This window comes from Amblyomma mixtum, chromosome 6 (genome assembly GCF_055824585.1).
Source record: "Amblyomma mixtum isolate Tamu chromosome 6, ASM5582458v1, whole genome shotgun sequence".
Lineage (NCBI taxonomy): Eukaryota > Metazoa > Arthropoda > Arachnida > Ixodida > Ixodidae > Amblyomma > Amblyomma mixtum.
The window spans coordinates 106,395,385-106,513,089 of NC_143017.1; the positions used below are offsets into that span (position 1 = coordinate 106,395,385).

At 46.5% G+C, this 117,705-nt stretch overlaps 4 protein-coding genes across 9 annotated transcripts; all 4 read right to left on the reverse strand.

The window, feature by feature from the left end:
• Positions 1 to 2,040: 2,040 nt before the first annotated feature.
• Positions 2,041 to 6,501, reverse strand: LOC149339932 (neprilysin-1-like). The gene is made up of 2 exons (XM_089551021.1): positions 6,493 to 6,501; positions 2,041 to 4,056 (listed from the first exon to the last, which is right to left on the reverse strand). Exons 1-2 carry the CDS (start codon positions 6,499 to 6,501, stop codon positions 2,041 to 2,043), a joined length of 2,025 nt encoding a protein of 674 aa, XP_089407147.1.
• Positions 6,502 to 15,278: 8,777 nt separating this feature from the next.
• On the reverse strand, positions 15,279 to 17,180 carry LOC149339933 (uncharacterized). Its single transcript, XM_089551022.1, has one exon. The coding sequence runs from the start codon at positions 17,178 to 17,180 to the stop codon at positions 15,279 to 15,281; it is 1,902 nt and encodes a 633-aa protein (XP_089407148.1).
• Positions 17,181 to 28,898: 11,718 nt separating this feature from the next.
• LOC149339934 (neprilysin-1-like) lies at positions 28,899 to 31,004 on the reverse strand. The gene has a single exon (XM_089551023.1). It carries the CDS (start codon positions 31,002 to 31,004, stop codon positions 28,899 to 28,901), a length of 2,106 nt encoding a protein of 701 aa, XP_089407149.1.
• A 9,417-nt stretch (positions 31,005 to 40,421) lies between these two features.
• Positions 40,422 to 106,566, reverse strand: LOC149339935 (glycoprotein antigen BM86-like). Of its 6 annotated transcripts, XM_089548644.1 has the most exons (19): positions 106,320 to 106,566; positions 96,012 to 96,221; positions 91,178 to 91,294; positions 90,514 to 90,633; positions 71,191 to 71,331; positions 70,117 to 70,233; positions 69,052 to 69,183; positions 65,054 to 65,161; positions 64,129 to 64,197; positions 61,386 to 61,517; positions 60,523 to 60,651; positions 58,049 to 58,180; positions 57,445 to 57,557; positions 53,788 to 53,840; positions 47,584 to 47,720; positions 46,736 to 46,906; positions 45,572 to 45,719; positions 42,967 to 43,010; positions 40,422 to 42,233 (listed from the first exon to the last, which is right to left on the reverse strand). In XM_089548644.1, the coding sequence occupies exons 4-19, from the start codon at positions 90,593 to 90,595 to the stop codon at positions 42,103 to 42,105; spliced, it is 1,839 nt and encodes a 612-aa protein (XP_089404770.1). In that variant the 5' UTR covers positions 90,596 to 90,633; positions 91,178 to 91,294; positions 96,012 to 96,221; positions 106,320 to 106,566; the 3' UTR covers positions 40,422 to 42,102. The 6 variants fall into 6 exon arrangements, with proteins under 6 accessions (XP_089404770.1, XP_089404769.1, XP_089404767.1 ...); XM_089548643.1 differs by lacking the exon at positions 91,178 to 91,294; XM_089548641.1 differs by lacking the exons at positions 91,178 to 91,294; positions 96,012 to 96,221; positions 106,320 to 106,566 and adding an exon at positions 90,696 to 90,874.
• Between the last annotated feature and the right edge of the window lie 11,139 nt (positions 106,567 to 117,705).

Below are 117,705 nucleotides of genomic sequence, written 5' to 3' on the forward strand. Positions count from 1 at the left end.
TAAACCAAAGAGCTAACACTCAGAAAATCAAACGTTTCGTCCAAAATTGCGAATTTAGTACATTCGACTTTCAGCTAGGCTACTGAAGATGGAAATGGCTTATCACAGGGACCTTGGAGAGTACAGTACCATAACATATCGGTTAAATGAACGTAACTGTGCTCCTGGTTCACTAACTTCTCTTAAGCTGTGTTGTTTCTGTCGATCGTGAGAGATTCCAGGGCGCCAACACCTACCGTCAAAAACTTGTCGTCATACGGTTAAGGTACTGTGCATTTTTGTGAATGACCTTTTTCTCTTAGTCACGAAATCTTACCTTGGCTTTCAAAGGAATGCCTGCGTCCAGCGATGCATTAAGTGCGAACTTATGAGCCGTAACAAGCGTGGGAAAGAAATAGCAGCACAACTAATGTGGAGCCTTCATTGGAGAGCTGAAGCTTAGGTGACAACGTAGTAGGAGGGGCACGACGCCCTCCCGGATTCTAAAATGAGAGGTTTTTAAAATTAATACTTTTTGCAGCAAATCTGTTAGTACGAAACTTTTTCTGCCCCCAGTGATCTACTGAGGTGCCCAACTTTTCCTTCCGGTGTCTCTTTAGCGTTACTTTGAAGTGAAATTTCGTCAGCACAAATGTGTATCCTACTTGCCGTACTGGCCATATTATTGCATCAATGACACTCTACATCATGATAATAATTACGTTTAAACCTCTCAAAGCTTTCGAATGCGCCTTTATCTAGCCTATAAATACCCTTTTGTTTTGTCCAATTCTGGCTGGTGAACTCTACAGAGCGGTGATACTTAAATGGGCATTTTTCAATAGCGCAGTCTCAATAATTCCGACTCCTTGCGTTAAAATAGCCAAATATTTGAATTTCACGCTCATTTTTATATGAGTCGGTAAGAACTGAAATTGTTCAAACACTTCCAGGTAACGATGAAGAAATGAGATGACAAAACAGGCTGTCGAATCCATGAACGTGGTTTAAAAGCGTAAAAAATGCTGTTTAAAAATGCTGTAATTGATTTTACATTGTAGTGCTGCGTTACCTGTTCTGTTTCCGTTTTTGTTGTGTATCGCCCACTCCTCTCTGTAAAGCTTCGGCCCTGAGAGTAAATAAATAAATAAATAAATAAATCACGTAAGAAAGCAATGATGAAGGTGAAGATGGTGAATTTTAATGGCTCAAAGTCAACTTTGGCCAAAGAGCACCAGGACTCAGGGTGTTTGCGTTACTGAAGGCGGCTTCAAGGAGGGCTCATTTCTAAGCAGTTTCCACCCAGAGAAGCCGAACACCAGGGTGAGCGTGCTTGGAGGTTCTACGGATCGAACCCTCCCCCCTCCGCGTGCGAGGCGAATGTACAAACCACAAGGCCACCGCTGCGGCGGCCTAAAAAAATGCGAATAACACAATTATGTAACTAATCTACGATTTTTTCATTTTTCTTTTTCAGAGTAAAAAGGTAGTTTGACGTTGGGAGTGTCTTATGCAGCAGTGTGACACAAAGCGGAAAGGAAAGTATTGTTCGAGAAAAGTTAGACTAGGTGAATTCCAAAGAAGTTATAACATACGGTACTTCGCGCATACGAAGCGGCCGAGTAAGCAGATGCCGCATGAATTCACTTCACAGTTGCCAACAATGCTGCAGCTGTCGGCGTGGTAAAGTCAGTAGCAGACCAATGTATTACACATTCCCCCAAAAAACTAGTTGGACGGCGCCTACGTCAACGTGTCCCGAGCGTAAAAAAGAAAAATGAGCATGTTCACCGGGATACAGCTGCAGGAGAAATGAATCTTCTTCGTTGGCAAATGTCCCCAAGGTATGAAAACAGTACCATCAAGGCAACAAAAAAATCAAAAGAATAATAATCAATTAAACCGTAGAAGCGTTAAGAGAAAGCGCAGCGCCAAGCAGTTGAAGTGGCATTGCGACAAGAAAACGTGTGCGAAAGTAAAATGTAAACGAGCGTTGCTCAAAATTAAATAGAATAAAAAAAACATATCTACGCTGTAGCGTATCTGAGGCGGTGTCCATGGCTAACCTGTCGGTGCAGGCAGATGTGGGACGAGCTCGCATCGGCGCGCCGGGTTGAGGCGCGTGCCCTGCGCACACTCGAAGGCCTCCGAGAATGCCTTCACGTGACGCAGCACTGGCGAGCACGGGTCCTCATCGTCCCGCGTCGACTGAGTGCCAGCGCAGCGCATGAAGCACCAGGTAAGGAAGAATAACTGCGTCGACGAAAAGCCCGGCAACGCCTCCAGCCTTCGCTTCTCTCTGTCGTCAGATCGGGAGTAGGCGTCGAGGAGAAAAAATAGAGCCAAAAGCTCCTCGACCAAATCATTGCCAGCGTGCGAACGCTTGTGCGTGATGTCGCCCTCCAGGCACTGGCTGAAGGCAGTGAGAGCGTGGCGGCAGTCCGCTGTCCCCTCTTCATCCGCGCGTCCACACAAGCCGAAAACGATGCGCGCCGAGGCCAGCGCCACGTGGCTACCCAGGCCCCCGTACTTGACGGCGCCTGTGGCTTGCATGTCGTACATCGGGTAGGTGAGCGCGACAGGAACGAGTACAAAGTCGTCGACCTCGGGGCTGACCTCAAAGAGACGTGTGTGGAAAAGTGTGCCGGATAAGAGCATACGCTTTGGAGGCTGCTCAGAGTGCCGTGACGCGTGTAGAGCCCTGCGCCAATTGAGCGCGAACACGTCGCTAAAGTCTGGCAAGCCTGGGATGGGGCGGTGTAACATATCGCTCGCCTCTTGCGCGTAATCCAGCAGCGAGAAGACGTGCTTGACGGAGCTCCAGCCGGCCAGCGCGTTCACTACGGCAGCAAATACTGCGTGTTCGTTCAAGGAACGGGCGAATGCTTCGCGTACTGAGAGCACCAAGGCCTTCACGTCACGCCGTACTCTAGGCGGGAACATGAGGGTGCTGTACGAGGCGAACAGCACATCGCCCAGGGCGAGGTACAGAGGCACCAGACACAACGAGGCGTGGTACTGTTGTTTATGGCTCTGGTCTGTGCCAACGAGAGCCAGAAAGCGGCCACGGGCAAAATGGGCCGCGAACCACACGGCGTGCCACGAAAGAAGCAGGTGCATCTCGTCCTCGCCGTTGTCTTTCCACAGGCCGGCAAAGGTTTCCACGAACTCAGGGTACCAACTTCGAAATGAGACATCGTTGACAGTTTGCTGGTGGCGGTTGATTGCTGAGTGCCATTCTCGAGCACTCCGAAACAATACATTATCTCCCAAAACCACCTGCTGGTGGGAACGAGTGAACGACCTGGTTAGGTTCTCGATCATGACCTCGACACGCAGCACGTCCTCAAAAGTTACGAATGCATGGCTGATTGAAGACTCCTTGGGTGAGAAGGTGTCCCATAGGACGCGGAACAACCTGTTCTGCTCCAGTCTGGAAATGTGTGCGCTAGTTATATAAAAGAAACTTAGTGCGGGCTTAAGCGAGGCGACGGCACGTCCATTGCTCGTTCTAGTAACTTCGATGTCGATGATGCTAGAGAAGCTGAGATTGAGGGCAAGGTATACGAGTGTGCTGAGGACGTTGGGATTGGCGGGACGCGCAGGCCACACGACGCCAGCCTCGGCGAGCCATGCTGCCACCAGTGACGCGTCGCTGCGGTCGGTCGTGTATAGCTGGTGGCAGCTGCGGTAGAATGCGGCCACTTGCTGCAGCGCGTTTTGGCCCACCGGCGGAACCTCGACTGACTCGGTGAGGTGAGACATGGCGGCCAGCGCTGAGTGGTAGTGTTCTTGCCGAACCGAGTAGAGGCGCTTGCGGTGCCAGCCGTGGCAGACGAACGAACCGAAGTTGCCGCAAGGGGCAATTGAGTCATTTATGGAGGACTTCAGAAGCTGCGCGAAGGCTGTGCAGGCGACTGTGGTGCAGGTATCATTGTCTTCGCCCCTCAGGTAATTCAAGAACAGGGCAGCTAGCGCCACGCTCGCCACGAACGTCAGCAGGAAGAGTCCGGGTACGAGAGATGCGCTGCCTGCTTGCGGGCCTTTCCTCGGTGGACTCGGTAGCAACCTTCCAATCTGCGCAAGTAAGATGTGCGTGCCGTTTCAGTGCATATCAGCGTGAGAGAAGTTAATGATCAACCGAATTGAAGTGCAATATTTCTATACATTCCAGTTCTTTGCTTGTGTTGCTAACTGATCATGGAAAATTCACTGTTTAGATCCGGCCTGCTCTGCAGTCGCTTTGAAAGCAGATTTGGCGCATATAGACTTGTAGCTACGCTTTTCTGTGGCACATATGAGATTTGTTGCTCATTTATTGCTTTGCGCTTAGCTCAGGGGTCTTTATGCCACGAAATGCAAAGTAGTATCATTAGACGCATTTCTAAAGCGGATGCACGCTTCCCTTTCCGATTTGTTATAATGCGACGAAAGCAACAAGGGTATGTCAGTTGGCTTGGAATAATCTTGCTTCAATCTCCTGTTCCGGTGCTTTTTCGCGAAGAACCTACTTACGCATTAACTTTTGTAGACATCTGTGTGACCGCTGTCGATGCCTCGTACCAAATTTTCTTTCACGAAGCCTACGCTTTTCAAGCCGCAGATTCGATAGGCACCTCGCAGACATGGCCGATTTGTTGGGAGAAATAGTTACTGACGCTTACAAATTTTTTCTTATCAGTTATGTTCGATAGTTTCGGTGCTGTTCGTTTCCATAAATTAGTTAACCTTTCAGTGCGCTAAGGCCAGTTTCGTTTCAATTTATTCGACTTGGTTGGTTTCGATTAGGTGCCGAGGAAATAAGAGGATCCAGTCATACGAGAACATTGCACGTTATCCTAGCTCCGTCGACGTCTAACCAGCAAAGGACAGGACAGCGACTCGCATTTGTTTTGGTTACAAAGTTTACAGCCACGCAGCCCTGCGTACGCTTGGTTCTATTGTCATTTGAATACGTTCTGAGAGGGGTGGTAAAATTTGGGAATGAGATTTAGGTAGAAGAAGCAAGGGGTGCAGATATTTTTTGTAGCCTTGCTGTGTGTGTATATGTTTGATTGGGGGGGGGGGGGGGGGGGGGGAATGGAGGCGTCTGCGTGTGCGCGGACGCTTGCGCACGGCTGAAGAAGATATCTTGAAAGAATGTTATGGAGCATACAATAGTTCTACACATGGTCAATGTCTGCACGGAGATCGAAAGTCCCTCGCAAATGCCCCGTTTCAAGACGACAGTGAAAGCGGTGGGTTATGAGTATTTTTATAACGGAAGCGCGTCGACGTATAAACGGGCGATTGCCGTGTTCGTTGTTCTGTTCGTAGTCTCTCGCTGTTCCAGTTTGTTTTGTCAAAGTTGCACTTCCATTGCAAAAATGCTATACCAACTGGCCCTGCAGTCGTAGATAATGAATGCCCAAACTAGAATCGCTGCCACCCGCAAAGCGCGAACAACCAATAACAGTATTCAGCAGGCACCAGTTAAGCTGCTCTTTATCGCGGATGTAACTATCTATGCCTGTCCATGAGCGTGTTGGAAAGCAGAATTTCAGCTTCATGCCGAAGTTGTCGACGTGAATGCAGTGGCTGTATTTTTTTACACTTCTGAGCGACTGCTGTCGATGCCTCGTACCACATTTTCTTTTACGAAGCCTACGCTTTTCACTACACTTTTGCTTATAAATCTACAAATTTCATTGAATACAATGAAAGTAGTAAGAAGCGGGATATCTTGAAGGCGCGGTGGCGCCGACATGGTTCTGTAATATCGACTGTTAAGGTAACCACTGTTGTACAGCTATTTAAACCTTTTGCCGCTGCCGGCTTTTGTCGTTTCAGGTGGACTACAACATTTCAATAAAAAGAAATCTATTATGTTGGAGCCGTTGCGAGCCGTGACGGTCGCGCCTGATGTTGCCCTGGCCAATGGCGATAAAATCAACGAAGCGTGACCGAGCTGCGCGATGTTGCTGCCATGGTTGTACTGGCTGCCTTTTGTGTTGCCCGCCGTTTAGACTTGTGTGGCTTACTTCCCCGGTTTGACTTGCGTACCCTTCACCTTTCAACTAGTGGAGGTGCGTCCCTGTTAAAGCTTTACCTGTCCCAATACTTTTTCTCCTGTAGCAGTGGTTAAGAGGAAAGACAGTGCATCAAATTTGCGTCGCTTACCGCCGCCTCAACGAAATTGCTCACCAAGACAATTATCTTCTTCCCCGCATCGACGATGGTCTTGACTGCCTCCAAGGCGCAAAGCACTTTTCATCCTTTGGCTTGAGCACTAGCTACTGGCAGGTGCCTGTGGCCGCCTCTAACCACGAAAAGACCGCATTCGTTACAACCGACGGCCTTTACGAATTGAATGTTTTGCCATTCGGCCTGTGCAACGCGCCAGACACATTCGAAAGAATGAAAGGTACCATGTTACGTAATTTGACGTCTATCATTGCACCCCTGACGGAGCCGCTGGGGAGCAGCACCCACTCGTCTCCTTCGTCGGCTGAGTGCGACGCAGAGTTCACTAACCTGCGCCATCTTCCGAGTTCGCCGCCAGAACTCCGACACTACGACTAAACAGCGCCCACCGAGGTTCATAGGGATGCGAGTGGAGTTGTTGCCTTGACGCTATCTTGGCCCAGCGGAAAGATTGTTTGAAAGAATACTTCGTTGCGTAATTGGGTCGCGTGCTCAGCAAAGCTGAACGTCACTACTCTCTTACACAGGAGTGTTTAGCTATCGTGTGGCGCTTAGAAAGTTGTGACCCTACGTGTACGGCCGCTATTTTGGTGTAACGGATCATCACGCGCTCTGCTGGCTGTCATCTCTTGCAGACCCGTCTTGGCGCCTCGTCAGATGTGCTCTCCGCCTTTAGGATTTCGACAGCCGCGTCATCTACGGATCTGGTCGCAAACACATGGACGCCGATGCTCTGTCTCGCTCTCCGTTTCTCAGCACCGCTGCGTGCTCCTCGGTGGCATATCCCGTTCTCTCGCCTTTTACTGCCACTGATATGCCTGCGGAGCAGTGGAAAGACCAGCGGCTTTCGTACATCACTGACGTCTTGTCCTTCTTACCAACCGTTGTGCATTCGCGCACCCTACGCCGTCAAGCACCCATTTTTGTCCTCCGGGACTGCCTCCTCTACCGCCGTAACTATATGCCTGATGGCAAGCGGTGGATCCTCACGAACAATGTCAGAAATTTGTGCCTATTTCCTCGCTGACACTCACTGCGCACACGTCGTTGTGTTGAAGACGTTAAGCAGAATTTGTCAGCGTTACTATTTGCGCGGAATGCATGGTTTTATATTCGCAAATACATTAAACTCTGCATCGCCTATTACAAGCGCAAGTCTTCTTCACAGCATTTAACTGGCCCTCTCCCACGCACATAGGTAATTGGCCCACTATTGAAAATGTATTGGCAAATGACGGTACTACGAAGGACTAGAGTAAGACCACCCATTGAAAATGGTGGGTCTTACTCCGTGCCCGGGTCTTCCGTGCCCGGCCTGTCCTTTCGATCGTGTTGGCATCGACCTCTACGAGTCGCTCCCCTGTACGGTCTCTGGGAACCACTGGATTATCATCGACGTCGACCATCTTACACGGAATGCTGACACGGCTACCCTTCCCGCTTCTACCACCCGAGAAGTTGATTTCTTCCTCAATAATTTTGTCCGTCACCACAGCGCACCATGTGAGCTGCTCAGTGACAGAGGTAGAGTATTGTTTCCCACGTCGATAAAGTGCTACTTGTCGAATGTCGCATCGTTCATCGCACCGCCACTGCCTGCCACCCTCATACTAACGGGCTGACCTAGCGCCTTAATCGCACTCCCAGAGACATGTTCACCATTTACTTCGCATCACATCAGACGAACTGGGACGTACTCCTTCCTTTTTGTGGCTTACGCATGCAACACCGCCACAAAGTCAACCAGCGGATTTTCCGCTTTCATCCTGCCGTCTGGGCGTGAGCCGTCTTCCACAATGGACAAGATCTTACCTTACACTCCCCGACACTTTCGAGTGCACGCATCCCTCGAATGTCGCCAGCTGGCCTATTCCTCACTTCAGAACCCCAAGACCGCCAGAAAACCAGATGATGCCCGTCTCCTGTACTACTTCCCTAGTTTGGCTCTGGGTCCCATCTACTACAACAGAATTGTCAGCGAAATTTCGCGCCGGGTATCACATCCCTTATCCCATAATCGAGCAAACGTCTGTAAATTATATCGTGGAAGCACTGAGGTCCTCTTCGGATCTATGTCGCCGCGGCCGTGAAACTGTGTACATCAGCCGTCTCAAGAGCTTCTACGATTCCCTCCTCTTGACCTCGCCTTAAGTCGCCAGGGTGGCTTCTCGCCATTCACGAGGAAGTCGTAGCGATCCATGACGAACCATGACGGACGTGCCTGGTGTTATTCTGGCAGATAAAAATGAAAAAGGACGAAGCGCGGAGGAGCTGCGCGAGATCGCTGCCTGTTTGTACGGGCTGTCTTTTGTATTGCCCGCCAATTAGGTTTGTGTGACTTACACCCGCAGTTTGAGACTTGTGTACATTTCGCCTTTCAATTACTCATCAGCATTCAGCCAAGCGCAGCCGTACGGCTATAAAAGACAGTTTTACGCTTTTCAGAGTAAGTTCATAGTTGAAAAAACATTGGCCGTGGTCCGGGGATGGAATCCTGGACCGTCGCTAACCAGGAAGGCTAGCCGATGGAAGGGTGAGACCTATACTTCATCTCACAAGTTGTTAGCGGGATTGGGATAGTCGGAGCTCTTTCTGCAATCAGGGCAAACGAAGACAGCAAACAGTCCCTCAAATAATTGAGCAGGAGAGAAATTCAGCAGTTTTGTGACTATTTTTAAAATAGTTATTGGAACAATTGAAAAGGTAGTTCAGAGTGATGTTTCTAAAGTACAGCGAAAAATCACTTCGCGTAAATTAGCGGACAAAGTCCGCGGGAACACAGCACTGAGGAGGTCTGCTGCAAAGTGGTGCCCTACCATCCGTAAATATGGCGTCCGCCGAGTCGGCCGAGTCTCCTGCACGCAGCAGCTGAACACTGGTGCTCGTTTTTACCAGCAATGGAGCCACCATTCACGGGGTGAGGGACACGGAGGAATAAGTTTTGCAACGCACGCCGTTCTGGTTGCTTCCGTTCGCCGCAGCATTCACAGCGCTGAAAACAACTTGCGAGATGGGGTATAATTGATTAAAAGCTCTAATTATGAGCGCTGTTAATCCATTATTTAGAGTATCGCCTAAATATTAGACTAAAATTATGGATACCCACGAGTAACTTGGCAAGGATTACTTTGATTTTTTGAGAAGGTTTATGGAGAGAACACCAGATTTCTCAGTTGCAAGAAATCGAGGCAAGCACTGATAATGCTGCATGCAGGCATAGCCATATATAGGGGTTTGGCGGCAGAGCAACACATCCAAACGCCATGTTTAAGCACGTTTTCAAAACAGAGAAAATAATGGCTGAATCGTGTGAGCATCGTAGCGAGAATCTTAAGCACCGCAAGGCTGACATGTCGAATCGCCATCTTGCACGGTGCGCCTCTCGAATGTAGCCGCTGCGCAGAGCATCGTAATGACTTACCGCGGAGAAGGAACCGAGAACAGAGCGGCGTTGTCCCATGGAACGTGGTACTGGTCTTCTGTGAGGCCAGGACGTGAAGTACAAAACCAGGGCAACAGTGGATGCAGTTGCTGTTGTCGTGCCCTTGGTAAATGTGTAGACGCAGTGCCCTAAGCCACGCCTTCTTCTTGGTTGGTTGGTTGACCTCTTCTTCTCCTTCTCGACCTCGCTATTACCGCTTCCTCTTTCTTTCATTCGAGAGCGAGGTTGAGTTTTACGCTGGGATAAACGGTACAAGAAAAAATTACCGACGATTACGTTACTTCCTAATGCGAAATTTGAGCGCAGCAAATAAGCTGTTTCACCTTTTCGATAGATTGAGGCAAAGAAATCGAGCAACACATGTATGCGCTATCACAGAATTTTTTTTTTATTTTTCACACGTATTCCTTTAACAAAGACTCCACTAACAGTTCTTCACAGTCATGAAGGAAGCTTTGTGGTCGGAGAAATAGACTGATATATGTTCGACTTGGTACACCAATGCTTGATTCTCAAAGATGAGATCTATACAAGTGCCTCGCGAGGTTGTCACAGCCGTGGGACGCGTTACGAGCGAGAGGAACGGGATGTTCTCCCGCATAAGTGTTAGGAAATTGCTGTTTGTCTTTATGTCAACATTAAAGTCCCCCACTACTAACATCGGTGTGGATCGATGGGCGGTTAATGCGAGTTGCAGGAAGTGCACGACGTCTTTCGTGAGTGCGGTAGGGGCGAAGTAGGCAGCTACTACCAGCAAGCCGTTGGGCAACTTTGCGGCGCACAGTTCGCCAACTTCATGTGACGTGCCAAACATTTCGACTGGTATTGCAGAGAGACCTGTGAGCAAGTAGATAGCGACTCCCGCCGCTCTGTTGTGGTCTCTGCGAGCACCACAGCAGTATAGGAAATGTATGATTTCGAGAGGCTCTTCGGGATCCATCCAGGTTTCAGCAAAGCAAAGTACAGAGGAATGGCGCAGAATGTGATCGTGGTGTACGTCCTTGGCATGTGCGGCAAGGGAGCGTACGTTAAGAATGTGGTTGTGAATGATGAATCAAGTGCTGCCAGCGAATGACGCGTCCATTGGCTGTCTTCGTGTGTTACTGATGTGTGGTTAACATGTTAAGCTTCGCCTGTAAGAGTGGAACGCGACAGCGTCTTGCAACGCTGCCAGGGAGTCCACAGAACGCCATCGCCAATTCGGCTGTACGCCTTGCTGGACGGTAAATTTATTTTTTGAGGAAAGGAAATGTATCTCTCTCTCTCTCGCATATCTGGGTGGACACCTGCACCTCGCCGTAAGGGAAAGGGGGAAGATGGGAGTGAACGAAGACGCCGTATTAGCTAGACGCGCCTTTGTTCATTCCAAACCATTCAGCTGGCATTACGGAGTGGCTAGCGTGCTCGTATCGCACTCCGGAGACCCTGGTTCGATTCCCCAACTCGACCAATTTCGTTCTCGGTTTTATTGATTTATGCGGTCTAACTAGAAAGGTTAATTAGGCTATTTCATATTTATATTATTGCATTTCTATCCATCGTGTTCTGTCATTAACCTGTCAATTGTTGGAACTGTCTAGGATGTTCGACACAACGTATATGAAACGAGCAACGTCTTACTGAGTGGGGAAGTGCGTGGTGGTGGAGGGAACGCGGCTTCGTACTTATCTGTTTTTTTCAGCAGCGTCTCCTTCCGCGGACGCTGTTGTCGTTGCGGCGCGTCTTTCTTTTCTTTTCTTCTGACCTCTTCATTCTCCTCTATATTAATTAGGCTAATTGATTAATTAAGCAATTAACTAAACTCAGTCCAACTTAGTTGCAGCATCACTATACGATCCCTTTGATTGGTTGCATGGTTACTAGCCAAAGTACAATTGGCCCCATTTGAAATTCGCGCACTGTGACGTCACGAGCATTTCGACCAATTGAAAAGCGTGACATTGGGGGCGGAGCTGGTTACGAGGCCGACGCCGACGACGACGCAAAACCCAGGAACGGACGCCAAAGAGCTGCGCTCTAAAAAAATCAGGCAGTGCTGAGCTTCTTTGCTTAGAGCATAAATTTCTGGCAGGAGCTGTTTTGGTACGCGCTGTGCTGCATTGGTTTTTAGCTTATAGAGCGCAGAGGAGCTAGACTAAATACAAGTGTTCTATGCTGTGCTAAGTACTACGCACAGTTTATGCAGGTGGTATTTGGCAACTTTTTCTTTTCTTTATTACTTTCGCGCATGGCAGGGGCTTTTCTGAGGCGAGACGACTTTCACGCTGTTGAGCGCAGCGAGAGCTTCTTCGTGGGCGATAGCTCTAGCAGAACTGCAACTGGCGGGAGCGCGCGGTCCAAGCACCTCCCCCTCTTCAGTCTGACTTAAGCCGTACGAATATTGTCGCGCCGCTTGAGCTCTGCCTCCCACCATCTACATTACGCGAAAGTGTAAGGGCACCATTCTGCCCAAAATTCGGCGTCGGCGTTGCCGTCGTTGCGGTCGTTGTTTCGGAAAAATCCGCATTGGTCGAAACGGTGGCTGTTGCAGAAAGCTCCCATATATGGCGCAAGTCACACCAGTGACGCATCGGATCTTAAGCGATCGGAGCAATCGCGAGCAACGCGCCCAGTGCACGGGCCGTCGGCCGCCGTCTTTCTCCTCACCCTCATATAAACAATCAGGAGACGACGACTCACTGTACTAGCATCACCTCTCACACTGCTATGCAGCAGACCCAATGCTGTATCCCCTAATACTCCATAGTACTTATATTCCCCGTAGTAATTTCTGCAATATAATCTTTCCAAACTAGATATCTGGATTGATCTTTCCTTCTCACCAAATGTCAGTAAGTCCTCCATTCTTGTTTTTACTTTTCACTCATCGTGCGTTAGTCTCCATACCGCATGGTTAGGAGCCGATCGCCTTTGTTGATTTGTTAAAGGATCCTTAATAGATATTGGAACTGGCGATTTCAAACTATGCCCATCTTGCTATGCCTACCTTGCCGCAGAAGGTCTAGGATGCGTCTTGTTGTTGTTGTGGTTGTTGTACCCATAGAGTTTCTTACTATTACCTAGAGGGAAAGCTGGCAGCCCGTCTATGGGAGTTTGCATGGCGACCCCTCGAGACCACTTCAGCCACCATGGGCGCTCAAAGCATCATGGGGCGGTGAGCTACTTGTTGCGGAACTGCAACTTTTGGCCAAAAATTCATAGAAAAATAAAGCTGTTTGATAACTACAAACGTCCTAACATTCAATATCTTGTCTAATGATTGCAACAAACGAGCAGAAAAGCATTTAAGTGCAAAGTTTGCCCAAAATAAGAGACGACTCGCTCTCCTATTGGCCAAGCATTGAACACTATAAAAGCTAATATTTTGTAATTAACAGGCACATTTTTAAAAGTAAATATGTTTTAGAAAAAAATGTTGTTGCTTAGATACTTCAAGAAGTTTTTTAATGGCATTTTGGAAAAGTGAAACCTTTTATTGGCGTCGTGTGTCTATGCGTTTTTACTACTATGGTTTTTGCACACTGCGTTCGCGTGAAAGTCGTCTGCGCACACACGAACAGCGTTTTCGGACTGAAACATCTCAGTAGTGCCACTCCGTGTTCCCGATAAACTATGACTGTCTCGCAACAAGTAGCTCACCGCCCCATGATGCTTTGGGCGTCCATGGTGGCTGAAGTGCAGCGCCGCCAGCTTTCCCTCTAGGTAATAGTAAGAAACTCTATGGTTGTACCCGTACAATAGCACATGCCCACACGAGGGGATCGGCCAAGTTTTGTTTTTCTTCTTTTTCTTCTTCAATTCAGTGAACATGCTTACACGCTTCGTCCTCGTCTACTTTTACAGAGGCATGCCTCGCGAGTATGACTTGGATTGTTCATTTTGGTGGAAAATAATCTTCACTGTAAGCCCCATGTTTTTTCGTTCGATATCCAGCTTCAGCAACTTACGGTTCAGGCCTTCCAAAAATGATCTTTATTCTTGGTTTCCTTCAGAAAGTCTGTATATTTTGTGCATTTTTTCTTGTTACATTGGACTCGTTTCGGGATGCGGCCGGTGATCTTCGTTCAGAAGGTCCTCTCTCATTTGGTTGTTGACATAAGTTGTTTTGCCTTAAACAGTGTTCCCTCAACTACACTTACTTCGAATTTTGGCAACATATACCACAACTGCGAAAATTCACTTCATCTGCCTACCTTGGCTCGAATCTTACAGGACCACTTTTATCAATACCTACTGCACAGTATTATTCCTACTGAGCTGCACGCACAGTGAGAAAAACACCGACATATGCATTTATTCTTCACATCTATACTGAGAATTCTGACTTCGATATGCTGATTCGCATATTTGCATCGCGAAGTTTCTGGCCCTCGTTCGGGCCATTGTCACTGTTGGGACAGATACCTTTTCAGTGTACACAGCTGTGATATCTACCCGATGTGATCGGCACCTTCTGTTTTTTTAGTTTATGTTTGGCCAAATTGGCCAAGTCAGGCTTGTGTGGGTTTCTTGCTACGGCGGAATTCCAGTGAATGAGATGGCGGACATTCTCGCACCCTTTTCCTCAAGTTAGCCTGTTCGACAATTACTTTCTTCCTTTCCTTTTGACCGGGTGCCCACTTCAGGCACTTTCCACTGCTGAAGCACACAAAGTCACCATTTATAAACTCTTGTCGGATGATTCAGGCGTACCTTTGGCTCAAGGTGCGCGCCGTGCCAATGTATATGATCCTTTTCTTTTTTCTATAAGCCTGCTTTGTATAATACGTATATTGTGACGGCGCGTGCTCTGACTTGATGGCTTTGAGAGATCATTGAGAGCCCCACTATAAACCTACAAGCACGTCACCGTCCGAAGTTAGCAGGAAGTGAGACAGCCAAGCGGTGCGAGCTATGTATGTGCGGCAGTTGTAGAACACACTGCTAAAGCGAATAAAGCTTAATGAACTGTGTGGGACCTACATGTATACGATCGTCGCCAAGCGTTCTGTCTCCTTTGGAACCGGGTTGCGACACCTGGACGTATGATAGATGATTCATTAACTAAACCAATGTCCGGCTTTTTCGCATGCACCATGGAGACAGGATCCTTGCGGTTCGTAGGCACCGGCAATATCGCATCCTACAGCACACGTTTTCGAAACTAAATTTAGTGCTGGATCAGGCAAAAATTTGGCGGGAAACGTCTGCGATACGGCGCTCTCGGTTGGACTGCTGCATAAAACGTGCACTCAGCTACGCTTGCTCCCCTTTACTTACACATTTTTGGGCGTGTTCCTTCCTGCTAATATTTTTTTTTCAGATTACTGCATTGTCAGTGACTTTCGTACCGAGTTTCTGGTCCTAGCGAAAATGCTTGCTTACGAAAGAACTAAAATAAGCAGCCAGTTGCGCTGTTATGAAACAAATGCTTACATTTTAATCTTAACGTACCGACTGAAAATATATATAGAAAAAACAAACAAGTCATAGTCCCTAACAAAAGATGAAACCGTGAACGTCGCATCACAAGTCATTGTCGATAACCGTATTAAGTAGAACTATTTCAGAAAGCTATTTCCAGAAACACAAAGAAAAACTGCCCCGATGGTAAACGGGACAGGTTCGCCGGGTATACGTGTCCCCATGCAGAGCCCCGGTGTCTCCAGTAAGCGCCGCAGCAAAGCACCTGCGTTCATAACAGCCGGCACCTGATCTCAGGGTTGAGGCGTGTGTTCTGGCCACACTGGAAAGCTTGCGCGAACAACTTCACGTGCCGCAGTGCGGGCGAGCAAGGGTCCGCTTTGTCCTCCGCCGACTGTGTCGATGCCGCGCAACGCATGAAACACCAGGCGATAAAGAACACTTGTGTAGCAGTGAAATTGGGCAGCTCTGCAAGTCGACGCCTGTCGGTCTCTTCGGCGTGACTGAAAGCGTCCAGCAGCGCGCCCAGCGCGAAGAGTTCCTCGGCGAAGTTGCGGTCCGAAGTGGCAAAAGTCGCTGCGATATCGGCCTCCAGGCACTTGCGGAAGACCCGCAGGTGGCGTCTGGCCGTCGTGTTCACCTCGCCGCGGTCTCCTTCGTACAGGTCTAGAACTATACGGGAGGAAGCCAGAGCGACGTGGCTTCCCAGTCCGCCATACTTCACCGCAGCTGTGGCGCTTGCGTCGTACATAGGGTGCGCGAGAGCAAAAGGCACCAGCACGAAGTCACGATGCTCTAAATTCGTTTCGACGAGGTGCGTGTAGACGAGCGTGTGCGGAAGCAGGTGTCTCCTCGGAGGCTGCTCGGCCTGCTTGAATGCATGCATCGCCGCCACCCAGTTGCGCGAAAATACGTCGCCGAAATCGGGCCACCCTGGAATCGGAGCGTCCGAGACACCGTTGGCCTCGGTGGTGTAGTCCAACACGGAGAAGACAGAGCCTACTGAGCTCCACGTACTCAGAGCTCGCACATCTGGTGCGAAACTCGCGTTAGCGTTGAGTAGACGGGTGAAAGCCTCACGCACCGACAGCACGAGAGCCTTCACGTCAAGGCGTGCCTCGGTGGACCATATCAACGCGTTGTAGAGAGCGAACGCCAGGTCTCCCATGGCTAAATAAAGTGGCACCAAGCAGAACATACCGCGATAGAATGCTCTCCCGCTCCTTCCCTCGGCCGCTTCAGGGCTGACGAGGCTCTCGTGAGCGAAGTGACCTGCAAACCTGACAGCGTACCATGACACGAAGAGGTGCATCTTTTCCTCCCCATGTGTCCGCCAAAGGCGAGCGAATGTCTCCACGAAACGCGGGTGGATGGTTTGGAAGGTGACCACACTGCCAGTGCTCTGAAACTTAGATATAGTCCTGTTCCAATCTTCCGCGCTCTTGTACAGTGCGGCCTCCACGAGGCGAGTGGGTTGCTTGTCGGACGTCGCGTTGGCGAGGTCACCGAGCATGACGTCTTCGACTCGCTCAACCTCTTCGAAGGTGACGGTGCCCCCGACCTTAGCCGCGTCGCTGGGTCCGAAGGCATTCCTCAACAAACCGAAGTACTCCAGGCGTTGCGGTCTGGACAGGCGCGCAGTGCGGATGATGTGAGCGGAAAGCGCAGGGTTCAAAATAACAATGGCACGATCGCCTCCCCCTACCATGATCTTAATGTTCAATACGCTGGGCCAGCTCAGCTTTAGTGCCAGGTAGGCAAGCGTGTCGAGGACGCTGGGGTTGGCAGAGCGAGCGGGCCACAGGACGCCAGCCTCCAGTAGCCAGGCCTTCACGAGTGCTCTGTCGTCCACTCGAGACGCGTAGAGGTCGTAGCAGCTGCGGTAGTAGGCGGTCATCTGTTGTACGGCGTTCTGTCCTGTGGGGGGCACTCTGACGTCCTCGATGAGCCGCGACATGAGTGCCAGCGAAGCTCGGTAGTGCTCCTCGTTGACAGAGTGACGGTGGTGCTGGCGCCAACCGTAGCAGACGAAGCGAGCGAAATTGTCGCAAGGGGAAAAAGATTCATTGATGGAGGCGCGCAGGTGGGACGCGAAAGCGTTGCAGCCGGGTGTGGTGCAGTAGGCGGGGCCCTCGCCCGTCATGTACACCACGAAGGCAGTCAGCCCCACCATGGTTGCTACAGCGGTCAGCAGAAACCAGCCTGGAATGCAGGACAGTTTTTTCTGGCCTCCAGAGCTGCCTCTCGTACTCAGGAAAAGGTTCCCGAACTGCGCGTGAATGTAGAGAGAATAGTCGGAACTTATCAGGAGTTGTGGAAATTTGCTGGACATTCATTCATTCATTCATTCATTCATTCATTCATTCATTCATTCATTCATTCATTCATTCATTCATTCATTCATTCATTCATTCATTCATTCATTCATTTTATTTGTTTTTCACAACATGACGTACACATTGTGAAAGGGGCCAAGAAGAAAAGCCGTTCCTTTACGGCTTGAAAAAAAATCTTGGTCCCTCCTGGCATTGACAGCAACGAAGCAACACAATCCAGAAACAAATGTACAGAACAAAATGTACAGATATATACAGAAACAAACAAAATTATAACTTGGCATTTTTATGAAAGATATGGCGACAAGCTCATGGAACGGTCGGGAAATAAAGACATGCAGTTATAATGAAACAGTGGCTAAATATCTGTACAAGGTGTTTTGTTTATGAAATGTGTGGTGTGTATTAGGGACATGCAAATTAATAAAACAACGCCTTCAGGTTCCGGAAATTTAGTCCTAAAATATCTGTTTCCGCTTTAATATGTTCATTTAGTAATCGAGGCAGGTTATTCCTAAGACTCTGAAACCCATAGTTCGTACATCAATAAAGGATTCAGTTAACAACCCCTGCCTCGCCCACTTACCCTACTTACTGTACTAGTTGAAAACGAGTACGTATTTCAATTGAAGCTAGCTTCTTTGCGCTACACATGAAATAAGAAAAATACCCAACCATTTCAGTAGCTAAAATTCTTTATTTTCAGTTCAGAGTATTTTGCGTGTTTCCAGCAGCGAATCTGCAGCAGTAGGTGATCAATAATAATAACAGGAGCGCGTAAATGACCATGAAGGACACATCACGAGCTAGTTGGTTTGCCATCACAACGAAAGCAGCGCAAACTTCACGAAGGACGCAGAAAGGGGAGACGCCTGTGTCTCGTCTCCCCTTTCTGCGTCCTTGGCGAAATTTGCGCTGTTTTCGTTGTGGCGTAAATTATCACTAATCAGCATAATTTATTTGAAACAAATACGCTGCGTTCTCAACTTCAAGGCAATGCGAGATACCTGTAGGCAAATTTAAGGGCCCCCTAAATTAAGAGTGGTTGAAAGCCTGCCATGAAACCTTTCTCATTATTTGCGACCTCACACATATCAAGTCCACTTCATAGGCGGATGAAGAATATTACCACTCATATAAGCTTCAACAATTGCCAATGGTCTCAAATATGACGTGCCAGGGTATGAGCACTGTCCACTTATGCCAGCCGATAACCTGCGTCAGACAGCGGGTAAGGAGACTTCATATGAAAGTCACCTAAAAGAAAGGAGACGAAAAATTCGCCAAGTCTTCCGACGGAATAATAAGTTTGCATTAATGCCACAGTATCGTGATCCACTAAGCTACGCGTATTTGCAAAAGCTACCATCTTAGCTACTCAGGTGGCATCGTAAACGAGCGTTGTTAACTCCTTACCGATATCCTGCTAGAGCCAGACGGATGGATAGGCTTCATGACGCGTTCCGTCCCAATCTTCCTGCAGCGATATGTTCGAACCACCCAAATCGAGTTGGTTGGTTGGCCTCAAATAAAGGTGGCACATACCCACTACGGGACACTGGCCAAGACACAGACGGCACTCTTCTTCTGCCTTCTTCTCCTTGTGTATGCGCAACACTGTTTTCTTCAGTTCGATTGGGTCGACTCTCGTGCAAGTACACTGTAAGTGTACGTGCACGTGTTAATGGTCCCAGTTAATGGTCCCAGTGTTAATGGTCGCCTTTTAAGCGCTGAGTGCGATTACACCTGCCAGGTATTTAAAATGCGCTGTTTTTACGCGATAGTGTAAAGGTCCCGTGTCGCAAAAAACCCGGCATCGTCGGCGTCAGCAAGAGCCCATAGATAGATAGATAGATGATAGATACTTGAGGCCATACCCTTTGTAACGGGCGGGCACCACTAAAGTGAGCACCCAGACAAAAAAAAACAAGAAAAAAAAACAGAAAAAAACGAGATGAAAGCGCACAAGAAAGTAGAGGAAAAAAAAAACGCAAAGTTCAAACCAAGGAGTTCGCTCATCGACCGCGTTCACATCCGACTCTGCGGTTTCGCGCGGTTAGACGCAGTGCGCCACCAAAGAGTCAGTCGACGCTTGGTTCGCAGCACACCCTCGCTCTTGTGCTTGGAGTTGTCTCCCTCGTCGTCCACCGCAGGATCGTGAAAGCCGAGCGCCTGAGGGAATGTGGTGCCCTCTGTCGGCATCGGATGGAGTCTCTGGCACGACATCACCAGGTGTTCGATGGTCTCCTCCGCATCGCCACACGCTCGGCATAGTGCTGCCTGTGCTTCTGATGTTGCATCGAAGCGACGGCGGTACACCAGTGTCCGCAGCGCTCCGGCCCGGGCCTCAAACAGCAGTGTGCTACCCAGGCCGTTGTCAAAGATCTTTTCGGGTCCGATGCTGTTCTTGCACTCGCGGTACACAGCCAGTGTCGGTTTTTCCGCGAGCGCCTGCAGCCACTGCTTATTCTCCAGTTCTTGGACCCGTCTCCTTGCCTCCTGTTTCCACGCCGTTGCTGATTTGGCATTTATGGGTGTCTGGAAAAGGCCATACTTGCCTTCTATCCAGTGGAGGCGCTTCACCCATGTAGTGCGTAGGCATGTCGAAACGAGGTATTCAAAGACCCGCCTAGCCCATCGGTCGCAGCTCATGAACTGGAGTCGACCGCGGTACTCTAGCTTGCTGCATGCCTCCCTTGCCTCAAAACTAGACCATCCAAGGTCACCTTTGATGGCTGCATTGGCCACCCGTCCATGACAACCGACTGCAGTGCGGCCGACCTCTGTCTGTCTGCGCTCTAGCCAATTCCTGGTGGCTGATGGGAGGCAGACCACCGCGTTGGCGAACGTGAGTCCTGGTACGTGGGCGAGCTTCCAGAGGTCGCGGACCATAGTGTACTGATGGCACCCCCACAGGCACCGACGTCTGAGGATGCATTGCGCTCGGAGTGCAGACTGACGGACCTTGGCCTCGTGCAGCCTGAACATGTCAGTCTCAGCGCACAAATTTATGCCCAGGTATTTGTACGATGTGTCGACTGTCAGGGGCTCTTCGTTCAACGTCAGCAACAGCTGATCAGTCGCCTCGCCCGCCAGCTGAACAACCATGCATTTTCGTTGGTTGAACTTGAGTCCAAGGCTTCGCAGCTCCACGGCACAAACGTCTAGCATTTTCTGTACATCCTGTGGTGTTTCTCCCATAATTACTATGTCATCAGCAAAGGCAAGACCCGGCAGTCGGCTGGAGTTGTCAATTCCTCTGGTGCTCTACTTAAGGCCGAATCCCAGGTTTGCCTGCAAAAGTGCCTTTTCCAGTCCGCACACATACAACAGGTAGAGGAGGGGAGACAATGGGCATCCCTGCCGAAGCCCTTTGCGCACGCAGACCCGCTCCGATTGCACATTGCCAAATAAGGCTGTGACTGCATTTTCCCGGTACAACCTCTTTATCGTATCGAGGAGTGGAGGTGCCACCCCCAGAGTGCCAAGGCGGTGGAAGAGAGCTTCGTGCGGAACGTTGTCATATGCCTTTTCCACATCCAGAAAGCAGCAGATGAGACTCCTGCCCTCCTTACTGGCGATGTCTATACAGCTGGTGAGTACGAAGAGGTTGTCTTCTAGCCCCCTACCCGGACGAAACCCATTCTGCAGCTCCGTTAAGACGTGCGCTGATTCAGCCCATCCGCTGATCCAGGCTTTCAACACTTGCATGAAAATTCGGTACACCACGCTGGTGACCGTGAGTGCCCGGTAGTCGCCGATATGGGCAGCATTGCCGCCGTGCTTCAGCAGGAGCACCACCCTGCCATTGTGCCAGTCCTCGGTTATGTCTCCGCCGTTGATAATGGTGGTAAACAAATCGGCAAGCTGTTCCCTCGAGTTTGTACCGAGTAGTTTTAGTAGGCGAGCTGGTATTCCATCGGGTCCCGTGGCTGTGCAAGCGCTGATGCGGCCCAGTGCCCGATTCATGCCTGGCAGTGCGACCTCCCATGTGATGTCTGGTTGGTCCTGGGGTGGAGCTGAGGACGATGTCTTCTCAAGCTTGTGCTCACGCGTGTGGGCTGGTGGCCCATACAGGGCTGACAAGTAGTCAGTGACGTGCTGTTGCAGGTCGGTGATGGGCAGTCCTGTAGCACTATCCACCATTTCTATTGGCCCCTCCCTTTTCCTGTCCAGTGAGTTGACATACCGCCAGAATCTCTGAGCTGCCATGGTGGTGCCCCCATGTGGTGAGTTAATATACTAACTCTAGAAGGAATACTGCGCATTAAGCCCATGATCCAACGGTGTGTGTGTTGCCAGCTGTTTAGACGCTCGCTAGATCTAGGCAAAGAATGAGAAAGAGAGAGACAAAAAGCTTTTGCTCATAGCAATTCATAAACTTTTTGTAATGCATAAACGAACGAAGTTTAACATGGCAACGTATTTCGTCGTAACATGGCGGCATGCCGTGTAGCTGTCGACTTCTGTAAGCATGCTGTAAAAAACGGGAAAATTGTCACCTTTGGAGCATTTCTGAAGTGTTGCTTCTAAATTGTTATTTGAAGGCAAGTACCGGTACTATTACTCCCTTGGAGTGCTTTTTTTTATTTTCGTAGAGCACACGGAATTATGCAGGTCCGCTGTTGCCGATTGCCATGATACACGTCGGAAACTCGCTTGGTGCAGACGGTCGAATGTAATATCCAAAGGATCGCCGATGCCCCCAGCAACGGCGCTTCCTTGTTTATTTTGAATGGTCAGCATTCTGTTATAATAAATGGCGATGGGTTCTTGAACTGCCTCGGGCCTCATGCCTCTTTTTATTTCTCTTTCGCCGAGGACGAGAGTGCCATGCCTTTCCTGGCGCGGGACTAGCTCATAATGGGATTAATCGTCCACAGCAACGGCCAAAACATCATCACAAACGATTGTAACAGAAGTTTGCCGGTATACATAGTAGAAGCTATGTGGAAGCAAAAATGCACGAAACAGTGTCACCTTTACAGTGCCGTGAGATGTGCAATGTATCATTTGACACGTTTATTCTCAGGTGATGCGCGGCCGCCGCGGTGGCTCAGTGGTTATGGTGCTCGGCTGCTGACCCGATGGACGCGGGTTCGATCCCGACCGCGGCGGTTGAATTTAGATAGAGGCGAAATTCTAGAGTCCCGTGTACTGTGCGATGTCAGTGCACGTTAAAGAACCCAGAGGGTCGAAATTTCCGGGGCCCTTAACTACGGCGACTCTCACAGCCTGAGTCGCTTTGGGACGTTAAACCCCATACACCAAACCAAACCATTCTCAGGTGATGCGAGACGTCCGACACTTTGGAGCTTTTTCCTTGCATACAACGCACGAAGGTGGATTCGGGGTGTCGCATTTTTCGTAGTGCATGTGATGCGCGTTTTGAAATTACAAGGGTGTTAGGATTAGAGAGAAGGTCGCAAGAAAAATCTCCGAGCAACTGAAATAAAAAAAATTTTGTGTGATTTTTGTTACCACTTTTTCCGTGACTAATAGTGCCGTGATGTATCAGTGGTTACGGGGCTGGACTTCTGACCCGAAAGACGTGGGTTCGATCCTGGTTGCGGCGGTCGCATCTCAATTGAGGTCAAATGCTAGAGGCCCGTGTGCTGTGCGATGTCAACGCACGTTAAAAGAACCCCGGGTGGTCGAAATCATCCGAAGCCCTCCGCTACAGCTTCCCTCATAGCCTGAGTCGCTTTGGGACGTTAAACCCCATCAAGCCAAAGCCAGTCTGTCTGTGAATATCTGGGATTAAGAATATCTTTTTCTTTTCACTTCCGCTTATGTTTGTCTTGTTGGTGACGCTGCGCGGTTGTAAATGCGTATGCGTACTTCGTGTCCGTTCTTCCGTTGTTTGTGTTTCCTGTATTTTCCTCTCCTTCTATAGAAGACGATTGCGAGTGGTGATAAGAAATAGTCATTTGTAAGTCAGCGCTGTGCTGCGTCGTTTGTTTGTTTTTTGAATGGTGTCGCTGTAGGAGTGTCAGGGTAAGGTAATTCGTTTAATAGAAAGGAACACAGCAATGGTTTATCATTCGTCTAGCAGCTCAGCCACTCCGTTTCGGTCAGCGTGCCGGGAAGAATTGTGCCTCAGCGAACATTTTTAACCGTCTACAAGAGTCGCACATTGAGAGGCCCAGCAACTGCGTTCTTAAGTCGCACCTTGTGGGAAGACAAGCATGGCTGCATTTTTTTTTTATTATTCGCCACTAGACATGCCCGTGAGTGCAAAGACCTGCTTTCTTTCGCATGCTAAGTTGAAACAAGCGGCTGACGTTAATTTTACCTTCCTAGAAGCGATATCCTTCGCGGAAGTAGTCGTTTGCAAGTTCGCGCTTGAGCCACAACGAAGAAACTGACCACCGTTGTGACGTCAGTAGTGTGGAAAGGAGGAAACACTCAGATCTTGTTGATATAGGTGGCACTGAATAAGGGCGTGCCCTGCCACGCTTCGCACGCCCCCTCTCGCCTAAAAACCGGAGTTGCTGATCCGAGCGCACTTGTCTGCACTTTAGTGCTGCTGTCTGCTTCGTGGTTGGTTTCCCTTCTCGTGACTTCACAGCGCAAGCGGCAATTCTCGGTCGCCGCTTCGTCACTTGAGTTGAGCTCCTCCACGACTGTACAAGAGTTTCAGAGCCACCCAGCTAAGATCCCGACATGGGTCGTTACTTTGCGATGTCAGTGGGAACCAGTTGGCTGTGCTTAGTTAATGTGGTAATCTAAGCGCAGTGACCGCCGACAGCGTGCACCTTCGCTTTAGCACGGCTCTGACGAAGCTGAATTCCTTACAAAAACGCCGCGAAGTTCTTCGTCGTTCCCAGCGAGCAGCGGTTGGCTCTTGCCGTCGCGGGCCTCGCGGCGCACTTTGTGGCGCCATCAAATCCTTTGCTGCGACGGATAGCTGCAAAGTCAAGGTTGTGTGTGGTTGCTAGCGCAAGATAACGCGGCGATCTCCGCCGTCCGCCGCTCGCTAGTACTAACGGAACACCTGGCGCTGTTTACCGAAGTATAACGAGGCGCCATTCCGACAGTGATAAAGGGAGGACCCTGGACAGGCCAGCCAGCGCCCTTTAGAAAGAAAAGGCCTCTATGCTCCTCCTGTGACGTCACGCACCTTGCCCGGTTGACCGCATGCCGCGGCATGAATTTAGAACGAAAAGTTGAAGAAGTGCTCACCGCCAAAATGTTCGTGGCAGTAGCGTCTTATCTTATATCGGCCGTGGCTTCTCGAACCTTGTGTTCTAAATTCATGCCGTGATGTGGTCAGCGGGGCAATGTGCATGATGTCGCAGGAGGAGTGCGGAGGCCCGGCCAGCACCGGTCTTTTCGCGGCAGAGCTAATTACGGCGTCGTTACGGCGTCGTTGCATCCCAAAAATGAGCGCGCCCCCTTGGCACAACGTAGTGCGGTATGTGTCCCAGTGCTTTAGCTTTAACTGTTATAATATTATAAGAACTGTCTGAGAACTCCTTTAAAACTACTATTTACCTAAACAGATTGTCAAATGAAGAGAGCCTCGTGGCTTTAAACATACTTTCCAGACTTTGCTAATCGGGTTTGCAAACGACACTTTTCGCAATGTTTTCGAGAGTGCTATTAACTCTTTTTTTCCACCTGGCGAAAGAACTATGGAAATAGCAGACGCTGTATCTTAAAACACTATAACCTAGGGCGTGCGCTATTAGCCTTCTAATTGAGAAAGGCATGAACTATTTATATATAGAGGAGGCATGCGACGCTGCGATGTCTCTTACACACATACGCCATGTGTTTTTCCAAGACAGGTCACTCTAAAGGTACACTGAGGAGAAATTGAAATTGGCTTGTATCAGTAGAATACCAACTCCTAACCACAAAAACACACTTTTACTGAAAACAAAGCTCTTGTAAGGTAGAAAAGAACAAGAACACAAATACAGGTATTACCGCCACAGGCCAACGTCGCAAGGACAAGAGTGATGACGAAATACGAGGAAAGAAACCACAGATCTCTGAAGCTGACAAACGTGCATGAGAAGATTACGTGTTTGATCGAAATTGAAGTATGTAAGTTTGGTTTGGAAACCACTAGGGCACTTTTATTACACGCGGGAGACGGAGAAAAGACAATCTGAATGCTGGAAGTGAAAGAAAATCTGTAATAGCTGGCGCAACAGGCGGCTAGATCAGTTTCGGTATGTTTTGCGGTCGCTCGCGTCTATGCGCTTCGCGCGCCCACGTGGTTTCGTTTTTGACGCGCCTCGATTTACAAGGGCGGAGAAGCACAGAACCTCCAACCGCCTCTCTAAGTGCCCCTCGGAAGAAGTTCGTGCAACGGCACGCACCTGCGACGAAGAAAAAGAGTTGTGCATAGCTAATGTTCCACGTACAGTACATCCAGACCTGGATGCAGACCTGGACTACATCGAATCTTGGTGCAACAAATGGCTCATGTCTTTAAACACTAATAAAACATCGTTAATTACATTTCATCGCAGGCAGTCCTTTGTTTCACCAAATTACTATATCTCTGGCTCTGTAATTTCCGCTGTTGAATCTTATAAATACCTTGGTGTCACCATTTCTAATTCCCTGAACTGGGCTTCCCACATTTCTAACATTACTAAAGACGCCAACCGCGTGCTCGGTTTTCTACGTCGTAACCTGCGTCTAGCACCTCCTTCTATAAAACAGCTTACCTACATAACACTCGTCCGTCCCAAATTGGAGTACGCATGTGCAGTTTGGGACCCTCATCAGACAAATCTTTCTCTCGCCCTCGAATCCATTCAAAATCGTGCAGCAAGATTCATTCATTCGAACTACTACTATCATTAAAGTGTCACTAATATGAAGTTGCAATCTAATCTTCCATCCCTCGATTCGCGACGTAAAATAGCCAGACTATGCCTTTTTCACAAGTTTTACTACTCATCACTTGGAAGCTGTGTCATCGTCCCTGCACATCGAGCCTCTCACCGCCTTAACCACGGCAAAGCAGTCTACCCGCCATCAGCACATACCACTGCGCATCTGAACGCTTTTTTCGTTCAGACAGCAAAGGACTGGAATCACCTTCCTGCCGAAGCAGTTCGCCACATCCATCCAGACCGCTTCAAGTCATTCATCGAAAGAATAACATAACGCCTGTAATAAGCCCACCCCTCATGTAATACCCCAACTGGGGCATTTGAGGTATAATAAATAAATAAATAAATAAATAAATCCACGTTATCAAACGCACCGCTCGGCGCGTTCGCTTCGTCAACATACCCAGACGCTGGATTGTTATTACAGAATTTAAATATGCCCGCACATACCAATCTCTACACATCAGTCGTGGCAGTGGCTCGGCGGTGCCAGCGATGCTGCCGATTCCTCGGTGCTCGGAGTTAGTTGCCACACCCGTCGCCTCAGCCCTCAGATACATCGCGCGCTTTGTGGGGTTGAGGTCGCTGAAGTGCAGGTCGCAGTTATTTTCCAGAACTGCGTTCTCAGAATGGGGGACGGGAGCCATCATAACTTTGACGCGAACTTAAACGAAGCTTACGACTGTTGGTAGAGGCTTCAACGTCCGGCCGGCAGTAGTTTTCACTTCGGTTGATGCTAGGCGGCAGCGCAGCGCTCGGTAACCAGTAATCACGGAGTTCCCGCTTCCGGATTCCGCCACTTTACGTCATTTTACTCCTATTTTGTTATCAGGGAGTCCCGAGTTTGAATCGAAGTGGCAGGAAAAGTTTTTTTAAACTTCGAATGCAAATCTCTTATCAACAAATGTCCCTTTCGCCGCCGGCAAGTGGCAACGAAGCCGCGAAATGCCAAACTATCGAATTCGATAGCGTTGACCTCAGTGTCACTGGAACGCAACATAAGGAACGCAGGTAACAGGACAATAAGAACAATTTCAACAATTAGATGCATGAAGAAAAATTGAGCAATCCGACGGCACTATTCTGTGAGGGTTGTGGAAACAAATGAGCTGAGTTTTAGCTGGATTAATTTGTATTAAATTGGATTCACACATTCACACCAATCGGATAGATTAATATCATCATTTTGAAGCGACAGCCGCGGTGGCTCAGTGAATACGGCGCTCAACTGCTGGCCCGAAAGACGCGGGTTCGATCCCGCCGCGGCGGCCGAATTTCGATGAAGGCGAAATTATAGGGGCCCGTGTGCTGTGCGATGTCAGTGCACGTTAAAGAACCCCAAGTGGTCGAAATTTACGGAGCCCTTCACTACGGCGTCCCTCATAGCCTGAGTTGCTTCGAGACGTTAAACCTCAATAAACCAAACCAAACCATCTTGAAGCTTCGAAACTGCAGTAAAACAACCTACATCATTTGAAAGAAGTAACCTATCGTCTGCATGTTGATACAGTTGAGATGAGGAGATAACATCGCACACATCATTAATAAAAAGGTTGAAAAGAAGAGGAGCTAAAATTGAGCCTTGTGGGACTCTACATTCAAGGCTGATGGAATTGCTTTAACCACATCCCAATGAAACTATATGTGACTGGTCAGACACATAGTTTTGGATAAACGAAACAAAGGGACCTCTAAACTCGTAAGTATATAACTTACTGCTCACCGATCACTGTCGCTGCTATCTTTCTCAAGTGGTCGCCGAACTCCGCTCCTGCTCCGTTCGTCATCAATTCGCCGCGACGTATAACCCACAGATCAACGGCTTCACCCTAAGTCTGAACCGTACCCTCACAGACATGATTTCTATATATATTTTCACTGCGCAATAAGGCACACCATAGGAAAAGACAGAAAGAAATGGACAGAAAGAGCGCCAACGCCGTGAAAATATTTTGTCGCATCAACCAACAAGCCCTGCATGAAGTATGAACACATGTTTCTCTAACACTTGCGATATACTAGAAACGGTGGATATCGGGCCGTAGTTTGAAATTTGGTTTCTAGATCCCGCTTTATAAAAAGGAATGACGCGTGCTTCTTTCAGATAGCGTGACCATGTGCCGCTATCAATTATTCCTTTCAATGTATAGAGCATAACATGTTTCAATGGAAGGAAGTTTCTTTAAAGATCGTTTATGTACAGCCATTGATCTCTGCGCTTTTATTGTGCTTGCATGTCACAGCATTCTCATCTTAATACAACGAAGCACTGTGCTGGCTGCGATAGCAACGAACTAACGCTAGCAAGTAAAAAATCTCATCTGATTTTCAACAAAAGCGGGCTGCAGTAATCTTTCAGTACTGAAGGAATAACAGTAAACATAACCAGAAATTCGGGACCCTACTACACAAAACACTTTTTTTCGTACATAACTACTGGGGAGGAAAAAGAAAGGCCTGCGCGAGTCTCACTTCTGAACAGGTTGACTTACAGTATATTAACGAACCAAAGCTCACTAAGCATGGGGAGACACGATTACTGCATCACAAATTTGAGTCGAAGACATACAGGCCAGCAGTTATTGTTGTATAAACGCATTTCGTGCACTACGCGAGGCTATCACTTCACAAAATCCAGTAGAAGAAGCGTGGAGGTCACAACTGAAAGCAAGGTACTCAGTTCACTTCCCCCGGTGTTCAGAGCAGCCGACATCTGCGCTCCGGGTTCAGACGCGCGTTGGCGCCGCACCGAAAGGCTTCAGAGAACATGCTGACATGGCGAAGAGTGGGTGAGCAGGGGTCCATTTCGTCTCTCGAATACTGCTGCGAAGCTGTACAACGCATGAAACACCAAGCGACGAAGAATACCTGCGTCGAGGAGAAGTCGGGCAGCCCTTCCAACCGGCGCTTGTCGATCTTTTCGGCGTGACTAAATGCGTTCAGCAGAGCGTCAAGCGCGATGAGCTCCTCGATTACGCTGCGGTTCGGCATGGCAAAAGTTGCAGCCACGTCATCTTCTAGGCACTTGCGGAAGGCGCGCAGATGTTTCTTCGCTGTCGTGTTGTTCTCGGCGCGCTTTCCTTCGTACAGGTCCAGTAAGATGCGGGCCGAAGCCATAGCGACGTGGCTTCCCAGCCCGCCGTATTTCACCGCAGCTGTGGCACCCGCGTCGTACAACGGGTGCGTGAGAGCGAATGGCACCAGCACGAAGTCATGCGCCTCAGAATTTATTTCAAAGAGGCGTGCGCGGAGGAGCGTCAGAGGCCGCAAGTGACCCCTCGCTGTCTGCCCTGTCATGGCGAATGCGCGCTGCACCACAACATAGTTGCGCGCAAATACGTCACTCAAATCCGGTAAGCCTACGATCGGCGTTTCCGCGAGGCCTCTGTTATCGACACCGTAGTCAAGCACCGAGAAAACAAAGCCAACTGAGCTCCACGAACTCAAAGCGCGCAATCCCGGAGCGAAATTGGAGTTGCCACTCAGGAGACGCGCAAATGCATCGCGCACAGACATCACAAGCGACTTGACATCCAGCCGTACCTCGACCGGCCACACAAATGCGTTGTACAGGGCAAACGCAAGGTCTCCCATTGTTACGTACAGCGGCACCAAGCAGTAGATGCCATGGTAGAAGAAGCCCTTGGCGTTTCTTCTATCGACCGCTTCGGGGCTGACAAGGCTCTCATGGGCAAATTGACCCGCCGACCTGACAGCGTACCAGGACACAAACAGGTGCATCTTGTCTTCTCCATGAGTCCTCCAAAGACGAGTGAAGGTCTCCACGAAGCGCGGGTGCGTGGTTTGGAAGGTGACCTTACTGCCCGTATTCTGGAACTTGGAGATAGTCATAATCCACTCTGCGGCACTTCTGTGCAGTACACTCTCCGCCAGATGGGTTAGCTGTCGCTCAGAGCTCGCATCGATGAGGTCGCGGAGCATGGTCTCTTCGACGCGCTCAACCTCTTCGAAGGTAAAGAGCGCCTGGACCAAGGTGGTGGCATCAGGTGCGAAGGCGTTTCGCAAGAGGCCAAAGTACTTCAAGCGCTCCAGCCTCGACATGCGCCCCGTGTCTACGGTGTTGACTTGAATTGAAGGGGCCAGAAATATAATGACGCGATTGGAGCCAGCTGCCTTTACCGAGATTTGCAATACGCTGGGCCATCTCAGGATTAGCGACAGGTAGGCGATCGTGTGGAGAACGCTGGGGTTGGCAGAGCGAGCGGGCCACGTGACCCCGGCTTCCAGTAGCCACGCCTTCACGAGTGCCGTGTCGTCGCGTTCAGACGAGTGTAGGTCGTAGCAGCTTCGGTAGTAGGCGGCCATCTGCTGCAGAGCGGTCTGGCCCTTGGGAGGCACCTTCACCTCCTTGATGAGGCGCGACATGGTTTCCAGCGCTGCTCGGTAATACTCCTCGTTCACGGAGTAACGGTGGCTCTGGCGCCAGCGCTGGCAGACGAAGTGTCCGAAATCGTCGCAAGGCGAAAACGAGTCGTTGATGGAGCCACGCAGAAGCTGCGCGAAGGCGTCGCAGGCGGGCGAGGTGCAGTAGGCGCGGCTGTTGCCAGTCACGTACACAACGAGCGCCGTAAGCAGCACCGCGATCAGGATGAAGGTGAGCAGGGTTAACGCTGGAAGGACGGACAGGTGGACGTCCGTGGTGCTCGCTCTTGGCGTGAGGAATATGTTCGTCAGCTGCGCAAAGGCAGAGAAGCAATAGATGCATCGAGTCGGAAGCGCTCGCTTAACGCCACTGCATATTCCGCACACTAGTGAACATAGAAATAGTTCTTCGGTCGCCATGAGCGGGGGACGTAAAAGCGGTGCTGTCACAGTGGCACTGCTTAATGGTATTGCGGCTAGACTTAGCAGCTTGCTTAGAAAACTTGCCTATTTTGAAGTTGACACGCGCTTCCAACTGGTGATGTGTGTATTTGTGAATAATGCGCTTGACAGTCTCCTCTTCCCCTGTGGGCAAGCTACAATGGTCAGGCTGATGTAAAAAAATGCGAAGTTATTGCAGCGTTTAATGTGTTGGTGTGCAAGGAGTAAATATCACAGGCTTCATCCTCTGTCATGCTATACAGAATTTAATATGATGAGGCAGTTGTTCTTGAAAGGCGCGGTTGGCATCTGGAAAATCTAACCGGGCCAAGAATTAAGAAAGCTATTATCTTAAAGGTTGTGTGAAACCTCCCGTTAGGCATGTATTGATAATGTAAGAAATACTTTTTTGATATTCGAAGTCTGATCGACAAGCACAATAAGTGATGCTAGAGTAGCCATTCTAAGCCGACAGCTATGCGTGGTTTTTCTTGAACATGTTTCTGTTTGAAATTGCTGTGGCATTAACACAGCTTCCTTAACTCTCACTGGATACTCCTGAGCATTAACTGCGATCCAGGCCAAAGAAAATACGTCTACATAAGCCTTCGCCAACTTCTCACGTGTCAACCTGGTCATTAATTGTGAGCCAGGTCAATTAAGTCTAACCAAACTTCATGCTCGTTAGCTGAAAGAGGTTAATGACAGCAAAAAAATACGAGACCCACATAAAAGTAAAGCATGGAGATCTGCTCTCCCGTTTCCCTCGTCTTTGTGAGCGTGCTATAGTTCGCACTGACATGTTTCATAGAGTGGTAATGGGTAGCTGGTAACCATATCGAAATGCGTCGGGGGAGTGAGGGGAATCTCTTGTTTGAGTGGGCGTGTGGTAGGCGGGGAGGAGGAGTGGCTGTCGCAGCAAATCTACCGATGTCGTGTTTGAGCCGCTGGGGTGGGCGAAGGACTAGGAAGAGTTTCTTGTTCTCATTAAATTGAAGCAAAGCTCGGTAGCGATGCCCACTGATTGCGCTGTACGTAGCGCAGCCACCCGATAACTGCCGGCCACCTGTCTATTGACAAAGACACACGAGTACTGACAATTGCCCCAGAGTGGCGATAGCTGATGACACGTCAAACAATAATGCCAAAAAACGACAAATCCACCTCCCAATTACGACACTACCAAAAGTAAGAGCTCGACTTGCAAATGCGGCCCGAGTGCCGTGGTGCTGTATTTGAGATATACGTGTATTCTTAAGACTGGCTGCGTTATCAATGTGGTCAGATCACACCAGAGTACTGTAGTTGGTTCTCACCGATGGTCTAGCGAAGGTGAACCGCTGGCGAGTATTCATGAAGGTGCGCTGACGGAGTATTCCCAGACCGTTGTGGGCCCGAACCCCTGGACCTGGCGATAGTCTTCTTCTTCGTCTTCTGCCTCAGTAAAAATGGCACAGACCCACTCTGAAGGATTGGCCATTGAACGGTGGTGAATGCGAGTGAAGTATTTGTGCGGGAAAAAAGGCGTGAGACGGTGAAGTACAATAATGGAATAGTGGAACATTCGCACATAACAGATCAAAGACCAGTGGTTATTACTCATTATGATTTGGTCTCTCGTATAGCTTGAAACGAGGTGAAAGGTGCGAAAACATTAGTATTCGTACCAGGAAAGAGATTGTGGCTTTGGACAAGACCATGTCGAGGTTTGTTTACATCATTAGCAGCCTATTTGAAATCTGGTAATGCAAGGGCACCTCTCCATGACGTCTAATCAATAATATTCACTTGCGCTTACGAGAAATATCTAAAACTACTTTAGTGGAGAAGTTACGGTAATGCGGATAAATTCAAAGTGTGGTTTAGCGCCGGTGTTGCCTAAAAGCTTTCTCGTGAACGCGTTTCGTGGAAATGCACTTCTAGCCACACTCCCTGAGTTTTAGCGGTGTGTGTGTGTATATGTGAAGCGTTTGAGTAGCAAGTGTAACTATCTCGCTGGGTCAGTGGACACCTCAGTCGCGCTGTGAGCCGGCGGTGGCGTCCCGCTACAAATAGAGGCAGTTATATGCACTTTTACTTTTCTCAAAACCAGAGGAACTTAAGACTCCATTGATTTTGAGGAAAGTAAAGCACACAGCTGGCTCTCTGGGTGAGTGGACACCCCATTCACCCTTTCAAGTACGTTGTAGTGGTGTCCTGCTGCTGCTGCTGCTGCAAAAAAAAAAACGTGATTTCACATTAAGTCGTGCTTATCAATGCTGTTGTTGTTGTTGTTGTGACTGAGAGAAGGATGAAAGGAAATTGCACGGGCCTGCTACAATGCTAAACCGACAGCCTTTCTTTTTATAGAGTAATAAAATTCTTTATTTACTCGAACTAGCATGTTCTTTCTTTTCTCCGTCAAGTTTGAAGGTGCATACTGTCACATTAATGCTAACAGCTAGCAAGCGATATCAGTCGTTAGTACTAATGTACAGCAAGGAATGTCAACGCATGTTCTTTCTTTTCTCCGTCAAGTTTGAAGGTGCATACTGTCACATTAATGCTAACAGCTAGCAAGCGATATCAGTCGTTAGTACTAATGTACAGCAAGGAATGTCAACTGCGTACTGCGGCATCAAAAACGCGGCAGACGAACCACAACGATGGAAAAAATAAACCCGGAAAGTAATTGGAGCACCTGGGCACTCGCGCGCGAGCGGCGCAAACTTGTTCACCTGTTTTTTTATATATCTGCACATATTGTAACCCGCAGCGGTGGCTGAGTAGTTAAGGCGCTCGTCTACTGAGCCGGAGTACCCGGGTTCTAACCCGACTGCGGCGGCCGCGTTTCGCTGGAGGTGAAACTCAAAAAGCGTCTGTGTGCTGCGCGATGTCAGTGCATGTTAAAGATCCTCAGATAGTCGAAATTATTCCGGAGACCTCCACTACGGCACCTCTTTCCAGCTTTCTTCTTTCCCTCCCTCCTTTATCCCTTCCCTCACGGCGCAGTTCGGTTGTCCACTGACATATATGAGACTTTATTTCCACTTACGGCAGGTTGTGTGCATATTAGATACCGATTACCACAGCTGGCAACATCTTTTCTTTCCTTTTTGCATTTCTTACGATAATAAAACGACTACTGCTACTACTGCCAATTACAAAACGCGATCTATAGATTCAACATCCCATTCGAGCATTCTCCTTAAAAGTGCCATTTTCGCTGGTCGGTGCTTTAGAGGTCGTCGTGGCGGTTATTATGACTGGCCTGAACACGGAGGTAAGTCTCCTGATGTAGGATTGTAGAGAGGCTTTATAAATATGTTCAGCTGAGATCATATATTGCCACGTTACTTTGCCAGGTATATTGGTTGGTTGGTTGCGACCGTCTGCGTCGTCAGCTATAGAACAGTGCACATAGCCGGTTCCGGAATTCAAAGCGGGGCTGGGCCAGCGCTTACACACAGCAGAAAAGAAGCGGTTCCAAAATTAATCCTTCGGCATGAGGTCAGACGGTAGAGATGCGACGCAAAGGATTGAACAAATTTGAAATTCATTCCTAGCAGAAACATAGGCTTTGACCGTGAGTGGCACGAAAATGAATGTATATGCATCGCCTAGCAGAGGCTGAATATTTCCTACTGCTCGTAGTTTAGCCCTACCCTTAGTTCCTGCCCTTCGACTTGTCGCATTGGCAAGTGCGCATACTTCAACGGCCAAGTCGAGAGCCTTTGCATCGTAGCTCGATGAATCATGCTGCCGCTGCGCAGTAGCGACGTGCATTCTTTTACGGAGGCGCTTAACAAAGGCATGCATGGCGTCGCCTGTCATCGTAAATCCGCCTGTTTCTTGTGTGGCTCGCCTTACAGGCGGCAAGAACGCGTCGTCGAAGCCAGGAAGTTGCATTGTTGGACGCAGTGTCATACAAGCGCTTTTGTGTTTGAGTAACCCACAAGGTATGTACGTGAATACTCGGCTGGCAAAGCCACTTGGGCTCACAGTCACTCATATTAAAATGTCGCATAGGATAATTGCATTGTTTTAGGTGACGAATGATAATATTAGTTTTTTAGAGGATGATGTGGAATAAATAAAACGCGCTTCTGGATGAGAATAGATCAATCATTTGTGCCTGCCAGAAAGGGGCGGGGGTGCTTTGCGTACCGGTATTGATAATGGGTATTTTGGTGTTCGCATGTGTAGCCTATTGTCACTTGAGACCAGCGCATACTTCGAAACTTTGAGTTAATTTTCTCCGTGCTTCGTTCTTTAATTTCCATTGCCCATTCTGAAAAACGTGCAATACTCAGTTCGTGGAGACTTTTAATCTATCGGTATATCACAGAAACGTTTCAAGACGGCAGGAAAGTTTAATATCTCGTACTGCCAATTCGGAGAGGCAGTTGTTGGCGTAATCTACGACGCCTTATACCAGCGATCGCTTCATCGGACGTGATGAGCGCTCACTTCCAATCTTGTTGTACTTTATTAATGCGAAAGCATTATATGGCTCTGTCACGCCAACAAAAAGTTAGTTATCTAGTTATCTAGTTAGTTATTTATATTGGGTTTTATGGCGCAAAAACAACTAAGGCTATGATGCGTCAAATACAAGGTTAGAGTCCCCGCAAATCTGTCCGCATAATTACTCGTTCTCTGAAAATAAATGTATGAAAGTGTGATTGCGACAGATAGTGTGAGATAAAATGTTGTCTTAGCAAAAATTTAGTTGTTGAAGTTTTATAGTTCATTAACTAAACGCGAAAAAACGCGAAAAAAATACACTTAGACGTCAAAATAGCCACGGACATCGATATACTACATGGACGTTAGAACAGCCACCGACGTCGATATAGTATGTGGACGTTTTGCTTTCGCATTGCTCCAATGCGGGTCACAGCAGTGATATCGAAGTTTTTAAACAGCCAGGAGTCGGACGGCGCGGATTCGGGGCGGGAAACTGGGTCAGTCAGCACAGCTTCGCTTTGTTTTTCTGCAACAGAATGCAGAGAGAAGTACACCGGCGTAGGTCAACTCTGCTCAAGCAGGGATGACGAGAAGAGCGATGGTTCTTAACGTACTGTAAACACCAGCGAAATCGCACCATCTCTGCGGACAGACACAGCTTTGCTGCTCTAACCAAACTTACCCTTGATATGTATAAATCCACAGCACACATGAGTGTCGATCGCGATGCATAAAGGATGGTGGTGGTGGTGGTGAAAACATTTATTTAGAACGGACAGGAGGTGTTTGGATCAGCCCTTAAGGGACCGATCCTTACAAACACTAGGTGGAGGTCCCTAGTTTGGGACCCCAGTGGCGGTAGCCGCCCGGGCGCGCCCGTATCCCGTAAGCAATTTTGGTATATTCCATAGCCTAGGAAGGGAGTGCAGCCTTGTTCGACGTTCCGACAGGCCCCTCGCGAATTGGTGATTATGTATTTTGAATTCGAATGTGAGGTCGCGAGAGCAGTCGCGACCTCTTCTGCGTGTGTTGCACTGCGGGCTCTGAAAGTGAGGCCGTTGACTGTGTTGCTGTTGTAAACTACCGCGGCCGTGTACCATCCCCCGTGGTCAGGGCCGGAGGCGTCCACGTAGTATACACCTGTTTTGTTGCCATAATATCGGGCTAGCGCTTCCGCTCGTGCCAGGCGCCGACCATTATGGTCTTCATGTGACATGTTTGCTCGAAGAGGCCGCACGTGGAGGGCACGTCTCCACAGTTCCGGGATGTGAAACCTGTCTTCCATTGGAGGGGTGTGTTGGATATGGAGTCGAGCAAGAAGGCGGCGACCCGACTCCGTTAGCGACAAGCGCGTGTACTGGTTTGTAAGGTGCGCCTCCCGGAGCTCCCGGAAAGTATTCACCACCCCAAGAGCCATAAGCCGGCTGTTTGAAGTAGTGATGGGGAGGTCAAGGGCACGTTTAACAATTTTGCGAAGGATGACCTCAAGGGCGTCCTCCTCTTGTTTCCGTAGGTAGAGATAAGGAGTCGAATAGAGAATTCGACTAGTTACGAAGGCGTTTACCAGCCGCAAGGCATCCTTACTTCGTAACCCTCCGAGTTTGTTGGAAACCCGGCGGACCATGCGGCCCACCTGGTCCCCCACCTTACGAAGTTTGGCCAATGTAGTGTCTAAAGGATGGTGCAGCAGCATACAATAACGCTGGTGCGCTTCTTTTAAGGCGAAAGCCTTTAATGGCTCATTCTCCCGTCCGTCCGCCGGCGTTACATCGAACGCATGGGGCGACTCATCGACGAGCGCAGCTGACGTCATCAAACGGATGACGGGTGTCCACCGAGATATGTGAGACACTTACTGCGTATTTTCCTTTCTTCAAATACAATTTTCATTTCCTTCTTTAAGGCCCCTCTTTCTTCTTTCACTCCCACTTCCTCCCTTCCTCTACAAACGGATGACAGGTTAAAAAAAATTGAAACATAGTGTCCTCGTTTTTAGAACGCCCACAGACTGCACAAAGTAGCCGACTCCATGGCACGAATAAAAATGAAACCGCTTCAGCTGCCGCGTAGTGAGCACACGCAGCGTGAATGGCGTTGCGAGCTTGCGTTTCTGAACTTTGTACATACAATGGCTAGACGCAGCCTGCGTGCACGAAATGCTAGGCGAGATTCAGCACTCGTGTTTGCGCCCAACTGTTTTCTCCGTAGTATGTTTCGCGCTCTTTTTATTGCAAGGCTCTCTGCATTGTCGACTATGCGCGCCACCCTGCTTCTCTTATATTTCAACGGTAATTGTCGATCGAGTCGGCGGTATAACGTTCCAGAAAGCTCATGAAATGTCACCTGTAGCCGCTTCTTGAAACTTTAAGGACGGTGCCACGTATACATCCCTTTCTTCTAAATTTCCAGCTAATAAAGCGTTTCTTTCGTTAAAAATGACGTCTACTATCAGGTGAGGCTAACCTACCAGCTAACCTGGCTTACTATCTCCCTTTAGCGCCCCTTTAAACCTTGAAACAACCGCTGAAGTGTTGTGTATTCACGACATAATATTTGATAGACTAGTGACGGTTTCTGCTTTACATACTGCGCCGGATGAGCAATTCAACGTATCAGAATTCGAAGGATCAGTAGATAAGGCTGCAAAGCGTTCATGATACTGCAAGAATTTAGCGCCCGCAGTAGACTCTCATAGTCATGTTGTGGCGCGCGAGGAACTCTTCTATTGTTATTTGTTTATCTGGTGCATATTTCCGTAACGTGAAGCTAGATATTATAGTTCACAACACGTTTTCCGGACAGTTTTAGCAATAGTCTCCCATATCAATATGTCATGCCTTATTTGGGATGTCCTTAAAAATGCACATGGTAATGTTCGGTTTCCAATAATACTTAATGCGGAAAAGAATTTTTCATAGGCCGCCATGTTACAAAAACATGGAAGAAATTTAAGGAACCTTCATTTTGTTATACAAGACTGTTAGTCATCTTAAAGTAGAACTGCGCGCATATTCTGCACGATGGAGTCCATACTGCAGACTACAGCTTTTGCTGTTTTCTCGAAACCATGGTGGAAGGAAAATGCGAACAAACTAAGAAAAAAACTAAATTAGTCTTGGAGGAAATCCTCTCGCAAGGCGACGGCTGAAACTATATCGAATTCAAGGGCTAGAATGCAGATGACTGACGCCTACAGTGACTAGCTAACTTTTACACGGATACAAAGAAGGTGTACGGTAGAGTACGAAAGCTTAAAGCGCAAAACATAAACCCTTTGACACCAGAGAATTTTGGTGATACATTAGAAGAACAAGCTGACTCACTTGGAGAGCATTTTGGGTTCATATCCAGCTCGGAAAATTAATCCAGGAAGATCTTAGCTCACAACGTGCAGTGAAAGTGACGTAACTAAGCAGCCTGAAATGCTGTACAGAGGAGTACAATTAAACTCCTTAAAGCAGCTTTATGCTGCCGCTAGAATTCAACAGCAGAGGCAGACGAAATCACCAAATTTTCCCCGAGAAAGAACAATGCCCAGTAGTGCTCCTTTCGAACAGTCTTATCAACCGAAAGGCTGACTTCAACTTGGGATCATGTTGTAGTTATTCCCATGCTAAAACAAGGGAAACATCTCTCTGGTGTAGTAAATTACAGACCTTCACTAATTAGTTTTGAAAGTTGTTCTTTTCGCTGCGGTTCCTCATTGGTTATGGTGCTCGGCTTGGATTCGATCCCGGCCGCGGTGGTCGCATTTCGATGGGCACGAAATGCTAAAGGCCCGTGTACTGCGCGTTGTCAGTGGACGTTAAAGAACCCTGCGTGGTGGAAATTATCCGGTGCCCTCCACTGCGGCGTCCCTCATAATATGAGCCGCTTTTGGACATTAAACTTTATAAACAAAGCCATATTTGTTCGGAAAATGTTAAACAGACATCCTGGATGTTTTATATAACATAATGTCATCTTAGATCCCTCTTAGCCTGGATTTCGAGCTCAGTAGTCTCCAGGAGATAACTTGGTGCACATGACAGCGTATATTGGAAACGGGTGTATACAAAAATTCTGCCTTTGTATATTTCGTTCGCAAAAAAGCATGTTATACAACTTGGCGCTACCGAACCCTGAGATATCTGCCAACTGATCTAACAAGAACCGTACACACACAGCGCTGTCAGCTCATGAGTCATTCAAGAGGTGGTCAAATTATAAACAATCATTGGAATGCAAAACGAAATCTTGATGTGGATAACATATAAGAACGTCACCGAGTGACATGAATGCGTGAGATTTACGATCTATTTTGATAGGCATTCAATTTGAATAAACTCATGGGTTGAAAATCAGCGCTATGTGTGTCCGGTTCTTGTGTTCGTGCTGTCCTTTTTGCGCTGTGGCGGTGAAGAACACACTCACCGGAACTTCTACCCTTGTTATGGAACAGGTGGGAATATGCATCACATCTTGCAGAGCTACCTCTCTCACCGGACTTTCAGGCCCAGGGTGGGAAACGCCCTATCAAGGATTTTTATGCAGGAAAACGGTTTCCCCCTGGGCATCGCATTGAGCTGTACATCCTTTATCTTGAAGACGAAATGATTGCGGGACGTCATTCTAGCCTCGTTTTTCTGCAAGGTTTGTGTCGATGACCTTCATAGCAGCTTTCGGTGCCTGACAATGATGTTAAGTCAGAAGGCTAAAAGACTGAGGGATCACCTATGTCACCATTCACTACTACCGAAGTCAGAATCTAGGTTGTATGCGGGCAGACCATCTTACATCCTTTGTTCTGGCAAACTGCCAGAACAACCCAAGAAGTAGGATTTCTGAGCACGTTAAAGAACCGCGATAGTGCAGATTCATCGCGATCTGTCTTCTATAGCGTGCCTCGGGACACGTTAGTCCAGGTTTGGCTGATCAAGATAACTCAATAAATTGTCAGTCAATGCAAACAATGCAAACAATAATTTATTTGTGCGCTTCGCTGCATCAGCATGCAAACAACGCTATGAGCTGTTGACGCTGAGGATTGTATAAAAAGAAATACGCGTCACACAGGCGGAGTAAATAGGAAATTGGACGAGGAACTTATGTTCAAAACGGCATCGAACTGAACCCGGGCGGCATACATCGAAAACACAATGTCCCAAGAACATTCTGGTTACCAAGTTGAATGTCCTCGCTCCACAATCTTGTCAGGCGAGTTAATTTACCAATAAAGGCGTTTGGCATGAGCACAAATTGACTAGTTTTTACATTCTGCTAACGTTCTCGTTTTAAATCAAGCATTTTCCCGGTCAGCACTCGTTACTTCATAGCACATTTGATAAGTGATTTCATAGTGATTTCATAAGACTCGTATGGCAAAGCAAATTCTGAGCAGAAATCTAGCTTCGCTATCCGTTCAGTGGAATGTTACCTTTCTTGAAAGAAACACTTTGTGATGAGGCTCAAAGTGACAAATATTCTTTTTGATTCAAATTCCGGCATAGAGGAACACCCTAAATACCATATATGGCACTTTAAATCTATTGCTAATGTAGCTGCACAGCTTGTTACTAGACAAACATAACAATTTTCAGTGTTAGCTTGCCGAGAAATGTGTTTAAGGCAACAAACAATTCAATGTTCACTAATGAGAGTTCTCCGGCAAAGAAGACGAAGCATAGCAAGAACATCAGTGAGAACAATGACGCACAGACGAAATGTACGAGAACGTATAGTACGTATAATTTGTTTATATAATAAAGATTAAAAAAATAAATACCGTGTGTACCTTAGTAGATAATCTTTTAGTAGTGCAGGTCTTCGAAGTAGTTCTCACAGGTACTAAGTAACATTTGCCAAAGTAAAATATTGGGAACGCCACACTTTCATGCCTCCATCATGTAGTTGTTCTCACACGTTCGTTACAAAAGTGACTAGAGATGGCAATATGCCCCAACGTACCCTATGGCAAATATCAGTTCTTTTTTTCTCTCACTGACAAAGTTACACGAAATGGACCAAACGCCAAGGAAACAAAGAAAACCGCAAGAAATTGTCTTTTCATTTCTTGTGGCAATGTTTTGATTACAGGAAGACCTCAGTTGTTTTAGATCGAAGATAATTTTTTAAAGAGTAAAATAGCAGAAAGGTATGCATGCTAGTATTGGTCCTCTTACTTCATATTTCTTCCTCTAGTGAACGCTACAACAATACAAAAGCACCCTATGGTTTCTTTAGCGCAAATGACTTTTGGCGTCTTTCGTGCACGGAACCTTACGAGTCACTCATTTCATGGTCACCGTCTCCTGAATCACTTTTATAGCCGGTAGAAAAAAAAAAAAAAGGAATATACACAACCACCTCTTCTCCAGTTCCATCAAAGAGGCTACTTGCTCTCTTGCTACAAAGTTTTTGACCTAGCTGCACTCTATAAGTAACACAGTCGGCTCACTCAAAAGTGAAAAACTTGTATGAAGACTCTAGGCCACAAGAATGTTTCTCGGCGATAGGTTTCCACATAGAAGTGATCCGTCAGGACATCCACATTTCCGTGATCACTGATGGCTGCCTAGGATGATTCAGTCTTTGTGGAATCCATGCACACTCATCCCTGGACCATAGTTGTTTCGAAGCTGCACCTGCATCAAGCTCTCGCTGCCGCTGCTTCGTTTTCGGTGCCACGCACCGTTTGCGTCCTTCCGTTTGAAGCCGGTGCCACAAGGTTCGCAGCTGCCTCTTGTTCGTGTGAAGAGTGTCGTTGTGATGCTGGTCGCGCTATTGTGAAGACAAAGCGCAGGTGCACACAAAGCTACGTTACATTAGTGAATTTTTGGTTCTTCATATTCTGAGCATCATAGCCTCATACAAAGTCACTCAGTTTTGGCTGTCCATATATGATACCAAACTGCAGACATTATTTCGACGCTGATCTGGCATAACTCTCCTCATTTTTGTAGTCAAGAGGCTATATATCAGGAACATCAAGAGGAATTCTTACGTACGCTTTAATACGTAAGTTTCATTTGTGGCTCTAGCCAAGACCTTTTTGGTTATTCCTTCAGCTTGTACTTGTAGGTGCGTACGAATACAGTGTTCTCCTCAGCTGAATAACTTGGAGCTTCTAAAAGAGTTTCTTAACGACCTTCATCAACAAACGCACCAGTAAGTTTTGTCGACAGAAATCGAGAGAAAAGGTGAAGATTTTTTTTTTATTTCGTTAGAACTTTAAAGAAAATCACGTACCTCGAATTCTGAGAACCAGCAGCATTTTATTCCCACGTGGAAGTTAATTTTAACAAATTTCTGCAATTGTTACTAATGTACCCAGTGGTGTCGACTGCTTCAAGTGAATTCATGCGTATTACCATTCCTCGTCTAACTTTAGATCTCATGGAGAAGTTTTTATAGTACCAAAAGATAGGTTTTTTCTGGAAGTCTGAGTTTTCAGACCTTTTTTGTCTTGCAGAAATACGTGTCAGAAAAACCTCGCGTACTTTCAGCTACTTACCTTTAAACCTTACCCCACCACACCTTGGATTTTCAGGAACAGCTCTGGAAACAAAGGATGAAATAACAGGTTTCAGTAGAGAAACGTAATTGAAAATTGGTTCTCGAAGAAAGGAAATTGCGCAATAATGGTCTCACTACTCGGTCGATATCTCAACCGCCCAGTTTGGGAAGGAAGGCAGGAAGACAGAAAGAAAGGAAGGAACGCAGGAAGGAAGGAAGAGGTGCCATAGTGAAAGGCTCCGGAATAATTTCGACCACCTAGGGATGCTTGAAGTGCACAAGCATCGCACCGCACCACACGCGCGCCTTTTTGAGTTTTGCCTCCATCGAAACACGTACCGCCGCGGCCGGGTACGGAAGAGTGACTGCAGTAGCACTAGGTGTGTATTGCTAACGTTGATAAGACTCGTAAGGGTGGATAAATGCTCTGCTGCCTTAAAGGCAGCAAAAGAAGGTTAAATTTGTTACAAGTTTTGCCAAGAGGGTGCCCAACTTCATAGAGAAGAAGTGTATGAATTTATTTCTTCCTAAATTCTTGGCTCTCGAGTGAATACAAATAATGTTGCGCAGTGGTCTTTCATCTAGTGAAGCCGACATGCTTACATTTAACGCGACAGCATTAGGGATCCGGCTCAGCGGGAACCCCGCATCGGCGGCGTGGGCTTGTCGAGAATAGCAGGTGGCTTACTAGCCACCTAAGTCACGTGACGTTGTGATGTGATCACAACCGGAACATTGTGCCAGGTGCGAACCCGGCCATCGTATTGCCACAAAACTGCCTACCGTGGCAGAACGCAGTTAAAAATTAATGATTGGTCGCGAGAGGTTGCTCGGGGAGAGCAACCAGGGGCTCACAAGCCCCTCCGGCGACTGTATCTAAAAGGTCACCTGCCGGGGCAGTGGCTTATCACTTACGCGCTGCACCACAGCGCCACTAGAGCATCAGGAGTCTCTGCGATTTATGAATGTAAAGTAGATAATATCAATACCGCATATATGCGCATATAGGAGAACCTAGGCGACAGGGATGCAGTACATGCGCGGAAGGGATGTGTAATGCGATCGCATAGTACTCTAAAGGGTAAGCGTCGTGTGATGGTGAAAGAAAGAACAGTGTCCGAGCCTGCGGAGTGATCCGCAAAGAAAGTTCCAGTCCGGTGAAGGGGCCCTTAAGCGCTGTAGTGTCATACCCTTAAGGCGGAACCTTAAGTGTCCCTTCGAGTTTTTCGTCCTCATGTTAAAAGTTTTAGGCCAGACTTGCAAAGTTCTGCATGAATGTTCACAAGTCGATTCGGGTTGCTGACGGTCGGAACTTGTCTGCTGTCCAGTCACAAATTAAGCTACCCAGACAGCAGACAAGGCGGGTATCGTAAATTGGCTTGAACATTTGCCAGAAGTAACCATGGGCGTAATTAAGGGTCGCCTGTCTCTCCCCTCATGCCAGAAAGTTTTTACTTTCGTTGAAAAATATTCCAGGGAGTCATTGTGGAAAAACAATACGTTAACACAACCACCCCACTGACAGTTGCCTTAAATACGCACCTACGTGTAGCAGTTAGCGAAACAGCAGCCGAAGCGACAAAACAGTCAGTTCCCGGTCTTACACATGGATGTATATGATCAACATTGTAAGTTTCAATTACGATATCATCACAGTTCAGTGCACCTATTCTCATCCTTCTCCTTCGTCATCTGGGCCGGTGTCCCCCTTTTTCGTGCATAACAGGTTGAGAGGGTAAAGGAGTGTCATTTTTAGCCATTTCTTATCGGTGCTCACACCTTGACATGTTTACTGATAGCAGTGAAGAGCGAAGAGCGATAAGACCTGGGCATTCGCTCCTTAGAGGTCGAGGGCCTTTCAAGGACAGGCCTAGAAAAGAAATTTAACGTGCGGTGCACAAGCCTGTGAACATGACTACGTGCTTTTCGGTCGGTGTAAGAGTTCAGTGTATTATGAAATCTCATACAGAGCTGTATTTTGTTTAGTAACACACACAGTTCTTCACATACAAACCACCAGTGCGAAATATTCGTCTCAATACGTGAGACGAATGTCAGTATGTACAGCTCAGAGTTGGGTGCTCTATGCGTTCATATAAGTTCTTTCATCAGACATAGCAAGTGTTCCTGACAGCTTTATATATATATATATATATATATATATATATATATATATATATATATATATATATATATATATATATATATATATATATATGCATTGAAGCGGTAAGGACAAGCGGTAAAATCTAGAGATTTAAAACGCTGACGATGAAAAACAAAGATCTGCGTGACCCAGATGAAAACCCTGTAGGTTATATACTTCTGGTAAAGGCTCGTAAATTATATTTGTCACACAGTTTGAGGTAAGAAACAGGCTGCGTCCGGTTTTTGTTAACTGATATTGTTAAAAAAACGGCCACGGTTACAGCATAACTTTGTGCGCTGGTGGTATGGAGCTTGCTTGCAGAACCGCAGCATTGCGTTTCTTGAGAAATGTTTCTGCTATTCAAAGAATGAAGCAGGGTACCGGTCAGCTAAAGCCAGTGCAGAAATTCACCTTCAAGTCTGGCTGTTTTTTTTTTCAGGCACATTTTACTCACCTGTAGTAGCGATTGTGCCTTCGAAAAAATAGTATCAGGCATACTATGATAAAAGCCACAAGAAAAAATGCAGCTGCGCCGATCCCAACAAAGGCTCCCAGTTTCCATATGGAAGTCTCTTGGGTACCTTCTTCACTGTGCTGTGCACCTGAAAGAAGTAAAAATAACATGCGCTCATATAAGTGCCTTCATCGGACATAGGTGTTCCTGGCATCTTGCATATATATGATGCAGGAGACGTATAAAAAAATCCCTTGAATTAATATTTAGGGGCAAAATATTACCACCGCTAACAAGGCAAGAGCGGGGGCTAGCTAGTGCTTCATAGTGAATATATTGAGCTTATACAGGTATCACATACACAGAACGAGAACACACGAATACACGCTTCGTCTGTTTTCGTCCTGTTTATGTAGTATCTGTATAAGTTAGCGATATACCTCCACTAATACTACCACAACCAAGGTAAAGTGATTACAATATTTGCTATGCTACCGACATAGCCGATCATGCCTCGTGTTAAAGTGTAACACACTCTCGCACTGCGCATTCCACATCGTCGTCTTCATTAACTAATACTAAATCGAACTTATACACACACTCTTGCGCTGTGCATCGCACTTCGCCGTCTTAATCGAACTACTATCGAACTAACATCGTCGCCAGACAATGTTAGTTCGATAGTAGTTCGAGAATAGTTCGATAGTTAGTTCGAGCAAAACCACGAGTCAAACAGGCTCAACACATGCTTCCGCACGCCTACTCGGTTTAGCTACGTTAAAAACCCCGCCACTTTCTTTTGTTTCGAAGGTAGTAGGGACACATCCGCCGCCGTCGCTCTATTGAGAGCACATGCTAACGGCGCGAAAAAGTTGTGACCTAAGCTTCCCACCCCACTACCTCCTCATGACAAGCCGCTCTGTTTTGCTCCAGCCTGAGAAATAAGCAACGGCTGAATACGCGGGTCCGCAGGAGAACAGAATCTATCGGAGTCCTGTACTGAGGACTCCGTCCACGAGGGCAGTCTCCCAGTCAACATTTCTGAAAAGAGCAGCTTTCCGCCAACGCCACCACCAGGTGCAGAAGGTTGCTTCATTGCTGTACTGACCTGATTGCTTCATTGGTACACTGTATGCAAAAGACAGTTACCATAAATGTGCTTACCACGACATATCTGAAGCTCTAGAAGACCCCGGTGAATGCTTTCGGTAACGTTACCGCTCGAGCAACGAAGCACAAATTGCCCGCCTGCCTCTTTAGTGCAGTAGTACATGCCGGTGGAAAACTGAGTGATGTTCTGGAAGTACTCCATGCACATGTCGACAGGAACTGGATCTGCGGCATTGAAATGTCGAGAATGCAGCAACACGCTGATCAATCTCAGCCTGTCAGACTAGAGCATTTGTAACCGCTTTGTTCTGAACGACAGCGCAGCTGTCTTTTTTTTTAGAACATTCATAAATTTTATTCGTTAAATTGGAAAATAATTATTCACATAATATCGTCATCTATTTGCAACGCACTCTGATCACAAAAAAAAGCTGATGACGTGTTGGCTTGTTTTAACATGCTGCTTATGAGCATTTGAAGGCAGTAACACTATTCCGCTTCACGGACGACGCTGAGCTGGAAGTGCTTAAGGACAACCGAGAGCATAAATTCGTCCTCGTAAGCGTTTACTGCAAACACGTTCACACCTTGTGTACTTCAGTACCCTAGAAGGCTTCAGTCAGTAATCATACCTAAATCACTGGGCAAAAAAGAAAAAAAAATTACAACACATGCGCACAACAGCACCTTTCTAAAGATGACGATGAAAACTATCACATTCACAGTCCGAAATGAGATGCGAGCCACTTTTTCCTAACGCATGTTTTCCTCAACAGAGTAGTTTGCACATTGGGCTTTGCTGATTATTCGCTGGAGTTGCGCCAGTAAGCAACGTTCGGTGGCATATGTCAGAGCGCGAAAGAAAACACGAAAAATGATCGGGCTTCCAACTTTCTCCATACCTGAAACGCTCCCGTTGACAATACGCAATGAAGGCGGGAAGAGGCATCCTCTCAAACGTACTTCGCAGAGGCGAACCATTCTCAGCACAGGGGACGGAGGCTCGCTGCTGAACATGACCTCTATGGTCACTGTCTCGCTTTGTAATAACCAAGAGGAAACAAAAACTATATGAATAACAGAAGACACGCCAGAGTTTTTTCTCTTATTAATAAACAAACATATCTTAGTGTCCGGCCGTATGCGTTTAATTTATTTGTCATAAATTTCTCTGCGTAACCCACAGGTCTACCTTCCTATTCGTTGGGACAGTATGAAACTTGAAAAGTACGGCTACTACTGACAAACGCTGCTCGCCTAGACTGAAGGTCTGGCTTATGCAGTCTTTAACTGGCTCTTGTAACGATCAAAACAACATTTTCTATGTACCACCAAGTTGCTGTTTTTGTGTTGTCTTCTGATATGTGACCATCAATTAGAGATACACGAAATGTATCGCAGCATTTTGATAGAGTCTGTAAATGCCTATTTCATAGATTGAGGAAGATTGCATTTTTCAAGCTGCAGGATTTCTTGCTATTGAAAGCTCTCGCTCTTCTGAGTAGCCGTGAAGCCTGGTAACATTCGCTATTTTTAGCAGAGATACGCTCGCACTATCAACGCGCTTGTTTTCACTGTCTAACCACTCCAGGCACCTGTCTAGAGCGAGGTGAAAAGAACGTCTTATGAGTCTAGACCGAGGAGTGCAGGCTATTCCTCATTACAGACGGCTGAACCAACGCCACTTTCTCGATTCCGTCAATACGGAAATGGTCGTCAGTTATTGACAACGACAACGAGAATGTCACTCTATTTTTTTGTGATTTCCGCGCGGCAAGGACATGTGGACTCACTTGAGACAAAAAATTTGTAGAGCCAAGCTTACCGGCTTAATGCATTACTCAGCTAAAGCAGCTTTACATTTGATTCTACAGCAAACATCGTCCGCCTTAAAGGGATACTGAGGCGGTTTTCGAATCAGCTAACCTTCTAGTGTTTTGAAGTAGTGTCATTGCTGATCACGTCTGTGAAATTAGTTTTTCGATTGTGGCTAAAACAGTGGCGCAATCACCAATTAAAAACGCGATGTTTAAATTTCCCGCTCCCCGCGCGAGCCCAGGAGAGGGGAACAGCGGAGAGGGAAACCTCGTCCATGTCGGCCAGCGTGACGTCATGTTGAGGAGCCGGGGATGCTTCGGCGCACCCGAGCGCGCTTTCAGCGCGCGTTGTTTCTCGTGCTGCATGCGTTGTTCCTCGCACTGCGTGCGTTGCGACGTACAAAGCGTGTCAGCCGACCTTGAGAATCAGATTCAACAGGTACTACTCTGCGTTCGTGTCCACGAACAACTACGGCCGCGACAGTGTCGTCTTCCACTGTTTTCCGCAAGACCACAAGCTCGCAGCGCAACCGCTCGCTGCTGTGACGAAGAATTCAAGCCGACTAACCTGTGCTACACGGGTACTTTCGAATGACATCTGAGTCGAATGGCAGTCGAGACTTGGAATAGCATTCGAACTCGACGGACTCCCGCGGTGCTACACGACACTTTCCAAACACATTCGAAATTCTCAGCTCGTTTTCAGTGTACAACGACGACGACGATCCACTAGTCCGACAACGGTAATAGCACGGTGAACAGCAGCATGTGATTATAGTGAACTATCTAGTTCACTGTAATATGATTGTAGCGGGACAAGTTTTTTGGCTACACGACACCGACGAATCCGATAGGCGGACGGTCAGCCTGCATGCCCTCGGTAGTTCGACGGCTGAGCGAAAACACGCTGATGTGGTGACGGTGCGAATACATGCGCGCTTATACATTATCCGTATTGGAAATAAGCGGAACGAACGGCTATATTTTACATGTGCACACTTGGACACTCGCTAGCGATAACCACTTGCCAAATTAATTTCGGTCGACGACGACTCCGTTTCCTTCCGCGACGACTAGGCCTAGCGAGTCCGCAGGGTTGGATCGGTGATTGCGGTGGTTGTGAAGAACAAATTCACAATTTTTAGCGAATGCAAATGGTCAACGAGTGTAGTTTTGACAACAGTGACATGAAATCAACTATTGCTTACATCGCAGGACGCGCATACGATGAACGGGAAGCGGCGGTGTGACTCAGGCTGCCGAGCTGTGCTTTACGGCCAGCAGCAGTCGTCGCCGTCGCTAGCTTGTGGGTAACAAGTTAGGCCGTTTCAGTTCAAGCGAACGATCACCAAATATACTTCTGGATAAAGTAGTTTAAAATAAAGTACTGGGCATGTCGCAGGAAGCCGGGAAAATTAGCGAGAAGCGCCGGTCCTACGCGATGTCAACAACCCGGCTGTCAAGTGTTTCTCAGGAGAGCGATCGCGTCGGCGCTTCTCACAGATTATCGCACTGCGTAAACAAGCACGGGTACAACCGGTACAGAAGAGAAGGGATTATTAAATAGAACTAAAACGCATATTTCGTTTTATGTCTTGCAAACGAGCACAAGCTGTTCATACGCAGCAATGTAAACAGCAGCATGTGAGTGCAGTCGTCCTCATCGGCGCACTCCTGGGGAAATTTCATGCACTCGCGGTAAATGTTCATTGGTGTACTATTATCTACAACCACTCACTAAGACAGAACACGAGCTATTTGCTAAACAAACAGCAGGAAAAAAGCGAGAAGCAGATATCGAAATGAACAGCCACGGACCCGAAAGCAGTCGCGCGGCTGTGGGCGGGGCGAAGCGACGGCGGCGGCGAGTGCTATTGGTCGGTTCAGGCTGTGTTCGCGTTTCGAAGGCATTCCAAAATCTGGAATGTCTTCGCCGAGCTCCGTCGACTCGAATGTCATCTGAACCGAATGCCATCGAAAAACTTCGTGTAGCAGCGTAAGTTCGGCAGTCGAGTCGAATGAAATTCGGTTGGAAGGCATTCGAAAGAGTCGTGTAGCAGGGGTACTCGAAACACTTTCGTAAAAGCGGCTACAGGCAGAGCTTGTCCTAGTGTGATCTCTGGAGATTTCTGTCGAAAAGGCGCGGCTGAACCATGACACAGTTCCATCGATTTCCTCGCGCATAACAAGCGTGTCACCATTCCGAAGAAGAGCCTCTTTTAAAAGTAGAAACATGCTCACTTAGCCCCTGAAGAAACCTTATAGAGGCTTAAGCATGTGTCGCTCTCCTCAGCTTAGGTGCGGCCAGACCACCTGAGACGTGCTCAGCAAGGCTCGGTCAGTGATTTTACACTCGTTTCGACGTGTCCAAGCAAGCAAGCAAGCAAGGAAGCAAGCAAGCAAGCAAGCAAGCAGAGCAAAGCACAATAAAGCAAAGCAAGCAAGCTTGTGCTAGGTATAGAATTTTTTGCTTGTGTCTTTTTTGATTTCAGGCGATACGTGGAATGAGCAAACTGTAGTATCCTTTGCCTCGGTGGTCAGTAAAAAAAAATAGTCGCCGTATTCGCTTTTACAACGACACGGAAAGCTGCGATCTGCCCTCAACGCAGCGCCGGATCCGCATCGGCAGCTTCTCCCGTCCTCAAAATGACGTCACGACCTCTCTTGACCAATCACGAGCGGCGGCGCGCCGTGCGGCGTGCCCCGCGGCACAGGCCGCATATTTCGGCTAAAAAAGGCAATTCGCGCTTGTTTTTGCCTTATTTGGATGCGATATTCCAGTATACAGCATGAAAAACTATAGGATGCCGCTGCCAGCCCGATTTTCAGAAAAAGTGCTTCAGTCTCCCTTTAAGAGGTTGGTTTTGGTTGGTTTTATGGGTTTAACGTCCCAAAGCGACTCAGGCTATGAGGGACGCCATAGTGAAGGTCTCCGGAAATTTCGACCACCTGGGGTTCTTTAACGTGCACTGACATCGCACAGTACACGGGCCTCTACAATTTCGCCTCCATAGAAATTCAACCGTCAGCCTTAACAGAAAATTTAGCTTGCTATTGCAAATCAGCGAAATCTAATCTGGCAACGTGTCGTCTTCCACCATCTCTCTCTCTTCCCTCCCCCTCCGCTCTCCCTTAAACGTGGTGAGGGTTTTCTTCTCTGCACTTTTCTGGCAACTCTGGCAGGTGGCCGCCACCTGTCACTTTTGGCACCCTTCGAGTATAATTACATTAGTTAAGTTATAAATAATTAATCCGATTTAGTAACCAAGGTCTTACCGCTGTAGCTTCCACGAGAGAAGGCAGGGCTATATTGCTATACCGAAACTGTAAGAGCTTTCGCCGTAAAAAATGCTTAAGAAGAAAATAGAACAGAACCATCTTGAGGCCGTTGGGCGCAGGAATCCACAACCTACATATTTCTCCTCCGGCGCTCTACTAACAGCGCCACGGCGGTGGCTGGGCCCCATCTACTATAGTACATCTTTATGTTTACAGTAGGCTAACCTTGAGAGTGTTCACGAGCGCCACACCCACCAGTGGCGGCGAACGTCGTACATCTGTTCGTACAGCATTTTCCACGTGAAAAATGGCTGAGAGTGGGAAGCAGCCGCTGTTGCAGAGCTCTCTTAAACTGGATAGGTTTTAGAAATCAACGAGCCTAAGAGGGTCGAATGTGTGAAACTTGCAGGTAAAGCCTTTTTGGGCTAGCACTTGAAATAGCGAAGTAATCGCCAATTAAAATCCGGACGCCCTTCAAGCTTCTCCGTAGCGCACAACGCCAAGTGGGGGGCGCATGATGACGCCATCGAAGGTATCGGTACATTTTCAACTCTCAAACGCCTGCTTTGAAGAAAAAAAAAAACCACCACCACCGAAGCCGAACCCTGCCGAGAGTTGTTTGCCAGCGTCTAACGAGTCAGGGCAGGGTGTGGCTGACGACAGCGGTAATTTGAAATCATACTTTCCGTGACGTCACGCTGAGTTTTCCTGCACTCCTTCGGTGCGTTAAGGAGAACCGAAAAAATCAATCGTCGATTAAGTCTATTTTAAATGCTAGTGCAAAAACACTTGCATGCTTTACCTGCAGCCTATATAGATTTCAATCCTTGAATACCGCGAAATTTTCAGAAAAGTGCTGCAGTTGCCCTTTAAGCTACCTACGACGTTAAGACTGTCAGAAACGAGAGCCTCGTTATACTGCGCGCTCACAATAGGGAAAGCGGGGGTGCTCGTTAAAATTAATACATAATAGGAGGCCAGTAGTCTCTGCAATCAATGAAGCCAAGAGGAATCCTTGTATTTTGTTGTGAAGGTGTTGATTATTGAAAGTAATTGAAAAGTAACTGCAGACATGAGACGAGCGTCCCTCATAGCCTGATCCGCTTTGGGACGTTAGACCCCAAAAAAGGTAAAACAAAATAAAATACGCATATAATTGACGGCTTTATGACTCACAGGAAGAAAAAAAGAATGGCTCATTGTGGTTATTGTATCCCTGTCACCATTCTTAGCCATATGCAGATGAATATTCACCAAAGCGATAAACGCACTGGTTAGTACTGATAAATTTTCTGGTTTCATTAAGAACTCCAGTAGCACATAGCGCTGTGTTCGTCTTCCTTCCTATCTTTGGCCTTGTGTCTTTGCGCTGTTTACTATTAGCATTAAGCAGGTTCCCGTTATCAAGAACATTCACGCCCGTGCCACCAGTACACAGGCACGTACGAATAAGCGCAAAATTTTCCAAGGTATTAATACCACCCTCGAGGCCCCTGCCTTACTAAAGTGGCTAACAGCAGTGTCTGCGATGTGTTGAGGTAGGATCGAGCAGTTTCTTTGGTTGTAACTTCGAAGGCTTGGAGGCGAGGAGGTACTATTTGAATTACCTGACGCTAATTGCACGTCAAACTTGTTATTGTTATTTTTTGTTATGCTTTTTTTATGTATACATGCCTTTGTATGACCGTTTCACACCACTGTCTCCCCCCCCCCCCTTATGTAATGTCCCAGACGGGATCTTTAAGGGTTCAATAAATGATGATGATGATGATGAGGACTGCGCCTATTATAGCATCGAACGAAATGCAAAGTTCCGAGTTCTCAGAGCCAACTCTGAAATTCTATTCAAGCGCAAAGGTCGACAAATGCAGTCGATTGCGTTCTGCGTGCGTGTTTTACCGGGAAACATCTTAAACCTCCCTTACCTAAAAGAACAGTAGACTGAAAGAGCTAAGATGGAAAAACTACGATATCCACTAAATCGTACTTGAAAAAAATAAGCACACTCACCCACACTTGATCACTCTGGTGCCTTTGAGATCAGTTCCGTACAAATTCTTCATCTGCAAGAAACAAAAGGTCGCTGTCACCTCCAGCTGCTGTTTATAAGGAGGAACAATTCTCAGTTTGCGGCTTCTGAGCGATACAAGTAGCTACAGCAGCACGTTGTGCGAGTGAAAGGGGCTAGATGTCTGAGGGCTCGATGTCTGCCGCAGCCAGTCTGGGACTTCTTTCCGATTGCGCTGCTTTAACCTTCCGCTGGTCGTTCGGCGAGCTTCCAAGCACACCATGTCGCCCGCTGGCTCCAATCGTACTCCCCTTTTCTCCCGTCGGCTTCTTCGTTCAAAACATCGGTTTCTTTGTTCCGCCTCCTCTCCTTCAGCGTCGCCGTTGTCTGCCTTCATCTCCACGGCTGCCGGCCTGTGCGCCTTCTTTCCATTCCTGATGAGGTCGTGATTACCGGGCCACATAAGCCGCGGAGTCGCCGGTGGTAACACGCGTGGTAACATGCGTCGCGCGCCTCTCTCTTGTTCCGTCTTTAAGGCTGTTTCACGCCATGTCATAATATGAGTATCTTTCTGCAGGGCCGCGACGCCAGGATGGCACAATGAGCGGCTTCTAGGGAAAGTGATCTGGTTTGGTTTGGTTTATGGGGTTTAACGTCCCATAGCAACTAAGGAAATCAGAGACGCCGTAGTGGAGGGCTCCGGGAATTTCGACCACCTGGGGTTCTTTAACGTGCACTGACATCGCACAGTACACGGGCCTCTGGAATTTCTCCTCCAAAGAAATTCAACCGCCGCGGCCGGGATCGAATCCGCGTCTTTCGGCTCAGCAGCAGAGCACCATAACCACTAAGCCACCGCGGCGGCGGAAAGTGATCTACCGGGGTCTTTCCGCGGTGCACGTGCAAAAACCGTCACAACAACGCAGCTAAACCTATAGTCCTGGCATAAGTTTTGATAATTCATCGGGCGTTCAGTGTGCCCTACTCGTGACATCTAAAGAGATATAGGCCCCAAATGGGCCTCCCGAAACTGCCCGCCTAAAGCAGAGCAAACGGGAAAACTCTTTTTTTTTTTATTTACAAATACTGATGTCTCTTCTGCTGAAGAGAGCAGTGGTGGGTTTCAAGGAGCTTGAATACAACAATGTCAAGTAAGGTTAATTCTATGACAGTCATATTTTCAACGTTATCTCTCCAGGTTACATGATCGATACATGCATATCAGCAACAGAATGAAGGCGGATAAAGCTTTTCGTGTACAGTGCTTCTCCTGGTAAAAATGGCCCCGAGAAATTGTTAGAAAGCGGAATTTTAAGGCGGAAGCCTTTAATGCCTCATCGTTGTAAGCAGGAGCTGTCGACAGAAATGTCACGCTTTTCAATTGGTCGAAACGTTCGTGACGTCACAGTGCGCGAATTTCAAACGGGGCTAATTGTACTTTGTCCCATTTAATGGCTCAAACAGCGCGATTAGCCAATTCCAGAACTGGCAGGAGTATTCTTACCAGGCTCGGAATTAACTTTCAACCTACGAATAACGATGCTAAAGTAGACTTACCCCGCGACTATAGGACGGCCCTACTAATCAAACCACTCCCCAAAAACATGCACCCCTTACACCATGAGGGTAGAAGACAAGCAAGAGCCAAAGCCTTACATAACAAATACAGACAGTGCGCTGGAACACTTTATGTAGATGCAGCAGAATACAAAAATACCAATGCCTTTGCAATTGTGGTTGTGAACGAGAATGGTGACCACATCGTCTCGGCGACAATCAAAACGAAATCCTCTGAAACGGCAGAAGAGGCGGCTATAGCCCTCGCCCTAGCGCATACCCAAGGAAGCATCATCTTCAGCGATTCCAAAATGGGTATCAATAATTTCGCTAAAGGGCGAATTACAAACACCTCCCTTAGAATCCTTAACGCAACCAAATTCTCACCAAATTATTCCGAATTGATATGGGTCCCAGCCCATTCGGGGAATCCGGGGAACGAGGCAGCCCACAATAAAGCCCGAGGTTTCGTCGACCGGGCAGTGGATGAGTCTGGCTCCCTGAATTTCACGAAGGACTCCATGATCACATATCATGATCTCACCAATCATTTTAAACTAGAGAGGAGAATTTTCCCCCCTCCAGACAAAAGACTTAGTAAAGAACAAGAGGTTACGTGGCGTCGTCTACAGACGAGATCGATACGCACCCCATCACTCCTCGCGCGCATTTATCCAGATCTTTACAACCCAAACTGCAAACACTGTGGCCAACGTGCTACCTACGATCACATCCTGTGGGACTGCAAAATAGAGCCACCTCCGGGTGATCTAGTTACAGCTCCTTCTCTCGAGCGGTGGGAGACCGTGCTGGCTAGCTCTGACCCCAGAACGCAAGTTTTGGCGGTGGAGTGGGCTGACAAAGTCGTCGAGGGCTATGTACTCTCGACCACTTAACGCGACCTCTTGCCAAGCTCTTCACGGCGAATAAAATGTTTTACAATCAATCACTAACAATGCAACCAATTAAAGGTTTGGTTTGGTTTATGGGGTTTATCGTCCCAAAGCGACTAAGGCTATGAGAGACGCCGTAGTGGAGGGCTCCGGAAATTTCGACCACCTGGGGTTCTCTAACGTGCACTGACATCGCACAGTACACGAGCCTCTACCAATTAAAGGGATCGTATAGTGATGCTCCAAGTAAGTTTGAGTTTAGTTAATTCCTTACGTAACCAATTAGTCTAATTAACCTTTCTAGTCAGACCAGATAAATAAATAAAACCGAGCAGGAAATTGGCCGAGCTTGGGAATCGAACCCCGGTCTCCGGAGTGCGAGTCGAGCACGCTACCACTCCGCCATGCGAGCTTTTTTTTCTTTATTGCCTGGCTTTGGCTCATGACATTGCACAACAAAAATACACATAACGCTATATACATACGACACTGTCGTGGTCAGCCAGCACGAGACTGGCTGATGACAAAGCGGTGTGCGAGGATGCAGTGAGAACTCCGCCATGCCAGCTCGATGGTTTCGAATGAACAAAAGTGCGTCTAGTGAATACGGTGTCTTCGTTCACTCCCATCTTCCTCCCTTTCCGTTACGGCGAGGTTTAGGTGTCCACCGAGATATGAGAGACATTTCCTTTCCTCAAAAACCAATTTACCGACGAGCAAGGCGTATTTGTCCGCGTTTCAGATTGGTCCAAATTGTGACGTCACCGCGCGCGAATTTTGACGGGTGTCCACCGAAATATATGAGGCAGTTACTGCGAAACTTCCTTTCCTCAAATACAATTTTCATGTCCTTCATGACGACCCCTCTTCTCTCACTCACACTTCCTCCCTTCCTGTACCGTGCGGCTCAGGTGTCCACCGAGATGACACAGAATTACAGCCCCAATTCCTTTCCTCAAAAAGCGTTGCGTTCAAAGGGCAACGCATCGCGCCGAACGAGTGGTGGCGTTCCTTGGACTCCGTGGCAGCGCTACAACACGCTGTCACGCTCCACTCCTAAAGGCGAAGCTTAAGCGTCATTAATTGGCAGTTAATTAATGCACCAACAAAATTTGCAGTGAACAATCGCGTAGCAGAATGCAGCACTCAGGCTTTCGCCTTTCACCACTTTAGCCGCTAAAGTTCCTCATAATTTTTAAAGGTACTCACTGCGTTGTGGACGTCTGTCGCCATTTTCGCTTCGCTACAACGATTTAATGCGGCATCTTTATCAGTTTCCTGATGTTGTTCCCGGAAATCAAAGACATATCTGTATTCACTGTCTGGAAACAATGAAAAATTGAGTTATTATTCAGGTTATAAAGAAAGTGGCGCACGCTCGCTTGCCTACGCATGATGTTGCTTCGTTTCAGAAAGAATGGAACGGTGTTGAAAATAATTTACATCTATATTTAAGAAATCTCAAAAGTTACAGAAATATCGTATATAAATTAACATCGAGGAGTAATTCACGTGACGCCTGCAGAACTGCAAGGCCCTTGCGACTGATACTTTTTTGTATGCCAAGTAAATATGCGTCTTGACTATTATTTTATCACATTTTTTGCAGCATCCGGAATCAAAGCCTACGGTTACAAGTGAGTTCGTGCAGCCCGTGCCAAGGCATAGATGAAAGCTCCAAGGAAACGAGGCTTTGATGGGCGCATCGGGTTGTTAAGACAAGAGTAGAGTTCTGCATCAACTGCAGTTTAAAGTGAGGCTGTAGAAGCCCTAAACGGCGGTTTCTAACTTGTTTTGTAATCAGCCCACTCACCTGGAACGCATTGCCGGGACGTATGGTTCCAGCGAAGAGGAGGATGACAAGAGCATTTTTCTGTGTAGTTCTTTATGAGGCACCAACTGAGCGGTGTGCTGCATTCTCGTGTTTTCGCTTCAGTGCACGTTTCTGAAATGAGAACCTGTTTTGAAAATGTGCGGACGTATACCAAAAGCGCGTGAGAGGCGGAGGTATTCAAAGATGTGGTCTTTCGACTGACCGCAGAGAAATATTACCTACTCCAATTTCTCACGGCAGAAAGCCGGTAGGGGATACGCCATTTTTCACATTTCACTTCTTTTCAACAATTTGTGTTAGCCCATGTGGTTGGTTTAGTTGGTTGGTTTATGGGGTTTAACGTCCCAAAGCGACTAAGGCTATGAGAGACGCCGTAGTGGAGGGCTCCGGAAATTTCGACCACCTGGGGTTCTTTAACGTGCACTGACATCGCACAGTACACGGGCCTCTAGAATTTCTCCTCCAAAGAAATTCCAGCCGCCGCGGCCGGGATCGAACCCGCGTCTTTCGGGTCAGCAGCCGAGCACCATAACCGCTGAGCCACCGCGGCGGCATTAGCCCATGTGGAGAGAGGGCTGTCAAAGGGGGTATCTTTAGATTTGACACTGAGGTAAATTCTTTGCGAGAAGTTGCAGATGCGAATCACTAGCGCAAAACTTCGACAACATGGATTTGATAATGATTCACGTAAAAGCGCTAGTCGCGAAAGTTAAAAGAACGAATACTATGAGAAAAAAAATAACCTGAGCTCTGCACTATGCTCTGAACTCATAGCTTTTTTTAGTGTGGACGAAGACACTCCTCTTCTTTTAGGAGAAAAAGAGAACGGAGGTGATTCCCAGGCCATTGTAAGGTTCGACAAAATATTATTGTGCTGCTAATTCTTCTGCAAATTTACCGGGAACAATGAACTCGTTCATGAGGCAATAGTTTTTCTGTGCGCCAGTAACACCGGCGCTGTATTTACCAAAAAGTCTACCTACGATTAAAGGTAGAGATAAATCCAGTGCATGAAATGTAAGAAAAGAAAACGCACATAAAGCGAGTGGTGTATATAACACCACTCACAGCCTTGATTGCAAAACTTCGTACAGGTACTGGCCAAGACGTTTTTTTAGCCAAAACTTCTTGCCTCGTTTCATGTGTAGCACAATGCACGAAAGAAGACGGCCATTCAAGAGGAATACATACGTAGCCATTTTAGTCGATCTCGGCACTAAGCTAACTAGAAAAAAAAAAGTGTTGTGTGCTTATTAGAAGGATATTTGATAGTCTTGCGAAAGGAGTAAGGCTGACGCTAGATGACACTTCACCTCTGAAACACTTAGCGCTATGTGTAAAAAAGGATAAAGGCAGAAAGAAATGCAAGCGCTACGTTTTGGGCATGTAATTTTTACGCGATAGTATTTATAGGCTTGGACAGTATTTAGCGCAAAACCCGGCGTCGTACCAGCGACGTTGTTGTGCCCAAAAACGCATGTCTAGCGTGACGTTACGCTTGTATATCTGGAATAAAAATAATTGGTCAAATGTTTAGGGCCATTCGTAAGATGGAATAGATTTGCAGTAAGGAAGTAATTAGTCATTGCCATTTACCGAAGCGCAGTCCTACCGCTACGCTGAAAAGCTGTACAATATCCACAGAAACTTCGCAGATGAAGAACAATACTTCCTGGTCCGGAGTTCGAACCCGGGACTACCGCTTCACCGGAGCAGTCGCTCTGCCAACTGAGCTAACCGGGACCGCTAGCAAATGAAAGGGTAATGGCGTATTGATCAATAATTCGAAAACAATGCAAAAAATTGTCAAGAACAGTTGTAATGCGGAGTAAAAGTTGGCGCATGTCTCCAGCTACTTAACGTCATGAGGTAACAGGTTTTTGAAGAAAAAGGTTCATAAGTTGGTGTCGCGATTCGAACCGACAACCTTCGGGTCTCGAGCCAGGCATGTTGGCGTCGCTGAGATCCATAAATACAAGGGGAGCGGGGGGGGGGGGGGGGGGGGGGGCGTGTCGGCTTAACTGGTAGCTTAGTAACGCGATGGAGTTAACAGGAGACGTGTTAATTAGCAAGATTTTAATCATAGTAGCATTATGCGCTAAAGCTGCAGTGTGGAAGAGTTCTAAGGCCAGAATGTAAAAACTGTTTTCTGATAAATGGGATGTGTGTGATATTCAACAAAGGACAGCGACTGTGTGCGAAGAAAAATCGCTGAAGGGAGCCATTAACACTATCGCTTCGTACCATTCAAGGCGGAGCTTGAGTTTACCCCTGATTGTTTGTTTCCCCTCCACCCTGCCTTCTTTTTTACAAAGCACTAAACGTCTGCAACATAAGTGTTTTGAAACCTGCTCTGCATTTCCAAATCACGCGCGATCTTAGTAGCCACTTCTGCGGTAACTGAAAGAGAAAAAATCGTAAGTACGGCCGTCAAAAAGCCTGGGTGGACGTACCTGAACACGAGTCTGTCAACTCTATCGTGTTTTCTGGGCACCTACACCGTGACTTGCCGTCGTCGACAACACACTGCCGACCAGTCTCGGTACAACGCTTCTGTTCGCGCTCATTACATTTTGTTTTGGCTGTAAAAATTAGAATTAAAGGTAAGGATAACATGTTAATACGCTGGACATAAAACGTGTGCATTCTCCAACGAAAAACCTCCCTAAGCAGCACGCAAGTTGCGAATGTAGCGCCTTTTAATTCAGGCTGCAGCGCAGGATACCACTGTTAATGGAAGCTCATGGCCGCGGAACCCTGGCGCACAGCTGATTGCGCACAGTGCTGAATGATAGAGGCTGCGTTAATTCACTAGCTGATAAGTTATATCCGAAGGTTTGCATGCGGGCGAATCGTGAATGAAGCGGCAAGTAATATTCTCAGTAAGAACAATTCGTAGGCGAAATGCTATGCTGACTCATTTAAAAAACATTCATTCCGGTTAGAAAAGATGGAGATTTCTGTACAGCAAGACGAAATTTACGAGAAAGCACTGCTGATAGTGTCGTCATGCGTATAAATGTACACAGAAAAGTCGTCCCTACTACAACAGCGGTGATGACAAGTACTGAACGTTAATTTTTCAGTCTTGCAGCACCGAGTTTCGATACGCGCGTCCTGCAGCTATGTCTGTGTCTATGTCCAGCTATGCAATCAGTATTGTCTTCACATAACTCATCTTTTCAGGCAGGAAATTAGGCACTGACTCTAAAGTAAAGATAAATAAATACCTTGCTGTTCTCTCAAGTACTTTGCGCCGATTAGTACGAGCGATGTTTTCGGGAAAGCGAAGTACTGCTAGGAGACCAGAGCTCACCGGTGCAAGTCACGCCATCATCGCTCAATTCTTCGTCATCAGCGCAATTGCACGTATAGTTGGCCGTAGACAAGTTCGCCGCCTGGCACCCGTGTTCGCACAGTGTTTCAGTGAGTCCGGCGAAGCAAGCATCTAAACAGAAATTTTTGTCCATAAGTACAACAGAGAAGCGCGCATCGTACAAAATTTCTCTTAAGTGGATTCATGCTTTCTTAATGGGTTGTTACCAATTCGTTCACGCTAATTCTCATTCGTCGTTGCTTTCCTCTGTTCTGTCTTGCGTGCCCAATGTACTATTTTAGGCCCACTGCTATTTCTTAGCTATACAAGTGATTTACCCTCTAACATCAGTTCCGACGTTCGACTATTTGCCTACGACTGTGTCATCTATCGCCCAATGGTTAACCAGCCGACGTCACCAGCCTTTATGAAGGTCTTGTTCGTGTCCAAGAACAGTGTAACACCTGGGTTTTGCCAGTAAAATCCGCTAAAACTTCCACTATTCCGTTCTATCGCCGGTGAAACCCCCAGAATGTTATTTATACAATTAACAATATCCCTGTTAATTCAGTAGACTTCTAAAAATATCACGGCATCCACTTAAGTGGACATTTAACCTGCTCGCATTACGGTCACCATGTCCCTAATTCATCTAATGAAGTTTTAGGGTAACTGCGCCGTAACGTTACCTTAGCCCCGTTCCATACGACTGCTTGCTTACTTGACAATTGTACGGCCTAAATTATAGCTTGCATGCGCCGCGTATGATTCTCACTTCGGTAACCTCACTGGCACACGCGAAACTCCCCAGAACCGCGCTGCCAGTTCCATTTGACTATTCGTATCAAAGTGGTGTTTGATACACGTCTTTCCTTATATCATATGTTCCATCATACCCTTAATCACGAAGCTACACCTACCACTCGCGATCATCGGATTTCCCGTAACAGTCAGCCTACAACAGTATACCCCGTGAAAGCTCGCACCAAAACGCACTACCAGTCTCTTTTCCTCAAAACAGCCCGAGACTGGAATGACCTTCTATTCGAAGTGGCCACTATCCCCTGCTTCGGTCACTTTAAAACCGCCATCGAAGATCATCTGTATTCATGTTAATACCTGCTTGTATGTCCACCCTTCGTGTAACGTACCTTACGGGCCTTTGAGAAATGAAAAAAAGTGGTTGACATGGCGCACAGATTAAGCAGTTTTGCACATCCAGAACATAATATGCATACAGCAACACACCAACTTCCGTCCTCGCATTAAAACCGAGATTTGAACTCTGCCTCTGAGCAATGCAGGACGTCCTGTGGGTCGATGAACAAGGTAATTATGCGAATACGTTCTCAAGTATGCATTTGAAATTTCTAAAACGTGTTAGGTGCCAAACAAGTTCTATTACGCCATATAGATATAATTACATCGCCACCCTGTTCTTGACCTCGTCCACGGGAGAAGTTAAAGATTTCTTTGAAAAGATATCTTTAAGAAATATCGCGCGTATTAACTGAAAGTTACACGTTGTAGCACACTCAGTACACGTTCTTAAAACAAAGACATTTTTTCCTCCTCACCCTGCACAATTCGTACGCTGTCCTTACTATCCACTTCCGGTAACAAGCGGGCAGCAGAGTGCGTGGCATCCAGCATACAGAGTACGAAAGCCGATTGTTCGAAGAGGGAGCCTCCGTCTTGTTATTGCACAGCCTATATAGGGATGCGACAACTGCCGGCAGGTGCTCACGTGTGCTGGCAGTTTTGCGTGAAAAGGGTGCGCACGCACTAGTGGAATTCCTATCCACACCGTCACTCTCTCGCTCGCTTGGTGCTCGCCATATCCTCGAGCCCGTGGCAATGAGCTGTGGCATTAAAATAATAGGCCTCCTCCTGAACAGCACAATTTCTTTGTTATCTGCCGCCTCTAGAACTGCTCGCATCACAACGAAGTGACGTAATAATAGCACTCGTAGATTTCTTTCCCGTTTACTCATTGCAGATTATGTAAGATTTCAATCGAAAATTTGCTTTAAATAACTGAAAGGCAGCGAACTAAGCGAATGGGTACACTGGGAACGGAAGCAGGGCAAGAAGTTAAAAGGGTCATGTAGATCGCAGAAGTGCAAAAGTTAAGAAGTATAGTGTAGCAGTAACTGGCCCTGGAAAGGAGATCTGGAGAACGCCTGTCTGGATAGAGTGATCTTCTTTCTACTGATGAGATAATGATGTTAAGTAGAAAGCCTTACAAAGTCAATGAACCAGCCTGTTTCCAAACACGACCATTGAAATTTAACCACGGGATGGGAGCAATAGTGCGGCCCTTTCACGTACTTGTCACGGCCTATTCAGCTCAGTGTGTCAAAAGGTGAACAGCGACACAGACGGGCACAACAGCACCTAGTTCACGCGTGAAGTACCCCTATGGACGGTTCACTGCTAGTATAGTGGCGTGCTGCTTAATCTGAAGACGCGAGCTTTAGCACTGTCATTCGAAAGGGGCAGACTTCCAAAGCCTAGCTGCCCCATGTGCTACTGTCTGCAAACTGGAAGCCAAGCGCACTGCCATTTGAAGTCAACGCAACCATGAGTACATATTTACTTCTCTCAGAGGCACTAACAGCACATAGCATCGACACAAGGACGTCGCTGTAGTGACAAAATCAGTGCTATCAGCTTGACCATGTTTTAGATGAACGAGAAGAAAACCAAAATGGATACTGCAGATGTTTATCATCGTACGTACTTTCGCACCTGCTTTCGACGGAATTCCAAACGCTGCCTGGTTCGCAGTACTGCTCTGTCAGGTGGGAATCTGTGTTACAAACGAGAGAACAATGGTTACTTTTCATGTTTTCATTACTCGGGGAGTGTATGTTCAGTGCCACGAGGGTATTCGTGACGGGCACTGAAAGAAAGGACGCAAAGGGATTAGGAGGATTTGCATGATTTACACCTCTGCAAGTAGCGTTTGCTTTGTGACTATGGCGTTCGGCGGCTGAGGCCAAACTCTCTCTGTCTCAAACGCCGGAATCAGCGGCTACATTGCGATGGAAGTGAAATAATAAAACACTTGCGTGATGAGTGATATTAGTGCACGTTAAAAGTCCCAGGTAGTTCAAACTGATTCGCTGCCCTCTAATGCGGCGTCTCTCATAGCTCATGTCCAGATTTGGTACGTTAAAGGTTTCGGTTTTCGGTTTTTTGGGGTTTAACGCCCTAAATAAAACAGCCCAGGCTATAAGGGATGCCGTGGTTGAGGGCTCCGGATAATTTCGACTACCTGGGGTTCTTTAACGTGAACTAACATCGGACAGTCCAAGGCCTCTACCATTTCATCTCCATCGATATGTGACCACTGCGGCCGGAATCACACCCGCGTCTTTCGGATCAGCAGTCCGACAATATAAGCACTGAGCCACCGCGGCGACTGGGATGTTAAAGCCTCCACACTATACCGTACCATACCATAAGCCACACACCATATGCCATGCCATATAAACTATACAGTATCCTACCACACCATACCACACCACGGCACGCCATTCCAAAACGTACGGAATACCATGCAATACCATACCATGCAATACCATACCATGCAATACCATACCATGCAATACCATACCATACCATAGGTACCTTTCATTAGCGCGATGTACTTATGCTCTTACCATTGCAGGTGGCTGCATTCCATCCTTGACAGCAGCGTGAATCTTCACGCAGTTTCTTGTCTGTGCATATTTTTTGGCAACTTAAATTTGGAAGCAAGCAGGCGATGGCTGAAAAGAAAAACAGTTGGTTTTACTGCGTAGTTGAAAGGAAACGCGACAGCCATGCAAATAGAAAAATATATATTTTAATAAACATAAGAAACGTTTGAGATTTTTTTAGATAGCTTAAAGTCGATTTCAGAGTGAAGGTGTGTGTATACACGCAGAGCAAAATTAATGCTACATTGCCTTTCAATACTGCGAAATATTACACTGTTTCGTACTCCATTCATGTAATAAAATAGCCTAACATGGTCTGAAAGTATATATAAATGCATCAATTAGTAAAATCGCATCGATTCCACACTGCGGCTAGACAGGGTACTATCTGTAACAGACAGACATAAGGTACCGAAGCACTGTACGGTACATTAAGTCACAGCTTCCTGCTCACTTGCAGTGATCTATTTGTTGGCCACATGCTGCTATTACTAAGAATATGGCTGAGGCGTAGGAGCGATGAACACCATGAACTGTGCAACCTGCACGTTCCATTAACCGATGCGTCCATAACGGACCGAATCGGGGCACGACTGTAGCAATTGAACTGAAGACGTGTGTTTTTTAAAATGTTGCAGCTATGTCTGGTTCGTTTCACATAAATGAAGCCCTGGCATTTAATTACATTGCCCCATTAGACTCAATGCCTTCAACAACCCTCACAATGGCAGACAAAGCACAGTTTTCAAGTTGTCTGCCATACATGAAGTCACAGATTATTATAGATGCACCGATATACTTTCAGCGTCCAATGAAACACAAACAAGCTCAGTTTTTGTTTCTGCCCCATTTTTGTTTCTGAACCGGAAAAAAATATCAGAGTAAATTTCAGGTTCTTCTCTTCCTTGCACCAGAGGTGCCCCGCCAGAGACGGTTGCTAACTCGAAGACTGAAGCTTATTTCTTCGCACCAGGGGTGCCCCGTCAGAGACGCTCTCGTGATGAGTTTCGGTGCAGGGGTAAGGCGAATAACTGAGGTTTATGTACACGTATTTACATTGCATATACAAGTTAAGGCACTCGAGACAAATTAAACAGAAAAAAATACAAAACAACAAAAAGGTGGAACTGGCTAACACTAGGGGAGGCCCCTACTCGGCATAGCCGAAGATGCATAGCATCGAACCTTAGCGCAGAACCCCGCTTCCGGCTTCGGGGCCCGGTTTTAAAGCCCTAAAGGCCCGGCCCACATTTCGTAGCTTCCAATCATGTTGTGCTCTTAACATGATTGGTTCTTCAAGGGCATGGCCAGCCCTCCGGCTTCAACAAGGTAAACCACCCTCTCTACCACTAAATAAACATAAAAACAAACACAAATACACATTCGTGCCAGTACGTGCGCGAATCGGTACCGCGGGGCGGGGGACACCCGTACTTCCTGGCGCGTTCGCGAGCGGCCGCGTTCCGAGAAAGGAGACGCTTCGCTTTGAGCGCTCCCAGCCGCGTTCCGATGACCCCGCGTACACTAACGATCCCTTACACTGAGGGTGCCTGAACACTAAGATGCCTGATTTACGCTGTGCTGGCGTGGGAACAGACCCGTCTAAGTTTTCGTTGACCCCGCCTGTATTTGCTTTCCAGCGCCAGAGTTTTTGTTTTCTACCTGTTGCTCTTCAGTTGCTCTCTGAGTATTGCATTTGACGCTAACAGTAAAACAAACTTCCCAATGAAGCCGAGCTGTTTTGCTTTCATTTCTAGTGAACACTGCCGGCGCCGGCGTTGGGATTCCACCTAGCGGGATTCCGGCGGAAATATGTTCACTTTTGTCTTCGAGTGTCAGTTGTTTTAGTGGCGCGCTGAAATATTTTGGTGCAACCTAAAACACAGGACAATATGGTCAGTCTCAGAGTCGCAGCCACAAGACTTGGCACCTGAGATTTTACTCAGCGGCTGGCCTTAATTCGCTCACGAATGCTTACGTGACCTTTACGAGTGCTTGTTGAAAAACGCCCTAATTTAACTTGGGGATCCTATTCGTACGCATCTATGGCTAAGACCTGCTGACGCAGCCGTCTTAAGAAATATGCAAATTAACCTCAGGGGACATACCATGCAATTAGATGCTGGAAGAAAAAGGAAGCCAGCAAGTTCATGGCGAAGTATGCGGAATTCAGCAGGCGCTCTGCGTTGAAGATTTTACGGGCCAAGGGGGCTCCAGCATTACAACGCCCGTAAGGCAACGCAGAAGTGACGTTAGACCACAGGGACATATCTTCTTGACCTTCTCGAAAATGAAGCTGCACGCTCTAATAAGCGTTAATGCCTAGCATTACCAGCAGCTCTCCACAGATTTGCCCAAAACCTTCGCTCTAAGTTCGTGGATGACTCCGCTCGTCGCTTATTGTTAGACTATCCATTTACCGTCACGGTGGCAGTGCAATACTGTAGGGAGTGAGTGCAGCACAAGTGCAGTCACTTTATTTTCCTTTCAGTTTCCGAAGTTAGGGACCGGTCAATTAGACAGCAAATACGTCAGTCGTGTTGAGGTAACACTCAAAATTCATGCGCGAGAGGCGGGGTCATGCAAGTCACATGAGCGTTTGTTTCATTTGCTTTTGTTACGAAGTGCATTATGAACCGATGAAACATAAAAATGGATTCTCAACGATGCTTTCGTTCAACACAAGGTTTAGGTTGCAATGGCGGCCAACTTTTCTCACGGGTCGTTCCTGTTTCAGAAGTGGGGTGGAGCGCGGCAAAGAAAATAAAAGCGTGCAACGAGTGGTACACAGAAAATTCCCACACGCTGAACTTCATTACTCTCGATGAATTGCAGAGATTACTGAAACAAGTACTTTAAGAGAATTTCAGGAAAAAGCCAGGGATTTTTCAAAATAGTGCAGAGAAAAAGGGCCGAGCAACGATGACAGTCTGGCGCTAATACATGGTTAAAGGAAAATAAAAGGAGATCCTAGCCATCCAAGCTATTGTGGCTATACAAGCTGAGCTGCTGAAAGCGTGCCAGAAAGCACGTGTTTTTTTTCGCAAGGAGCACTGGGATTATTTGGCCTGTAGTCATGGTAATAATTTCCGCAGCAAGTTCGGGTGAGTTGTTCCGCAGTAACTGCTGCTCGGAACTGCTCGGGACATGCTCGGGTTGGTCGGGTGTTGCTACAGCAACGGCGACGCTAGTCACTCTTGGCTCCGTATCTGGTCGGGTTGGTGGTCGACTGGCGTGACGAAGCCTTTACTTTTGGCTTCAGAAAAGATAGCATGAGGGTGTTTCCTAAATTGTTTTTCTTCCATGCGCTAATATAACCAATACCCTCCCCACTGCGTTTTTTCTCATTGCAGGTTGCGCATTGCACATGCGCCTTCCACCGTGCCGTCCTTGCCGCTTGGGCTTGCTGCTGGCGAAACGCGCCGCGCAGCGCTGTTCGCCGTCGCGCACTCTTGCTCCCCCCGTAACTTGACTGCTTCTATTCGAAGCTGTGCGAACAGAGCCCGCATACTTTTGCAGCGTCACAGATATAGCTGTCGCCTTAATACATCTGCTTTAATAAATTTTTGATTCGTTATAATTGGTGCAGTTTGGAAGGTTATTAAATAAATTATCGACATGCAGGTGTATGACAACCCGAATGCATCTTTGGGGCGTGAAATCCGAAACGTCACCGACTGTAAGTTGTGCAGAAGTGTTCGTGATTATAGCGATGTAAGGGAAGCGTGATTTAAACTGATACAAGTCTTCGGCTTCAAGCAATCGTGAGAATATTTTGTGCCACACGATTGGATTCGAACTCCGTGAAAGTGATCAGTGAATGCTGCAAAATGCGATGGTCTTGTTAGTAGCCTTGAATGTCAGATAGCGATTGTGATAAACGTTATGAATTAGACTCAATGAAAACAGGACACAGAGTACGACTCCATTCTCGAGGGCAATTGCAAGCTGGCACTTACAGTTACAAGTTCCGTTGACCAGCCGAGTTCCGGGCGGGCACACACAATGTGGCATCACGGTTGCCTCGCCACTTTCCGTCGGCTGCAGTTTCCCACCGAGAGATTCGCACTCATCCCTATACGTGTAATTCACTGAAAGAGACCGAAAACGGCATACTTCGCGATCTACATGTTGGAGGCAAGAAAAGAAAAAAGGCCATAGAAGCAACTGATTGCACCTGTCGGTGAAACCTCAGTTGTACGCGGGATGCGCACTCCTTTTTAACTGAGGTGCACGCAAGAAAAAATAATAAATGGATCCGTAAGATCTTATTGTAAACGTATTGCTTTCAGCGAGCGGCACACCACGGTGGTTGCAAGAATAGGGAACGCCAGATCGCAGTTGAATCCGAGTGAAACAATTTCCGCCGTAATGGAAAGGTTACACAACCTTAAAACATGCTTAGATGCTTAGTGTTTGTTTCATTTTTGTTTGTTTATTTTCCTGTAGGTACTACGAAACCTCTATCATGGCAGTAACTTCACTATGCAACTGCACAATAATAATAAAAACGAACCAGGCGTCAAATTGCAGGCTTTGTTAAAAAAAGTATTAAATAGGGATTCAGCGTTAAGGTGAAGCTGTGTTTTGCCGAGGCATGCAGGGGGCACGAGAGCTGAACAATCAAATAAACTAAAACAAAACGCTAGATGAACAAAAAAGGTGAAGCTTACGAACCTTTGACAATCTTGCCTTTGACAATACCTTTGACAATCATTGCATAAATTTGGATCCTTAACATAAATATTGCTTTTTGAGGAAAAGAAATGGCGTAGTAACAGTCTCATGTATCTCGGTGGACACCCGAACCGCGCCGTAAGGAAGGGGTAAAGGAGGAGTGAAAGAAGAAATGGAGAGGTGCTGTAGTGGAGGGCTCCGGAGTAAATCGACCAACTTCGGAACTGAGCCACTGCGGCGGGTCAGACCCTTAAAACATTTACAACGCATTCTTAGGTTGTGATTCAGGTCGACGAACTTGTATTATTCACCAATAGCCATGAATTCAAAGCGCTGTAGGCAGCTACCTTGGCAGTCGCTTGTTATATGGGGACCTTCTTGACAGACGCACTCGGCGAGATCGTTGCCGTCGTTGTCGACGCACTCTGAATGGTTGCATTCGTTCACTTGACACGAGGAGATATCTGCAAAATCGTAAGGCTTTATTACCTACATACAGCACGAATTAACGAAAAATTTCCATCTACGACACGATATACACAGGCAAATTATTTTCCCCGACGGAGTCCTGGCGGCTTCCGTCGAAAAACAGGCTCAGAACGCCGCGAATATTTTGTGCACAATAACTACTGCACTGACGCCTGCAAATTGCAACTAACATATCTCCTGCTATCATGTTTGATGACTGCGTGTTTTACCAGAGACAAGGTCAAGAAAGGACCGTTTGCTCCGGCTAAAATTAGTTATTTTCTAAGTTCAGCGCTAAACAAGCAAGAAGAATAAGAATCGAATGAGACTGCGGATGAGTCACCCACGAGGTAGCCAGACAGTGCCGAGTAGTATTTGTCTCATAAGGGTATTCAAGGAGCCGCTGTGTGACCAGCTCAAAATTTTGTAGGGATTCGTGCAACTAAGTAGTATAAAGTCTTTCACTGCGAAACTATTAGAGGCTCATCGACATGAAAAGTGTGCGGCGCCCTAAAAAGTAGCGGAGTTAGAAAATTCTCAATTCGTCGAAACGGTGTGGCGTCATAAATGACGGCAAAATACGAAATGTTAACCATTATAATCAGTACAAGTACTTACAACTGCATCCACTGCAAAGGAATAGTATAAAATCAGAAGAAAATTGGCATTGAATTCGAATAAATTGGAATAGAATTGAAATATAATTAGAATGAAATTCAAGAAGATTTGGAATCGGATTCAAATAGAATTGCATTGCTTTCGGATTGCTCGCGTATAAGTTCCTTAAGTAGCCCAAGCAATTTTTATGCGGATAGCACAGCACACTGCATGCTTTTCTTCTATGTCAAGGGCTTCGCAAATGCCCATACTGAAAGAGAAAAAAAAGGGACGTAAAAACAAAGTATTGTTGTGCTGGCTGTGGTGTTTTCTTGTTTTTTTTTTTTTTTACTTACGAAAACATCGTTGGGCAGTAGCGTTAAAATAACGATGTTTTCCGCAGTTACAAGCGAAGGACCCATAGTCCCTCCTTGGTAAGCATTCCAGGTTTCCACAGAAGTTTCCTGCTAATCGACAAGAGTCCTCTCCTGATCCCTCTGCAAATAAAAAAGAAAAAGGAAACGTGAACGCGCGAAACTGCAACGAATGTTTTTGACGTTGCCACCCACAAAAAAATTTTGGGTGGCTCTCTGACGTGTCTAGGGGATTTCTAAATATTCAGCACTTACGGGGCTTTCGGGAGGTGCACTCGTTTTAAACTTGATGCATCTTACGGACGAACAAAAACAAAGCAACGCAGCAATGCCTGAAATGGCGCGTAGTAACGGTGCGCAAACCTTTTGTCAAATACTCACTCAGAGCTACTACCCGTACGCCCAGCTCAGAGCCTTCACCTCTGCTATCTGCGTGCTTCCATTTCCGCAAGTTCACAAGTTATCCTGCCCTCTCTCATGTCTTTCCATCGAACGCTTCTGCCGGTCTCACCACCGGGTCAATAGAGCATTTCGAAATGTAATTAAATGAAACTAAAATTATTATTAATTAGAAATGTATGCATGAAGTCGCCCAAGCAGCAAAACATGCTGCACGTCTTTTAAAACCGAGAGATTAATACCACCATATGGTCGATTACAATTATGAGCGATTTGTTTGGAGGCCAAACTTTTTACATGTATTTTTGCCTCGTTACTAGGGAAATTCGCTCTCCAGACAAGGGGCAGGGCGAAAATGCAGAGAGACTTTTGTGGCCCTTATATTACTGTTGCGTTAATATGAACAGCAATGAAAACAAACCTTGAATTTCTCAAGTAGACATTTTCTTTCCTAAGTGCTGGACAAATGAGAAATGCAATGCGAAAGTTCAAATACGAGAACGATGGCTGTGCTTTGCGATTGCAGGCTCTCCAGTGACATAGTGACCGGTTGATGCGCCTTACCGCTTGTCATATTGCATGAATGGCTGCTAAGGTTGGTTGCTCATTTTTCCTTCATGGCTCGCTATTACGGATGACCCGCTTGATGGATAGCTTTTCTTGGGAACAAAAGCGTACATGTTAACCAGGCGCGACTATGTAGCGTTAAGAGGAAAGCAAAAGCCGTTTTTCCGAAAGTACATTGCTCACATACTTGCCAACGCAGCCAAGACTTGTTTCTAGTGCTTTGAAAGAGCGCCAATAAAGTAAGGTCAGTGAGCAATGCGATGCCGCGTGGCACATTTATGCATCTTTTTTGGGCGGGAAAGCGCGATATATACATGATTCACATATAGCATACGTGTTAGAACAGGACCTACACCCGCAAACAAAAAGGAACTCGCTTTCCGAGAACATAATGCGATAGTGGATGCTAATATATGCCCAAGTATTTGATCGAGGCTACACCTGGAACATTCAGGAAAATGCTCATGGCCTTCCCTGAAAATTCGAAGATTTCAAGTATTCCCGAAAGGGCGTGCTAAAGGAAGCCAAAAATAGTCGAGGCACCGCTGCACATGACAAACCCCCTACTTTGCATTCCCAAAAGTCTCAGGGCCAAAAAAACCCTTTAAAAGTTCTCCTGTCTGCTTGCGGGCAGACTGCAAAACACTGATGTGTCGATGCCCACAGCCGCCGTTACAAAAGTGTAGTTTAGTTTAGTTTATGGGGTTTAACGTCCCAAAGCGACTGAGGCTATGAGAGACGCCGTAGTGAAGGGCTCCGGAAATTTCGACCACCTGGGGTTCTTTAACGTGCACTGACATCGCACAGTACACGGGCCTCTAGAATTTCTCCTCCAAAGAAATTCCAGCCGCCGCGGCCGGGATCGAACCCGCGCCTTTCGGGTCAGCAGCCGAGCACCATAACCGCTGAGCCACCGCGGCGGCCCGTTACAAAAGTATCTGTTTATTCGTAGTTATTTTTTTTACGTATCCTAAACGCCCTAAACGGGCATACGGGCAGAGGGGGAGGAGAAGTATCAAAATTATGTTTTTCAAACAGTTGCACGCAGGCCTCCAAGGCACTGCTCCGCTTCTTGCGAACTTCTGGCCTGCACGGTAGGCTGTGACTTCAACGAACACTGACTTTTTAGAGTGACTTCAATTTTCTGTTACTCCCCTTTCTCTTTCATTTTTTTTTATCCTCTTACCCCTTCCCCCCGTGTAGGGCAGAAAACCGATTATTCTTCTGGCTAACCTCCCTGCCTTTCCTCTTCTACCTCCTCCTCCGTACACCCACATCAGTGGAGTTGAACAACCAGAGCAAGATGCAAAAAACAAACAGTTTGACAATAGATATGGTACCATAATTAGAAAACAACTGTTATACATATAGCAGTGTACAAGTAAAAAAGTCTTGAGCATAAATATTCGATCGCAATGGCAAAACATTTGTTAGCATGACAACGTTTCAAAGGCGTTAGCAAAGGTTGAGCGAAGGACAACCTGACTGGGAAAGCTGCATCTGCATGTATACTTTGCAGGTATAGGGTCAATCACACTTAGAGGGAACATGGCTCCGCGTAGATGCGCACACGCGGAGCACCATTGCGACCAAGCCGATGGCGAACCCGTGCAAAGGGGCAGATGACATGAAGCACCACGTCGAAGTCCCTCTCCTCGTGCGCCACTCTGTAATGATTCATGAACAGGTTAGATGCAATGGCACTCCGCAGGTGCGTGGCCACGCGGAGCCGTGTTCCCTCTAAGTGTGATTGACCCTGTGCCTCCAATGTAGCGCGAAACCTCTGGCCACGAGTCTGGATAAATCAGAGCTTTTAAGGCTTCGATAATTTGCGTCCATACGCAAGCGGATCAGCAAGAGCCATCATTTGATGATTTTGATTTTCTTTCAATTACTCAAGGAGCTCGTGGCCAAATTGCACGTCATAGGTAATATGTTTCGGTCTGTCCTTGGTGGAATTCAAGACCCAATTTTGTCAAATATTTCACCCCAGAGAAGACGAGTACAAGGGTAGCAGAAAGCTTATGATTGTACCTATTGGAGAACCGGTGGGTAACTAACGACACTGGGGATCGAACACCGCCCCTGCCTCGGACGAGGGGAATGCTTAGTCACTAGAGCACCGCTTCGGTACGCCCGTCATTGGAAGCATGACGGCCAAGCATGAGATGTTTTCTTCCATGGTCGCGCTGCACTCGAAGCAGCAGCCACTACATGGGGGCAGAACGAAACCTTTAAGCACGTGCCACTATCACTCAGCAGCATGCACTGCCTTAGATCGCAGTTACATAAATCATGACATAATATATCCGAATAAATAAACAGACATATAGAAAAGGGGCTGCCAAACGAAACACCTCAAGCAAAGGCTTTCTACTCGGAGGCGCGGTTCTGCTGTGAAAGAATAACAGCTAAGTTGTAAAGAGAGCAAGTAGGCAGAACGAAGCATTGGTGTCTGCCAAATTCACCTGCCGTGGTGGATTAGTGGCTACTCGTACGGCTCCTGAACCCAGGTTCAGTAGATCGAATTCCGACCGTGGCGCCCGCGTTTTGATGGAGGCAATAATAAAAAAAAACACGTGTGTTGTGCGACGTGAGTGCATGTTAAAGACCGCTAGCGGTTTAAACTAACCTGGAAACCTTTGGGGTGTTAAAACCCAACATGGCATACCATACCCTGCCCGCCTAATTTATATTACAGGATATTTTTATCTTATTTTTATCTTACTCTATTTATATTACTATTTTTATTTATATCTTACTCGCAGCTTTGCGCCTTTATCAGTTTAGGGTGGAAATTCCTGAAGTATTGATGGAATACGCAAACCATTACAAGTTCAAATGACTGATGAGATTTTGGTTATGTATCGTAGTTATGACCCACTCTGCTTCATTCAGCTATTTTCATCCAAGCCCGCATGCAAGGAATTTCTGACAGCTTAGTTGGTACATGATCGTGAAGTAAATAACATGCTAAGATGACAAAAACAGGAAGAAACAATGGAGACGACAGGACAGAAGCGAAACTTCCAACTTCAATAACAGGACAAGAAACCAGTCGCTATTTTATAACCACTGATAAACAGATGGTTTTTGTCCTTTTGTACGTTTCTCTTGTAGTTACATTTTTTTTCAACCGATGCTGATGTTAACTTTCCCAAGCTTTATCAAATCTCGGTACATGTTGATGTGATCAGCCTTTGATTTACTTTTTTTTTTAAAGACACACCCATTTTCTTGCTTTGGTTGTTTTGGTGTTACTTTTGTTCACGCACCTTGATGGAGAGCCCAGATCTGTTTTTCAGCAGGCATAAAAGATCACCGGGCTTCTTATCCTGTTTTTATGGTCGGAAGTTGCGTTTCTGTCCTGTCGTCTCCGTTGTTTCTTCCCGTGTTCGTCATTTCAGAGCGATCTATTTATTCAAAGCCCACGTGAGAGACGGAAACTCTCGTGTGCAAATTTTTAGTAAACGAGAAGCCATTCAGCTTAGACTCGAGCCATGCGCTTTTAATCGCAGCGTGAGCCAGATGATAAGGTTAAAATGCGCTCCGAGAAATTCTTTTCTATTGAAGCACCGAGGATCCTTGCAACCGTGCTTTCAACAGGCCTGGACGGAGCCAAAGTAGGAGAAAGAAGAGGTGGTAGTCCTGCGCACCCCACTTTTACCGTATCATGAACACATATCTGGCAGGCTTTCTGAGCGCGGTACTCCGCGTCTTTCTTTGCTCATGTTATCGCTGGAGCCTCTAGCGAGAGATAACCTTCCCGTCCGACACATCTCAACGCTGGCGGAAACAGGAGAAGCGAACGAGGTGCGAAAACGAGCGTGAAGAAAGTGCTGTAGCGTGCCAATGACGACTCCAGCTCACGGCAACTCGTGTTCAGGTCATCAATTTAATGAGCGCAGTGCCCGCATGTATTTAGAGATAGCGTAAAGAGAGGCCAGCTGGCTCAGCTAGTCACCTGGTCTTCTTCTACACGCTCTCATATGCGGTGGCTGTACAGTCGGGGACAAAAGTCTGTGAACCACGTGTTCCTCAAGCGAAGCCGATAGCTCTGCTATTAGCCGGAAGCTGGAGACAACACTTGCAGAAGTGAAATTCAAAATTTTGTTGTTGTTTTTTCCATCTCCACAATTGTGGACTCCTGCCGCCGGCTAATAGCAGAGCTATCGGATTCGCTTGAGGAAAACGTGATCCCCAGAATTTGTCCCGGGATGTGCATCCGTTTGTTCAATCTTTATTAAATGTTGCGTTAGTGGTTGCACGAAACTAGCATCTTAATAACTAATACCTTCACGAACACTTTCACAAAATATTGGTCTGGCTCGCCCGAGAAACGACTCCCGGGATAAGCTTTCACTTGCTCCAGTCTGACGTAAAATATCTACGATACCGTTTTAGACAAATTAACAGTCCGCACTGTGACAACTGTGCCGCGATAGAAACTGTGGAGCATATCTTGCTTGAGTGCCCTGCGTATGCTAACGAGCGTGCGTACTATGAACATTGCATGCAGAAACTCTGCTCAGTGCCCCTAACAATGGACAAAGTTTTAGGTCCCTTAGCCTGCCTTAGGCAACAGAGACTTGCAATGAACTTTCTATTCAGATATTTAAAAGACATTGGACATCTCGATAAGCTTTAAATTCACTTGCACGTTACCTTCATGCATTCTTCATGCAGTGAACTTCGTCAGCCCATTTGACGGACTATGCACTCCATCATTCCATAGCTTACATCATTACTCGCCATTGCATCCTTAGTAGCCATTTCATGGCCGCATTTTATCTTCGTTTTTTTTTAACCTTTTCCACTCTGCTCTCCTTCTGTCTTTATCTCCCAAATTCCCCTCCCTACGCAGGGTAGCATGCCAGCGATTTTTAAACGCCGGCTAAATTATCTGCTCTTTATTAAAGAGTCTCTCTCTCTCTCTCTATCTACAAAAGAACGCCAGACACATTTCGCTGCATCCGAGCCAATCTGACCATTCCTGATTCATGGATGGTAATTTAAGATGAAGTTCCCACATTCACACTCTCACTCAAGTACAAAAACTTATCATACAAACACACAAGACACATTTAATCTAGCACCTCAGAGCGTGATCAGCTGCTTCAGATTTTTTTTTTTTCATTTTGGCTCAGAGTCTAGGCGTCTCCACGCAAGTGTCAGCACGAAATACAACTTCCGACCATGGTAATAGCTGGCTGCACCGCAGCAGCTTTGTAAAAATGTTAAGGCACAAAATGACGTTAAACCAAGTCACCCGCAATCACCGGTGTCTGCCAGCAAATGTCACCTTCTGGGAAATTTTTTGTACCCCGCACAGTCTTTAGAGAAGCTTCGCGAAATGCTGTACGCAAACTTGACCTTAATTCACAAGCCTATACGTTGTGGGCAAGTGAGATGCTCTGGCTCAATGAGTATCCCCGAACCCTTTGCCCCCATGAGCGGCATATGGCGACGTGCCAATGAACCGACCTTGCTCGGCCACTCAGTGAGCGACAAAAGCACGAAACTCTTGAGCGAGGCCGGGTTCTGCTTATTTCATTGCCTCTTTCATTCCACTGATGGGTGAAGGAACGCCGGCTTCTCGCATTCTGAAAGACTCCAATTCTAACACGCTGACTCAGCGAGGCGCCCTGATATCAAGCGCCGCAGTTAGGCAGAGTTCTATAGTCGAGCTCCTCAGCCTAGATCCGTAGTCCTTCCTTTGGCAAAGGCCTAAAAACAAAGTACACGAAAACAGAGAAGCGCCGGCAACTGTGTGCCAGGTGCATGCACACTTAACTACTGCAATTTCATAGCTACACGTTTGCATCACTAGCATTTGGTTAGTCAAAGATAGCAGAGACGAGGAGGCCCTAAATATTTCTAACGAACGGTGGTTGCTTTCAAGGAACAAACATTTCGCACCTCTTTGAGGCCATCGAAATCGTGCGCTTTCGAAATGTTTTAGCTGCGACCTTGAAGTGAGCTAAAAGGTTTCCTTTCAACTATCAGGCGGGTACCACAGGATGGCCTGCACAAAAAGGTCGCTGCAGCAGATGCAGCGCCTTTCGCCATTTGTGCAGAACATAGCTGCCAACTATGAGAGTGAAATAACTAGAAGAATAAGAATGGCGTGGAGCGCACATGGCAGGTTCTCTCAGATCACGAATGGCAATTAACCAATATCCCTCAAGAAAAAAGTATAAAACACTTGTATCTTACCGGTACTCACCTATGGGGCAGAAAAATTAAGGCTAACGAAAAGGATTCAGCTTAAGTTAAGGACAACGCAGCGAGCTATGGGAAGAAAAATGATAGGTGTAACGCTAAGAGACCGGAAGCGGGCAGAGTGGATGAGGAAACAAACGCGGGTTAATGACATCCTAGTCGAAATCAAGAGAAAGAAATGGGCTACTATGAAGCACCTACTATGAAACTTTCCAACCCATCTTCCTTCTTTTTCCTCGGTGCCACATCGGACTACGATGCCAGATGCCGCGAGACGGGTCCGCCTGAGCGAATAAATACCTTACGATTTATTCCTCATTACCTCGGCTTATCTCTTATTCCCAAGGTCACAGCGAACGCGAGTTATTGCCGCGGGTACGGCGCTTTGTTATTGTTATTTTTACTATTATTGTTATCGTCACAATAGCCATAGCACTTCCACCACCACAGCCATTATTGTTGTTATTGTTGGGTTTGTTGTTATTGTTGTTGGGTTAAGGTGCGAATGGCAGTGCCACCAGATGAGGCATAGTTTGAAGAAAGGAGGGTAAGGATGGGACGGGTGCAAAAAGGATGCAGGAAGCGAGAAGACAGAAAGCAATGGGACACACTGACGACACTCACAGCACAGACAACGCCGAACAACAAGGAGGGCAGCTCGAAGTGAAAGGTTCGAAGCTGGAAAATAAGGCATGCAACATATATAATGCCCAAACTACATATCGTATAGCACAACTTTTGCTCGCTATAACGGACGATGGAAATCACAATGCCAATGCCACAGGCGATCCACTAAACCATTCACCTTAAAAATGATCAGGGTCGAGTACGCGATACGATAAATCAGAGTGCTAAAAGAAATCAAGTCGACCACGCGGAGCACACAAAGTCTGCTTCACACTTCGAGCGAGAACGGCATAGTTTCCGGACTGAGCGTTCGTTATCGCCGAAGAATGCACCTTCCGCAGGTCTTTCGCTGAGATCATCTTACTTTGCATCCGGTGCACCGCGCGCAGCAAACAAGAGCTGCGTGCCGGATCACGTTCCCATTCCACTGACATTCCTCCTAGAGATCAACGGGACTCTCCCAGTTGTGTTTACGACCAAAGAAACTGCGCTGTGGTTTACAAGCACTGCATAAGCGGACACAGAAAACTCTAGCCTTTAAATTAATGCTTCCAGTGCCAAGGAGAAAACAGGCTCCGTTTTAATCAAGTGTGGTAGAATATATCGCAACTGGTTTTTCCAGGAGGCACGCATACTTTCTGGGAACAGCTGTGCCGAAGCCTGTGTATCGTGAAAACCACTATTATATTTAGCGTAGTGGAGACATACTAGCATAAACGTGTACCGGTTTACCGGACGCCTCCTGCGAACGTGCAGTGGCAGGGGCGTAGTCACTGTGTGGCCACTGCACATGCAGAGCATGCTTTGCGAACGTCCGGCAAACCGGTATCCGTATACGCTAGTGCGTCTCCGCTAGGCTAAATCTCTATTTCTGTAAAGACCAGAAATTTCACCAATTCTAGAAATATGCGTTGGTTTCAGGATTATAGCAAGTTTGCAAACAAGTTACGCTTTCTTTGTTAGGGCGTCCCCTTCTGTGAAAGCTTGATAAGGCTTACTGCATACCATTCGCCACCGGACGGTGTGAGAAAGTGACGGTAGCCTACCGTACTCCATTCCCCTTTCCCGCCTGAGTTCCCCCTTTCCTGATACCAGACGGAGGACATGATATTTTTTCTGTTTTGTTTATGAGATTTTAAATTCCCAATGCGAGTCGGGCTATGAGAGACGCCGTAGTGGAGGGCTCCAGATAATTTAGGTCTCCTACGGTTCTTTAACGTGCACTGAAATAGCACAGTACACACGGCTCTAGCATTCCGCCTCTAGCGTTTTGCTTCTAACATTTCGCCTCAACTGAAATGTGTACGCTGCTGCCGGGATCGAACCCGTGTCTTTGGGGTCAGTAGCCGAACACGATAACCAGTGGGCCACCGCGGCGGCACACATGATTATGAGTCAATGTTTGCATAGTGACTGGAAGAGTGTGAAAAACGACCTTGGTGAATTTTCTCGCACTTTACACGCAATAGATATGCATCTTTCTGTCGAAGAAAGATTACGAGTGCTTAAGAGAAAATTGCTCCAGATAGTAAGGAGCTACATCGGTGGTGAGACCAGTACTGCGTGATAATCACCATATTTCAAGCGCATGAGAAGGCTGTTTTACAAAACGAAATCCCTCCTCCGATAAAAAAAAAAAAATGCTCTAGCAGTCCTTGTGGACGGGCAAGCACCGAAGTGCTGAAAACAAATTTCTCTCCCTTTTCACGGAAGCTACCCAAGTCGTTTTCATGCTATTGGCTTAAACATAGTTAAAAGCTGGTATTCAGCACGGCTGATGAAGTTCTGCAAGTTCAAAAGCAAATCCATGCAGGTAACACACGAGCGCCCTAATGTCAGCTGCACATTGAGTTAAACCACTTTTTTCTAAGTTGAATCATACCGGTAACCTTGAATTCGTATCACCAACAACCTCATGTGGTCCGAGCACATCGTGAAGATTGCACCTGAGACTTCGAAATCACTCTAGTTTAGAAGACAGCACCTAAGTTGTTCTCCTCGTTGTAATCGCAGCCTAAAACATTTTCGTCCGCATCAAACTAGAATTTGACTCCCCAATTTGGAACCCACATCAAGCTTACTGAATTGGTCGTCGAGAGGCCATCGAAAACTGTGCAGACCGCTTCACTTCATCCTACTACGCCACCCACTACAGCATTATCAGCATAAAATTATCTCTCGACATCAAGCCTTTGGTGCCTAGGTGGGGAATCCCCCCTTATCTTTGTTTCGTACTGCACTACAGGTTTCCTTCACTCCGTTCACCGCCCATCTCTCAAAACATCCCGCCCTCTCTTCAGCTCCATGAGCATTCTACGACTCTATGAACCCTCCAACGCATATAAAGCATTTGACAAGCTATTTGTTCCCGTTGCCATAAAGGAATAAAATTTATTCCCTGACTGACTGTGAAAACATTTATTCGTCAAAAGGAGCTCGGTGTTAAGAGGTCGCGTTAAGTGGTCGAGAGTACATAGCCCTCGACGACTTTGTCAGCCTTCTCCACCGGCAAAACTTGCGTTCTGGGGTCAGAGCTAGCCAGCGTGGCCTCCCACTGCTCGAGAGAACGAGCGGTAACTAGATTACCCGGAGGTGGATCTATTTTGCAGTTCCATAGGATGTGATCGTAGGTGGCTGGTTGGCTATAGTTCTTACAGTTCGGGTTGTATAGATCAGGATAAATGTGCGTTAGGAGTGATGGGGTGAGAATCGACCTCGTCTATAGACGACTTTACGTAACCTCTTGTTCTTTAGTCAAGCTTTTGTGCGGAGGGGGGATAGTTCTCCTCCCTAATTTTAAATTTTTGGTTAGATCATGATATGCCATCATGGAGTTGTGAAATCCAGGGAGCCAGACTCATCCACTGCCTGGTCGACGAAACCTCGAGCTTTATTTGTGGCTGCCTCGTTCCCCGGATTCCCCGAATGGGCTGGGACCCATATCAGTTCGGAGTAATTTGGTGAGAATTTGTTGGCGTTAAGGATTCTAAGGGCGGTCTTTGGGCGGTGTTTACGAAATCATTGATAGCCGTACTTCATTGTCGTCGAGCGCGATGCTGGTACCTTCCCGCCATTGCTGACATGATAATTGAAAGCCTAATGTGGCTTACTTTCGCCTTCGTGTGGTATCTTTGTGTTGTCGTTCTGTGCTTTTCCGCGATTACCTACAGGATTTATATACTTTTTTATTTTTGCATTTTGCCATAATCAGACTGTGATACTAATTGTAAAATACAATGCTATTCTGATGTTCGGGCCCCGCTTGCCCCCCTTATGTCTTTAAGGGTCTTTAAAGGGGCGTATTGTGATGATGATGATGTGTAACTATGCTTCACTGTAACCTGCAGGAGGCCCTGAGGGCAATAAACCCTAATTCAGTTGCATCACTATCACCGTATGATGAACATTAGTCGTCCGTTCAGCAGCGCGATGGGACTGAAAGAGCAAATTTAATATTTTGACCTACATATGCTAAGAAGCCCGATAGCGACCTGATTGACTTGCGTTATTTCGATCACGTAACGCAAGATGTACTTCAGCGGCATAATAGAATTGATCGACTCTTTGAAGCTCCTCAACGGCAGTAACTCAAAGATATTTGAGAAAGCAAAAAAAAAAAAAACCGCAGTAGTTTTTCGCTCACGCACGTTTCACCAGTCTCTTAATACCGGCACTGTGCCTCATAAGTTGAAGTCAGAAAAAAAAGAACAGCATAGCGCAGAAAAATTTCCCCGTGCTAAAATCTCACAGGTCGGTTACAAGTCAATAACGCGAATGATCAGCTTCAGCTGGTACGGGGGATGCAAGAGGGGGGCATTCACTTCTATATAGGCGTGCGTGTCTGTTCGTCGCCCGTGCACGAACACTCCCTCTCGCCTTGCTAGCACCCCCTCCGCTGCGTCGCAAGCCCGGGAACGGGGCAGAAGAGTAGACGTAAAAGAGAAGAATCCACGCTTAATATCTCGAACCTGGCAGCATCGCTTTGACCGCTGGGAGAGACGGATCCGCCACTGCTGGAAGAGAGTTCAGTTCCGTCCCTCTCTCCGGGTACTCCAGCTCATACTAGAGCTTCCTGCAGCTGACGGCCCAGGGCTGTGTCCCGGGTTGCGCGCGCAGCCGCGCCTGCCATTCTTAACGCCAGAAAAAATCACTTATCTGGCAACACTGTACAAGAGTAATAACGATGGCAGTCCTAACGGGTGCGCCTCGGCTCCCTCGCGTGGTTACTATGGTGTGAAATTGCGGCGTTTCTCTATTCCAGGTGCCAAACCAGAGATGTTTATAAGGGAAGTGCAATTGGGGGTGGGGCCGTTGGAAGAGGCTGAGAGAACTATGCAAATATGCAGCCAGTCGTGATGCGCTATATATTTACGCCTGCCCCTATAACCGGCTCGTTGGCTACTTCTCAGCGACGTCGGCCCTGTTCGGTGTACGCCATTTATTTTACGCACGGCCATTTCCGTTCCGGCTCCGTTCAGAAAATAAAAATAACAAAATTGGGTTAATTAAAATAGTTTCAACGGCAGCATAAAAACATCGTACTACGAAAATAGAATGTACAAAATATCCATAGGTTGGAATACAACCTGCCGCCGCTGGCGACAGAGGAGTGTAATACGATAGCTCTTTACTGTTTAAATAAAAGAAATGAATAACTAGCAATGGCATTATGGTGCGTTATATCCATATATATTGTACGAGGGACCAAGAACACGACATTTGAGATACCGAGCATTATGACTTTTAAAAACAGGATGAAGGTACTGACGTCTGCAACTTATTATGCAGTCGCGAATAATGCGAGCATGGTAACAGAAGAAAATGCTCTCCGAAGCTGTTCTCCTGTCAAGGGCTAGAAAGGGAGTAAATGTCTATAGAGACGCCTTGCTTCAGCTCAGTAGCCTTTAAAGGCGGGAACTCAAAACCGAAGGTCTTCAACATCTCCGAGCTACAGTCGTATTGAAGCAGAAGAATAAACACTGAGAAGAAAAAAAAACTTGCCTGTATCGCTCATCCCATAAGCAGGAACAACCACGCAAGTAACAAAAAGGAATATAGACCACATGACACGCATAGTGTTGCTCACTCCGCGCATGACGCCCGCCGTCGACCGCTCATTGGAAGCAACAGGGGGACGCCCGAAGCCGGAGTTGGCGCCAGTTTCACGCTATCAGTGGGAGTGACCGTTCCCGTGACACATACGAAGAGCACTACCCTTCACATGGCGTAAGCACTCCAGGATTGTACGATCCCTCGCTCACAGCAGCACGTAGGCGGCTAGTACAGTCTCTAAAGGGCACAACTAAGCCCCCTTCGTATAAAGACGCCAGCTGCTACCGAAACGCGGTCCGGATTGTAGCTGTCGGAAAACCCCCGCGGGTCTCATTTCGCGGATCCCGGGAGACACGCAAAAACGCAAACGCTACGGCATGTCTTTGCTGTTTACAGTGAGGAGGGGAGAGGTTCAAGAGAGAGAGAGAGAGGAAGCAGCACCCACGCGCAGCTCATGAGTGGAGCCACTTCACGCGCGCGCGAGAAAACGGTACGACACCGAGAACCCTTTCTTTGCGAGATCCTGGCACTGTGCCCGGAAACCGCGTCGGCTGATTGCTTCCTCCCGCCGTTACGAATGTCAGCGATCCACAGCGGCGGAGTGACGAATCTGCCGCCAGGGTAGGTGTGTAGTCGACGGGGAAGAGCGCGTCGCTCCATCACGGTGTTACGCGGTCATGAAGGAAGGCGGTGACGCTGCCTGTAAGGGATCGGACAGCCCAAGGCGATCTAAGGCGGCACCGGGGAGATTTGGATACAAAGTGAAATATCTTGCTTATTTGCCGCAAAGGCAGCACGGGAACAATCTGGTGCAATGTTCTGCTTGTTGAGAAGTTGCGCAAGGCTTAAAAATTCACCTTTACCAAAAACATAACGGAGAGGACGTAGGGACAACGAAGCCAGTTTTATTCGCAGGCGACCACAGACCCGAAGTAATGAAGAGATAGCATCGGCCTACCTTTCTTTAAAGAACCCTAAATGCACTGATTCAACCTTGGGCTAAATATAAATGTTTTGCGCTTGTAACAGACTTGCTTCAAAACGTACATAGGAGATAAATTTATGGTCGTACACCGTGAGCCGTCGACTTTTTTGTTTTCCGCGCAGATACCAGGACAGGAGAGCAGAGCGCTTCACTGAACGCTTAGTGCCATGGTCGAGAGATTCTTGCAGTAAAGCTGAATCCACGAAAATAGAACTGGCGCGTATACATGCAAAGAGTGAGTGCAAAATACCGATCATGACTTGTACTGACTGCGTTTATATCACTGCACTTGTCTGTCAGCAGAATTGTCTTCGAAGCCTCCGTGTGTTCACACCATGTTTAGGAGAAATGTCAGAGACCAACTAACGAGCAACATTGGGCTGTGCGCACCTCTGTCTTACACGGTGTCGTGTGGAAAGTCGATGAATATGGGAAATTCTATCAGGTACATCCCCTGGACGACGATTGATCCGAGCGCGTTGTGTTCAGCAGAGGATTTGGGAGCGAAGGAGGTGAAAACGTTGCGTATTCATATTTCGACAGTGCTATCCCACCATCCCGCAAGCCATGAAGTGAAAACATCATTAGGTCTGAAAAGGACGCGTCATTTTAGCTTCTTCAAATCTAGACACTTTACCTTTACGTGAAATGAGAGGCCTGTACGCGAATGACAAGTTCAAGTCGATTGCTTATAACACTGTATCTAGCGTATAATGTGTAGTGTACAAACAATTCGTTTATTACTGGCAGTTTCCGGACACAAACCGACGTTTCTTCTATCTTGTAACAGTAACAGCAAGAGTTTGTTGCGTCTATGAGTAAGTTGTTGCGGTACACTGCCTGCGCGCGCGTGTGCGTGTGCGTGCGTGTGTGTGTGTGCGCGTGCGTGTGTGTGCGTGCGTGTGTGCCTTATTCTTGTCCTGCGTCTTCGTTTTCGTTGGTTTTTGATGGAACATGAATAAGCAACAGCAATTCGCGCTTGTGATTGTACTTACACTGAGAAGAGCCAATACACCGTGTAAGCGATCAGTGAGCTGCTTTCTGTGATGGCGCTCACTGTGATGCTTTCACAGGAGTGCTCCGGCCACTCCTAAACTGGCTAAAGGAAGTGCAAAGACCTTTCGTTTTGTGTGCTGTACATATGCTTAAAATTACAAGCCAAAGACAGTCTTCTATTCAATTCCTCGGCTACGTGCATTTTAAAGCCTGTGAGCGTCCGGAGATGTGCTACTTTTGAGACGTCTGCATTCTTTCTTGTCTGACATTCATCAACAGAGGAGTACCACAATGGAGGGTAAGGCAGACGGGGCCTGGAAGAGACGACAGCTGCTCGCGAAGAGGCAGGCCTGCCCTAGTTCGCTACAAAGCAATACGCGTTGCCTCGTGCGACAGGTATGTGAGCGCAAATGCTGCAACGTGCTTTCTTTTCAAGCAAGAGGTGTGATGTGAGAAGTTGAGAAGTTTGCGCGTGAGGCGTGTTCATGCTACTGTAAGAACGTACCGCTTAGATGCATTTCTTTTTCGATTGAGGAAGCCTTGGAAGACCGTCACTAACTCGCCCAACAGCTTACCTTGTCGAAGAAAATTAATCCTTTTGTTTTTTGTTTGACAAAGAGAGGGTCATCATTCGCTGATCCGACAGTGCTGATTTTTGCATTCTAGCGTGGCAGGCCCGATCCGGGAAAGGTGAGGTATCAAGTAAAGCGCTTTTCTGAAGCCAACACTGCATTTAAATAGTAAGCAGCATCATTGGTGTCCATATCGCTGTTAGATAAATGCAGTTCATACCACAAGCGGCCTACAACGATCAGAACAGCTCAAAGCAAATGCAATTTCGCAAAGTGTTGGCAATACATACTTGGCGCCTTTCAATGGAGTTGAAATACGAACCTCCCCTTCCCCACACCCACGCGGTGCATAGAACGATGTCGTGGAGTGACATCACGCGCCGTCCACGCGTGGCATCGGGGACTACGGTCCGCGTGAATGAGCCTTTCTCACGGCGAAAGGAAGCGAACGGATGGCGGCTGTTGAAAAAAGAAGGTTCTTTCTTTGAGCACCGGTGTACGCAGCACGCCTTAATTAAACGATCTGCTGATGTTTCCGGATCCTACCCTATATGTGCTCAGCATATCCTGGCAATCAGTGAAGTTGTCTTTTCTCTTGTTTTACTGGCCCCTAGAGCCGAGGGCGAAAGTAACTTCAGCTTCCTTGCCGGGGTATCGTGCGGGGAGCTGTCCTGACAATCCTGTGGTTTTTCAAAGGCGTAAGGCTGGCGTCAAGCTATGAAGGCGAGAACGCGGCTCCCGAATCACTAATATTGCTTCATTCCCCTCATTTCCTGTCGTACAAACATGTAAGTGAACGCAGTTGATAATGTGATCGCTCGAGATATAGCCGAGGTTGTTGATTATCGCGAAGAGTTTTGATACGAACGGCTCGCTTGCTGCTCGCGATGAAGCTCTTGGAGACGCAACGCAGTAAGACGCAACGCAACGAACAGGTGTTTCTGCCACCTAGAAAACGTTGGCTGCACTGTTAGTCGCGATAAGATTTTAAAAATTATACATTCAGTCTTCGCCCTCGGGCATAGCGAAGCTGAGTGCAAAAGCATCTTCGGCCAAAGAGCGCAATAGCACATAGTGATTTCGCCCACATAAGGTGGCGTCGAAGACCCGTTTTTCAAGCAATTCAGCCCAGAGCAGCCACGTCAGGGTAGAGCATGCCACAAAAATAGGCGCACCTTAGATATGGTGGCTGCCTTAGAGAAGCCAGTGCGGCGCGAACAGATGCGCGCTCGCGCGCACGCACGCCGTCTAACCCTCCATGCGCACACACCGGCAGAACAACGAAGGAAGGCGTGTGATACGATGCCTTCGCCACACTGCTTGGAAAGCGAGAATCGCATCGCGTCACGCCTTCCTCCTCCCCAACAATAGCGACACGGCCGCCAGTGAGAGAGAGAGAGCGTTTACGCGATGAATACTGCTGTGCACGCCCTGCTTTGTCAAAAAGTGACGTACAGACGTGGCGCGTATGCGAGGAAGTGCGCCTAGGGCTGGCGGTCAGCCTGCGCCGCACGATCAGTGTCGTTAACACCACTGTCGCTCAACCGGCGTGGGAACGCCCGCCAGTCTTTAGGACGGCCACTTCGCCGTCCTGCGGTCGTCGGACTGCCGTAGCACCCAGTGAAAAATTTGGTTGTTGCTGGTCTCTCTTGTATCAATGTGCCGAAGTTATACGATCTTTTGCTCTGTATTGCAAACTCTTTCAAATGTAAATATCAGAGCGTGTTCTTATATGTGAAGTGCATCTGCTCTGTATTGTTTCCGTGCTGTATAAGCGTTGTTATTTTGACGACCTTTGAATGTGAACCGTTTTCTTCCTGGCGACCGGTTAACGCTGTGCACCAAATGGCCACCCCTATTTGTCACTTGGCATTTGGGTTCCGGCCGAGCTTGTCAAGTTAAATAGAGGACATTTCCTATTCGATCGGAACAATTTCCCCACACGCTCTAAGCGCGTCAGCGTGTATGCGACACTTGAACACATTGGAAACAGTGGGAACCCGGCTGTACTGAGGATAAAGGCAGCAGTAAGCAAGGCGACAACGCAGTCATACATTCTAGCAGTACTTTCTGGCGTATTAGTTGTTACTGCATGACAGTAATGTAGAAAAAAACTGCTCAGAAACACAAGGATAGAGCGATATGAAAAGCGCGAACAGAAAGCGCAAGGACAAAGCACAGCAAGAATAGATAACAAACACCTCATCAGGAAACTGCGCAAAAAACGAAGACACAGAACGAGAAGGCACGACACGGGCGCAGACTATCAACTGAATTTTGATTCACATGAAGAGGCCCGTATAAGTATCTTCTGCCCACAGTGAGACAAGCACAAAAACACAACAACCGCGAAAATCAACCCAAAACACAATCATCCACTATCCCTTCGCGTGCACCATGATGCAACCGTCAATTACACTTCCAAAAAAACTGCGCAGAAACAAAACCACGACAACCTTAACGGTCACGCTGATATCACGCCAAGGACCCATATCGCCTGCTCACCTTAAGAAAACTGGCCAAAAAGGTTACCTCCCTATCAAGCAAGACCACAGATGGTGATGCCACACAGGAATCTGAGTCTTTCTTGATTAGGTGCATTGCATTGCAAGGGTTGCGAAAAATGCTACCCTCATTTCAACAGGACCAGCGTCTTGTTCAAACATAGCGATCAGGTATGCAGGGAGATGGTGGAGGCTTACCTAATCAAGAAAGAATCAGATTCCTGTGTGGCATCACCATCTGTGGCCTTGCTTGATAGGGAGATAACCTTTTCGGCCAGTTTTCTTAAGGCGAGCAGGCGATATGGGTCCGTGGCGTGCTATCAGCGTGACCGTTAAGGTTGTCGTGGTTTTGTTTGTGCGCAGTTTTTTTGGAAGTGTAATTGACAGTTGCATCACGGTGCACGCGAAAGGATAGTGGATGATTGTGTTTTGGGTTGATTTTCGCGGTTGTGTTTTTGTGCTTGTCTCACTGTGGGCAGAAGATACTTATATATGCCTCTTCATGTGAATAAAAATTCAGTTGATAGTCTGCGCCCGTGCCGTGCCTTCTCGTTCTGTGTCTTCGTTTTTTGCGCAGTTTTCAGTATGAATTCCTACCAACTAGCCCAGTTTACCGTTCTTATTAACCTCATTAGGTCCACAAGTTAAATTTGGAGGGAGGTAACTGAGGCTTTTCAAACGCCAAGTATACGGACAACTCCTTGACAACACCGTCTATCGTGCTTTCAACTAAACGAAGCGCACTTTTACGTGATATCACTTTGCATAACCACTTTTAGTCCTCTTTATGGCTACGACCTTTCGCCTTCGCCTTTACTCTTGTTCGTTTAGATCTTATTGGGCAAGCTGGTGCGGCACAGTGGAAAAAGAAAAGGTAACAGGGTAAAAAACGAAGTAGAAGGTTAATAAAAAGACATACGAGCGCTTGTTTATCGTAGTTTCCATCCCACATGCCCATTGATTCTAACCTTGTCTCATTACCACATTTACTGTTATTTATTGTTTCCATGCTTACAGGCGTCCATATATTTGTTCTCTTTCACCCTCACCTTTCTCCTGTTTCTTCTTACTGCCTCAATTTATTTCTGAAGTGAATGTTAACTCTCACGTCCCAAAACTTTTTCACAGTACCTCTTTCTTGGGTCTTCGGCTGCACGTCATTTTTATTATATTTTTTTCTGACGTCTTTTTGATGTGCTACATCTCATCTCGACGTGCTCGTTAATTTTCTGCTTGAAGTTTAGCGTTTCTGTCCAATTATAGTTTGAGGTTTAGCTGTAGCAACCAAACCGCATTCCCGCACGCACTCCCACCGGCCGCCAAGTAGAGTATACGCTGAACCCGTACACGAAACACGAAACAAGGAGAGCTTGGATCTTACCTTTCTCTTCCAGGAGCAGCGAGTCGTCCGTCGTCGCGGCGCCGGCGACCAACAGACACGTGAGGAGCAGCGCACGCATCATAACAGGCCACTGTTTTCTCGGTCCGGTTATAATGCACTCTGTTGGGAGAAACAGACGCACGATGTCACTGCACCGCTTCACAGGACCACTTTCAGCTCACCGCTTCTGCCGCATAGTAACACCATGTTTGGAATAGGAAAACCGTGCACGCGATCCCGCCAAAATCGCCGTTCCGAGGGCGCAACGCTGACAAAGCGTCGAGCGTCGAACCTTGTCTGTGCGGCCGGCGTAACAGCCCGCACGCGGCGCTACGAGCAATCCCGGCGGCGGACGAAGAGGTAGTATATCTCGCCACTTGTCAACGACGGCGGAGAGCGGGAGAGAGCTTCGAGACTGACGAGGGAGAGAGAAAGGCGGGGCGCGGAACTTGGGAGGAGGAAGTGTGACACCCCCGTGCAGGTGCAGCGGCAGGCGTTCATGTCGGGCGCCGTTACGCGAAGGAGACAGCGTCAACGCGCATCGAGCGATTTTTTTTAATGCATTCTTTCAGGATTCCTCGCGCTCTCTGCGCGCTTGTTAGCCGCCTCTGACCGACGCTTAGAGAGCGTTGCATGCAACCGCCACGCGGAGCGCGATACTCACACAAATCCGAAACCTTTGGCCGAATCCTTGTCTGGCTGCAGTACACCTTGATTACAAGTGGAATTTTCGAAGGTAGCCAGTAGCAGTATTGTTTGGTCTAGCTGTTTGTAACGCCTCCTGGAAATGACGACATGCTGGAGTCATTTAACTAGTGTGCATCGAGACAGAACCCTCAAAGTACAAGAAAGTATTCACCGGCGCCCCGCACCGTATCACCACATGACTGATACACATCACGCACGGCCCTTTTTCTGGGCTCGGAACCCGGAAGAAAACACGTGCGATAATTTATTTTATAAGTATTCATCAAAAAACAGTTAAGCTCTGCCTTCAGGGTATGGCGCGATAGAGTTCAAATTCAAATGCACTTTATTTCTGGTAGAAAGCAAGTATACATCATGAGCAAGAGAGTTTAAAAGAGGAATATTCTACCAAGGAAGACGAGGCAAAAGGCGTTTCATATACGCCTGACAAAGCCTCGCCTCCTGGCGAGAAACATTGCACTCTCTATGCTACAGAAGCCGTTGAAAAAAATGTATTGCACCTTTCATTACGTGCAGAAAACAGAAGCATTGTGAACAAGCATTTTATGAAATTAAAACCGTAAGTACTACAGAAAACAAGAGAATTTTTCTTAAAAAAAAAGCTTACATCACAACCTGTTAGTTATTATTGTGTCAAAAGGCAAGAACCACAGTTGCATAAATATTTATCTCAACAAAAGATTAGCTCCTAACCAGAAGATTATTATAGTGTCAAAAGCATGAAAAAGCAACATTTGTATCGACATATTTCAATAATCTAACAAGGAACACAGCAATACAAACGAAACACAAACCTAAATGAGATAACAAAGAGACAGGTCATTTTTTTTTCTACCAGGAATACTTTTTTTATCCGTGCTTTATAAGTATACGGTGACTGTACATTCACTGCGATATCAATAAGTTCTGGAAACAAATTTAAAAGCACAGGAATCTGGTAGTCTAACGATTGTGTACCATAGGAAGTTCCGACTTTTTTCTTAGCAAATGAATTTGCCCTAAAGTTATAGCCGCATTCTTGACGTCGGTACTTCCCAAGAAATGAATTTAGGTCACTTTTTATGTGAGTGAATATGTTCGGTGCCACGCGCTGTCGAAATATACTTGTAATTGCAAGTATTTCATTTTTTAAGAACAGTGGAGCTGTGTGTTCTCGCAACGCTGCATTTTCTATGAATCGGTTGCATTTCTTTTGAAGAATATGAAGACGTTCCAAATTACCACTGATAGTGGTGCCCCAAACTAGTATGCAGTATTGCAATCTTGAATTAATCATAGTATAATAAAGCTGGCGTTTTAACCACGCTGGGAGCATAAACTTAAATCTTTTAGCATTCCAATAGTTTTCGCGAAGTCCATAGTCAAATAGCTTATGGGGTGTGTCCAGTGCAAGTTCTCGTGGAAATGTACACCCAGAAATTTCTGAGCGCTAACACGGTTTATTGTCTGCCCCTCGAAGACTAGTTTAAGTTTAGTGTCAATCGCCTTTTTTTGAGCCCGAAAGATAATGTAGTTCGTTTTTTCTGTATTGAGTCTTAACTGGCTATGCTACAACCACGTCGATAATTCTTCGAGCCATGTATTGGCATTCTTCATTAGGGTGATTAGGAAATTGCCATGGAAAAACACATTAGTATCATCAGCATACAACACTACTTCGGGGGTTTGGGGTATTGATACAATGTCATTAATATATAAGAGAAATAGGAGAGGACCTAAGATGGAACCTTGGGGTACGCCATATTTAATTACCTGTGCTGTTGATCTGCTGTTATGAATACTAACGCACTGCAGGCGTTTGTATAAATAACTTTTTATCAAATCGAGAGCTTTGCCGCGGATTCCATAGTCGTAAAATTTACTAAACAATTTATCGTGTTTAATAGGGTCAAATGCATTACTGAAATCTAGGAATACACCAAGAGTATATAGCTGTCTCTGTTTGTTACTATTTTTTCCTTAATATTCAGTAGTGCTGATTCAACGGATTTTCCTTTTTCGAAACCATACTGTTGGTTTGAAATTGTACCCTTAGAGAACAAAAAAATGCTGATTCTAGTGTTGATTATTTTTTCCGCCACCTTCGCGAAAACTGGAAGCACGGATATAGAGCGATATAGAGTTGTTCTTTGCCCCGCTCTTATGTATTGCGCACACTCGGGCGATCTTCATTTCATCAGGGAATGACGCATGACGCATTATGCAGTTGCAGATATGAGAAAGTGGTACGCTCAAAATGTCGCATGATCCTTTCACCGGACGGACTGCAATATCGTCATGACCACATGCGCAAGTAACTTTGAGGCTTTTGATTACTATTTCGATTTCACTTGGCGTGGTTGGAGACAAAAATATGGAACTAGTTTCTATCTTAGTTATGTAACTCCTAGATGAACAGCTCTGCGTGCTCTGTGACGCACAAGATGCTAGAAAATGACCATTAAATTTATCTGCCAGTGAAGGACCTGAATAGGTTTTGCCGTCAATGACTATTTGCTGGGGAACAAAATCTTGATTTTTACAGACTAGAGAGCGCATAAGTGCCCATGTTTCTTTCGGGCAGGTATAAGCTGCTGTAAACTTGTTGATATAGTACGATGTACGGGCTTTCTTTAAGTCAGCGTTTAACTTATTCCTAACCTTGTCTCTAGGAATTTAGAGCAATGTTTAGTCGCAATAAATGAGTGGAGCAGGTTATTTCTATAGCTCAGTCTATTGATCTATTCATCTGTAATCCATGGTTTTCTCCCTTTCTTATTTCTTTTTATTTGCTTGAGAGGGAAAGCAATATTATATAATTCTTTTACTGTACGAATGAATGAGTTATACGCATCGTTCGGGTCGTCGGTGCTCAAGACGTCATACCATGTTGTTTCTGATAGAAGGTTACGGAATTGCGCAATGTCATTATCGCTGATAAATGTGCGCGATGTTTCAGTTTGGGGTACGCTATGTCTTTGGATGATAGGTAAAAACAAAAAATGGCATGTGGTCGCTAATGTTCACTGAAAACACTCCACAGCACACGGTGTCCTCTAAACAGATGTAGGGCATAGATCAATTGACGTCTCGCTGTCTGGTGTTACGCGCGTTGGGATACCAATCACATTAACAAGTCCTATCGAATGCATCGTCGCGAGCAAAGCATTGCAAGAATTGTTGAAAGAAAGCATGTTTATGTTGAAATTGCCTGGCATGACGAATGGAATATGTAATGAGAGCAGGTATTCGCCGAGTTCTTCAAAGAAGCTTAAGAATGCGGAAACAGACCCTGAAGGTGGACGGTAAATAACAGCTACTGCAAAAGCATGACTTACAACTGTTAGACATTCGTAGTCTTCTGTGATAAGTGTATAATCTGGAATAACAGTGATCTCTGCCGATATAAAGTGCCACACCGCCACCCCTTTGCCGCTGACGACACAGTGTTTCGCAGTTATAGTTGTCGAAGTGCACAGCATCTTGTGCGTTTTCGAACCAAGTTTCCGGGAAGGCTAGTATGGAAAAAATTGTGATTCAGTGCGTCCAAATATGTAGTACCAACATCGATATGCTTATTTTGCAAACTGCGGGTGTTAAGATGGAATAGAGATATAGATTTCCTCCGTGGTTGCTCTTTTATAAATTTGTTGAAGGAATTTGTGTCATGATAATAGCAGTTACAAGACTGTTCAGCCATGGTGATAGGCGCTCCTCTAGACACGTGACTTATTTAAGCGATCAAGCGATTTTCGTGATGTCACCTTCAGACTTTATGTGGATGGCCGCTTCACCTTGCTTTTTCCTGACAAGGATCCTGCTGTTTTTTTGCCAAGCAAACTGGTACGAACGTTCCTTTGCCCTCATCTTAGCCAGCCACAGCAGTTTCCGGTTTTGTGAAGTCATGTAAAAAAAACTGAGGTCGGGAAGTTTCGTTCGGAGAAGTGCTTTTTGTTCGGACCACTGTTCTTTTACGGCGCGTGAAGCAAACCGCACAAGGACAATGGGTGTCTTCGGAGGTTTGGACGGCAGCCTGTATACGGCTTCTATGTCCCTGGGTGTGACTTCTTCAATGTTCAACTCTCGTGCAATGTCGTTCAACTTGCTCAACAAATTCTCATCATCAGTCTGCTTGAGGCCGTGAATTTAAAGGTTCTGTCGGCGGTTATATTGGTCCAGGTCGTTTAGTTGCTGTTTAAGTTCTTTGATTTCTTCAGTCGTTGCTTGTGCTTTGATTTTTTCCACTCTCTCTTTGAGGTAGTCGATGTCCTTTTTTTTGTGAGTCAACCATTTCGATAACCTTATCGTACTTATCAGACAAAAAGCTGATGCTTGTCTCAATGCTGTCGACAGTTTCTTTGACTGACATGAGATCATAAATTTTCTCAAGAAGTGGGAATAGGGCGGCGATGTTCCGATTCATCACGATTAGTCTAGCCGCAATATCAGCATCTTGTTCAGATTTACCTTTCGCAGAGCTTGGGCCCCCCCTTAGTTTAGAAGCTTTACATGTCGGGCAGAGCCACGACTTTCCTATATCCGGTTTGGATTTCACTGCTGCTTCCCCCACTCTTAAGCAGTTGTCAGCATGATAACAGAATGAGCACTCAGAACATTTCATAAACATAGATTCCTTCGAAGTTGTCTGCTGGCAAGCCAGGCATACGTCACAAGTCATAGCGTCTAGGAAAACACCGCAACACAGAAAACATAAAATACAGCAGCAGCAGCGGCAGCAGAAAAACTTTCGCAACTACTTAGTCGTTTAGAGCTTATTTCTATCTGAGCAAGAAAAGAAAAAGAGCACCAACCTGTAAAACACGGTTTGAAACGATTATGTATAGTCGGTCACAGGTCGTTGCCGCCGCTGCCACTACGTGCAATGATGCGAAGCTCGGTGCGTCAACCGCTTCTTATAGTTGCCCATGTGCTGTCACTGATGACGTTGCTCCGGACGGGCCAATCGGAATACAGGCAAAGATGCAGGTCATGCAGTGTTGTCGGGCCACACCGCCAAGCAGCTGTAAAACACGGTTTGAAAGGATTATGTATAGTCGGTCACAGGCCGTTGCCGCCGCTGCCACTACGTGCAATGAGTTAATGCCCATATATGTAGAATTGATCATTGTCTTGTAACCTTCATATATCCTTGGGAGTCCTCTTGCCACTCCTGCTGCAGTGGTGCAGCGGTTAAGTGATGCGCCACTGCACTGCGATGGCAGGTGCTGCCACCGGTGACGCTTCTGCGACCCAAGTTGCTCTTCCCGAGCGTCCTGTCGCGACCAGTTATTAATTTATTTTCCACCTGTCATTGCGCAGTTTGCTTACAGTCCCGTGGTCTGGTTGTGATGACGCCATAACGTTGCGTTGCTTAGGTGACCCACTTGTCTCCTAGGTTGCTTTTATGGGCATTTGTCGTCGATTTTTCGCTCACGCTGAACGACGACAGCGGCGTCGGATTTTCTGCGACACGAGCTTCTTACCGTTATCGCGTTAATAGGAATGCAATACTTTGATCTTCAGCTTAACTCGGCAGTCCCTGGACATGGCAGGCAGGAGTAAAATGTGTGCATCTCCTCTTTAAAGGTAACAGGCTAACGAAACTTTAGATTACATTGTTATGTGCTTATATTTAGGATGGTATTCATCACGCGCCCGGCATATCAATATTTTTTTTCGTTCAGAAAAGAAAACGATGCGATCAGTTGCACGCATCATCATAATCATCATCATCCTAACTACGCCCACTGCAGGACGAGGCTTCTCTCACATACTTCCAGTTATCTCCTCTCCTGTGCCAGCTGCTGCCACCTCATCTTAGCAAACTTGCTAATCTCATCTGCCCACCTGACGTTCCGCCGCCCCTCGATACGCTTGCTTCTTTTGGAATCCAGTCTGTTGCCTTTCTTCGCGTTACGTGTCCCGCCCAAGCCCATTTCTTCTGTTTGGTTTCGACTAGTATATCATTAACTCTCTATGTTGCCTCACTCACAGAGCTCTCTTCCTTTCGAGCGATACTAGTAACTGCCATTCATGATTTCAAAGTAGGAGCACTCTACCTCGTTGTTATTTTCACATGATTCACTCGCATGGCCCAGACCTGCGGCCACTACCTGCCCTAAGTAGATGTCTTCTCTTACCACTTCCAACGCTTCGATGCTTGTTGTAAGCTGCTGTTTGTTAGTTTGTTTGTTTATTGGGGTTTAACATCCCAAATCAACTCAGGCTATGAGGGACGCCGTAGTGAACGGCTCCGGAAATTTCGACCACCTGGGTTTCTTTAACCTGCACTGACATCGCACAGCACTCGGGCCTCTAGAATTTTGCCTCCATCGAAATTCGGCCGCCGCGGCCGGGATCGAACCCGCGTCTTTCGGGTCAGCCGCCGAGCGCCGTAACCACTGAGCCACCGCGGTGGGGCTGAAATGCTGTTCCCTTCCGAGGCTGTCGAACAGTACTTTAGTTTTATGCCTATACATTTTTAGACCCACCGTTCTCTCTTGCCTGAATACGTCCTCGGTCATGGTTTGAAGCTGGTAGCTTGAGTTACTTAGCAAAGCGATTACATCAATGAATCGTAGAATACTAAAGTATACTCCTTTTTTTTTTATCCCCAACTCTTCCCAATGCGTACTTTAGAATACCATCTGTAAACAGGAGCCGAATTACTGGACAGGTAGTGACTGCCTTCGTACCACGCTTCGTTATTGGTATTTAATTACTTTGTGTATGCAGCAGCTACAGATATTTTTCAGTACTTTCCATATGCTTCTTGTACACCGTAGTTTCATAATGTCGGCTTAACTGCCGAGGTTTGGACTAAGTCAAATGGTTTCTTGTAGTCTATGAACGCTATATACGTAAAGGGGTTGGTTAAATTCTGCACATTTGAGAATATGGTTTATTATTGAGCAGCCTTAACGACAGCAAGCGGGGTCGTTTGGTTTATTGTAGTGCAAGTTGGGATTGATTATATTATCGTTTACTTTAGTAAAGGCCTTGCAGGCAACCGACAGCAAAGTGATCGGTCAGTGATTTTCCAAGTCCTTGACATCCTCTTTTGTGCGGATTAGCATAATATTATTGTTTTTCCAAAATTCCAATACGGTCGTGGTCATGAGAAGTTGCGTATGCAGGGTAGCCAGTTTTTCCAGCCCATTCTCCCTACGGTCCTTGAATGATCTTCAGCTCTTGGTATTCAGCAGCTGCTTTCCTACTTTGTATTGCTTGCAAGGCTTTCTTTACTGTCTCTTTCTTTGCCTGCGTAATGTCTAATTCCTCTACACACCTATCTCCATCATTATCGTCGTGATTACAGGTATTTAGGCTACTGTACAGATCTGCGTAGAACACCTTAGCTACTGCACTACCTTATCTACATTGGTAATGACAATGCGTTCCTTGTGTCAGGGCGCAAATCTGATTTTTGCCTATGTCTAGTTTCCTTTTGACAGCTCTTAGGCTGCCTTCGTTCTTCAGCGCATGCCCGTTAATCTCTTCATGCAGTAGTTACCTATGCTGGTTACCTTACTCTTAACTACTAACTGCTGCAGCTATGCAAATTATATTGTATCTACTGGAGATAGAGGCTCTCAAGCTTTCGCGTTTATTAATCATATTTTTGGCCCCCTGAATGAGCCTACTCTTATCTTGTTTGTTTACCCGCCGCGGTAGCTCAGTGGTTATGGCACTCGGCGGCTGACCCGAAAGACTCGGGTTCGATCCAGGCCGCGGTGATCGAATTTCGATGGACGCGATATTCTAGAAGCCCGTGTGCTGTGCGATGTCAGTGCACGTTAAAGAACCCCAGGTGGTCGAAATTTCCGAAACCCTTTACTATGGCGCCCCTCATAACCTGAGTCACTTCAGGACGTTAAGCCCCGTAAAAACCAACCTTCGTATCATGCTTAGACATTCTACCCCCTACTTCTATTGCGACCATGGTAATGATGTCTGTGAGATTACCATTCATTGCTTGAACACTAAGGACGTTCTCCTCGGTTAAAGCGAAATATCTGTTCTGCATCGAGATCCTGAAATCTTCTATTTTCTTACTGTTGATGGACTCCTCCCATACTAGTTTCTGCCGCCGCGGTGGCTCAGTGGTTATGGTGCTCGGCTGCTGACCCGAAGGACACGGGATCGATCTCGGCCGCGGCGGTTGAATTTCTTCGGAGGAGAAATTCTAGAGGCCCGTGTACTGTGCGATGTCAGTGCACGTTAAAGAACCCCAGGTGGTCGAAATTTCCGGAGCCCTCCACTACGGCTTCTCCCATAGCCTTAGTCGCTTTGGGACGTTAAACCCCATAAATCAACCAACCAACCATACTAGTTTCTGCCGTCTCTCTGCGTTCTAGGCTAAATCGAAATCTTAGCATCCTGTGGTCACAAGATTTTGCCTTTCCGAGCTTCTCCTCACCCTTCACGATGCCAGGGTGCACACAGAATGTGGAATTTATTTCGTTTTCAATCTCGCCATTCGAGCTATTCCACGGTACACTTCCGATTCTCGCGTTTGCAGAGGAAGGTATCCATGATGCGTTAAATGTTCCGTTCTGCAAACTCTACTAATAATTCAGCCCTGTTATTCCCAGAACCTAAGAAATATTCGCCGACTGGTGTCCAACCTGTTTTTAGCCAACCTTGGGAAAGATGTCGTCTATCAGTCGAGTGCTCTGTGTTCTTAGTTTTCATGTAATCGATTCCACATTTATGTCGAAACTTTCGCGGCCTGGTCATCCCGAATGAATGCAGACGCGTAGGCTCGTAGCAGCTTCAATTTGTACCTCTTGTTGAGCTTAATTATGATAACTACCATCCTGCGGTAATGCTATATTTACTTTATGTTGCCACTTATATCTTTATTGATTAAGCATCGCACACCCAGTTCTTGCCTGTCCGCTAAACCACGATAGCACAATACAAGCCCACTGTTTAGCACATTATACGCCTCAGCTGTCCTTCGCGCTTCACTAAGCCCCATGATATCCCATTTAATATCCACTAGTTCTTCAAACAGCATGTTTATGCTAGCCTCAGTGGGTAAAATTCTAGTGTTAAACGCTGCCGAGATCAGTTTCGGATGGCGGCCTGTCCGGAGCCAGAAATTATTTGCATTGTGCGTATAGGATCGTGTTAATAAAACACGTTGATCTCATCCCTGCGTACTTATTCAGGCAGTGCACGAGCCACGTTTATGTGACTAGAAATGGCGGCAGTTCGTATTGTGGGTGCGAAAAGGTGCCAGTGTACTTCCGCTTTCAGCTATGCGACACCCATCTTACGTCTGGAACACAGATACTTCACAACCTTGTCACCCGGATCACTCAAACGCTACCGCACCGTGTCTTTATGTCGTCGTTCGGGCTACCGGATGCTTTAGCCAATCATTGCTTTTTTCAATATAAGGTAAAAACTAAAAAATGAGAACGCCAAGCGTGGGCGGGAAAACGAAACAAAATATTCTTTTTTTAGTTATGGCAAATCATTTCGCTCGATATAGGTATATACAATGCGAGACAGAAATCTCCAGGAAGCGCAAAATGCGGTGGTCAGGGCGTCTAAATGCGGTGTGCGCCAACGACCTGAAGCGAAGCGTGGGCTGAGACGCCGTAGTGGAGGGCTCCGGCTCAATTTCAATTACCTGGGGTTCGTTAACGGGCACTAACATCGCACAACACGCAGGTGTTGTCGCATTTCCTTTCAGTCAGTCTTTCAATTTTCCTACCACGAGTGACAGCGCGCGAGTCCGGGCTTTGACCTCCAGAAGTGGTCAGGAGTCATCGACCGATACGAAGTTAAGCGGTTCTGTTCTCGCATCAGCATCCTGGAGACTTGTCCCCTATATCACTTAAGGTTAGTGTTGTTGTTTTTTTTTTGCAAAAGCATAGCAACGCAGCTTGAATGTTTCTTCTATGGAGAGGTGATTATGAAAAGTTTTCAAATGATTCCTTCAACGGCAGGCCTTTGTTATGAGTGTTTAAAGAACGTAAGTTATCACTTCGTGTGTTCTCAATGTTTCGCGACGCAGAAACTTAAAAATAAAGCTCCCTTAACCAAGCGCAAGACACTGCTTATGCTTCGTCAGCCGTAGGCTATTTAAACACGGCATTACGTTCCGGATATAATGCGTGCGTAAGTAGCTGGGCTTGTTGGTGGCGTACCTACAACAAGTTAAACAAAACTCTAATCTGGGCGAGTTGGTTCATAGCTTGAAAGCGGTGCGTACTTGCGCAAAAGACGGGACGAAGGCAAGGAAACAAAAATGGCATGTACAATGCGCAACTTCCAACTAGTTTATTTCATAGATAGCTACACATTTATACCGTATAGGTCAAACACAGCGATAAAAACCATAGCATGCCCATTTTACGTCAGCATACCGCCACCACAGGTGCTGCTTGATTACATCAAAAGTTCCAACAACCCCCGGCACTGCTATCAAGAAGGAAAGAAGAATCATGAGGTGAAAAATGAGGAAAGGTAACATTAAAAGATATCGTAGCAAAGCAGCATCAAAACCAAAACCAAAAACCAAAGGCATGTCAAAGCGTAAAAGCAATTCATCATAGCAAAAGCAGTGTCAAAAAAAGGCAAAACACAACACTAAAACAGCCGGTCAACAGAATAAAAAAACGCATTGCAACGAAGAATTCAAATAAGAATCGAAGGCTAGGAAACCCAACAACAGTACGACCCGAAATAAAATGGAAACCTGAGGCGCAGGAAAATTTACACGTGTCCGTCTAAAAAAGTCACCTCTTTGTTAAGAAGTAAGATAGATAGATAGATAGATCTTTATTTAGACAACAAGGTCTCGGATACAGGGGCAAAAGGCAGATGCACTCTGCCTGACGGGGCCCAAGCACCCGACACAATGCTCAGAACAAGCGGCAAAAGAAGCAAGAGCTTCATACACTCTCATTACAAAAAACAACACATAATTATACAAGGTAAAAGTAGGAGGAAGGTGCATACTTTTGCAATGACATAATTAAAGTAAATATTTACAAGGCACATCACAACAAGAAAAACACGAGAATTCAAAGAGTTGACGGAAAAACAGGGACATCAAGAATTTTAATCATTCGGGCGAGAAAGGAGGTAAGCTTTAGCATTTCTATTGAATGACTTTTGGGAAACAGATTTGTGAATAATTTCTATGGCCTGTGTATGTTTATTTAGAAGACTGGGAATTAAATATGAAAGCATTTCGGTTCCATAGTTAGTCCTTACGAATGGTACTCTGTAACTGACGTGTCTTAATTTATAAGGCGCGTCACTACTAGAGTTTAATTGAACATATTTAGTGGGATGATGTTTGAAATCGTTAAACACATAAGAAAGCAGTTTCAACTCAAATAATTCATTGACTTTTAGAATAGAATGCTTAGAGAAGTACAAACCTGTATGATCATTGTATGCAAGGTTTTCGACATATCGTATTGCTTTTTTCTGTAATGTTATCAGCCTCGTGAGGTTAGTTTTCGTTGTAGATCCCCAAACAAGTAAACAATAATGAAGATGTGATTGAATTAGGGTATAATATAACTGCCACTTCAGCCATTTCGGAACAAGGTCTCGAAGTTTATATAATACACATAATGACCTTGATATGCTGGCATGAATCTTATTAATATGCAGGGTCCAACTCAAGTGTTCTTCAAAGATTATGCCTAAAAATTTGTAGGAAGAAACACGCTCAATTACGCTATTTTTGAATGTAAGATTAATTTCACTGTTATCAGGCTTGTTACGTGCCTTAAATACAATAAGCTTTGTTTTATTAACATTTAACTCTAGTTTATTTATATTCAACCATAAAGACAATTCTTGTAACCATGCATTTGCCTCAGCCTGAATATTACTGAGATGCATGCCAGAAAAAAATACACTGGTATCATCTGCATATAAAATTATTGTGGGAGTTCGAGGGATGGCTATTATATCGTTGATATAAAGAATGAAAAATACTGGACCCAAAATAGACCCTTGTGGGACACCGTATATTAATTGACCAGGTTGTGATTGATGACCATTCAAACATGTATACTGAACGCGACCGGAAAGATAAGTACGGATCAGATTTAAGGCAACTCCTCGAATGCCATAAAACGGTAGCTTATAAAATAAAATATCATGTTTAACTGAATCAAATGCCTTCCTGAAATCTAAAAAAAGTCCAACTGTAAATTGTTTGTCATCCATATTAGAAAATATTTTTTCCTTTATACTAAGCAATGCCATTTCTGTTGACTTCTTCTCACGAAATCCGAACTGTTCGTTAACAAAAATTTGTCTGTCGTCAAAGAACTTACACAGTCTGATTTTGATCAAATATTCCAGCAGTTTAGAAAACAAAGGGAGTACAGATATAGGTCTGTAGTTGTTTATATTGTCATAAGGGCCACCTTTGTGTAAAACAACCACTCTGGCAATTTTCATACCATCTGGAAAAATACCTTGAACTAACGCGTTGTTACATATATGTTGCAAGGGCAAGCTAATTAGATCGGCAACAGCAATAATAGGCTCGGCCTTAATTTAATCTGCGCCTGCCGCAGTGGATTTGTCTAGGCTTCTAAGAAATGTGAATACTTCATGTTCGCTGCAAGGATTCAAGAATATGGAACTACCAATTGGAGAGGCAATATACTGAGCATTTTCATGATTTCTATCCTGCTTCTGAGATGATTCGCCAGAGGATAGGAAATGAGCATTAAACTTGTCTGCCAAAGCAGCGCCACTGTATTCAACGCCATTGAATGTTAATGTGCTGGGAATATGGGTTGTCGCCCTTCCCAAGAGGTCGCTCAAACAATCCCATATTTTCTTAGGGCAATTGGAGACTGCTGAAAATTTATTCTGATAATACTGTTTCTTAGCTTTTTTAATATCAGAGCCTAACTTATTTCTAAGTTTTTTGTATTCCTTAAGAATGACTGGATCTTTTGATTGGATGAATTTGTCAAAAAGCCTGTCACGGGTTTGAATTCGTCGATATAACTCTCTCGTAACCCACGGCTTTCGAGACTTTTTGTGAGTTTTTCCCACTGTCAAAGGAAATGCGGTATCATATTTGCTTTTTACTAACTGAAGAAAGATATTGTACGCTATACTAGGATTTAACTCATTGTAAACTTCGCTCCAGGCAGTGCTTTCCATCATGGATCTAAACCTAGCTAAGTTTTCTTGATTGAAACTGCGATATACTATCTGGGGAGTTGGTACTTGCTTCCTTTTTTTTATCGCCCGAGGAAAAAAAAACAGAATATAGGCAGATGGTCGCTCAAATCAAATGTAAGCACACCTGATAGCACTCTTGATAACTCATGATTTGTAACACATAAATCTAATAATGAGTCCCTCTCTAAGGTTATTCTTGTTGGTGACTGAATAACATTGGTGCAGAGAAATGCATCAATGGCTTCACAAAAAAGACGTCGCGGGGAGCTGTTTGTCAAAAAATCAATGTTAAAGTCTCCAACCAAAACAACAGGGATATTTACGATACAAGCATATTCAAGAAGATCACGCACAAACTTGATAAATTCGGCACTTTCACTTGATGGGGGCCGATAAATGCAAGCGATCAGTGTTCCATGACATTTTATAGCAACCGATTCGTAGTGGGTATCGACAAGAGAAAAATCTGATAAAACTTCATAGTCAAAGTTTTCTTTAACATACAATGCGACGCCACCTCCTCTACGGTTTTCTCTGAACACGCCTTCAAACTTGTAGCCACGAAAGAAGATAACATCATTTTGATTTGTGAACCATGTTTCGGTGTACGCTAGTATATCAAATCTGTGATTCAGGGAATCCAAAGCTGATTGCATTTCAAAGTGCTTATTTTTTAGACTTCTAATATTCAAATGAAAGACTGACATCCTGTCATTTTCGTGAACAAGACAACTGCGCACCGCAGAGTTAAAAGATAAAGCATCGTAGTAAGGAGGCTTTGTTTGTGATGCCATAAAAGAAAAATAATGAAAAAAACTGATCAGTAAGGCGAAGTAGAGGCGGTGCCTGCTCAGATGATATTTTCCAGGTCAGCAACACACGCGATCCGTATTGCCGTTTCACCCTGGCACTTGCGCACAAAAAGCTTTCCATTACTGTGCCAAGCATATTCGTACTGCTTTTCTGTGGCCCTTGTCCTCATCATCCACATGAGCTTTTTGTTCTGCGCTGTTAAATTGTCAAGAAAGTACACTGTGGATTCAGCTTCCCGCATACTTTGCTTTTTTGCCATCCATTGGTCCTTCGTAGCACGTGAGGAAAAGCGAACCAGAACAGCCGGGGTTTTGCCACGTTTAGCGGGCAGTCTATGAAGGCCTTCAACGTCGTACTCAGTCAACTGAGGAAGCTCTAGGTCCTGGGCTATAGCATTGATTTTTTGGAACAAGTTTTCATTTTTGGTTTGCGCAAGTCCATGTACTTCCAAGTTATTCCGCCTGCTGTACTGTTCCAGACTGTTTATTTGCTGTCGTAGTTCGCAGACTTCGGGGTTAGTGTTCTCTGACTGAATCTGTGCCTCAATCTTTTCAACCCTTTTTGATAAGGTGACAATCTCAGTGGACTGAAGCTGCATTTTGGCCAGCACTTCATCATACTGATCTGAAAGATGCTGAACAGACTTTTCCATACTTTCCACTGTCTCTTTTACCTGGAAAAGGATATCTAACTTCTGTTTGATTTCCGGTAGTTCACACAGCTTTTTGTTGATTTCCATTAGCATCCTTTCTGTCATAGACTGCTCCTTCTGTACCTTTGTTACAATTTTTGAGCCTCGAGCAGCTGAAACTACACATGTTTGACACTTCCAACTTTTTTTTATCGATATCTGTCATTGCTTTGTAGGCAGCTTTCGTCGTATTAGAACAAGCGCCTAAGTGGTAACCGTATCGGCATTCTGAGCAGGTAAGGGACGAGCCCTCTGCTGGAAGTGACTGATTACAAACCAGGCATATATCACAAACAGGATCACCCATAGCACTCGCGATGGAAAAGCATGCGGCACAATAGAAAACAACTACAGCAACAGCACAGACTCAAGCGGCAGCGGCGTTTGGCAGAAGGTTTCTTATGTCTTCAATAAGTGAAAGCACACCAACCTGCAAAGTGAAGGATTTGCAGTTACTCTGTGCCGCTGTTGCTTCCGCCACCGCCGCTGAGCAAGTGTGGCGGGCACAGGTGAGCCTTGTCCTTTTATATGCTCCTGGCTGGCGCTGCTTGTGTCGTTATCTTGCGGGGCCGATCGTCGTCGCTCTTGCCACTTTAGTTCACCAGGTGTATCGCTGCAAGCCTGTCCAAGAACTGCAAAGTGAAGGATTTGCAGTTACTCTGTGCCGCTGTTGCTTCCGCCACCGCCGCTGAGCAAGTGTGGGGGGCACAGGTGAGCCTTGTCCTTTTATATGCTCCTGGCTGGCGCTGCTTGTGTCGTTATCTTGCGGGGCCGATCGTCGTCGCTCTTGCCACTTTAGTTCACCAGGTGTATCGCTGCAAGCCTGGCCAAGAACTGCAAAGTGAAGGATTTGCAGTTACTCTGTGCCGCTGTTGCTTCCGCCACCGCCGCTGAGCAAGTGCTAATGCAGTACTAATGCATTTATCTTCGGAGTTAGTAATATGAAATGCCTCAATAATTTCTCTCTGAAGTTTGGTCTTAGCATGTGCCAATATTGTGGTGCCTCTGAGCAAAGGCTTGCATTTGTGACTGATGACGTGCTCCGGAAGGCTTCGTTTTCGTTGTTTTTTACAGTCCTCTTGTGTTCACGCAGTCTTTTGTTGACGCACTTTCCTGTTAACAAGGGTAATATGCTAACATGTGTTTGTTTACATGTCGTTTGTGTTTCCTTGTTTTCATCGCGTCTTTTGCGCAAGTACGTACCCCTTTCAAGCTACAACAAATGCATATCTGGGCATCCTTGGCGTGAAAATTAAAATTAACTCCGAAGAAGTATAGAAGTACTATGTAAAAAGCAAATAACAGGTAAACGACAACCTCCCCGATATTATATGACGTCAAGTATAGCACAGATTTCGAAGGCAAATTTGAACAATTTAATCGGCATTTTCAATCAGTAGTCTCTCTCTCGGCTTGCCCTGCTACCGGCTTACAAACTGTAAATGAGTTTACAGAAATGGGTGACTTTACTTTCACAGAACTTGGAATAGTGTTGCTTTTGCAGAAACTCAAGGTGAACTCGGCACTTGGCCCAGATCATATACTAAATTACATCCAAAAGAATTGTGCTGCTTCTGTCATGTCTTTTGTGCAACACTTCCAGAAATCAATTAATATCGTCGCTTCACCTGATGATTGGAAAAGCGCCAACGTAGTCCCTGTATATAAAAGCAGCAACAAAACAAACAATAAACTACAGACCAATCTCTCGTACCCGTGTATAATGTAAATCGTTACAGCACATTATTTACAGTAGTTTAATTACCCACCTCCATGATAACTTTTTCCCCACACAGGATGGTTTCAGGAAAGAATTTTCTAGCGATACGCAATAGATAGAATTTACACATCAAGTTTCTGTGTCAGTTAACAGTGGCAATTAGGTTGACTGTGTTTAAGCCTTTGATTCGGTTGCACACAATTTACTGTTACTGAAGTTGCCTACGCTCAAAATTCCACGTGTCCTGCTGCAATGTTTTGAAGCATATGTTGTCAAGAGAAAAAAAAAGGCTGTGGCTAGAGTTCCGTCCAGACGGAACTAAAATTTGCGCTAGAGTTCCGTCTAGACGGAACTACAATTCGCGCTAAAGTTCAGTCCAGACGGAACTGCATGTAGCGATGGAGCTCCGTCCAGACGGAACTGTATCTGACACCATACAGTTCCGTCCAGCATCATCTGCCACAAGAGTTACGTGAAGACGGAATTAAAGCTGGCGTTAGGGATTGGGAAACCAGTTTGCTTGCAGACTTTTGCATGTTTATTTTAAAAAGTGGCAATCCTGTTCCGCCTAATGTGTGACAGGATATTCTGCTCCATCATTTTATTTTTCAAGCAGTCAGTGAGAAACGGCAATAGAACGAGTTTTTTCTTTGGTTTGTTGGTTCAATTGCATAATGCTTGCTGACCGTTTGTGTACGTCTTAGTCTTTTTCGCGCTACGCCATCTTGCAGCAAAAACAGCGACAGGGCTTCACATCACTTCGCGAAGAGTTTCTGCACTCTGCTTCTAACAGTGGCATTTTCCCGATCCTGCTTGCGTGCACGGAGGTTATACCTTCGAGGATGTAACTGAACGCAGTACGCGGACAGATATTTTGGTGCCGTATACATGCGTAGAGAGAACATCTGGGTACAGCTTTGTCAACTGGTTATTCCAGAGGCAAAGAAATGCTTTATGTGGGTAGAAATCACCCATTTTGTATAGTATGGAGAGTACGGACATTAGACAGTTTTAGTTTTACGTACGTAGAACCTTCACGCACGTAAACGTGAGCAGTCTACGTAGCGTACGCTCGTGTCGCTTCATACAGTTTTAGCTACACGTACAGGACGCAAACTGTGTAGACCTGCCATAGAGCCTAAAAAATGCGCTAGCATGTTGTGCCGCGCCATCTAGTAGACATAAAGAAAACTAATTTTGTTTAGTCGAGCTGCTTGGAGCGGAGCCAGGCCAAGCCACAGTGCGGGCGCTAAATACTTTCCCCCTTTCTTCTGACAAACGTTGAGCGATTTCATTCCACCGAACTGTATGTTGCATGCTATCTTCAAAGGGATTGCATTCCTTTACGTCCCGCGGCATATTGAAATCATTGCTTTTCGAGAACTCATGTTGACGACGTGTGCGTATGGAGTCAAAACGTGCACCGTTTTGCTTTTCCCGCTGACTGTGCCGAGGGTCTCGCGATGTTTTGAGCTTCGCGTGGTCTTGCGAGACCTTCGGCACACTGGTTGCTATGACGACCACAAACGCTTCTCCGTCAGGCTTAGGAGCTGCTGAAACGGATTTCTTTATGGAAAACAAAAGCTAGTTCTCACTTAAAACTTCATGCAAGAGCAAGAATGGACCAACTGAAGGCAAATACAGCAGTTTACAACACGATACCAGGTCGAGGGATTAGCGACGAAGCTGTTATCGTTGCGAAGCGGGCGGGCAGGGCGCCGCCATCTTGCCAACGCCACGTACGCAAGCTACCTGATGACCGCCATGCAAAGATCCGAATCTCACGTACGTCCGTGCGACCCACGCAGACACTTCACATTCCGCGCATGCGCACTTGTGGCCCGTAGGCGCACTACCTCCGGGAAGCTTCTAAGTACATGAAACTAAAACTGTCTATTGTATGGACGGAACCCTAGTTGCAGTAAATATTCCGTCTGGACGGAACTGCAGCGGCAGCAAATATTGCGTCTGGACGGAACGCTAGACACTCCGAAAAAAAAAAAGTCACGTTATCGAAGGAGTGAATTCATCGGACGTTGCATTTCGCAAGGGCCTCTCATGCAAAACTCAACTAGCACTCTTCCTTCATGACTTACATGCTAATCCCGACCGTAACATGCAGACCGATGCCATTTTTCTAGATTTTGCGAGAGCCTATGACAAGGTCCCTCACCGCCGACTATTACTAAAACTTTCGGAGCTCAACCTACACGCTAATATTTTAAAATGGATTGAAGAATTTCTAACTAATCGTTCACAGTCTGTCTATGTTAACGGCCACCTGTCTAAGTTCGTCCCAGTAACATCCGGTGTACCACAAGGATCAGTCCTTGGTCCCCTTCTATTCTTAATATATATTAACGACTTGCCCATGCATGTTTCCTGCAACATTAGAATGTTCGCCGATGATTGTGTCATTTACCGTGCCATTAACAATCGTGATGATCAACACACCCTTCAGGCAGATCTTAACAGTGTATTAAACTGGTGCAATAATTGGTTGATGTCCCTTAATCCTACTAAATGCAAACTCATGTCTTTTTCTCGTCGTCGTAACCCTTATCGCTTTTATTACTCTGTTTCTAATACACCGATCGAGCTAACAGAATCGTATAAATATCTGGGAATCACCGTCTCTCCTGATCTCCCATGGCGCGCTCATATTAGTAACATCATTTCAGCATCAAATAAAACACCAGGTTTCCTGAAGCGTCACCTCCGTCTTGCCCCACTTGAGGTAAAGCTGCTCGCGTACAAATCATTGGTAAGACCAAAATTAGAATATGCATCTGCCATCTGGAACCCACATCAAGTATATCTAATCACTGCATTGGAATCTGTTCAAAATCGTGCCGTCCGGTTCATTCATTCCTCATACTCGTACGACACCAGTGTTTCAGCTTTGAAAGTGAAATCCGGATTGCCACTACTTTCATTTCGTCGCCGCATCGCTAGCCTCGCTCTTTTCCACAAGTTTTTTTATTCTTCCTTGAACCAAGCACCGTACATCACAGCCGCAGCACGCATATCTCACCGCACCAGTCATCCACTGCAAGTTGCACGCGCACCATCGCACACTACTACTTTTTCTGCATCGCTCTTTTCTCGAGCAGCTTCAGACTGGAACGGCCTTCCCTATGATCTGGTCGTCATCGCTTCGCCATCTGTTTTTCAAGCGCGTGTAACAGATCATCTTCAATGTTAATCATTGCTGTTTTTTCACATTTTCAAGTGTATTCCCACCCCTTATGTAACACCCCCTGAAAAGGGGGCCTTTAAGGAATAAAACTGAACTGAACAGTCTTGTCGTGTGTCCCCCAAGGATCAGCGTTGGGCCCTCTTCTTTTTTAAATATTGCCACGTTTCCATTAGCAGCCGCTGGGCGGCTGCTCTAAGCAAGTCGCGTGCACCAGCGAGCGAAAGAAAAAGAAGATCGGGTCCGGCCTCCTCTGGGTGCTCTTGGCTTGTTTTCCAGTGCCGTCCAGGTCAACCCCCCATTAAAGCCTTTTGATTACGAGCCCCAACGGCTAAGTAACACTGGTGGAGGTGCATTCAAGATCCCATGTCCCGGACCTCTTCTCGCAGCGGTTCATCGAGTCCCGACCGACTCCCGCTGGTGTCTACGCCCGTACATCGCAGCAGCCGCCGCATTCACGGCCTCTCCCCAGAGTTCGGTCTCCTTCCCGACCGCCGCCCCGTTAAGCTTCATCCCATGTCGCAGGCGAGTTCCCCTCATCTAACCCTCCAGCCGCCGAGGCGTTCAGCGCGATCCCGCCAAAACTGCAGCCGTCGCCAACTTCCCTACTCCCTCCGACAAGAAGACAGTCCGGCGTTTCTTGGGACTCTGTGCCTATTACCGCCGATTCATTGCAAACTTTTCACGAATTGCTGCCCCGTTGACGCGTCTCACCCGAGATGATGTCACCTTCGCCTGAACAGACGAACAGCAAAAGACATTCGATGAATTACGGCACCGCTTGCAAACAACGCCTGTGCTTGCACACTTCGATGCCCACGCCGAGACCCTGGTTCACACGGAGGCAAGCAATGTAGGCCTCGGCACTGTGCTCGTAGAGTGGAAAGACGGCGCTGAGCGCGTCATCGCGTACGCTAGCCGGACTTTGTCTCGTGCTGAATCCAATTTATTTATTTATTTATTTATTTCGAATACCCTCAGGGCCCGGGTCGGGCGTTACAGAGGGGAGTGGAATACTCAACATAATTAAGATAAAAGCACAGGCACATATATATATATATATATATACATATATATACACATATATATAGGGGTGTCAAAAACAGTGCAAAAATAGTAAGGAACACCAGAAGGTAACAATAAACATCCAAGAATTCAATACAAGTACTACAAGTAAGGAACACCAAAATATAACTGTAGAACACAATACAAGTAGCAATACGGGGGTAAAAAATAAATAAGCAGTGCGTAACGATTAATCAGGAACACCAAAATGAGCTTTTAAGGCATTTTTGAACAATGTAACATCAGTAATAGACACAAGATCTTCGGGAAGGTGGTTCCACTCTGTTATTGAGCGCGGGAGAAATGAATTATGAAAGGTATTCGTGTGGCATGCGAAAGATCCAATTTTATGACGATGGTCCACGCGATGTGACACATAAGAGGGCCGGTGGAGTAAAAGATTGTGAAGTGTGTCGTGGTAGTATATTTTATGGAGCAAACAAAGTCGCTGTATCTGACGTCTCAAGGAGAGTGGAGGTAGGTGTAATGTGTTTTTCATGTTAGTTGTGCTGGCAGTACGATGATAATTACTGAGAATGTAGCGAGCAGACCGATTCTGAAGAGCTTCGATGGTTGTTACCAGATGATCAAGGCCGGGATCCCATACAGAAGCAGCATACTCAAGCTTTGGACGGATAAGTGTTTTATAAAATTGTAATTTAAGAGATGAAGAAATGTTCGCAAAATTACGTTTCAGATAGCCTAGAGATCTGTTAGCGTTGCTAGTTATATAGTTGATGTGCTGTTCCCATGATAATTTGGATGAAAATAAGACGCCCAAGTATTTGTAAGATGTTACCTGTTCAAGCGGGGAATCCTGAAGAATATAAGAAGAAACATTAGAGTTAATTCGAGATACATGCATTAAGTTACACTTGTTAGAGTTAAGAGTCATTAACCAATCCTGACACCATGCAGTTACTGCGTTAAGGTCTGATTGCAGAATCTTTTCGTCATTGGGATTGGTTATTTCACGATAAATTACACAGTCATCTGCGAAAAGGCCAGCGCGAGATTGAATTTTGGTGGGTAAGTCATTTATGTAAATTAGAAAGAGCAAGGGAGCAAGAACGGAGCCTTGTGGCACGCCGGAATCAACGGGGACATAATTGGAGTCGATTTCGTTAATCGTTACGTATTGGGAGCGATTAGTAAGAAAACTTCTCAACCATGCAAAAACGTTGGGATCCAGGTTAAGTTGGTGTAATTTAAAGAGGAGTAGAGTGTGTGATACCTTGTCAAAAGCCTTAGAAAAGTCTAAAAATATGCAGTTGACAACACCGCCGTGGTCGAGGACGCTGTGAAGAAAGTGAGTGAAAGATGCCAGCTGCGTTTCACATGAATAATATTTTCTGAAGCCATGTTGGGAACTATGAAAAAAAGATTGAGAATCAAGATGGGTAGCGATTTGGGATGATATGATATGCTCAAGAATTTTGCATGGAACACATGTCAAAGATATGGGGCGATAGTTTTTAACATCATGCTTGTCACCATTTTTATGTGTGGGAACCACCTTCCCTACCGCCCAATCATCAGGAACCAAGCCGGTGGATAAAGATTGGTCGAAAAGTTTTGTTAAGATGATAGATGAATAAAATTTGGTGTTTTTAAGGAATTTTGACGTGATACCATCAGGACCAGAAGCAGAAGAGAGCTTCAGGCAATCAATAATCTTTTCGACACCAGCTGGATTAACTGTGATGGGAGGCATTGGCGATAGCGGAGGTATGTCGAACAGAGGTTTAGGGACGTCTGCATGACTAGAGAACGATGCTGCAAAAAAATCGTTGAATGTAGAGGCACATTGTTCATCTGTTAACGGTAGACCATCACTGGAGTTAATAATCATCCTATCGCTTTCAGGGCCTTTTACTGTTCGCCAGAACTGTCGAGGATTTGAACGTAGCAGATTGGGGAGGGTGTGTTGAAAGAAATAGCGTTTGGATTCCCGTAAAGCGCGACTGTAACTAGCATTCGCGGTGCGATAGGCTTGCCATCGCTCTGATAGTTTTGAGGTTTTAGCTAGGCGGTATAAACGCTTCTTTTTATTGGCTAGTCTTCCGAGAGCTTTATTATACCATGGTGATTTGGTGCACTTAATTACTCGTATGGGGATGTGCTTGTTGATGAGCTCGGCTGTTTTGGTTTTGTACAAGTCCCAGTTTAATTGTAGGCTGCGATGTTCAAAATTTCTCAAAAATTCGTCACAAAAAGAAGATAATGCACGATTAATTTCGTCGTAATTTCCTCGGCTGTAATTCCTAACAATCTTCATTTTTTTTCCTGCTCGGGGGGCAGGGAATCCGAGCGTTAATTATTCCACCACCGAGAAAGATTACCTCGCTGTTGTCTGGGCAGTGATGAAATTTCGCCCGTATCTTTATGGCCGCCGCTTCCAGGTCGTGAGCGACCATCATTCTCTTTGCTGGTTAACGAACTTGCGCGATCCCTCTGGACGCCTTGCACGTTGGAGTTTACGTCTACAGGAGTTCGACATGACCATCGTGTATAAGTCCGGGCGCCAGCACAACGACGCCGACTGCTTGTCCCGTTCACCTATCCAGTTGGCGAACAAAGACGAAGAGCCCGACTTCCCTCTCATCGCAACTGTCGACGCAGTCACTTTTCGCAGCACCAACGTAAGGACCCGGGGCTCGCACCACTCATCGACTTCCTGAAAGCGCATACTACGGAAGTACCCCGTCCCTTCGCCAGAACGCACTCCTCGTTTTGTCTCCTGAACGACGTGCTGTACAGGATCAACTTTTCTCCAACGGGAAGGGATTATCTCCTCGTCGTGCCAGAGACTCTCCGCGACGAAGTCTTGCAGGCATGTCATGATGAGCCCACCGCCGGTCACCTCGAACTTTGGCTCGCATTCAAAAGAGTTTTTGCTGGCCCAAACTTGCGGCGGCAGTGCGCCACTATGTACGGACGTGCCACGATTTCCAGCGACGGAAAATACCGTCTGTAAGGCCAGCTGTTTTACTGCAGGCTGTCCAAGTGCCCAGACTTCCATTCGAGTAGTTTGGCATGGACTTGTTGGGCCCTTTTCCAAATTCCTCCTCGGGCAACCGGTGGATAATAGTCGCTGCCGATTACCTCACGGGCTATGCTGGAACAAATGCCGTCGAACGAGGCACGGCAGCCGAAGCAGCGAAATTTTTCATCGAGCGCATCGTCCTCAGGCATGGCGCCCCGTCAATTGTCATAACGGACCGAGGCACAGCTTTCACGGCCAAGCTGCTGGAATCCGTCATGCAGCTGAGTGGCACTACCCACCGTAAATCCACCGCCTACCATCCACAGACGAATGGCCTGATCGAACGTCTCAACAAAACGCTCGCCGACATGCTGTCTATGTACGTGGATGTTGAACATCGGTCTTGGGATGACATCCTGCCGTACGTCACATTCGCGTGCAATACGGCGCAGCAAGAGACCACGCGCATGACGCCCTTCTTTCTGTTGTATGGCCGCGAAGTGTCCACCATGCTATAAGCCATGTTGCCCCATCACGACCATGATCCCGAAATCGGTACCGAGGAATTTACTCAGCGCGCCGAAAAAGCACGGCAGCTTGCGCGACTGCGCATCCGGAACCAGCAAGGTCGAGACGCTCGGTGTTCCAATACCGCCACCGAGTAGTGACCGTCGAACCGGACGACAGGGTGTGGGTGTGGACTCCGATTCGACGCCAAGGGCTTTACGAGAAACTGCTAAAGGAGTACTGCGGTCCCTATAGTGTGGTCCGTCAGCTGAGTGACGTCACATACGAACTTCTTCCCGACGGCTCTTCTACTACTCATCGCCGCCAGCAGAAGCCCGAAGTCGTCCACGTCGTGCGAATGAAGCCGTACTTTCGCGCGAGCTCCGCTAGCAGCCTACCGCGATGCCATTACCGCATGCTTATTGTGACTGTTCATTTTCTCATCATCTTTGCTGACGAACTGCTTATTTTCTCCCAGGTTCTTATGAACTGCTTTTCTTAACCTCCTTTTCTTGCGCATGCATCGGTTCGATGTTTTTTTTTTTTTTTTTAGGAGGGGGTAATGCCACATTTCCACGAGCAGCCGCTGGGCGGCTGCTCTTCGCAAGTCGCGTGCACCGGCGAGCGAAAGAAGCTCGGTCCCGGCCTCCTTGGGTGCTCTTGGCTTGCTCTTCGGTGCCGTCCAGGTCAACCCTCCATTAAAGCCTTTCGGTTACGAGCCCCAACGGCTACGTAACAATATTATCAGTAATATAGGTCACCAGGTTTCAAGGCGTATGTGACTGTATGCTGAAGACTGTTGCATCTACCGTGACGTATTTGTGTGAACAACTCCTACCAATTGCAATGTGACCTCAACTCTGATTTAGTATCGGCAATGCATGCAACATAGCAGTAAAATTTTCAAATAGCAGTTTCTTTCAATTTCGAAACAAAAAGCAACCTATAGCTATCTAATACTTTCTAGGCAGCAGAAACACCTCATTTGTTATGAATTACAAGTACTTAGGTTTAATCTTCGCTAACAATATTTGCTGGAACGACGACGTTAACCATATTGCTGCTGAAGCTAGTCGTGTGCTAAATCATTTAACGCGAAATTTCAGGAAGCGCCCACTAAATTGAAAGAAACACTCTTCTTGAGAAATGCGCGTCCCACTTAAAATACGGCTGTGCGACTTGGGATTAAAACAAAAAATTTATCACTGAACTTGAACGGACTCAGAAACATGCCACACGATTTGTATCTGCAAACTGTCATTTTATCGAAAGTTTCTATCACATATGCAGTAGTGTTTAGTGGCCTGTCTTACTAGAGAGACGCAAGCATCTACGGCGGAAGCTGTTTCACAAATCTTTATTGGTGCAACAGCATTGTCAAAAGATGCCTACGTTAAAGGTCCCAGCTATGGATCCTCCCTTCAAGGCCATACTAAATTTAATAATACATGTTCCATATAAATTTGCTTAAAAACTTATTCTTTCCCCAAATAGCCCATGATTGGAACAAACTGCCGGAGGTGTTTTTTTCACCCTCACCATCTTCTGTCGAAAATCCTTTGGCGTTACTTTTGTTGCAATAATATTTCTGTCACTGCTACGCGTTTTGTCTTGCTTTAAACTTCCTAAACTTAGTTCGCATTTACGAGCGATATTGGGTGTTCCCCTTTGCACTTGACAGTTTTCAAATAAAATGTTTCATGTTTCACAATATGCTGGCTGTACGAAGATCGTATTTTATTATGTTTTCATGAGTTTTTTGCTCTCCCTTAGTAATCGTTTGTTCTTAAATTAGGATGTGGTGCATTGTATTATTCCCCCGTATCCCCCTACAATATTTCCCACAACGAGCGCTCTAGGTATTGGAATAAATAAATTGTAAGGATAAAGAAGAAGATGCGTCGGATGATCTGAATAGACGAAGGCGAGGTGGCAGTGCTCTCGCGAGTTTTTGCCAGCGCTACGCTTGTGTGTGCTTCGCCGACCTGATGCCGGACTGCTGCCGTCGCCGTTCCCGTCGCCCCAGTATCTCGTAATAAATCGCCCGTTACAAAGTAAATAGTGATAGAATAAATATATTTGTAAATGGCTTGTTAAGTACGGGCCACAGAAGCTATACCTTTATCGTTCTTTTTCTTTATTTGCTCAGAAGCCATATGGTTATTTGGTACCCCAGGAGAGAGCAACAAAATAACAAAAAATGAAAGTATGAAGGTAATGCGGCTACGTGAGGAGCCAATTAGTCCTTTCAACGCATGCATCGTAAGGCTACAGTGCAGCTGCAGTCCACAAGCAGCGCTGCGCGTGGAACAGCACTCAGACTTGTGCTGTTTTGACGTACG

Coding starts and splice junctions, on each gene's coding strand:
- LOC149339933 (XM_089551022.1), bottom strand. CDS start 17,180: ATGGTGGGGCTGACTGCCTTCGTGGTGTACATGACGGGCGAGGGCCCC.
- LOC149339935 (XM_089548641.1), bottom strand. CDS start 90,720: ATGGTGTTACTATGCGGCAGAAGCG. Junction 69,184..70,116: donor TATAACAAGCGACTGCCAAG/GTAGCTGCCTAC, acceptor GGTCTCTTTCAG/TGAATTACACGTATAGGGAT. Junction 60,652..61,385: donor TGATGGCGTGACTTGCACCG/GTGAGCTCTGGT, acceptor TAATTTTTACAG/CCAAAACAAAATGTAATGAG.
- LOC149339934 (XM_089551023.1), bottom strand. CDS start 31,004: ATGGCGACCGAAGAACTATTTCTATGTTCACTAGTGTGCGGAATATGC.